Genomic DNA, 144179 nt, shown 5'->3' with positions numbered 1-144179 from the left:
TTTCTGTCTGACTCCTGGTCCAAGGTAAGGAGGGATGTTTCCACTGTCTGACTCCTGGTCCAAGGTAAGGAGGGATGTGTTTTCTGTCTGACTCCTGGTCCAAGGTAAGGAGAGATGTTTCCACTGTCTGACTCCTGGTCCAAGGTAAGGAGGGATGTGTTTTCTGTCTGACTCCTGGTCCAAGGTAAGGAGGGATGTGTTTTCTGTCTGACTCCTGGTCCAAGGTAAGGAGGGATGTTTCCACTGTCTGACTCCTGGCCCAAGGTAAGGAGGGATGTGTTTTCTGTCTGACTCCTGGTCCAAGGTAAGGAGGGATGTGTTTTCTGTCTGACTCCTGGTCCAAGGTAAGGAGGGATGTGTTTTCTGTCTGACTCCTGGTCCAAGGTAAGGAGGGATGTGTTTTCTGTCTGACTCCTGGTCCAAGGTAAGGAGGGATGTTTCCACTGTCTGACTCCTGGTCCAAGGTAAGGAGGGATGTGTTTTCTGTCTGACTCCTGGTCCAAGGTAAGGAGGGATGTTTCCACTGTCTGACTCCTGGTCCAAGGTAAGGAGGGATGTGTTTTCTGTCTGACTCCTGGTCCAAGGTAAGGAGGGATGTGTTTTCTGTCTGACTCCTGGTCCAAGGTAAGGAGGGATGTGTTTTCTGTCTGACTCCTGGTCCAAGGTAAGGAGGGATGTGTTTTCTGTCTGACTCCTGGTCCAAGGTAAGGAGGGATGTGTTTTCTGTCTGACTCCTGGTCCAAGGTAAGGAGGGATGTTTCCACTGTCTGACTCCTGGTCCAAGGTAAGGAGGGATGTTTCCACTGTCTGACTCCTGGTCCAAGGTAAGGAGGGATGTTTCCACTGTCTGACTCCTGGTCCAAGGTAAGGAGGGATGTTTCCACTGTCTGACTCCTGGTCCAAGGTAAGGAGGGATGTGTTTTCCCACTCGTTCCTCCTTTTCTCTATTAATTGAATGTTTTCTTACTGTTATACCATACTGTAGTGATCAAGGAACAAGTTGTTCATTGTAAGTTATTCTTATAGTCAACACTGTCGTGTGTGTGTGTGTGTGTGTGTGTGTGTGTGTGTGTGTGTGTGTGTGTGTGTGTGTGTGTGTGTGTGTGTGTGTGTGATTGTTCTCCAGTTGTCATCGTGGACACGCTTTTGGATCACTCTGTCTGGTTCGACGCTGACGTTCTACGGGGCCAAAGCCTTGAGGGCCTCCGAGAGGAAGCATGTGAGTGAGACCGTTGGCGTATTCACTAGGAAGCAAATGGACGGAACAGGGAGGGACTACGTTGAACTAGTCCAATAAGACTCTTCAGTTTTTGTTGCCCAACGTTTTCAGTTGCAAAATGTTTTGCTACGGGTGTGCACTAATGAATACACTCCTGAAGAACCTGTCTACTGCTGGTGTTTTCTCTCAACACAAACTAAATAGTGGTCCTAATGGTCACAATGTTCAGTTTACTAGAATGAAATGTAGGGAAAACAATGTTCAGTTTACTAGAATGAAAGGTAGGGAAAACAATTGAGTAGCAAATAAATAAATGTGAGTAAAAATGGAAAAAGACTTTTTTGGATCAACAATAACCAAACAAACGCTGTCCTCTAGAGGCAGAAGGCTGTGTTGTTTTCATTACTCACTTCATCACATCTTCCCTGCAGTACAAATCTTCAGCCTGTAAGAAGGTGTGTGTAACGGGCTGGATGGTTGTCCTGCCTGACGACCCGGCTCGACCGAACATCTTCCACCTCAACGACCCGGATAAAGGTTAGACTCGGAGACCATTTTGGGGGGGGGGGGAATGTTGTCCAGGAGAAATTGTATTAGTTTAAAATATTTTTTTCCCCCAAAAAAATTTGGCAGACAATATACAGTAGCTCAGTATTTTGTATGATTTATTTTATACTTGTCTTTAACAAGGGATCCAATCATTCTGGATGTGACTGTATATTAATATATGTGTTGATCCCAGGACATATTGCTGGATGTCTGAGGCATATAAGGGTTTGGTTTTCTAGCGCACATTTATTCAAAAGGCACTCGCACATCTGAGCAATCTAATTTGCAGGTGCCATGGCAACAGTTGAACAAGATGAAGGACAAAGGAAACCGCACACTGCTCTTGATAGCGTCACTGCTCTTGATAGCGTCACTGCTCTTGATAGCGTCACTGCTCTTGATAGCGTCACTGCTCTTGATAGCGTCACTGCTCTTGATAGCATCACTGCTCTTGATTTCGTCACTGCTCTTGATAGCGTCACTGCTCTTGATAGCGTCACTGCTCTTGATAGCGTCACTGCTCTTGATTTCGTCACTGCTCTTGATTTCGTCACTGCTCTTGATTTCGTCACTGCTCTTGATAGCGTCACTGCTCTTGATAGCGTCACTGCTCTTGATAGCGTCACTGCTCTTGATAGCGTCACTGCTCTTGATAGCGTCACTGCTCTTGATAGCGTCACTGCTCTTGATTTCATCACTGCTCTTGATAGCATCACTGCTCTTGATTTCGTCACTGCTCTTGATAGCGTCACTGCTCTTGATAGCGTCACTGCTCTTGATAGCGTCACTGCTCTTGATAGCGTCACTGCTCTTAATAGCGTCACTGCTCTTGATAGCGTCACTGCTCTTGATAGCGTCACTGCTCTTGATAGCGTCACTGCTCTTGATAGCATCACTGCTCTTGATAGCGTCACTGCTCTTGATAGCATCACTGCTCTTGATAGCGTCACTGCTCTTGATAGCGTCACTGCTCTTGATAGCGTCACTGCTCTTGATAGCATCACTGATATTTAATAAGCTTTACCTATCGGCCACACGGCCTTCGTCAGAGCTTTTGGGAATTTTTTTAAAGTTGCACCATTATGTGGACCTGGCCCCTCCCACGTCCATTCTACACATCGAAGGGGATTGGAGGAAAAATAAATAAGTTCTACCAAATATAACAAAATGCATTTTATAAATATTACAAAAGTGTATAAATAAGGTGTATGAAACACGTCTGTAAAATCTCAATGAGGACATAGCAAGTTTTCATTAGTCATAGGGTACATCATACCAAAAACGTCAGAATAATCTACAAGAGACACAAATTTCATGTTTAAATTCATAACATAACATACATAGGCATTTCATCATTAAGTCCTTTAGGAAATAATGTCTGGAGGGTGAAAATCCCAAAACATTCTCTTTTACTCAGAGTATTATTAATATCTCCTCCCCCTGTCTGATATCTTAACTTTCTCTATGCCACAAAATCTAAAAGGTAGAAATGTCATGCTTCGTGTCATTGAAATGTACAGCGACTGGATAATCCCTGTCGTTTCTCCTGATTGAACTTTTATGTTCACTAATTCTCTGTTTGAGAGAGCGGGTGGTTTTACCGACATAACAGAGCCCACATGGACATTTAATCATGTTTAAACACTTTATCATTTTGTTGCACTGTGCGCATCCTCTGCATCCCTAACTACCATTTTTGCAAAAAGTGGGAGGTTGTGGTCAAGAAACACTGGCATATTTTATCATCGGATCCAGCTTTGCCGGCTGAATTTAAATATCCACCACGTATTGTGTATAGGAGAGGTCGCAATTTTTACGCGATAAATTGGTTCATGCCAACTGCCAGCCACAAAATAAAATTAGCCAAGATCTTTTACGGCCTCTATTAAATGGTAGCTATAAATGCAGAGGAATGCGCACAGTGCAACAACATGATAAAGTGAATATTTCTGTCACCCGCACACAGGAACACGGTTCCAAATAAATTGTTCCACCACCCATCTTATGTACATTATTACGTGTTCCACCACCCATGTTATCTACATTATTACGTGTTCCACCACCCATGTTATTTACATGGGTGGTGGATTTACATGATAAAGTGTTTAAACATGATTAAATGTCCATGTGGGCTCTGTTATGTCGGTAAAACCACCCGCTCTCTCAAACAGAGAATTAGTGAACATAAAAGTTCAATCAGGAGAAATGACAGGGATTATCCAGTCGCTGTACATTTCAATGACCTGAAGCATGACATTTCTACATTTTTAGATTTTGTGGCATAGAGAAAGTTAAGATATCAGACAGGGGAGGAGATATAAATAATACTCTCGGTCTGACCTTAATTAGCTCAAGCAAATGTTTCGGTTGTTTTAGGTCAAACTCCAAAGCCCTCTTGTTGCTTCACAGGTAATGTTTACAAGTTCCAGACGGGATCCAGATTCTCTGCAATCATCTGGCACAAAAACCTAGAAGAGGCTTGCAGGAGCTGTAGACCTCAGGTAATGTTGTCTTTCAATATATACACAGACACAACATCAATTCAATGGTAGTATATGCATTTAAAAAATGATTGAGGATGACACCAAAAATTAAATGACTGAAGTTATTTTTCCTTTCAATCTCTTGGGGAAAATGTGCCATTTCATTCTGACCACAGCTGTCAATCACCTAAGTCCTTATTGCTTCATTAATGTACTTAATGTCCTCTGCTTGTGCCTTAACAGATACCAACCAACCTAATGTCATTTGAGTAGTGGACAACCAGCCAGCTTGCCCAGTGGGGAGTTAGTGCCAAGCCCTTTTCTATGGGAGTCTAACAAACTCTGATAAAATGGTGGAACGGAGGAATTGGTTGGAATCCTATGAAATGAGTGGTGAGGAAGTGTAGAAGTGTGTGTGTGTCTGATTCTACAGACTGGGGCAGATGCTCTTTACCACTGGGGACACACACACACACACAGCAGCGTTATAGCCAAGGACTACGTGCGATGTCTCTCTTTCCAGAGCAAGGAAAACAAATATGTAAAGCCCCTGTTTCGTGTCAAAGCTTTCTCGCTTGTCGTCGTTTGTTCCGCTGCTATAAACGTTCTGAGCAAGCTCATATTTCTTTGGCCCATGTTGGGTTTTGCTTAGAAGAAAGGATTTAAAAAAATACCTGTAAATGCACAAAGTGTTAAGAGACTGTGATAAGGGGGCTTTGGGGACCAGTGACTTGGGCCCTTGGAGTATCAGCACTGCCATGGCCCCCTAACTATTTGAGCCAATGTTTCAGACCACTGTTGACTGGACACTTTGCAAAACACACGCTAGATTGATGCTCATTGTCGACCCTGGTCCTTACGTCAGGCAGTGGACTGATACTCATCGTCGACCCTGGTCCTTGCGTCAGGCAGCGGACTGATGCTCATCGTCGACCCTGGTCCTTGCGTCAGGCAGTGGACTGATGCTCATCGTCGACCCTGGTCCCTGCGTCAGGCAGCGGACTGATACTCATTGTCGACCCTGGTCCTTGCGTCAGGCAGCGGACTGATGCTCATCGTCGACCCTGGTCCCTGCGTCAGGCAGCGGACTGATACTCATCGTCGACCCTGGTCCTTGCGTCAGGCAGTGGACTTTACAGCAAAAGTCATGACTCGTTGAGTTTTCAAATAAGGGAGAAAGGACTTGGCTTTCTGAACAACTAGTTATTTAACATACAAAGGCTCAGCCAAACCTGAACCACCCCCTGCTCAGTCAAACCACACTATTTACTATAGCCATACAAACAATGTCTGCCGATTTAAAGACCCATTTTTTTTTTTTTTTAACTCCAAGTAGGTTGAGCAAGAAAAGCCTTTATCACCATTCGTCATCTCATCTGAACCAATAAAGACTTTTCTACCAATCAGAAATTAAACAAACACACAGGAAGAAGAAAAAAAAAAAACGTATGTTGCACTTTTTTGTCATAACATTTTAAGTTTGATTCACAACTTTATTGTCCATCAAAGGGGAAATGTATTTGGTCACTTGCAATGACATTCATCATCATCATCATAGAAAAGACATCACTGATTTTTTTTTTTTTTTTTTTTTCCCTCTTCTTGTACACGAACCAGCTTGAAGCTTCATTACCAGACAAAGGCTTTAGAGAAGGGTCAAGAAGATACTAGAGGGCCTCAGTTCTCTTGTGATATTCATCTGGTTGAGATTTCAGACAAGTCAGTGGGATTCAGCACCATCACTGAGTTAATTGTAAATATTTAAAAAAATATATATATATATATATTTTCGTATTTATTTTCTCTTTAGTTGTCAATGGGAAATGATGGTATGATTTCAAGGGGGACAGTTCACCCATATTACAAACTTACACCCTGTGAATGAGTTATGACAGCAATCCATGCTGTGGTTTAGTTCCCTTGGAACGGTTTTCACATGCTAACGATTTAGCAGTTGTGTCACAAATCCCATTCAAGTCATTGGACCGATATTAGCATTTTTAGCACATCATTTCCAAATTATCCAAAAGTATCTAAAATTGTTTGTGAAGCTCAGAAAAAAAGTAACTTATTGATGATTTTGAAGATGATGCACAGAAAATGCTAATATTGGTCCATTGACTTGAATGGGATTTGTGCCACAACTGCTAAATCGTTAGCATGTGGAAACCGTTCCAAGGAAACTAAACCACAGCATTGATTGCTGTCCATAGACTGCTTACAGGGTAAGGAAGCCAATATACCATTTTGTAATTTGGGTGAACTATCCCTTTAAACGACCCACTGTAAGAATGTGGCAAGAGTGCACGACAGGGCTCCTGAGCAGTCTAAAAGCACTGCATCTCAGTGCAAGAGGCGTCACTACAGTCCCTGGTTCAAATCCAGGCTGTATCACCTCCGGTCGTAATTGGGAGTCTCATAGGGCGGCGCACAATTGGCCCAGCGTCGTCCGGGGTTAGGGCTGGGGTAGGTCGTCATTGTAAAAAAAAGATTTTGTTCTTAACTGACTTGCCTAGTTAAATATAAAGGATAAATAAAATAATGATCGGAGAGGATCCTACCCTAGAGTTTACACCAACAAACCCGGTTTCCTGTCATTTTGAGGGACACGAACAAAAAAGGGGTTGACGACGCCATGAATACAAGCCAAATGCGTTGCTTCAGAAGCACAACAAGGTTACCATTTCAAACATTGATCTATGTGTGAACTTAATGTGTTTCAAAAAATGTCCAAACCAACAAACATAAGACATGACATCATATCACGTACGGCTGGAAAATAAGAACTCAAATTATTTCATGAATGAACTGGTTTTTTATTGAAGCCATAGTCTCATATTGCATCCCCTATAAGTATGCTCAATGCCAATCATCTATGATGTGACAATCATAAGGGGGAGATTTTACCCCGGGTCAAAACGGTTACCTGTGGGGTTAAAACACGTTTGGTACTAAAAAAACACCTCTGTAAAAAGTGGTTAGGACATCAACCTTGATTTCTATTTAAAGAAAAATGTTATTTTTCTGTTTTAATTAGCACCCACCAAAGTGTGAATGACTGAGCCAATCAATGAGTTGTTTAAAATATATATAATGTATTGTTTTTTGGGTTTTTTTTTAATGAAGAACTGCATTCTGAACAAAAGAGATACGAGAAACTGACTAAATAAAGGAAACGCCAACATAAAGTGTCTCAACAGGGCGTTGGGCCATTAAGAACCAGAACCGCTTCAATGGGGCGGCAGGGTAGTCTAGTGGTTAGAGCGTTGGACTAGTAACCGGAAGGTTGCAAGTTCAAATCCCTGAGCTGACAAGGTACAAATTCTGCCCCTGAACACCCACTGTTCCCTGGTAGGCTGTCATTGAAAATAAGAATTTGTTCTTAACTGACTTGCCTAGTTAAATAAAGGTAAAAAATAATTTTAAAAATGCTCCTTGGTATAGATTCAAGAAGTGTCTGGAACTCTACTGGAGGGATGCGACACCATTCCTCCACGGTAAATACCACCATTTGGTGTTTTGTTGATGGTGGTGGAAAACGCTGTCTCAAGACGCCACTCCAGAATCTCCCGGAAGTGTTCAATTGGGTTGAGATCTGGTAACTGAGACACACCCTCTTTCAACCCCTTGTTCTCCTAGTAGACCCCCTCTTTTAACCCCCTGTTCTCCTAGGAGACCCCCTCTTTCAACCCCCTGTTCTCCTTGGAGACCCCCTCTTTCAACCCCCTGTTCTCCTAGGAGACCCCCTCTTTCAACCCCTTGTTCTCCTAGGAGACCCCCTCTTTCAACCCCCTGTTCTCCTAGGAGACCCCCTCTTTCAACCCCCTGTTCTCCTAGGAGACCCCCTCTTTCAACCCCCTTGTTCTCCTTGGAGTCCCCCTCTTTCAAAGTTTTCTTCTAGCCAAGGTAGCCAAAATAATGGGCTACTGGGAATTTTTATACATGACCCTAAGCATGATGGGAAACGCTGCTCTAAGGCTGACATGACAAGAGGAAAACTGACGATGCACTACCCAATTTCCAAATTGCACCTTGTGCATTCTACTATTACAATTAACTCAGAAAACCACAGCTGAAAACCACAGTTTGCGTGTAGGTGTTTGGTGTAGTAATGCCTCTATGCTATTGTGTTCCATGGATCCACTTTTATCTAAATCCCTTCTTTTGTGAAACCAAAAGAAATTTAATGTTGGACTTAGAATTATCTGTGTAGTTTCTACAATTACCGTCCAAGTTTCAGATTGTAATTGTTTCAGGTGCATATAGAAATGTCCATGAATGTGAGCGTTATGCGCTTACACAAACTGAGTTGACTCGCGTTGCTTTTAGACTTACAGTTCTTATTCTGCCAGCTCAATGGAAAACACTTGTTTTATACTGTTGTCGTCATGACGTTGTCATATTATGTCTGCAAGTTGCACATGTCATTTATTATTACTTTATGTTGAAACATAGGTCGGTGAGGGATTTGGTGTGTGTGTGTGTGTCTGTGTCTGTGTGTGTGTGTGTGTGGCAATGATACAAATGTTTTGTAAGGCCGGTATATAATTTTTTTTTTTTAAGTTATTTGAAGATTATTCAAAGACAGATGTTCATTTTTCATAAAGACTTTTGGAAAGCAAATTGGGATGTTTCACTCTAGGTCCTCCTCCTCTCACACCTGTATTGGTGGACCAGAACTAAATTATGGGTGGGGGCACCAAATGAAGGATTAGAGGGGGGGGCAACCCAAATGAAGGATTAGGGGGGGCACCCCAAATGAAGGATTAGGGGGGCACCCCAAATGAAAGATTAGGGGGGCACCCCAAATGAAGGATTAGTGGGGTGGGGGGGGGCACCCCAAATGAAGGATGGGGGAGGCACCCCAAATGAAGGATTAGGGGGGCAACCCAAATGAATGATTAGGGGGGGCACCCCAAATGAAGGATTAGGGGGGGCAACCCAAATGAAGGATAGGGGGGGAGGGCACTAAATGAAGGATTAGGGGGGAGGGCACCAAATGAAGGATCGGGGGGTGGCACCAAATGAAGGATTAGGAGGGGGGGGGGCGACCCAAATGAAGGATTAGAGGGGGGGGGGGCACCCCAATTGAAGGATTAGAAATGTACATCCAGTATTTGATTTCTACTTGGTTTAAACACCTGAACACCAGGAATGCTAAAACACATCACTGTTTCTCTGCGTGTATTTTGTTTCAATAAAATCAATACAATTTGATGGATCGTTATAATGAAGCAGATTCAATACACATCTTCAATCATTGTCAAATGGAACGTGTGTGTGTGTGTGTGTGTGTGTGTGTGTGTGTGTGTGATATCCTGTTTGGCTGGCTCAATACCCAAAGTCTAGCCCCTGTTGAACTTGATCTAAAGCCTCTAAGGCTGGGGTTAACCGTGTGTGTAGCATGTATAGCATTACAACAGCATTCTCACATTACAAATATTACTGTAGCCTTTTCTCCTCAAATGTCAGATACATACATTGAGCATACATGTATTTGTGTCATGTACATAAAAACATTGAAGTCACTTTTTTTTGGGGGGGGGGGGGGGTTGCTATCATGTTGTTGACACTTTATTTAGTCTGCTTTCTTCTTCTGGTGATTTTTTAATTTTTTTAATTTAATTTGATACTTGTATCGGCCAGATTTTCTGTTTTGTAAAAAAAAAATAAACGTAGATATGTAATATGTTGCATGTATTTTGTGTACAACGTTTTCTGGTGTCTGTAGTGACTGTGAAAAAAATGACAACCACTCACCTGTGAATATTTTGCTAAGTTATTTGTAACTGTATGTAAGTCGCTGTATTTTTCAGCTTTTAAACGTTGACACCAATCATGAATTAAAACCATTCTGGAAAAACTGAGCCGGTGATTTCTTAATGATGACAAGGACTTTTAGAATAATTGTCTTTAGCACGTTTTGCACTCCGAAAGAGCGTATTGATTCAACTGGAAATATTGACACGTGTTAAATATGAGTGTTTGTGTGGATGGTGGTGGTGTTTTCACATGAGTATAACGCTACAAGCTTGGCACACCTCTATTTTGGAGGAGTTTCTCCCATTCTTCTCTGCAGATCTTCTCAAGCTCTGTCACTTTGGATGGGGAGCTTCACTGCACTGCTATGTTCGATCGGGTTCAAGTCCGGCCTCTGGCTGGGCCACTCAAGGACATTCCGAGACTTGTCCCAAAGCCACCCTTGCGTTGTCTTGGCTGTGTACTTAGGGTCTTTGTCCTGTTGGAAGGTGAATCTTCACCCCGGTCTGAGGTCCAGAGCAGATTTTCATCAATGATCTCTGTACTTTGCATCTTTCCCTCGATCCTGACTAGTCTCCCAGTCCCTGCCGCTGAAAAATATCCCCTCAACATGATGCTGTCACCACCATCCTTCACCGTAGGGATGGTGCCAGGTTTCCTCTAGACGTGACGCTTGGCATTCAGGCCAAAGAGTTCAATCTTGGCCTCACTGGCCACTTCAATAATGGAACACTAGTCACTTTAATAATGTTTACATAGTGCTTTACCCATCTCATATGGATATACTGTATTCTATTTTACTGTATTTTAGTCAGTGCCACCACGACATTGCTCAACCTAATATTTATGTATTTCTTAATACCGTTCTTTTACATTTTAATGTGAATTGTTAGATACTTCTGCACTGTTGGAGCTAGGAACACAATCATTATGCTACACCCACAATAACATCTGCTAAATATGTGTATGTGAACAATAAAATGTGATTTGATTTGATGAGACGACGCAAGCAGGACACCTCAGGCTGAGGAGTAAGTTTCACACATCCCCAATGTGCTACATTCACTAAAATAACATGGTCACTGCGGTAGAATGTTTATTTTGATTGGAGATTTTCAGTGTCATCAAGGTAGCCTGATTTCAGATGTGTCCATGTCAACAGGATTATTAGGGAAATTGTTATATCCACAATAATCTCATTATTTTGTGCATGTAACTGTGCTCTCTGACTGTCCAAACATTTGTGTGTATATATGTGTGTGTGTTCAGGAAGCGGTAATTTGCAGACATGGCTATGCTAGTTGTCATAGTAACAACGGGTGTATGCACAGTGGTGTAAGCTGATTGGTGGTGCTGCTGCTTCCGGTTTCCCCGGTTGCTTTGAATGTGATACATCATAGTGTAAGAACCCACTTAAAGACTCAAAGGATAAGATGATTCAACTTTCAAAACACGTCCTTTTTGGCTAGTCACGTCAGTCAACTAGGTGTCTGTTCAGCTTTGAGCGTTGAGCTAAGAGCGTTGCTCTAGTAACCAAAAGGTCACTGGTTTGAATCATCTTGCCGAATAGGTGAGAAAACAATCTGTGCCCCTGAGCAGGGCATTTAACCCTAATTGCTCCTGTAAGTCACTCTGGGAAAGAGCATCTGCTAAATGACTACAACGTAAATATAAACCTGCTCTGCTGTCAATAGCTCGGTGCTTATTATCCGATGTATTAGGCTACGCAATCCAACCTTTTTGGATATAATATTAAATGATATGTTAAAAGACCTCACTGACTGATTCAGAACATGAATAATCATATTTGTCTTGGTAAAATATATTTTTATAACAACAGGAAGTTAATATTCATCACCAAAGCGCATTTTCACCCACTCTGTACAGAGTCAATGGACTAAAAACCTACAACCTGTTAGCACCCTGTAAATCATTAATAGAAATAGGCAACTTTTGCTTCATCATCTCATTTCAATTTTTTTTTTTTTTCCAACACAAGACATAATACCCTGATTTGGATCGTCTCAATGTGCACTGACTTGGCTCCCCTAGCTTGGAATGGTTGAAAAACGGAAACCTTGGGCAACTAAATCTAGCGCACCTTTGGCATCTTACTGGATGATGGATTGATGCGAACTCCTTTCTGTGCCTGTTCGAGCCCATCATAATGCAAGCCCTTGTCAATATTGATTAATTGGTGAGTATGCCTACCCTTTATTGATAGGTATAGTCAATTAGTATGTGTGTGTGGCGTCACGGTACACATTTGTAGGCTACATTTGTAACGGTATATACGCCAGAGGAGGCTGGTGAGAGGACCTATAGGACGGGCTCATTGTAATGGCTGGAATGGAATTAATGGTATCAAACAGTTTTGTGACCAGATTAAAAACATATTTCCTAGATTTGCTTTATCTTGGCCAGGTCGCAATTGTAAATGAGAACTTGTTCTCAACTTGCCTACCTGGTTAAATAAAGGTGAAAAAAAAAAAAAACATTGCTAACAATGTGATTGAGACAGAAATCAATTCCATTTCATTTTCCTTTTATTTATAGGTTATATGTTATATGTATGACATCATTTTGTATTGACAAACTTTTAAGAAATGAAAAGTACATTAAATCAAGTGGCCACATCTCTGTACATTTGTATGGAGTCTTGGCAAAAACACAGATTCTGACAGCACAGCAGATCATTCACAACAAATAGTCAACTTTTGCTTAAAACCTCTACAGGATCGGTGGGTCCCCAGTAGGACGGTTGAGCTAACGTAGGCTAATGTGATTAGCATGAGGTGAGTAACAAGAACATTTCCCAGGACATAGGCATATCTGATATTGTCAGAACGCTTAAATTCTTGTTAATCTAACTACACTGTCCAATTTACAGTAGCTACTACAGTGAAATAATACCATGCTATGGTTTGAGGAGAGAGCACAGTTATTAACTTGAACATGTATTAGTGAACCAATTAGGCACATTTTATCCTCAAAAGGTTTTACAGCTGCATCATCGAGAGCGTGGTGCATCACTGCACGGTATGGCAACTGCGCGACCTCCGCCCGCAAGGCAGTACAGAGGGTAGTGCGTATGCATGGCAGTACAGAGGGTAGTGCGAACGGCTCAGTCCCTCTGGAACGCTGCTACTCTCTGTTATTATCTATGCATAGTCACTTTAATAACTCTACCTAAATGTACATAATTACCTCGACACCAGTGCCCCTGGTACCCCCTGTATATAGCCCCGCTATTGTTATTTACTACTACTCTTTAATCATTTGTTATTCTTATCTCTTACTTTGTTTTCTAGGTATTTTCTTAGCTGCATTGTTGGTTAAGGGCTTGTAAGTAAGCATTTCACTGTAAGGCCTACACAAGTTTTATTCGGGCGTATGTGACAAATAACATTTAATTTAATTTGAAGAATATGCATATCCTTGCTTCGGGTCCTGAACTACAGGTAGTTAGATGTGTGTATATCATTTTAGGCGAAACTTTGAAAAAAAGGGGCGGATCCTTACGAGGTTTTAATCTCATTTCGAAAGTAAAACCATTTTCCAACATATGACAATAACGCCCTGAGTCGCTTCATCTCATTTCTAAAGTTAAATGATTTTCTTTCCAACAGGACCCAAGAGGCGGAGGACACACTCTTTTCCTTGGTAAGTGGTTCCTTCCATTTAGGCTACGGAGCAAAGATGTGCTACGTCAGTGGAGGAGAGAACGTCGAGTGACACACAGTTTGATTTCATTTTAGCTGCCGGTGGCAGGCGCGACTCAGGAGGTACGTGTGTTAATGAATTTGATCAAGCTATGTAGCCAATTTATTGCTTCTTGATGAATAAATACGACATTTGCTGTGTTTTGTTACTAGCCACCTAGTAATTTTCTGATGTTGGTTTCAGCTAGCCAGCTAGATATGTTCCTGATCTCCCAACTAGATACCAAGCCATTTCAGGCAATCAATCAAGTTAGAGTAGTTTGTCTTAATTATTTTAGTGCTGGCAAGGTTGCTAGACTTTAAATTGCTTTAATTAACGGGTAACGGGTAATGATACTATATACCAATGTGGCGGCTAAAATCCGAAGGCAGTTAGCCTAGTAGTTAGAGCGTTGGACTAGTAACCAAAAGGTTGCTAGATCGAATCCCGGAGCTGACAAGGTACAAATCTGTCGTTCTGCTCCTGAACAGGCAGTTAATCCACTGTTCATCGTCATTGTAAATAAGAATTGGTTCTTAACTGACTTGCCTAGTTAAATACATTTATCAAGTCAACCCCCCCCCCCCCCACACACACAAAAAAGATAAATCCGATTTATATAGGCTACATTTGTAAAAGTGGAAGCTATTAAAACAATGTTTTTGTGAAATAGGCCTATGCGTAGTGTTATTTTTACCATTTGATATTTGATATTCACTCTTCCGTCCTTAACTTTGTCAACACCACCAACATGAAAAATTGGAATGTGAAACTGAAAGTTGTAGGGCATTAATTGTTGGCACCTAGTTGATCATTCACAGCAAATTAAGTGTTTATAGAAGATCTACACCACACTTGAATTTCTTAACATTTTATTGTTACAATGTGGGATTAACATTTTATTGTTACAACATGGGATTAACATTTTATTGTTACAATGTGGGATTAACATTTTATTGTTACAACGTGGGATTAACATTTTATTGTTACAACATGGGATTAACATTTTATTGTTACAATGTGGGATTAAAATTTTATTGTTACAACGTGGGATTAACATTTTATTGTTACAATGTGGGATTAACATTTTATTGTTACAACGTGGGATTAACATTTTATTGTTACAATGTGGGATTAACATTTTATTGTTACAACGTGGGATTAACATTTTATTGTTACAACGTGGGATTAACATTTTATTGTTACAACGTGGGATTAACATTTTATTGTTACAACGTGGGATTAACATTTTATTGTTACAACGTGGGATTAACATTTTATTGTTACAACGTGGGATTAACATTTGTTAAATTGTCATTTTTTTGTTGTAAATGATCTCTACAAAAATAAAGTGGAAGAAAAATATAAACCTTTTTAAAGATGAATGAAAAATAAACCACTAATATACCTTGAATTAGATTAAGTATTCACCCCACTGAGTTACCCCACATGTTAGAAAGACCTTTGGCCGCGGATACAGGTGTGTGTCTTCTTGGCTAAATCTCAGATATTTGCACACCTGTATTGTGCACTATTTTCCCATTTTATTCTTTTCAAAATGATTCCTGCTCTGTTTGGGATCATGGCTAGACAGCCATTTTCTGATCTTGCCATATATTCTCGAGCAGATTTATGTCGAAACTGTTTCTTGGTAAGCGACTGGGTAGACTGTTTCAAGTTATCTAGAAGGGTGAGTGGCTGTAATTGTGTACTGTTTTGGCAGAGTGAAAGTACAAACGCTTCCCACATTCGAACACACGCACAAAAGACACACACACACACATCAAAGTTGGTTCTTGTTCTCAGTCACATTTGGTAATGAGTTACAGTGCTATAATAACCATTGCTTCCCTTTCAGGCAGTTCACAACACAGCTATGGGGGGAGTCGCGTCCTCGCTAACTCATCTGAATAACCTTTCAATCACGTCTGACCATCTGAGGCCAATGAGACTGTGCCCCATGAGAGGCCCCGCCCTCTCAAGAATCAGGGTGCAGCCTCGACAGAGTTAGGACTACATTTGAAGTCTGAAGTTTACATACACTTAGGTTGGAGTCATTAAAACTCGCTTTTCAACCACTCCACACATTTCTTGTTAACAAACTATAGTTTTGGCAAGTCGGTTAGGACAATTTTTCCAACAATTGTTTACAGACAGATTATTTCACTTAGAATTCACTGTATCACAATTCCAGTGGGTCAGAATTTTACATACACTAAGTTGACTGTGCCTTTAAACCGCTTGGAAAATTCCAGAAAATTATGTCATGGCTTTAGAAGCTTCTGATAGGCTAATTGACATCATTTGAGCCAATTGGAGGAGTACCTGTGGATGTATTTCAAGGCCTACCTTCAAACTCAGTGCTTCTTTGCTTGACATCATAGGAAAGTCAAACGCCAAGACTTCAGAAAATAAATTGTAGATCTCCACAAGTCTGGTTCCTCCTTGGGAGCAATTTCCAAATGCCTGATGATACCACATTCATCTGTACAAACAGTAGTACGCAAGTATAAACACCATGGGACCACGCAGCTGCCATACCGCTCAGGAAGGAGACAGGTTCTGTCTCCACAGTAAAACAAGTCCTATATCGACATAACCTGAAAGGCTGATCAGCAAGGAAGAAGCCACTGCTCCAAAACCACCATAAAAAAGCCAGACTACGGTTTGCAACTGCACATCGGGACAAAGATCATACCTTTTGGAAAAATATCCTCTGGTCTGATGAAACAAAAATTGAACTGTTTGGCCATAATGACCACCATTATGTTTGGAGGAAAAAGGGGGAGGCTTGCAAGCCGAAGAACACCATCCCAACCGTGAAGCATGGGGGTGGCAGCATCATGTTGTGGGGGTGCTTTGCTGCAGGAGGGACTGGTGCACTTCACAAAATAGATGGCATCATGAGGTCGGAAAAATGATGTGCATATATTGAAGCAACATCTCAAGACATCAGTCAGGAAGTTAAAGCTTGGTCGCAAATGGGTCTTTCAAATGGACAATGACCCCAAGCATACTTCCAAAGTTGTGGCAAAATGGCTTAAGGACAACCAAGTCCAGGTATTGGAGTGGCCATCACAAAGCCCTGATCTCAATCCAATAGAACATTTGTGGGCAGAACTGAAAAAGCATGTGCGAGCAAGGAGGCCTACAAACCTGACTGTTACACCAGCTCTGTCAGGAGGAATGGGCCGAAAGTCGCCCAATTTATTGTGGGAAGCTTGTGGAAGGCTACTCAAAACGTTTAATCCAGGGAATTTTTACTAGGATTAAATGTCAGGAATTGTGAAACTGAGTTTAAATGTATGTAAACTTCCAACTTCAACTGTATATGGTCAGACTACATGGAGTTAGTAGCCTCCGATCTTCGTGACAACGAGTCAGCTGATGTTTCTGCTACCCTCTGCAGCATGAGCGATCCGCGTTCGGAGGACGACGAGGTGGATTCTCAGACATTGTTTCGGCTACCCTCTGCAGCATGAGCGATCCGCGTTCGGAGGACGACGAGGTGGATTCTCAGACATTGTTTCGGCTACCCTCTGCAGCATGAGCGATCCGCGTTCGGAGGACGACGAGGTGGATTCTCAGACATTGTTTCTGCTACCCTCTGCAGCATGAGCGATCCGCGTTCGGAGGACGACGAGGTGGATTCTCAGACATTGTTTCTGCTACCCTCTGCAGTATGAGCGATCCGCGTTCGGAGGACGACGAGGTGGATTCTCAGACATTGTTTCTGCTACCCTCTGCAGCATGAGCGATCCGCGTTCGGAGGACGACGAGGTGGATTCTCAGACATTGTTTCTGCTACCCTCTGCAGCATGAGCGATCCGCGTTCGGAGGACGACGAGGTGGATTCTCAGACATTGTTTCTGCTACCTTCTGCAGCATGAGGGATCCGTGTTCGAAGGATGACGAGGTGGATTCTCAGACATTGATGTGGAGGAGAATGATTTGGCTCCAGGGCAGTCAAAAGCCCCCCAGCTATGGAGGTTGCAGGGGACACCCAGGGGGATAACGTGTTCTTCATTGGACGGTGTCGCAGAGCGGCCGGTCATGTGGCCCGATCCCCTCCAGAGGGCGACCAGGTTCTGTGGGATATTCCTGTGCCTACCTTAGTCAGGCACCGCTGGCTCTTCCCAGACATTGACGACGAGCTAAAGGCAAGCTGTGACGAGCCTCATTCAGCTCGGTTATTCCTGGATGTGGAGGGAATGAAGGAAGCTTGTGCATGCACCCCCGGTGGAGGAAGAGCTGGCTAGCCACCTGCCCTCGTTGACCACTGGGAGTGGGGCTAATGCTAACTCCACTTTCCCTTCTGGGCAGTGTCACTTCTCAAACTGGACAGATTGTACTGTGCTGAGGGACAAGCTCCCCGGTCGCTGAGCTCGGTCACCATGCTACAAGTCTATCACTGTGCGCACACTCAGGAATAGCATGATCGCTACAGTAGTGGCCCAGCGCCATCTCTAGCTAACATTCTCTCTGCGATGTCGGAGGAGGACCAGCAACTCTACCTGGATGAGCCGATCTCTCCTGGTGGGTTATTTGGGGCGGCATTCTAGTCGCTGCAGTTACGTTTCGAAGCTAAGAAAAAGTAAGACGAGGCGTTGCAAGTTATCCTTCCACGTAGGTCCTTTGCGTCCGTCTGCAGTTCATCTTGTGGAGCCCCAAGAGACTAAGAGGCACACAGGTCTGTGCCTGCCTGACCTACGCCGCAGATGCAGCCCCAGTCTACTTGGAACAAGCATGATTTTGGGGCCACCTGGCACCTAGCTCGGGTAACCTAGCTCAGGGGGTGTTGACACAGGGTCGAGACACCTGTTCTGCCCTCCACAAAAATTTACTGTGAAAACAGTGCATCACCATTGACTGTAGCCCCTCTTTTACCCCTAGTTCCACAGGGTTCAAGCGGTCTTGTTTTTTTCCCCCAGTATTAAAGTAATACAATTAGTTCACCTCCATATTCAGACACGTTGTGTTAAGAGTGGTGGACGTAAATAAACATTTTCAAAAGGGCAACTCACTCTCTGTCCATAAAGGGGACACCCCTCCCGAAACAAATGTCTCTTTGCTGGGTGGTCGTCGCCGATTCTGGACGTGACGTGCACTCACACTAATAAGGTGTCTAGTTCGGCGGGTTATGGTCTCCGTAGGCGAATGATTGGCGGTAGCGGCGCCTAGGGAAACAAGCGGTGTTGATTGGCGGTAGCGGCGCCTAGGGAAACAAGCGGTGTTGATTGGTGGTAGCGGCACCTAGGGAAACCAGCGGTGTTGATTGGTGGTAGCGGCGCCTAGGGAAACAAGCGGTGTTGATTGGTGGTAGCGGCGCCTAGGGAAACAAGCGGTGTTGATTGGTGGTAGCGGCGCCTAGGGAAACAAGCGGTGTTGATTGGTGGTAGCGGCGCCTAGGGAAACAAGCGGTGTTGATTGGTGGTAGCGGCGCCTAGGGAAACAAGCGGTGTTGATTGGTGGTAGCGGCACCTAGGGAAACAAGCAGTGTTGATTGGTGGTAACGGCGCCTAGGGAAACAAGCGGTGTTGAAAACACCTGTGCTATTATTTCACGCACAGTTTAAATGATGAACTGATTCTACAGAGGATGTCTGTATTTAAAAGCCATCTGTCCTGTTTCCAGCCAGGTTACAGCGTTTTTGTTGGGTATGATAATCCCCATGGTAACGTTTTTTTCCTCCTCTCCTGCGTTGGGTTCTAAGCCAGGTGCCTGGACACGACGCATCTAACCACCATCTAACCACCATCTAACCACCTAAACGGAGTGCTTCAGGTTTCACCTTCTTACCTACAGGCCCGGTCTCTGTGGTGAGACCCTCTGCTTCGGCACAGGGGGCTCCCATGGGCAGGACTTTACCTGGAGATATGATAAAGTCATACCACCCATCCAGTGTGGGGTGTAGTAGATCGATACGGGGATGTGGAGAGCTTACTCTATATATAATGCCTGATGGTGTTCTCTCACTCAAACGACAAAGAGGTACTCTGTTCTCTCCCTCTTAATGTGGTGCTTGTGGTGAATGCCACAAACTTTACTCAGTTCCTCCTCTGGGGTTGATTCAGCACTGGGTAGGCACCCTAACCTAACCTGAAGTTCTTTGGTTCTTGTGTCTCCCTAATAGCCCAGGAAACCATGGCTTTGCGGATATCATTCGCCTGGTTTGCGAAGATCCGTGGCTACCCCCCCCACTGCGCGGGGATGTATTGTCTCGAGCACACAGGGAGAGTTGGGTTCTATTGTGGACATTTTAATGCTCTACAGGAACTGTTAGGGCAGGGTCTTTCATTCTCCACTTTGAAAGTGTTTATGCTTTACTGCCCCTGGTTTTAGCTTCGGCTAAGCACATTGGGTTTCCCCATGCAAGAGCCGTGCACTCTTCTGTACTCAGTTCGCCCCTGGCGAGTCTAGGTGACATTGCGTCCTAATGCAGACTGTGTGCTGAAGTCCTACAGGTCTTTTAGCCTTCCATCTATTCCCATTCTGGCCCCTCTGTTGTGTCGGAGGCACTAGTGTGACCAGCTTTTTGTCTGTTTTGCTAGTCCAACCCGTGGTTGAGCGCTTTACAAGCGAACTCTCTTCCACAGGATTATGGCGGCTATCTTCTTGGCATGTAACTGCGAGAGGCAGGGGTTACCTAGTGGTACACACCGTGGTGGGTGTCTTTTACGGGATTGAGGGCTAGTGATGGCTGTGTGGCAGCCAGTTGGACATCGGCCCAGACGTTTGAGGTTTTATCCCTTGGATGTCACAGTTCTCTCTGTGGCTTGAAGTGTTCTTACTGCAGGGACAGTAGAGCGTCACTAGGCAGCGTGCAGATCACCACATTTTATGCGGATCAGAGTGATCCACACATGTTGTCTGCTGTGGGCCGTTCTCAATTGCTATTCGCTGGTGTCAGCTTGTGGGGGTGATTGTAGCTGTGTTGTACTAAGTCAACTGACTGAAAGGGGACTTAAAGTTATGAATATAACTAATGTTCCCTGAAGGAAGGGAATGAGGTAAAACAAAGTAGAAGAACTTGGTCTTGGTAGGAGGAGCATCTGCTCTGTTCTATCCATTTCCTCTTGTTTGGATTGGTTGCCATTTTTTTAGGGGAGGAGTGAAGTGGGCGGGGAATTTGTGTGAGGTAAGAAAAGTCAATGGTAAGAGAAGAAAAAGGGCATTAAAAGGGTTTAAGTAATAGTCAAAGACCATAGAGTAGAATTTGTGTATTAAAACCTGGTTTGGATGGGATTCCCGAGTGGCGCAGCGGTCTAAGGCACAGCATCAGTGCTTGAGGCGTCACTACATACCCGGGTTTGATCCCATCCTGTGTCACAGCCGGCTGTGATCGGGAGACCCATGAGGCGGTCCACAATTGGCCCAGTGTTGTCCGGGTTAGGGGAGCATTTGGGATTTCCTGGGCCGGGCGCCTGCAAGTTAACTTCGGTCGCCACCTGTACGGTGTTTCCTCCGACACATTGGTGCGATTGGCTTCCGGGTTAAGCGAGAAGTGTGTCAAGAAGCAGTGCTTGGCAGCATTGTGTCTTGGAGGACGCATGGCTCTCGCCTTCGCTTCTCCTGAATCCGTACGGGAGTTGCAGCAATGGGAGAAGACTGTAACTACCAATTGGATATCAGGAAATTGGGGAGGATTTATTATTTTTACGGTTTGGGGTAGGTTAGTAGTGTGGTGGAGAGAGGTGTGTCCTTGAGGGAATGACGCTGCACCCCTTGATTTTTATCACCTTTTGAGGCGCAGTTTCTTTGTCCTTGTCAGGCGTGATTTAAACGTTCTTCAGACAACTAGCAAGGGTGCGACTCCCCCATAGTGTGTTGTACCTATTTCCTTTCCTTCAGTGAACAGTAGTTATATTCATAACTTTACATGTTGTGTTCTCTTATTTTCTTTAGCTCTATCAGATAAAAAAAAAAAGAGCCAGAGGACCAAAAGAGGAAACATGGGAAAGAAGTCTGCATCTTTGTTCTGATGAACCCTCGTAAACAGGATGAAACCGCTCAGCAACTTCATCACGTGTCTACCCTGCTTGATTAACTGATGAATTAGCCTGTACAGTCAGATCATCTTTAAACATGTCTGACAACATAAATCCACAAACATTGTCAGAGGCAGAGACACAGTTGACAGTGGAGCAAGGTGACAAGCACATTGGGCAGAGTAATCTTCTTCAATCACCTACGAAACAGACATTCAAGTCAGCTGCAAATGGCACTACTGCCGTTATACCAGACTCAGGGGACAAGTTCTCCAGCTCCTCTCATCAGTCCGTTTCAGAGAAAGGAACAAAGATCGCTGGTCAAAAGGCTAATACTAAAAAAACTAAAAGAAAGAAAAATATGGCAACCTTGGACAAGAATGCTGAAGACCAGATTGTGAACCAGAATAGGCCACCCGACCTAAAAGACCAGGACTCTGCGCAAACTACTGCTGTTGTTAAGGATGTCTGTTTTGGTTCTCAAAAGGTATCGTAGCTGTTTTGATTTTAAGAGGATTTTGTTTGATCAAGTATAAATATGTCATTTTCAGTTATATAGTGAGGGCCATCTGTGGCCGTTTTGGTTTCTTGTTGAGGTATTTGAGTGTTACGTTGTTTTTTTATTTACTTCACTGAACAGCCCGCGACCATAGGTTCCAGTGTCGACCCACCGGAAGTGGAGCCTATGGAGATTGAGCAGGCTACCGATGGGAAAGGAGATGCCTCCTTTTCACCAACAAGTCTAGATTTTAAGATAGAACCAAAGGACAACACAATAGTTGGATCTGAGGTATCGTAGCTACTTGACGTTTTTTTTTTTTTTTTAAAAGAGGATTTTGCTGTTTGAACAATTTAAACTAATGGACCCAATACAATTTTTCATAGGTTATTGAGGGATGAATTTGGCCATTTTGTTTCATTTTGAGGGACAGTTATTAAGTGTTAAAAATGTTTTACTTTTACTTTAATGAACAGACAGAGAGCAAAGGTGCCAGTGTTGACCGACACGTGGAGCCTATGGAGGTTGAGCAGTCTGCCCATGGGAAAGAAGATGCCTCCCTTTCACCAACTAGTCCAGATTTTAAGAGGGAAAACACAAGTGATGCCTCCCTTTCACCAACTAGTCCAGATTTTAAGAGGGACAAAACAAGTGATGCCTCTGAAACTCCGGCTGGACCGCCGCCAGAAAGGTATCCAACATTTTCTTCTAGTCAGAAGTCACTCAACACTCATACTTATTTTAAATGAACTTAACCAAGACAATTCCTGCTCACCTCATCTTAAAACAATATTCATCTGATTTTGTTTTTCTTTGTTCCAATTTCAGCACAGCCATGGTTGGATCAGAGGTATCGTAGCTACTTGATTTTTAACCCTTTACACTGGCATGCGGGTTGAAAATGGCAGATTTGGGCACTGATAAGCACCTAAATTGGATCGAGAGTGGCTGCAGGGCCGTAACTAGGGTTTGAGTTTTAGTGCAGTCCGTAAGGATGCTGTAGGTTCATTCACCTCAGTCGGTCTACAAAAAACACAGTCCATCTATTAGCTGTACAATTGTAATGTTACACACCTGAAATGGGGGAAATGTGAGAAATGATTCACACTGACATGAAGCATCGGTAGCAAAACAAAAATGTAGGACACTTTTAGAACTGTATTGGTTGTATTTTAATGTCGGCCTATAGGGAAGATAGGTCCTGTGGAGGTGTTCATATTGAAACATACAGTGGTTGCATTTTAATGTCGGCCCATAGGGAAGATGGGTCCTGTGGAGATGTTCATATAGAAACATACAGTGGTTGCGTTTTAATGTCGGCCTATAGGGAAGATGGGTCCTGTGGAGGTGTTCATATTGAAACATACAGTGGTTGCATTTTAATGTCGGCCCATAGGGAAGATGGGTCCTGTGGAGATGTTCATATAGAAACATACAGTGGTTGCGTTTTAATGTCGGCCTATAGGGAAGGTGGGTCCTGTGGAGATGTTCATATAGAAACATACAGTGGTTGCATTTTAATGTCGGCCTATAGGGAAGATAGGTCCTGTGGAGATGTTCATATAGAAACATACAGTGGTTGCGTTTTAATGTCGGCCTATAGGGAAGGTGGGTCCTGTGGAGGTGTTCATATAGAAACATACAGTGGTTGTATTTTAATGTCGGCCTATAGGGAAGATGGGTCCTGTGGAGGTGTTCATATTGAAACATACAGTGGTTGTATATTAATGTCGGCCTATAGGGAAGATGGGTCCTGTGGAGATGTTCATATAGAAACATACAGTGGTTGCATTTTAATGTCGGCCTATAGGGAAGATGGGTCCTGTGGAGATGTTCATATAGAAACATACAGTGGTTGCGTTTTAATGTCGGCCTATAGGGAAGGTGGGTCCTGTGGAGGTGTTCATATAGAAACATACAGTGGTTGTATTTTAATGTCGGCCTATAGGGAAGATGGGTCCTGTGGAGGTGTTCATATTGAAACATACAGTGGTTGTATATTAATGTCGGCCTATAGGGAAGATGGGTCCTGTGGAGATGTTCATATAGAAACATACAGTGGTTGCATTTTAATGTCGGCCTATAGGGAAGATGGGTCCTGTGGAGGTGTTCATATAGAAACATACAGTGGTTGTATTTTAATGTCGGCCTATAGGGAAGATGGGTCCTGTGGAGATGTTCATATAGAAACATACAGTGGTTGCATTTTAATGTCGGCCTATAGGGAAGATGGGTCCTGTGTAGGTGTTCATATTGAAACATATTTTTTTAAGTTCCTAACTTATTTGAAAAGTATAGTACAGGTTCAGTTAGGGTACCCCTGACCCCATGTTTGGGAACCACTGTACAAACCTCTTTCTGCTTGCTTCCTCTCTCTCTCTGTCTCCTCACCACTGAGCTCCACATCACCACTGTCTGTCTCTCCGTAGCAGAGCATGTGAGCGGAGTTGAGCGGTTGGAAATCCCTTCTCATCGCTCACGGAGCTCCGGCGCTCTGCCACAAACCGCTCAGTGCCTACAGGATCACAGGGGGGAAAAACTGCAGCTCCAAATTCGTTCCATTCATTTTCATCGCAATTTAACCAACACCCATCTTTTTTTTTTGTTACTACCTGGATCTACCAATTGGTTAATATTTATTGAAGCCAAACCATATGGATTTGATTGAAAAGTATTTGAATAATAATGGAAAGGTGAATGTAAGAAGCGAACATGATTTCAAATAGGCTACATGTCATATTAAACAGCATTTACAGGGCATTCAGAAAGTATTCCGACCCTTTGAATTCGTCCACATTTTGTTACGTTACAGCCTTATTCTAAAACGAATAAAATAAAATAAAAAAAATCAATCTACACACCATACCTCATAATCACAAAGCAAAAACATTTGTTTTTTTAACCCTTTACTCTGTACTTTGCTGAAACACCTTTGGCAGCGATTACAGCCTTGAGTCTTCTTGGGTGTGACGCTGAAAGTTCGGTGTAACCGATGTGAAATGGCTAGCTAGTTATCGGTGGTGCGCGCTAATAGCGTTTCAATCGGTGACGTCACTTGCTCTGAGACCTGAAGTAGTTGTTCCCCTTGCTCTGCAAGGGCCGCGGCTTTTGTGGCGCGATGGGTAACGATGCTTCGAGGGTGTCTGTTGTCGATGTGTGCAGAGAGGGTCACTGGATCAAGCCCAGGTAGGGGCGAGGAGAGGGACAGAAGCTATACTGTTACATTGGCACACCTCTTTAAGTTCTGTCAGGTTGGATGGGGAGCGTCGCTGCAGAGATGTTCGAGCGGGTTCAAGTCCGGGCTCTGGCTGGGCCATTCAAGGACATTCAGAAACTTGTGAATCCATCCTCCCAGTCTCTGCTGCTGAAAAACACCCCCACAGCATGATGCTGCTGCCACCACCATCTTTCACCGTAGGGATGGTGACAGGTTTCCTCCAGACGTGACGCTTGGCATTCAGGCCTAAGAGTTCAATCTTTGTTTCATCAGACCAGACAATCTTGTTTCTCATGGTCAGAGTACTTTATTTCCATTTGGCAAACTCCAAGCGGGCTGCCGTGCTTTTTACTGAGTGTCTTCCGTCTGGCCACTCTACCATAAAGGCCTGATTGGTGGAGTGCTGCAGAGATGGTTGTCCTTCTGGAAGGTTCTCCCATTCCCACAGAGGAACTCTGGAGCTCCGTCAGAGAGTCCATCGGGTACTTGGTCAACATAAAGGCTCAATTTTGGCTCAATAAAGGCTCAATTTTGAGTCTCATAGTAAAAGATACTTATGTAAATAATATATATTTTTTACATTTGCTAAAATAAATAAGCTGTTTTCACCTTGTCATTATGGGGTATTGTGTGTAGATTGAGGAAAAATATGAATTTAATCAATTTTAGAGAATGAGGTTGTAACGTCACGTGGAAAAGGGGGAGGGGTCTGAATACTTTCCGAATGCACTCTAAATAGGTCAGGACCCAGACAGGGAGCCTAAGATGGAACCGATAATGAATTATTTAGGCTATGTTATTTCAATTACATCAAGGCTATAGTCTACAATGAAATGCGTTGTGACAAATTTGCTAGTGTGACACAATAGGTTGGTAGGGACATAAAGCGCTCAGCATTTAAACAACATTTCATTGTATTGAATCATTATAGTTTATAAATTGTTGCGTTTAGGCTGTGACTTACTTAGAATGACATTTTTGTATTTTATTTTAAGAAACACGAGTTTTGTCATCTGTGGTTTCAGGCTCATGTGATGGTGCCTGGAGAGCTGACCAGCTGATCATATCCTCTCCACACGTGTAGAGCCATCAGGCACGCTAGACTCCCTTTTGGCCACTCCTGCCAGGCTGGGCAGAGATGCAGTATTTATAAAAGAAGAAAATAATAATAATAAAAAAATATATATATATATAGTTAGACCTAAAGGTTTTAAGGCAAAATAACCCAATCAAAACAAAAAGCTCCTTGAATGTGGGAATATGCCAGACCTATTGTGGCCTGTTGTATATATCATAGAATGAAAATGAACGAAACGTTTTAAGAGATCTGATTTTTTCGGTTTATAAATACAATGATAAACTTAATTATCTACCCACCTCGTTCCTTTATTTTAGCATGTGCACGTAGTAAGTACACCATCATGCTTTTGAGATGCGTGTCTTTTCAGATTCCACAATGATTCTTTAGTTGTGTACATTACATCACCACACTCCCTCCCTCTCTTGGTCCTCATCTTTGTAAGTCACCTTGATTCAGCACCTGTGTGTTTCATCAGTTTCTTTATGAAAATGTTTAGTGAACTCCATGACAGTAGCTAAAGCAAGGGGTTACAGCAGCACACCAATAGACTACAAATTCGTGGTGGGGCGAGCATGCCACGAGCTCGTGAAAATTGAGTGAAATTAGAGCGGGTGAAAAGACCCGATGCTCCAGCCTTTGAGAATCTTCCTCCAGTCAAATTGGCCATAGTCAATCCTCGCTCCGCTCCAATGGGAGAATGAGAATTTATTAGCTTGTTTTTTTTTTTGCTCCTGCTTAGGGTAGGATCCGTTTAAAGTTAACTTCTTACTTCATCCTTCTATCTGGCTTAGTAACTTAGTAACTTAGTAACTTAGTAACAGAGCCCTTCGAAGTTACTGCAATATAAGTTTCTGCTGGCAGATAGCCACCTGACTGGCATATCTATAAGCGACTATTTAACGGTCGACTTTGGACACGAAAAACGGTCCAACTCCTCGTCTTTCTGAGCTTGTAAAGAGAAATGGCGTGCGCTTTTGGTGGTTCATCTGTTTCATTCCGGTCATGCGTGCCCCGACCGTCGTAGCTAGTTCGTTAGCTAATGGTGCTTTCAATACAACTGGGAACAAAAACACAAATGAGGTCAAATCACAACGTCAGTGATCTTCCGATCGGAAAGTCAGAGCTCTAGAAACAGGCCCCGCCCCCTGTTCCCGATTAGGATTTCTGAGTTGGATGAACGTTTAAAACAAATTTTCCCAGTCGGAGCAATTTATTTCCCCAGAGTTCCAAGTTGTCTTGAACGCCCTGAAATCGGACTTCGGATATTTCCCAGATCTGAGGTCCACTTGAATAAACTTTCAAAGTTCTTGAAATGTTCTGGATTGACTTACCTTCATGTCTTAAAGTAATAATGGACTGTCGTTTCTCTTTGCTTATTTGAGCTGTTTTTGCCATAATATGGACTTGTTCTTTTACCAAGTAGGGATATCTTCTGTATACCACCCCTACCTTGTCACAACACAACTTATTCGCTCAAATGCATTAAGATGGAAAGAAATTCCACAAATTAACTTTTAACAAGACACACCTGTTAACCTGTAGTGACGCCCAGCCCGTGAACGGGACCGTTATCATCATCTGACACTAATTAGCATAACGCAACGGACATAAATCTTCCTGGAAAATATTCCTATTCATGAAAATCACAAGTGAAATATATTGGAACACAGCTTAGCCTTTTGTTAATCACCCTGTCATCTCAGATTTTCAAAATATGCTTTACAGCCAACGCTAGACAAGCATGTGTGTAAGTTTATCATAGCCTAGCATAGCATTATGCCTTGCTAGCAGCAGGCAAACTTGTCACGGAAATCAGAAAAGCAATCAAATTAAATAGTTTACCTTTGAACTTCGAATGTTTTCACTCACAAGACTCCCAGGTAGACAGCCAAAGTTAATTTTTTCCCAAAATATTATTTTTGTAGGCGAAATAGCTCCGTTTGTTCTTCACGTTTGGCTGAGAAATCGCCCGGAAATTTTGGTCACCACGACGCCAAAAAATATTCCAAATTAGCTCCATAATATCGACAGTAACATGGCAAACGTTGTATTGAATCCATCCTTAAGGTGTTTTTCTAATATCTATTCGATAATATATCAGTCGGGACAATTTGTTTTTCACTCTGACCGATTGGAGTAATGGCTACCTCTGTATTTTACGCGAGAATCTCTCTCGGAGCCACCATGTGACCACTTACGCAATGTGGCTGCCTACGGCTATTATTCAACAGAAATGCGTAAAACTACGTCACAATGCTGTAGACACCTTGGGGAAAACGTAAGCTCGTTGATGGTACATTCACAGCCATATAGGGAGTCATTGGAACGCAGAGCTTTCAAAACCTGGGGCACTTCCAGATTGGATTTTTCTCAGGCTTTCGCCTGCAACATCAGTTCTGTTATACTCACAGACAATATCTTTACAGTTTTGGAAACGTTAGTGTTTTCTATCCAAAGCTGTCAATTATATGCATATTCTAGCATCTTTTCCTGACAAAATATCCCGTTTAAAACGGGAACGTTTTTTTTCCAAAAATGAAAATACTGCCCCCTAACACCAAGAGGTTAATTGAAATGCATTCCAGGTGACTACCTCATGAAGCTGGTTGAGAGAATGCCAAGAGTGTGCAAAGCTGTCATCAAGGCAAATGGTGGCTACATTGAAGAATACTTTGAAAATATATTTTGATTTGTTTAACACTTTTTTGGTTACTACATGATTCCATATGTGTTATTTCATAGTTTTGGTGTATTCACTACTTTTCTACAATGTAGAAAATAGTCAAATTAAAGAAAAACCCTTGAATGTCCAAACTTTTGACTGGTACATTATATATGACCTATAATTAATTACAATATGAGTGAAGTAGTTTTCCTTACAAAATAGATAATAATTTAGTCTGTTAAAAAGCATATTTTCTGTGTTGGAATGGTGTGGGCGTACCCCAACAACACAAGGGTGTGGGAGTAACCCGACAACACAAGGGTGTGGGCGTACCCCGACAACACAAGGGTGTGGGCGTACCCCAACAACACAAGGGTGTGGGCGTACCCCGACAACACAAGGGTGTGGGCGTACCCCGACAACACAAGGGTGTGGGCGTACCCCGACAACACAAGGGTGTGGGCGTACCCCGACAACACAGGGGTGTGGGCGTACCCCGACAACACAGGGGTGTGGGCGTACCCCGACAACACAAGGGTGTGGGCGTACCCCGACAACACAAGGGTGTGGGCGTACCCCGACAACACAAGGGTGTGGGCGTACCCCGACAACACAAGGGTGTGGGCGTACCCCGACAACACAAGGGTGTGGGGCGTACCCCGACAACACAAGGGTGTGGGGCGTACCCCGACAACACAAGGGTGTGGGCGTACCCCGACAACACAAGGGTGTGGGCGTACCCCGACAAAACAAGGGTGTGGGCGTACCCCGACAACACAAGGGTGTGGGCGTACCCCGACAACACAAGGGTGTGGGCGCATACTGGTCATTAGAAATATAATAGTAAGCATTTCACTGTTAGTCTACACCTGTTGTTTACCAAGGACCCATCAGTCAGCATTACACTGTTAGTCTGCACCTGTTGTTTACCCAGGACCCTTCAGTCAGCATTTCACTGTTAGTCTACACCTGTTGTTTACCAAGGACCCATCAGTCAGCATTACACTGTTAGTCTACACCTGTTGTTTACCAAGGACCCATCAGTCAGCATTACACTGTTAGTCTACACCTGTTGTTTACCCAGGACCCTTCAGGCAGCATTTCACTGTTAGTCTGCACCTGTTGTTTACCAAGGACCCTTCAGTCAGCATTTCACTGTTAGTCTACACCTGTTGTTTACCCAGGACCCTTCAGTCAGCATTTCACTGTTAGTCTGCACCTGTTGTTTACCAAGGACCCATCAGTCAGCATTTCACTGTTAGTCTGCACCTGTTGTTTACCAAGGACCCTTCAGTCAGCATTTCACTGTTAGTCTGCACCTGTTGTTTACGAAGCATGTGACAATTTGAACTGGTCTCTTTGAGATCCAAGTTTGAGGTGAAGTTAAAAATAAATAAAAAAACATTTTCATCCAATTTATGATTTGGCCACATGAGAATAGGATGAGTCAAAAACATTATTTGAGTATGAGTTAACAGAATATTAACTTTTTAAAAGTGAAACTTTCAGTGGACAGTTACTTTAAAACTATTTGGTCATTTTCACTTGAGGGACAGTTAAGCGTTAACAGGTGTCTTGTGTTACTTGTTTAACAGACAGACAGCATCCCCTCCAGTGTTGGCCTGCAGGATGATGCCATGGAGGTCGAGCAGTCTGACCATAGGAAAGGAGACACGGGAAGTGCTGACTCTGGAACTATGGATAAAAAGTATCCTTGTCCACCTCCAAAAAGGTATCCATTCCAAAACGTTCTGCTAAAACCGGATGTCATTCAATGCTCATGGTTATTTAAATCCCCTTCCCCAAATCCTACATACCTGCATACGTTTAGACCAAGGCTCTCCAACCATCTCCTACCATCCTGGAGGTTTTAACACACCCGATTCTAATAATTAGCTGGTTGATAAGCTGAACCAAGATGATACAAATCAAATGTCATTGGCCCATACACATGGTTAGCAGATGTTATTGGTCCATACACATGGTTAGCAGATGTTATTGGCCCATACACATGGTTAGCAGATGTTATTGGTCCATACATATGGTTAGCAGATGTTATTGGTCCATACACATGGTTAGCAGATGTTATTGGTCCATACACATGGTTAGCAGATGTTATTGGTCCATACACATGGTTAGCAGATGTTATTGGTCCATACACATGGTTAGCAGATGTTATTGGTCACATACACATGGTTAGCAGATGTTATTGGTCACATACACATGGTTAGCAGATGTTATTGGTCACATACACATGGTTAGTAGATGTTATTGGTCCATACACATGGTTAGCAGATGTTATTGGTCACATACACATGGTTAGCAGATGTTATTGGTCACATACACATGGTTAGCAGATGTTATTGGTCACATACACATGGTTAGCAGATGTTATTGGTCCATACACATGGTTAGCAGATGTTATTGGTCCATACACATGGTTAGCAGATGTTATTGGTCCATACACATGGTTAGCAGATGTTATTGGTCCATACACATGGTTAGCAGATGTTATTGGTCACTTACACATGGTTAGCAGATGTTATTGGTCCATACACATGGTTAGCAGATGTTATTGGTCACATACACATGGTTAGCAGATGTTATTGGTCCATACACATGGTTAGCAGATGTTAATGAGAGTGTAGCGAAATTCTTGTGCTTCTAGTTCCAACCATGCAGTAATATCTAACAAGTAATATCTAACAATTCCCCCAACAACTACCTAATACACACAAATCTAAAGAGGTGAATTAAAATATGTCCATATAAATATATGGATGAGCGACGGCCAAGCGGCACAGGCAAGGTCCAGCAGATGGTATAAAATACAGTATATACATATGAGATGAGTCAAGTAAGATATGTAAACATTATTAAAGTGGCATTGTTTTAAAGTGACTCGTAATCTATTCATTAAAGTGTCCAGTGATTGGGTCTCAGTGTTGGCAGCAGTCTCTCTTGAGTTAGTAATGACTTTTTAACAGTCTGATGGCCTTGAACTATAAGCTGTTTTTCAATCTCTCAGTCCCAGCTTTGATGCACCTGTACCCCAGTTACAACTGGAGTTGTAGTTAAAACCTACAGGAGGGTAGCTCTCCAGGAACAGGGTTGGAGTTAACCTACAGGAGGGTAGCTCTCCAGGAACAGGGTTGGAGTTAAAACCTACAGGAGGGTAGCTCTCCAGGAACAGGGTTGGAGTTAAAATCTACAGGAGAATAGCTCTCCAGGAATAGGGTTTCCCAAGAAAGCTAAGGTAACTGAGCTAAATGACTACCGCCCCGTAGCACTCACATCCGTCATCATGAAGTGCTTTGAGAGACTAGTCAAGGACCATATCACCTCCACCCTACCTGACACCCTAGACCCACTCCAATTTGCTTACCGCCCAAATAGGTCCACAGACGATGCAATCTCAACCACACTGCACACTGCCCTAACCCATCTGGACAAGAGGAATATCTATGTGAGAATGCTGTTCATTGACTACAGCTCGGCATTCAACACCATAGTACCCTCCAAGCTCGTCATCAAGCTCGAGACCCTGGGTCTCGACCCCGCCCTGTGCAACTGGGTACTGGACTTCCTGACGGGCCGCCCCCAGGTGGTGAGGGTAGGCAACAACATCTCCTCCCCGCTGATCCTCAACACTGGGGCCCCACAAGGGTGCGTTCTGAGCCCTCTCCTGTACTCCCTGTTCACCCACGACTGCGTGGCCACGCACGCCTCCAACTCAATCATCAAGTTTGCGGACGACACAACAGTGGTAGGCTTGATTACCAACAACGATGAGACAGCCTACAGGGAGGAGGTGAGGGCCCTCGGAGTGTGGTGTCAGGAAAATAACCTCACACTCAACGTCAACAAAACTAAGGAGATGATTGTGGACTTCAGGAAACAGCAGAGGGAACACCCCCCTATCCACATCGATGGAACAGTAGTGGAGAGGGTAGCAAGTTTTAAGTTCCTCGGCATACACATCACAGACAAACTGAATTGGTCCACTCACACAGACAGCATCGTGAAGAAGGCGCAGCAGCGCCTCTTCAACCTCAGGAGGCTGAAGAAATTCGGCTTGTCACCAAAAGCACTCACAAACTTCTACAGATGCACAATCGAGAGCATCCTGGCGGGCTGTATCACCGCCTGGTACGGCAACTGCTCCGCCCTCAACCGTAAGGCTCTCCAGAGGGTAGTGAGGTCTGCACAACGCATCACCGGGGGCAAACTACCTGCCCTCCAGGACACCTACACCACCCGATGTCACAGGAAGGCCATAAAGATCATCAAGGACATCAACCACCCGAGCCACTGCCTGTTCACCCCGCTATCATCCAGAAGGCGAGGTCAGTACAGGTGCATCAAAGCTGGGACCGAGAGACTGAAAAACAGCTTCTATCTCAAGGCCATCAGACTGTTAAACAGCCACCACTAACACTGAGTGGCTGCTGCCAACACACTGACACTGACTCAACTCCAGCCACTTTAATAATGGGAATTGATGGGAAATGATGTAAATATATCACTAGCCACTTTAAACAATGCTACCTTATATAAATGTTACTTACCCTACATTATTCATCTCATATGCATACGTATATACTGTACTCTATATCATCGACGGTATCCTTATGTAATACATGTATCACTAGCCACTTTATACTATACTATGCCACTTTGTTTACATACTCATCTCATTTGTACATACTGTACCCGATACCATCTACTGTATCTTGCCTATGCTGCTCTGTACCATTATCCCCTTACACTGTGTACAAGACAGTAGTTTTGGAATTGTTAGTTAGATTACTTGTTATTACTGCATTGTCGGAACTAGAAGCACAAGCATTTCGCTACACTCGCATTAACATCTGCTAACCATGTGTATGTGACAAATAAAATGTGATTTGATTTGATTTGAGTTAAAACCTACAGGAGGGTAGCTCTCCAGGAACAGGGTTGGAGTTAAAACCTACAGGAGGGTAGCTCTCCAGGAACCGGGTTGGAGTTAAAACCTACAGGAGGGTAGCTCTCCAGGAACAGGGTTGGAGTTAACCTACAGGAGGGTAGCTCTCCAGGAACAGGGTTGGAGTTAAAACCTACAGGAGGGTAGCTCTCCAGGAACAGGGTTGGAGTTAAAACATACAGGAGGGTAGCTCTCCAGGAACAGGGTTGGAGTTAAAACCTACAGGAGGGTAGCTCTCTAGGAACAGGGTTGGAGTTAAAACCTACAGGAGGGTAGCTCTCCAGGAACAGGGTTGGAGTTAAAGCCTACAGGAGGGTAGCTCTCCAGGACCTGGGTTGTAGTGAGAACCTTACAGGAGGGTAGTTCTCCAGGAACAGGGTTGTAGTGAAAACCTTACAGGAGGGTAGTTCTCCAGGAACAGGGTTATAGTGAAAACCTTACTACAGGAGGGTAGCTCTCCAGGAACAGGGTTATAGTGAAAACGTTACAGGAGGGTAGCTCTCCAGGAACAGGGTTGTAGTGAAAACCTACTACAGGAGGGTAGCTCTCCAGGAACAGGGTTGTAGTGTAAACCTGCAGGAGGGTACCTCTCCAGGAACAGGGTTGTAGTTAAAACCTACAGGAGGGTAGCTCTCCAGAAACAGGGTTGGAGTTAAAACCTACAGGAGGGTAGCTCTCCAGGAACCGGGTTGGAGTTAAAACCTACAGGAGGGTAGCTCTCCAGGAACAGGGTTGGAGTTAAAACCTACAGGAGGGTAGCTCTCCAGGAACAGGGTTATAGTGAAAACCTTACAGGAGGGTAACTCTCCAGGAACAGGGTTGTAAGAGCCCTGGTTTAGATCATACTCTTCTGATTATTATTGTTTGTTTTCATTTCAGGACAGACACAGGGAAAATGCAGGTGTCGGCAAAAGAGAGACTTAAAATCTATTTCCACGCCATCCTCTCAATGGACTTCAGTCTTGACCAGAATGAGGATCGCCTTTTCATATGGGCAGGGGAGGAAACGGGGAGCTGGGAATCCAATGCAGTTGAGCTAACCGTGACAAAGTGGGTTCGCTTCACGTGTGTGTCTACTGTATGTTCAACCGGGAATTTAGTGGTTTGTCCCATTTGTGTTGCCCTAAAACGTAATCCTATAAGTAATGTCATTCTACATAAAGAGTGATGTAACACATCCTAACGTCATAACCCTTGTTGTGTTTAAAGCCACAGTCCAATCCTGGGACAGGATGTGATGTTGAGTGGCAAGAAACTAAATAGAACTAGTCAGGTTTCCATTGACCCAGGTTTATTCCACATAAGCAATGTCGGCCCCCCCAAAAAATATTTTTGACATGTGTAATGGAAACGGAAGATGTAGGAGAAATCTTCTAAAGATCAACACAAATTTGATCTGTTGGCCTACTGCTGGCAAAATCATTTTTCTTTAAAAAAAAAATCTCTCTCTATATATATATATATAGAGGGAGAGATTTTTTTTAAAGAAAAATGATTTTGGGTCATATATATATATATATATATATATATCTATCTATCTATCGAGAGAGAGATTTTTTTTTTTAAGAAAAATTATTTTGGGTCATTGGAAACCTGACTACTTCTATGTATGTATGTATATATATATATATATATATATATATATATATATATATATATATATATATATATATATTGATTTATTTTTTAACTATAAAAGTTACGTATCTTTGCAGGACAACGATTGTCTTGACTTTCAAGAATGCCTGAATTGCTGACCTTGCTTGGTGAAATTGGCTGGTTGCAAGTTTCCCAAATGGTTTCAGATCTATGGGAGTGTGAAGTTTTCACCATCCCAACTGTCTCAGATCTATAGGAGTGTGAAGTTTTCACCATCCCAATTGTTTCGGATCTATAGGAATGTGAAGTTTTCACCATCCCAATTGTCTCAGATCTATAGGAGTGTGAAGTTTTCACCATCCCAATTGTCTCAGATCTATAGGAATGTGAAGTTTTCACCATCCCAATTGTCTCAGATCTATAGGAGTGTGAAGTTTTCACCATCCCAATTGTCTCAGATCTATAGGAGTGTGAAGTTTTAACCATCCCAATTGTTTCGGATCTATAGGAGTGTGAAGTTATCACCATCCCAATTGTTTCGGATCTATAGGAGTGTGAAGTTTTCACCATCCCAATTGTTTCGGATCTATAGGAGTGTGAAGTTATCACCATCCCAATTGTTTCAGATCTATAGGAGTGTGAAGTTTTCACCATCCCAATTGTCTCAGATCTATAGGAGTGTGAAGTTTTCACCATCCCAATTGTTTCGGATCTATAGGAGTGTGAAGTTTTCACCATCCCAATTGTCTCAGATCTATAGGAGTGTGAAGTTTTCACCATCCCAATTGTCTCAGATCTATAGGAGTGTGAAGTTTTAACCATCCCAATTGTTTCGGATCTATAGGAGTGTGAAGTTATCACCATCCCAATTGTTTCGGATCTATAGGAGTGTGAAGTTTTCACCATCCCAATTGTTTCGGATCTATAGGAGTGTGAAGTTATCACCATCCCAATTGTTTCAGATCTATAGGAGTGTGAAGTTTTAACCATCCCAATTGTTTCGGATCTATAGGAGTGTGAAGTTTTCACCATCCCAATTGTCTCAGATCTATAGGAGTGTGAAGTTTTAACCATCCCAATTGTTTCGGATCTATAGGAGTGTGAAGTTTTCACCATCCCAATTGTTTCGGATCTATAGGAGTGTGAAGTTTTCACCATCCCAATTGTTTCGGATCTATAGGAGTGTGACGTTTTCACCATCCCAATTGTCTCAGATCTATAGGAGTGTGACGTTTTCACCATCCCAACTGTTTCAGATCTATAGGAGTGTGAAGTTTTCACCATCCCAACTGTTTCAGATCTATAGGAGTGTGAAGTTTTCACCATCCCAATTGTTTCAGATCTATAGGAGTGTGAAGTTTTCACCATCCCAATTGTTACAGATCTATAGGAGTGTGAAGTCTTCACCATCCCAATTGTTTCAGATCTATAGGAGTGTGACGTTTTCACCATCCCAATTGTCTCAGATCTATAGGAGTGTGACGTTTTCACCATCCCAATTGTTTCAGATCTATAGGAGTGTGACGTTTTCACCATGGCACGAACGTGGCTAAAAGTTGGCATATGAGAATTGTTAGAATATGGCAAATATGAATAAATTCTATCCATGCTGGCTTTTGCGGGCTACCTGAGACATGACAAATTTTGGTGACAGCCTTTATTAATGCTCAATTTGCTTAATTGGATAATGGAAACACTTTGACTGCATCTTTGTTCGACATTCTAGGTTTTGGTGAAAACATTATTATTTTTTTAGGTGTGACTCATTTACGTCCAGCTGTTTATATCAACGCGACAGTACAATGGAAATACGCAGCGTGGCGATCCACTGAGCGGACACAGACGTCAGGTCAACGTCTAGCTTTGATTTATATTTGGTTGCGTTGTCAACTAAACGTGAATTCATTGGATTTAGGTTGAGTGGAAGTAGATCAAATTCCCTTACATTGATATGACCTTTTTATCCAATCAGTTTTCTACGTTGATTCAATGTCACCACATGGATTTTTTGTTGTTGTTGTTGTTGAAATGTTGTGTAAACAATGTTGATTCAACCAGTTTTTTTTGCCCAGTGGGAAGCAAATCTATTTCCTATGAAAAACGTTGTAAATGTCGATCAAACAATCCCTGGACAAGTTCGTGGAAACCTAGCTATCGAACCCATATTTCTCCAACACTCACTCACTGCCTCGGGTCTGCATTGAACCTGGGGCAACAGGGCGTTCAGTGTCGTTACTCCTGACCTGTGGACTGCCCTTTCTAGGGTAATCAGTGTGGCACATATCGGAAAATACATCAGGTTAATCAAATATGCTTAAAACACCATGTGTGTAAGTTTAAATGTTTTTACATGTTTACTTACAATCTGTCCAGGGAACTGGGAGTGCATGGATTCTTAGTCGAAGGAATCCTGGTCACTGACCTGGTCGCTGTGTCCATACCATACCGATATATTGTCTACAGTTCCAAAAAGGCAACGTATGAGTACGAGTACATTGACTCTACACATCCCACCGGAAGAAGAAGTCTTTCTGTAAACACCAATCTACTCGATGAGGAAGGTAGGAGTTTTGTAGAATTTCTACAACTGTTTTCAATTGCAATGGCTGCATTTAATTGGAACACATGAGATGACAGCTTTTGGGTGATGCTCATCCCATTTTAGAACACTTGTTTTAGCTTTGTCACTATGGGGTATTGTGATGTCATTATGGAGTATTGTGATGTCATTATGGAGTATTGTGATGTCATTATGGGGTATTGTGTGACGATTTGATGAGGAAAAACAAACAATGAAATTTTAAAATAAGGTTGTAACATAACAAAATGTGGAAATAGTCAAGGGGTCTGAATACTTTCCGAATGCACTGTAGATTCAGCTTTGATCTGGCTTTATTAAGCACTATTCTCCATTCATCACAGAAAATCGCCAGAGTAGCCTGTTCTTTGGGCAGCTGAACAAGTAAAGCAGAGATTGTGCGTAAAGAACAAAATCCCACTCGTACGCATAAGCTTCAGACTTAAAACAAAATAATAATCTAAACTATTTTAGGTCAAACTCGACTGTAAATCAAGTTGAAATTAGTTTTGAGTCAAGTGCATAGTATTCCATATTTTATTTTTTTTAGCAACATGTCAACTTATTTGTGCTGTCAAAATGTCTCTTTCCTGCTTTGCCAAGAACATCACATAAAACATGGGTTGGCTAAAGTGGCATCTTCTTTTTGTTTGTGTGTGTCCACCCCACCCCTCCTCCACCCCACCCCTCCTCCACCCCACCCCTCCTCCACCCATCCCCTCCTCCACCCCACCACAGGGGCTTGGCATCAGTATGATGACATTATCTGTGCCTCGCCATCCAAGGATGTGTCCAAAAGAATAATCCAAGGCAGAGAGATCGCAGGGAAGATAATGCTTCAGACTATTTTTGAACTCCTTCACAGCTGGAATGACATTCAACTCAACTGTTTCATGAAACGACTGATTCAATTTGAACAGATTTACAGGAAACCGTCATTGTATGCAGGCACCAACAAGAATATGAGAAAACAAAAAACAAATAAAGATGTGAGTTATTTTTTAAGAATTGTTACATAAACATAACGGCATTCAGATAATGCATAGACCAGTGATAATGCATAGACCAGCGATAATGCATAGACCAGCGATAATGCATGGACCAGTGATAATGCATGGAGCAGCGATAATGCATAGACCAGCGATAATGCATAGACCAGCGATAATGCATAGACGTTATGCCAAATTATTTATAGAAAAATACATGTTGTGTTACCGTGATTAATTAGATGAGAAAGAAACGCATTGCCGTTTACAAATGTCTTAAACAGTCTTCTAACATTCTGTTTTTACTCCAAGGTTCAAAAGCTGCTGAAACAGTTCATTCTGGAGAGTGTGCTTCCTCAGCTGCTGAAGAAGGGAGAGGGAAAGAGTCCCACTTTTCAGGACCAAATGAAGGCCGCTGTGATCGTACTGTATATGCGTAAACATTATGAGATCCCACTAGAGAAAGCAGAAGTCGCTGGTCTATGCTTCGCTCTCTGTCTGCCCAACATGCCTAAAGACGAGTTCCTGCAGTATTGGACAGATTTTACACAACCCGTCGTACTTCTCAAAAAGTGAGTACGTTGTTTTAACATTACAGTTCCTCAGCTATTGGCCTAAACCAAAAGATGGCATGCTTCACATACGATTCAATAACTCAGTGGCGGTTACATTTCCCTACAGGTTTATATAGAGGACCAGAAGGCTGTTGGTTTAATGCTGCATTCATAACCAAATGGAAAGGTGGTAATTACCAGTTGTTAAGTTGTAAATACCAGTTGGATGCTTTCAACTCATTGAGAAACATGACTCCAGTCGAGTTGTAGAAACATCTCAAGGATGATCAATTGAAACAGGATGCACCTGAGCTCAAATTAGAGTCTCATAGCAAAGGGTCTGAAAACTGATGTAAATGTGATATTTGGTTTTTTTATTTTATACATTTCTAAAAACTTGTTTTTCTTTTGTCATTATCGGGTATTCCAAATCAAATCAAAGTTTATTTGTCATGTGTGCTGAATACAACAGGTGTAGTAGACCTTACAGTGAAATGCTGAATACAACAGGTGTAGTAGACCTTACAGTGAAATGCTGAATACAACAGGTGTAGTAGACCTCACAGTGAAATGCTGAATACAACAGGTGTAGTAGACCTTACAGTGAAATGCTGAATACAACAGGTGTAGTAGACCTCACAGTGAAATGCTGAATACAACAGGTGTAATAGACCTTACAGTGAAATGCTGAATACAACAGGTGTAGTAGACCTTACAGTGAAATGCTGAATACAACAGGTGTAGTAGACCTTACAGTGAAATGCTGAATACAACAGGTGTAGTAGACCTCACAGTGAAATGCTGAATACAACAGGTGTAATAGACCTTACAGTGAAATGCTGAATACAACAGGTGTAGTAGACCTCACAGTGAAATGCTGAATACAACAGGTGTAGTAGACCTCACAGTGAAATGCTGAATACAACAGGTGTAGTAGACCTCACAGTGAAATGCTGAATACAACAGGTGTAGTAGACCTTACAGTGAAATGCTGAATACAACAGGTGTAGTAGACCTCACAGTGATATGCTGAATACAACAGGTGTAGGTAGACCTCACAGTGAAATGCTGAATACAACAGGTGTAGTAGACCTTACAGTGAAATGCTGAATACAACAGGTGTAGTAGACCTTATAGTGAAATGCTGAATACAACAGGTGTAGTAGACCTCACAGTGAAATGCTGAATACAACAGGTGTAGTAGACCTTATAGTGAAATGCTGAATACAACAGGTATAGTAGACCTCACAGAGAAATGCTGAATACAACAGGTGTAGTAGACCTTATAGTGAAATGCTGAATACAACAGGTGTAGTAGACCTCACAGTGAAATGCTGAATACAACAGGTGTAGTAGACCTCACAGTGAAATGCTGAATACAACAGGTGTAGTAGACCTTATAGTGAAATGCTGAATACAACAGGTGTAGTAGACCTTATAGTGAAATGCTGAATACAACAGGTGTAGTAGACCTTATAGTGAAATTCTTACTTACAGGCTCTAACCAATAGTGCAAAAAAGGTATTAGGTGAACAATAGGTAGGTAAAGAAATAAAACAACAGTAAAAAGACAGGCTATATACAGTAGCGAGGCTATATACAGTAGCGAGGCTACATACAGTAGAGGCTACATACAGTAGAGAGGCTACATACAGTAGAGAGGCTACATACAGTAGAGGGGCTACATACAGTAGAGAGTCTACATACAGTAGAGGGGCTACATACAGTAGAGGGGCTACATACAGTAGAGGGGCTACATACAGTAGCGAGGCTACATACAGTAGCGAGGCTATATACAGTAGCGAGGCTACATACAGACACCGGTTAGTCAGGCTGATTGAGGTAGTATGTACATGTAGATATGGTTAAAGTGACTATGCATATATGATGAACAGAGAGTAGCAGTAGTGTAAAAGAGGGGTTGGTGGGTGGGTGGTGGCGGGACACACAGCAGTGTGTAGATTGCAGTGTGTGGCGGGACACAATGCACTATTGTGTGTAGATTGATGAGGGGGGGGGGGGGGGGGGGGGGACTATTAAATCCATTTTAGTTTAAGTCTGTAACGTAACACAATGTGGATAAAGTCAAGCGGTCTGAATACTTTACGAACACGCTGCATGTGTAGGATATGCTTTGTTGACTGATTTATGCAGATCTAGTTTTAAAAAAAAACTCCATTCTAGAATGCATTACATGATACACACACATCTTTCTATCTACGTGCTTTTATTTGGGTTTCTATGCAAAAGTATATCATAAAAATGGTCTTCTTTACTTGACATGAGACATACTTGTATATTCAGGCCTAAACATGATACAAACATTTGAATGAACTGACAGAGAGATGGCTAATGAAACACTAGCCTCCTGAGCAGGCACATTGGCTCAATGGTCAGCGGAGTTAGAGCTTCATACGGTCAAGACAATTCATGTTGCATGCTGCATATTTCAAGTCTACTCGAAAACAGGTGCACTACATGACCAGCGGTATGTGGACACCTGCTCGTCAAACATCTCATTACAAAATCATGGGCATTAATATGGAGTTGGTCGTCACTTTGCTGCGATAACAGCCTCTGGGAAGGCCAATAAAAAAAACTTGGGTTCTTAAAGAAAAGGAGACTATTGCCATGTTTGCCTCATGTCGGAAACTCGTAAATTACTGAGTTTCTTACTAGGAAGCTCGATGCAAATCATTTACATTGATTTTAACTCTTGAGGTCCCGAGTTCCCGACATGATGTGAACGCGGCATAAGCTTCCTTACTAAAGTAACCAGAAGGGAGCTCTAAGATAAGGTTGCCGTTTTTACAATAGTGTTTGTTAAATAGCATAGGCTATTGAAACCAATAATAGCATAGGCTATTGAAACAAATAATAGCAATAGCATAGGCTATTGAAACCAATAATAGCATAGGCTATTGAAACCAATAATAGCATAGGCTATTGAAACCAATAATAGCATAGGCTATTGAAACCAATAATAGCAGTAGCATAGGCTATTGAAACCAACAATAGCATAGGCTATTGAAACCAATAATAGCATAGGCTATTGAAACAAATAATAGCAATAGCATAGGCTATTGAAACCAACAATAGCATAGGCTATTGAAACCAATAATAGCATAGGCTATTGAAACAAATAATAGCAATAGCATAGGCTATTGAAACCAACAATAGCATAGGCTATTGAAACCAATAATAGCAACGGTAAAATATATTTTCTAAATATGTTTTCAGTATTGGCAGCAGTCAACATTGTTCTAACTGGTTTGAACGAGTATAGGCTTTACAAATCACACAAATACTAGGATTCTGTTAATTGTATGTGTGAAGCACGTTCTCAATAAGCAAGATATAACCTATCCACGGTTTGATTTGGAATTTCTAGGACTGTATCATTTTGGAGGAGGCACTCTTTGGAAATGGCGCTGGCTATTTGAACAAGGGAAATTAAGTGAGTTGTTAGACTCGTGTGAATTGTGTATAATGCAAAAGCATAATGGCAAAAGCCTCCAAAATATTTATCTTGAGTAGACCAATTTAAAAAAAACTTTTATGGATAGGCTAATGCATGGCCAGGATTTTAAAAAAGACACCTGACGCATTGCTGTTTAAGTAGTGTAGAGGAAAGGAAGGAAGAGAGACTAGATTCTTCACACAACTTATTTTATTATAAGAATTGCATTTCTGGAACGGTTTACATTTACACAACAGATGCATAGCTTTAATTCGAAGAATACAACCCCCCCCCCCCCCTCCCCCTTTGGGTGGTGTGACAACCAATAGCCGTGAGGAAGCACTGTTTGGTGACCCTAATGTACAGTCAAATGACTATGGAAGTGAGAAACTGCGGTTGGGCCGTGGTAAGGTGTTATTGAGAATGCTCACGGTCTCAACACTGTTTCTAAAAGGAACCGAAACCATTTGTCTTGCTCGTCTCTCACAGCTTAGTTCAGTCTACTGCTAAATAGCAGCATGATCTATTAATCTGTGCGCAAATGGTGGCCAGCATCCCGGAGTCGCCTCTTCACTGTTGACATTGAGACCGGTGTTTTGCGGGTACTGTTTAATGAAGCTGCCAGTTGAGGACTTGTCAGGCGTCTGTTTCTCAAACTAGACACTCTACTGTACTCTACTTGTCCTCTTGCTCAGTTGTGCACCGGGGCCTCCCACTCCTCTTTCTATTCTGGTTAGAGACAGTTTGCGCTGTTCTGTGAAGGGAGTAGTACACAGCGTTGTACGAGATCTTCAGTTTCTTGGCAATTTCTCGCATGGAATAGCCTTCATTTCTCAGAACAAGAATAGACTGCCGAGTTTCAGCAGAAAGGTCTTTGTTCTTGGCCATTTTGAGCCTGTAATCGAACCCACAAATGCTGATGCTCCAGATACTCAACTAGTCTAGAGAAGGACAGTTTTATTGCTTCTTTAATCAGAACAACAGTTTTCTGCCACATTTCAGGCTTCAAACATAAAGATATAAAAGTGTATTTTTTTGTGAAGAATCAACAACAAGTGGGACACAATCATGAAGTGGAACGACATTTATTGGATATTTCAAACTTTTTTAACAAATCAAAAACGGAAAAATTGGGCGTGCAAAATTATTCAGCCCCCTTAAGTTAATACTTTGTAGCGCCACCTTTTGCTGCGATTACAGCTGTAAGTCGCTTGGGGTATGTCTATCAGTTTTGCACATTGAAAGACTGAATTTTTTTCCCATTCCTCCTTGCAAAACAGCTCGAGCTCAGTGAGGTTGGATGGAGAGCATTTGTGAACAGCAGTTTTCAGTTCTTTCCACAGATTCTTGATTGGATTCAGGTCTGGACTTTGACTTGGCCATTCTAACACCTGGATATGTTTATTTTTGAACCATTCCATTGTAGATTTTGCTTTATGTTTTGGATCATTGTCTTGTTGGAAGACAATTGTTTGTTTGGCCAACTTGTTGGTTGCTAATAATGGGCCTCTGTACGCCTACGTAGATATTCCATTAAAAATCAGCAGTTTCCAACTACAATATCCATTTACAGCATTAACAATGTCTACACTGTATTTCTGATCAATTTAATGTTGTTTTATGGGACAATATTTTTTTTTAACTTTTCTTTCAACAATAAGGTAATTTCTAAGTGACTCCAAACTTTTGACCGGTAGTGTTTTATTTTTAAATTTTCCCTTTGATACTGGGGTTAGCGATTCAGGTCCAGGAGTGTCAGAAATATTTGAGTTATTTTCACAGTGAGAATAGCTGCCGGTGGCATGAAAAGGTTTTTGATTAATAAATAAGTTGTAGGTGTGATGAGGGGCTTGACCACTCACTGACCAATCAACGATCCCCATTGTTCCCTGTTGCTTAATATTGCTGGCCGTTGTCTCAAATTGTGTAGATTATTGACGGTCTTTGCCCTGTCATCAACTCCAATTTGGAGTTGACATTACCTCTCTCCTAAACAGATTGCCAGAGCTGTTGGTGACATTACCTCTCTCCTAAACAGATTGCCAGAGCTGTTGGTGACATTACCTCTCTCCTAAACAGATTGCCAGAGCTGTTGGTGACATTACCTCTCTCCTAAACAGATTGCCAGAGCTGTTGGTGACATTACCTCTCTCCTAAACAGATTGCCAGAGCTGTTGGTTACATTACCTCTCTCCTAAACAGATTGCCAGAGCTGTTGGTGACATTACCTCTCTCCTAAACAGATTGCCAGACCTGTTGGTGACATTACCTCTCTCCTAAACATATTGCCAGAGCTGTTGGTGACATTACCTCTCTCCTAAACAGATTGCCAGACCTGTTGGAGAAACTGATAGACATTGCGAAGGAGGAGGGGATTCTAGTGATTCCCATGCTCCATCTCCTCAAAGGTTCCTCCAAACCCTTTGAACCAATCCCTGTCACAATCACACCAAGTTGCAAGACTTGGTCAGGTCTGCAAAATACTTGGGCAGGTCTGCAAAAAGTGACCAAGACTTCACAGAACAGCAACGACAGCAGGTACCATATTTCTCTCCCATTTCACGTAGGCCAATATTTGTGACTATCGGGGTCTGTTCCATTTCAATTCGTCGAATTCAGTCTGTAAACTGAAATTCTCATTTAAAGGTTTTGTCTCATAGAAAACCATTGAGGAAAATGTTTAATTAGAATCTGTTTAGGCCTAGTGAATTCACTGAATTGAAATGGAATTAGCCCCAACTCTGGTGACTATATCACCAGATAAAAAGTGAATCCTTTATTTAGCTTAGTTTAGTCCTCTTACATTTTTTTTTTTGTGGGGGGCGGACGTTGCTAATAACCCTTAACTCCTCCATTTGTAGAACAATGTTGAATCTCATTAAAGCCAATGGACATTTAGTGGAGATGGACAGACTAGCGAGCCGTTCCTGGATGTGTCTACTGACCGTAGAGGATCTGGTAGAATACAGCTCCATTGTCGAAGTTGAGCTCCTGGACATGCTTCTTGTTTTTACTGTGAAGGCTCCTGTGAGCGTATCCACCAGCAACAACGGGGTGAGTTCAAAACCATCTTAAAGAGCAAAAATACAGGTGATTTGACATACTTGTCTAATGGGTTTGTTTCAATATTGACAGTTGTGTAGTTTTCAACTGTCAACTGTCACCTTTTTTTTGTTTTGTTTTTTTGCAGTTGTTTCAATGATGGTTATGGGAGTGAGTGCTTGGCAACAACAGTGGAACTGCTTAAGAAGATATGCAATGGAGGTCGATCCTCAAAATTCACAGCCATCCCTGTAGACTGCGTGAGCTTGTTAGCCTCAGTATCAAACTTTTCCCAGTCCAAGGTATGTAGAAATGATATTTACTGTTACCATTATTTAATCGGGAAGGTTATGGAGAACACATTCTCTGTGACAAAAACAACCTTGACGACCTGACCGTTCTCTTTCACAACAACAATATATTAAACAATGCTGGCAATATACTGTCCGGTATTAGAATGATTTTGAACAATTCACTTGTTGAATTGTCTCTATTATATTATGACAGACCAGCTAGATCTACTGTCTCTATTATATTATGACAGACCAGCTGGATCTACTGTCTCTATTATATTATGACAGACCAGCTAGATCTACTGTCTCTATTATATTATGACAGACCAGCTAGATCCACTGTCTCTATTATATTATGACAGACCAGCTAGATCTACTGTCTCTATTATATTATGACAGACCAGCTAGATCTACTGTCTCTATGTCTCTATTATATTATGACAGACCAGCTAGATCTACTGTCTCTATTATATTATGTCAGACCAGCTAGATCTACTGTCTCTATTATATTATGACAGACCAGCTAGATCTACTGTCTCTATTATATTATGACAGACCAGCTAGATCTACTGTCTCTATTATAATATGACAGACCAGCTAGATATACTGTCTCTATTATATTATGTCAGACCAGCTAGATCCACTGTCTCTATTATATTATGACAGACCAGCTAGATCTACTGTCTCTATTATATTATGACAGACCAGCTAGATCTACTGTCTCTATTATATTATGACAGACCAGCTAGATCTACTGTCTCTATTATATTATGACAGACCAGCTAGATCCACTGTCTCTATTATATTATAACAGACCAGCTAGATCCACTGTCTCTATTATATTATGACAGACCAGCTAGATCTACTGTCTCTATTATAATATGACAGACCAGCTAGATATACTGTCTCTATTATATTATGTCAGACCAGCTAGATCTACTGTCTCTATTATATTATGACAGACCAGCTAGATCTACTGTCTCTATTATATTATGACAGACCAGCTAGATCTACTGTCTCTATTATAATCTGACAGACCAGCTAGATCTACTGTCTCTATTATAATCTGACAGACCAGCTAGATCTACTGTCTCTATTATATTATGACAGACCAGCTAGATCCACTGTCTCTATTATATTATGACAGACCAGCTAGATCTACTGTCTCTATTATTTTATGTCAGACCAGCTAGATCTACTGTCTCTATTATATTATGTCAGACCAGCTAGATCTACTGTCTCTATTATATTATGTCAGACCAGCTAGATCTACTGTCTCTATGTCTCTATTATATTATGACAGACCAGCTAGATCTACTGTCTCTATTATATTATGACAGACCAGCTAGATCTACTGTCTCTATTATAATATGACAGACCAGCTAGATATACTGTCTCTATTATATTATGTCAGACCAGCTAGATCCACTGTCTCTATTATATTATGACAGACCAGCTAGATCTACTGTCTCTATTATAATCTGACAGACCAGCTAGATCTACTGTCTCTATTATATTATGTCAGACCAGCTAGATCTACTGTCTCTATATCTCTATTATATTATGACAGACCAGCTAGATCTACTGTCTCTATTATATTATGTCAGACCAGCTAGATCTACTGTCTCTATGTCTCTATTATAATATGACAGACCAGCTAGATCTACTGTCTCTATGTCTCTATTATATTATGACAGACCAGCTAGATCTACTGTCTCTATTATATTATGACAGACCAGCTAGATCCACTGTCTCTATTATATTATGACAGACCAGCTAGATCCACTGTCTCTATTATATTATGACAGACCAGCTAGATCCACTGTCTCTATTATATTATGACAGACCAGCTAGATCCACTGTCTCTATTATATTATGTCAGACCAGCTAGATCTACTGTCTCTGTCTCTATTATATTATGACAGACCAGCTAGATCTACTGTCTCTATTACATTATGTCAGACCAGCTAGATCTACTGTCTCTATTATATTATGTCAGACCAGCTAGATCTACTGTCTCTATGTCTCTATTATATTATGACAGACCAGCTAGATCTACTGTCTCTATTATATTATGACAGACCAGCTAGATCCACTGTCTCTATTATATTATGACAGACCAGCTAGATCCACTGTCTCTATTATATTATGACAGACCAGCTAGATCCACTGTCTCTATTATATTATAACAGACCAGCTAGATCCACTGTCTCTATTATATTATGACAGACCAGCTAGATCTACTGTCTCTATTATAATATGACAGACCAGCTAGATATACTGTCTCTATTATATTATGTCAGACCAGCTAGATCTACTGTCTCTATTATATTATGACAGACCAGCTAGATCTACTGTCTCTATTATATTATGACAGACCAGCTAGATCTACTGTCTCTATTATAATCTGACAGACCAGCTAGATCTACTGTCTCTATTATAATCTGACAGACCAGCTAGATCTACTGTCTCTATTATATTATGACAGACCAGCTAGATCCACTGTCTCTATTATATTATGACAGACCAGCTAGATCTACTGTCTCTATTATTTTATGTCAGACCAGCTAGATCTACTGTCTCTATTATATTATGTCAGACCAGCTAGATCTACTGTCTCTATTATATTATGTCAGACCAGCTAGATCTACTGTCTCTATGTCTCTATTATATTATGACAGACCAGCTAGATCTACTGTCTCTATTATATTATGACAGACCAGCTAGATCTACTGTCTCTATTATAATATGACAGACCAGCTAGATATACTGTCTCTATTATATTATGTCAGACCAGCTAGATCCACTGTCTCTATTATATTATGACAGACCAGCTAGATCTACTGTCTCTATTATAATCTGACAGACCAGCTAGATCTACTGTCTCTATTATATTATGTCAGACCAGCTAGATCTACTGTCTCTATATCTCTATTATATTATGACAGACCAGCTAGATCTACTGTCTCTATTATATTATGTCAGACCAGCTAGATCTACTGTCTCTATGTCTCTATTATAATATGACAGACCAGCTAGATCTACTGTCTCTATGTCTCTATTATATTATGACAGACCAGCTAGATCTACTGTCTCTATTATATTATGACAGACCAGCTAGATCCACTGTCTCTATTATATTATGACAGACCAGCTAGATCCACTGTCTCTATTATATTATGACAGACCAGCTAGATCCACTGTCTCTATTATATTATGACAGACCAGCTAGATCCACTGTCTCTATTATATTATGACAGACCAGCTAGATCCACGGTCTCTATTATATTATGACAGACCAGCTAGATCTACTGTCTCTATTATATTATGTCAGACCAGCTACATCTACTGTCTCTATGTCTCTATTATATTATGACAGACCAGCTAGATCTACTGTCTCTATGTCTCTATTATATTATGACAGACCAGCTAGATCTACTGTCTCTATGTCTCTATTATATTATGACAGACCAGCTAGATCTACTGTCTCTATTATAATATGACAGACCAGCTAGATCTACTGTCTCTATGTCTCTATTATAATATGACAGACCAGCTAGATCTACTGTCTCTATTATATTATGACAGACCAGCTAGATCTACTGTCTCTATTATAATCTGACAGACCAGCTAGATCTACTGTCTCTATTATAATCTGACAGACCAGCTAGATCTACTGTCTCTATTATAATCTGACAGACCAGCTAGATATACTGTCTCTATTATATTATGACAGACCAGCTAGATCCACTGTCTCTATTATATTATGACAGACCAACTGGATCCATTGTCTCTATTATATTATGACAGACCAGCTAGATCTACTGTCTCTATTATAATATGACAGACCAGCTAGATCTACTGTCTCTATGTCTCTATTATATTATGACAGACCAGCTAGATCTACTGTCTCTATTATATTATGACAGACCAGCTAGATCCACTGTCTCTATTATATTATGACAGACCAGCTAGATCTACTGTCTCTATTATAATATGACAGACCAGCTAGATCCACTGTCTCTATTATATTATGACAGACCAACTGGATCCATTGTCTCTATTATATTATGACAGACCAGCTAGATCTACTGTCTCTATTATAATATGACAGACCAGCTAGATCTACTGTCTCTATGTCTCTATTATATTATGACAGACCAGCTAGATCTACTGTCTCTATTATATTATGACAGACCAGCTAGATCCACTGTCTCTATTATATTATGACAGACCAGCTAGATCCACTGTCTCTATTATATTATGACAGACCAGCTAGATCCACTGTCTCTATTATATTATGACAGACCAGCTAGATCCACTGTCTCTATTATATTATGACAGACCAGCTAGATCCACTGTCTCTATTATATTATGACAGACCAGCTAGATCTACTGTCTCTATTATATTATGTCAGACCAGCTAGATCTACTGTCTCTATGTCTCTATTATATTATGACAAACCAGCTCGATCTACTGTCTCTATGTCTCTATTATATTATGACAGACCAGCTAGATCTACTGTCTCTATGTCTCTATTATATTATGACAGACCAGCTAGATCTACTGTCTCTATTATAATATGACAGACCAGCTAGATCTACTGTCTCTATTATAATATGACAGACCAGCTAGATCTACTGTCTCTATGTCTCTATTATAATATGACAGACCAGCTAGATCTACTGTCTCTATTATATTATGACAGACCAGCTAGATCTACTGTCTCTATTATAATCTGACAGACCAGCTAGATCTACTGTCTCTATTATATTATGACAGACCAGCTAGATCTACTGTCTCTATTATATTATGACAGACCAGCTAGATCCACTGTCTCTATTATATTATGACAGACCAACTGGATCCATTGTCTCTATTATATTATGACAGACCAGCTAGATCCACTGTCTCTATTATATTATGACAGGCCAACTGGATCCATTGTCTCTATATTATGACAGACCAGCTAGATCCACTGTCTCTATTATATTATGACAGGCCAACTGGATCCATTGTCTCTATTATATTATGACAGACCAGCTAGATCCACTGTCTCTATTATAATCTGACAGACCAGCTAGATCGACTAACCTAATGTCTCTATTATATTATGACAGACCAGCTAGATCTACTGTCTCTATTATATTCTGACAGACCAGCTAGATCCACTGTCTCTATTATATTATGACAGACCAGCTAGATCTACTGTCTCTATTATAATATGACAGACCAGCTAGATCCACTGTCTCTATTATATTATGACAGACCAACTGGATCCATTGTCTCTATTATATTATGACAGACCAGCTAGATCTACTGTCTCTATTATAATATGACAGACCAGCTAGATCTACTGTCTCTATGTCTCTATTATATTATGACAGACCAGCTAGATCTACTGTCTCTATTATATTATGACAGACCAGCTAGATCCACTGTCTCTATTATATTATGACAGACCAGCTAGATCCACTGTCTCTATTATATTATGACAGACCAGCTAGATCCACTGTCTCTATTATATTATGACAGACCAGCTAGATCCACTGTCTCTTATATTATGACAGACCAGCTAGATCCACTGTCTCTATTATATTATGACAGACCAGCTAGATCTACTGTCTCTATTATATTATGTCAGACCAGCTAGATCTACTGTCTCTATGTCTCTATTATATTATGACAAACCAGCTCGATCTACTGTCTCTATGTCTCTATTATATTATGACAGACCAGCTAGATCTACTTTCTCTATGTCTCTATTATATTATGACAGACCAGCTAGATCTACTGTCTCTATTATAATATGACAGACCAGCTAGATCTACTGTCTCTATTATAATATGACAGACCAGCTAGATCTACTGTCTCTATGTCTCTATTATAATATGACAGACCAGCTAGATCTACTGTCTCTATTATATTATGACAGACCAGCTAGATCTACTGTCTCTATTATAATCTGACAGACCAGCTAGATCTACTGTCTCTATTATAATCTGACAGACCAGCTAGATCTACTGTCTCTATTATATTATGACAGACCAGCTAGATCTACTGTCTCTATTATATTATGACAGACCAGCTAGATCCACTGTCTCTATTATATTATGACAGACCAACTGGATCCATTGTCTCTATTATATTATGACAGACCAGCTAGATCCACTGTCTCTATTATATTATGACAGGCCAACTGGATCCATTGTCTCTATTATATTATGACAGACCAGCTAGATCCACTGTCTCTATTATATTATGACACGCCAACTGGATCCATTGTCTCTATTATATTATGACAGACCAGCTAGATCCACTGTCTCTATTATAATCTGACAGACCAGCTAGATCGACTAACCTAATGTCAGCCAGTGTCCCATGTTATGTTACATGGCTGCATTACTCCGGATGTAATAATATCATCAAAAATATATTATAAACTGGGGGGTTCCAGTCCTGAATGCTGATTGGCTGACAGTCGTGGTATATCAGACCCTATACCCACGGGTATGACAAAACATTCGTAGTGCTCTAATTTACATTGGTAACCAGTTTATAATAGCAATAAGGCACCTCGGGGGTTTGTGATACATGGCTAATATATCACGGCTAAGGGCTGTGTCCAGGCACTCCGTGCTGCATCGTGCATAACAACAGCCCTTACACATGACACATTTCCTGAACAAATTCAGTGATATTTGCTAACCAGACGTGTCGACCTCATTAATTATTTTGTATTACAAAGCCAAATGAAACTAGTTCAGACAGGACAACCCGTTCAGTAAGGGAGAGGAATGGTTAAAAAAAAAAAATCTCACTTAAAGGGAATGTTTCTGATTACGGGGAGGGGAGAGCTTAAGGGAGGGGTAGAAGGAAGGATTTTTTTTATATATATATTGACTTTCAAGGAAGGTCCCTGAAGGACAGATCAGCCTCTACACAGTACCCCAACATCAATTTGATCATGTGGGCAGATGTCATTCTTTGTTGTGTATAATTATTTATCTCTATTGTACCATTTTGTAAACTCTAGATACTGTAATTTTCACCCCCTCGGGAGCTTATTGCATAAATAAATCATAGGATATATTCTCAGCAGTCTTGACTCTCTGAGGTAATGGAACCAGTGTCTTTAAACCTAAACCATTGGCACCAGTCTCTTAAAAATCACATTGTGTGTTCCTAGTATTAGACTTAATGGGATGTAGACTATGGCCATGTACGAATACTCACACTAGTGTTCTAAGGTATGCATTTTAGGTATGCGAAAACAAAGTTTTGTATGCTTTAAATGCCAGGATGTCCTATTCATTTCGGGCTTTTCATCTAGTAGAATTCGCTGCACACTTTTAAAAAGACGATGGTCTTTCCAGATTCACATGTTTAAACAACCGCTGATAATCAAATAATGAGATAAGGGGACGCGCTGTACCCAGACATGTATGAATGGTGGGAATCAACACAGTTCTGCATTAGCTGAGGAATTCTCAGGATGCCAGTGTTGTTGATATGTGTTGCTTACTGCATTCGTTTTTTACCGAACAGTAAAGTATGTACTGTAGTAGGCAAGACAGATTTCGGACACAGCCATTAAGATTTGCTACTGCCAAACAATAATTACAGGGTAGCCTAGTGGTTAGAGCGTTGGACTAGTAACCGGAAGGTTTCAAGTTCAAACCCCCGAGCTGACAAGGTACAAATCTGTCGTTCTGCCCCTGAACAGGCAGTTAACCCACTGTTCCCCTGTAGGCCGTCATTGAAAATAAGAATTTGTTCTTAACGGACTTGCCTAGTTAAATAAAGGTAAAATAAAAAATAAATAAAACCTTATGTAGACTATAGAGTAATAGATTTTGTTTGACATGTTCTAGAACCATGGGGGGGCGGAGTTCATGAAACCTGGTTGTCAAATTTATTGGTGGCTTGTATACAAATCAATCAAATCTCGAAATCTTAATCACGTTTTCTTATCACTTTTGTATTTTTTTTAAACAAATGGATATGATTTACTTGTTTTGAACTAATCCTTGTGGGTTCTGTGTTTCCTAAGAGTAAAATCCTAACCTGAGATCTGTGATACCTCAAACGATTACACGAGTCATGCAATCGTTTTCAGAGAGATGTGTGTGATTTAAGATTAAAACGGTTCCATTTTTTTCATTTTTTTTAATGTAATTTTGAATATGACTTTATTTTTTAATGTAATTTTGAATATGACTTTATTTTTTTAATGTAATTTTGAATATGACTTTATTTTTTTAATGTAAATTTGAATATGACTTTATTTTTTTAATGTAAATTTGAAAACGTTTTATTTTATTTTTTAAGACATGTGATGAGGGAGGAGACACTATCCGTTCAAATAATCTGAGGCTGCTGTCTGAGTCAATCGACATCGTCAGATCCTGGATCAGTACGACCTTCAAAGACAAGTTGCGCGATACCTCAGAGATCAAGGTGAGAGAATTACTCAACTTTTTAATTGCACAGATTATGGGCCAAAGCATTTTTTAATAAGAAGCTACATTGCTAATGCGGTAACAGTTCACTTGCGTGCAGCTGTGTCCCATCGCATGTAATAATATCATTAAAATATATATATATATAATAAACTGGGTGGTTTGAGCCCTGAATGCTGATTGGCTGTCAGCCGTGGTATATCAGACCATCTACCACGGGTATGACAAAACAATTGTATGCATGTATGAGCCTTTTTAATATTGTCTTATAATAAAACAGCTGCTATTTAGTCAGGATTTCTCTTATAAGACATTAGAAAGGGGTCATACATCAGTTTCATAATGTAATCATACATGCTAAATACATATATCATTAAATAAATAGTTACTGTATTAATAAGTTAATGTCAGATTCGTTAATGCCGTATGCTGTCGCATGGCAGTTTTTTAAATTACATTTAAAAAGTATTATTGTACATTAATTTGTTAACCACATGCTCTCCTTATTGGTTATGATTCACAGATGTGGAATAGCATCATCTCTCTCAGTTTTGCCAATGTGGATTTCACCAAGAAATGGAGACAAACCTTCTGTACGGATTTAGAGGGCAAACTTAAACAGGTGTGGAACTGCTACAAAAGAGCATTGATTTTAACTCTTATTATTATTATTATTTGTGTCCAGTGGAGATGTTTTGATTATGTTAAAAACACATTTTCAGATCTCCTCTCTGGATCAAATAGAGATATACTGCTCAAAGATGGAGGAGCTGGATAACTGTCATCCTAACATGACTTGTAGTATTGAGAAATGTGCTCTTGAAGCTGTCCCCTCATTGTGCCAGGTATGAGTACTCCTCAAGTAGTCCACATGGAAACCTTTAAATACTCATATTTCCGCCCCACTTTTTGGGGCCTAATGCTTACAGGAATACTTTTGTTGGTAATAAATACAGATAACTGCCAAAATAATAGAAACACTTGAGTAAATGGTTTTCTGGCGACTCTGTTGTGGTGTGGAGTGCATTTTCCTGGCATGGTTGAGCTCCACTCAACCCCTTAGAGGCCAAGGTAAATGCCAATAAATACACATTTCTATCCTGATGGGAGTGTTCTCTTCCAGGATGACAATGCCCCCCCCCCCATCCACAGGGCACGAGGGGTCATTGAATGGTTTGATGAGCATGAAAACGATGTAAATCATATGCCATGGCCGTCTCAATCTTCAGATCGCAACCCCAATTTGAACACTTATGAGAGATTTTGGAGTGGGGCCTGAGACAGCGTTTTCCACCATCACATGGCGTCACATCCCTCCAATAGAGTTCCAGATACTTTAAGAATCTATGCCAAAGTGCTTTGAAGCTTTTCTGGCAGCTCATGGTGGCCCAACACCCTATTAAACACTATAGGGGGGGGTTCCTTTATTTTGGCAGTTACATGAATGATTCAACGTAGGCATATGCACATGCTGCATTACAAATGGAAAATGATCTTGAACTAATGTAATTTTAACGATTTTTTTTTCTCACACAAGAGTAAATCAGAGGGGAAACTCTTTGAGAGGTTTCAGATTAACAGGAAGTTTGGGAAACTCATCTCAGCCATAATCCAGAAAACCTGGCCAAGAGATAACCATGGAAACAAGGACGAGGTGGTCTTTCAACACCTCATGACTTGGACTGCAGCCAAAAATATATTTGAACTGCATGGTACTTACACTTTCCTATTTTAAGCATCGTGTAGCTCAAACAATTCACCCATTCAAACACTTCAAAATGGAATGTGTGTCGTTCTTGGTGTGTCGTTTAGGCGCTGATGAAAAGCTGATTGAGCAGCTCTCTAAAGAGGCCACGGTCAAAATTACTGAAGCAATCTCATCCTTCAAAGTCGTTTGTAACCAGCTGATCAACGGAAGCATCAAGATCAAACTGCTCAACGACATCTCAGAAAAGAAAGATACTTTCACAGAGCTGATGGAGATAGGTAATGGAAGGTTGTGTGTTCTACCTGGGGCAGCAGGTAGCTTAGTGGTTAGAGCATCGGGCCAGTAACTGAAAGCTTGCTGGATCGAATCCCAGAGCTGACGAGGTAAAAATGTGTCGTTCTGCCCCTGAACAAGGCAGTTTAACCCACTGTTCCCCGGTAGGCCATCATTGTAAATAAGAATGTATTCTTAACTGACTTGCCTAGTTAAATAAAGGTTCAACAAAAAATACACTGCTCAAATAAATAAAGGGAACACTAAAATAACACATCCTAGATCTGAATGAATTAAATATTCTTATTAAATACTTTTTTCTTTACGTAGTTGAATGTGCCGACAACAAAATCACACACAAATTATCAATGGAAATCAAATTTATCAACCCATGGAGGTCTGGATTTGGAGTCACACTCAAAATTAAAGTGGAAAACCACACTACAGGCTGATCCAACTTTGATGTAATGTCCTTAAAACAAGTCAAAATGAGGCTCAGTAGTGTGTGTGGCCTCCACGTGCCTGTATGACCTCCCTACAACGCCTGGGCATGCTCCTGATGAGGTGGCGGATGGTCTCCTGAGGGATCTCCTCCCAGACCTGGACTAAAGCATCCGCCAACTCCTGGACAGTCTGTGGTGCAACCACAGTTGGTGGATGGAGCGAGACATGATGTCCCAGATGTGCTCAATTGGATTCAGATCTGGGGAACGGGCGGGCCAGTCCATAGCATCAATGCCTTCCTCTGGAACTGCTGACACACTCCAGCCACATGAGGTCTAGCATTGTCTTGCATTAGGAGGAACCCAGGGCCAACCGCACCAGCATATGGTCTCACAAGGGGTCTGAGGATCTCATCTCGGTACCTAATGGCAGTCAGGCTACCTCTGGCGAGCACATGGAGGGCTGTGCGGCCCCCCAAAGAAATGCCACCCCACACCATGACTGACCCACCGCCAAACCGGTCATGCTGGAGGATGTTGCAGGCAGCAGAACATTCTCCACGGCGTCTCCAGACTGTAACGTCTGTCACGTGCTTAGCGTGAACCTGCTTTCATCTGTGAAGAGCACAGGGCGCCAGTGGCGAATTTGTCAATCTTGGTGTTCTCTGGCAAATGAAAAATGTCCTGCACGGTGTTGGGCTGTCCCCCATCTGTGGACGTCGGGCCCTCATACCATCCTCATGGAGTCTGTTTCTGACCGTTTAAGCAGACACATGCACATTTGTGGCCTGCTGGAGGTCATTTTGCAGGGTTCTGGCAGTGCTCCTCCTGCTCCTCCTTGCACAAAGGCGGAGGTAGCGGTCCTGCTGTTGGTTGTTGCCCTCTTACAGCCTCCTCCACATTTCCTGATGTACTGGCCTGTCTCCTGGTAGCGCCTCCATGCTCTGGACACTACGCTGACAGACACAGCAAACCTTCTTGCCACAGCTCGCATTGATGTGCCATCCTGGATGAGCTGCACTACCTGAGCCACTTGTGTGGGTTGTAGACTCCGTCTCATGCTACCACTAGAGTGAAAGCACCAGCAGCATTCAAAAGTGACCAAAACATCAGCCAGGAAGCATAGGAACTGAGAAGTGGTCTGTAGTCACCACCTGCAGAACCACTCCTTTATTGGGGGTGTCTTGCTAATTGCCTGTAATTTCCACCTGTTGTCTATTCCATTTGCACAACAGCATGTGAAATTTATTGTCAATCAGTGTTGCTTCCTAAGTGGACAGTTTGATTTCACAGAAGTGTGAACGACTTGGAGTTACATTGTGTTGTTTAAGTGTTCCCTTTATTTTTTTTGAGCAGTGTGTATATATATATATATATATATATATATATATATATATATTGAAGGCTTGTGATCATCTCTGTTTTTCTGCTCATGAGGAAATGGGTAAGTCATAATGACATTAATGGCTGTGATATGCTTGTTTGGATCTCAATGCAGATTGTCTGTCTTTGAATGAGAAGATCCAAGGCACGAACTGTGCCTCCGTGGAAACGCTCCTGAATCTGAGGTCTGAGGAGGCTAGAGCTGTCAACCATGAGAAGGAGCTGGTGGAAATCTTGCTCACCATGAGCCGCAAACTAAATGAACACATCACAGGTGTGTGTGTGTGTGTGTGTGTGTGTGTGTGTGTGTGTGTGTGTGTGTGTGTGTGTGTGTGTGTGTGTGTGTGTGTGACTGGGAGAATCTGATTGTAAATAGCTAATTCTTTACTGTTTTTATGTGCCATTGCAGTTAATTTTGGGGACATGGAAAAGAGACAACTGACCAACATCGAGGACATGACCTTGGACCAGTTTATGAAGGTTCACCCGTTTGACCAGCCCTCCTCTGGAATGCATGGTGTGGTTACCTACTTTGATCTTGATCAGAGCATGCGACAGATGGCAGATGTTTGGCACATGTTTGGAGACAGCCACATATTCAAGATGTTGTGGGAGAAACAGACCAAAGACTTTGCTTCTGAATTTGATTCCTTAGTAACACCAAAGGAGGTAACCAAAGGTATTTTTAGACCTTGCTACGCTAAATACAAGAAGATCTACGAAGGCCTGAAGAATGGCAGTCTCAAGCTTAAAAGGGTTGATATCCTCTTCAACGACTACAAGGGCAAATATGAAAAGCTGGCAATGGATTTGGACATTATGTGCAGACTTAACAAGTCAGATAACAAACGCTGGATCAAGGAAAGGGTCCAGCAGATTGAGCAATACCATGGCCTTCACTTGGCTGTGAAGTCTGCTCAAGTTATTATGAAGGTCAAGGAGACCCTAAATCTTCAAGGCGACTTCAAGGCCCTACAGACACTGCTAGACATTGTAAGGAGCTGATTTCTGAATTCAAATTGTGGAAAAACTCCCATTTTTGTGGAAAAACTCCCATTTTTGTGGAAAAACTCCCATTTTTGTTTTTGCATGATTTTACTCAAAACCCATAGTGAAATAAGGGATAATCAATGAGGGCAGGGGGAGTCCTGTGTAAATAAGCCTTGATGAGAAGTGCAGCGGGAGGGGCTGACCTAGCATGTAGTGGGTTAGTTCCGCAGGACTTATCTAACATGTACACCATGGCTGTTGCCACAGAAAACAACACTAACGCACACATTTGCCAGTAGAAAAGTTTTCAATTGAAATAATTCATTGTGTCCTTACTCCCGAGTGGCGCAGCGGTCTAAGACACTGCATCTCAGTGCAGGCGTCACTGCAGTCCCTGGTTTGAATCCAGGCTGCATCACATTTGGCTGTGATTGAGAGTCCCATAGGGTGGCACACAATTGGCCCAGCGACGTCTGGGTTTGGCCGGGGTAGGCCGTCATTGTAAATTAGAATTTATTCTTAACTGACTTAAATAAAGGTTAAATAAAAAAATAAAAGATTCTGTGAACATCCACTGAAGGTAGCTAGCTAGTTATCTAGGTTACAAAAAAAAAACAATTTTAACAATGCCAATTATGTTTTCTTTTCTTTCTTTTTTTACTTTGGAAACAGCAGATCAGAGGGAACATGTGGTATAATGTTTGACGTTCAGTTTCACCTCTTGGCGACATTGTAGCTGTCTAGAGGTGATTCATAATGGCTCCTGGTCCACAAACCAAATGTCACAATAAAAACATGACAGAGCTTGTCCAAAGTAATTGACTGCTAGCTAGCTAGCTAAATTCATCAGCATCCTCTGTCCACATTGGTCTTGCATTTTAAAATATTTGGTTTGTGTAGATAGCAAAGTCGTTTGTAGCTAACATTGATGCCACTGAATATAAAGTAAAATCAAATTTTATTTGTCACACACACGTGGTTAGCAGATGCTAATGCGAGTGTAGCGAAATGATTGCGCTTCTAGTTCAGTAATATCTAACCTAACAATTTCACTAGTAAGGTGGGTTTTGTGAATGGATATTTAGGCACTGTTTGTGGTTGGAATTTCTTAGCTGTGGAATATTTAAAAAATTCTGGGTGTTAATTTGAAAATAATCGACACCAGCCAATCATAATAAAATATTCCCACCAAGCTGTGGGAAATGACTTTTTTTTACATTACTCAAGTCAAGCTAGGATTAAGTGTGTATAAAGTCATTTATTTTGATCTATTTATTATTTTAATCTTAACAGTTTGAGACATTCACTTTTATTGAATTGCTTTTAGTCGTTGTACACCACAACATAAACCAGTGGTAACTGAACAACAATGGATTCAGGTACATTTCCCAGGGTTTTTCTTCTTCTGTTCTCAGATGAGTGCAGATTTGAATGAAGAGCACATTGATCGGATTGACAATGAGCTGATGCAGGCCAAGACAGATCTGGTGGACGTCACAGAACCTCGCAGACAATGCCTCTTGGAACTTGGCCACGCAAAAGATTTTGTCATCTGGGTTAAAGAGGCCCTGAAAGGTAATAGAGGCTTATGGCTAAACATTTTCATGACTCTAATACAGGGTTTCCTAAACTCTGTCCTCCGGATCCCAAAGGGTGACCGTTTTTTGTGTTTTTTTTTTGCCCTAGCACTACACAGCTGACTCAAGTAATCAACTAATCATCGAGTTTTTATCATTTAAATGAGCAAAAAACAAAACATGCACTGCTTGAGGTCCCGAGGACTGAGTTTAGGAAACGCTGCTTTTTTTAATCTGTAAAATATATCTGCATTGATTATATTTCTTTTACAGATATCAATGAGCTGAAAGTGTTTGTTGACCTGGCCTCCATCTCTGCTGGGGAGAATGATCTTGATGTGGACCGTGTGGCCTGTTTCCACGACGCCGTTCATGGATACTCCTCATTGCTCTTCGAACTGAAGCAAGATTCCGGTTTTCAGAGCGTTAAAGAGGTGATGAAGAAGCTCTGGAGAACATTGGATAATGATTGCAACCTTCCAAAAAAGCTGGTGAGATGAATATTTAACTTTTTTTTTTTTTTTTAAAAGACCGTTTTAATAATCCATTTTAAATTAAAGCAGTCGATGTCCGACACCTTAATTCTCTGTTTGAAGCATGACACAGCACGACACTTGGAGTGGTTGAAAACTGTGAAGGATTTCCACGGGTCTGTGGAGCTGTCCTCCATCTCCTTAGCAACCGCCATCAACAAAAAGGGCATCTACACCATCAGTGCACAGAACGAAAAGAAGGTAGACAATATTACCATGTAATATACTGTATGGATAACATTTTCATCATGAAAAATACAATACAGATCTGCAATGTGATTTAGGTTCTATCTTAAACAATGTGCGTGAGAGGCACATGATGACATTACCATGTGAACTATTAGGAACCACCTGCTATTTTTTTTTTATATATATTTTTTTTACCTTTAGGCAAGTGAGTTAAGAACAAATTCTTATTTTCAATGACGGCCTACCGGGGAACAGTGGGTTAACTGCCTGTTCAGGGGCAGTTAACCCACTGGAGGTTTAACTGAAGGGCAGAACGACGGGGGTTCTAACCACGAGGCTACCCGACGGGCAAGATGTATACAGATGTAGATGTATACAGATGTAGATGTATACAGATGTAGATGTATACAGATGTAGATGTATACAGATGTAGATGTATACAGATGTAGATGTATACAGATGTAGATGTATACAGCTACAACATATAGGGGGGTAAAACAAGGGGTTCTAATCCTGTAGACAGTTTTTTTTGTGTAACTAAATTTCACAGATAAATGATATGCACAAATAAAATGCCCAACGGACCAATGAGCATCTGACTTTCCTGAAGCGTAAAGAAACGTCCATTTTAAGAATGTTGTGTGAAAGTAACGCATACACATTATTCTGTGTTCATTCTGAAACATTAAGAGAATATTATGTGCATTTTAAAAAATTAACTTAACATTAACATTTAAACATAACAACTGGACAGATTTTGTGTTTTAAGGAACCAGTCTTATGTAATGACCCACAGCCTAATTCATGTGTCCACAATCTACTTACATGTTTTGGGACTGTTGTGAGAGCACAAAACATTTCAGTATTTAGTCAACATACCCAAGTTGCACAGTTTTGCGAAAATCAATAAGAACAGTCACATGTATCTCGGCGTGTTGCTTTTTTTCTCTCAATCAAGTTGAGTCTTGAGACTGCCCTGAAGTTAAACATCTCTGAGGAACATGGTGAGGAACAGGAGATGCGTACCTACTCACTAGAGGACCTGAGGGAGCTGCAGAACAAACTCATGCTCATGTCTGGTAAAGGGGACCAGTCTGAGGTGAACCACTTTTCAGAGGTATATCTCTCAGTATTTCAAAAAAAAAATTCAGATACTACTTGTAATGTTGTTGTGCCTTAGTTTATTTTCAGTTATAATTAAGCACTTTTGTGTTCATTTTCTGAGGTTTTCGCCAGTGTCCAGAGATTGGCTGTGGCGTTCATTGCCTTGTTTACAGCTGGGAACCCCCTGTTCCGAAACTGGAAAGCCAACATCAAATGTAGTTCACTCAGCGAGGAGGCTGACATCGTCATGGACTTTAACCTGGGCAGTGTTGTCAGTGTGATTACGGTGGAGGGCAACATCGTGGATCAGCTTCCGGAGCTGTGCAGGAAGCTGGAGAAGTGTCTGCAGTACTGGAATGACTTTATGGACAAACAGAGATCCCACCATTACTACCTGAACTACTACAATGCAGAGCAGATAGTCTACCTGTGCAGTACGCTGACTCAGCAAAATGTGGCCGGTTTTGAAGACCAAGTTCTCATGATGCTGTCGTTCGTCAAACCCAACTGCACAGCCTCTGATCTGAGGCAGTCCCTCCATGCACTGCGAAGTGAGATCCTCACCATACAATCAGAGCAAAATGAGGAAGTTGAATTTCACACCTTTGTTGAAGTGTCAAGCAGTCTCATCGAACAAGAAATTGGCTCAGGAAAAGTGAATCTGATTTGGAATGCTTACATGAGAGACATGAAAAACTTTCTTCCAGACACTCTTGATGTCAGAAGCTTTGGAAGATTTTTAGAAATATTGGCCAACAAAAAGGAATATAAATATTTGCCAAAAAAATGGAACGAAAAACCTATTCAAAGGCATCTGCCCAAGGGCCTAGCTATTGGGAGCCCAAACCTTATTGTTTGCCCTCACGACGAGATCCTGGCATCTTGCATCTCCATTTACATGAGTAGTGAATGTCAGCCATTGCCTACTTATGATGAGGTGCTACTGTGTAAATCTACCACACCTTTTGAGCAAGTGGAACTGTTCCTCAGGCGCTGCCTCACCCCAGGCTACAGAGGACAGAAGATCTACACCATGCTCTACGGGGATCAGCTGAGTTATGAAGTGAGCTCCAAAACCGAGAGATTTTTCAAGAGTATCACAATGCAGTGCCGGAAACACTACAGGCTTGTGATCATCTGCAGTTTGGATCGAGAGCACACCTACCTTCCCTCAGCCTTCAGCCAGTACAGGTTACACATGGTACCCCAGGAACCCCTGATCATGATTCAGCGTTACCTGAACAGACACTATACAGTCCCGGCAGATCAGACCAGTGCTGCTGCTGTCTTCAAAGACAGACAGTTTGTGGGAGTTGTGTCGTCCGAAAGAGCAGGAGTTGGTCAGTATATTTCGTAGACGTTTCCACCTGCAAATAGTGTAATATGTAGATAATGTCTGAAGCAGTAAATCATGTCATTGAAGTGACTTTAACCCATCATCTAGCGACCTCATCAAGAGGTTTGGATGGTTAAGGTGTTGGCTTGGCAGTTGTTGGACCAGGGTTTAAGTCCTGGTTGGGGCTACGCCCCAGAATTTGTTACAATTTAATTTTCTGAACATCATTTCACACTAATAAGTTATACAAAAACAATTATTTCACACACATCCCTTTACAGATGTTTGTTTTAAGGTAATGATAAAGTAAGGAAGTAGTGCTATGCTAGGTCAGATAGTTCTAAACTGTTTTTTCTTTAAAAACAACAAGGAAATTGAAACTGTCACTAAAATGCCTCCTGTAGCTCCTGAAGATGTTTGATTGACTAATTTGTCTTTATTTAAAACGCCTCACTCTTCAACTTGTTTGGTTCCTCTCAATTATAACATGTTGTTGACCCTTTCAGGTAAATCCCTTTATATCAAGAGGCTATTTGAAAAACTGAAGGGCGTCTTCATGAAGACCACAGTGCTGAAATGCATTCGCTTGATCAAGCCAACGGTTGACGAAAATGTCATTCTTCAGTCTCTTCTCAACAACCCTGGGAAGAAAGAGCTGACCATCTTCCATTTTGATGTCACATCCACGGTAAATATATTGGGGGGTATTAATTAAAGCTAGTTAGGTTTTCTCGTGTGAGAGGGGGAAAAATAAATTGTGCCTCTGAAATGGATTATTATAACATTATTGATTAACGTTATTTGATCATGTTGATTGCAGACAATAACCCTTATCCTAGTTATGGTCTTCTTTTGAAAAAGCAGTTTACGTGCACCGTTAAAATGAACAACCGTCAATATTCCTGTTTAAATGATGAACAGAATACCCCTAATAAATTCTGTAACCTAAGTCCACAGCAAATGAATCCCTGGTAGTGGTTCAACAGGCACCTGAGAATTTGCCTTGTAGGCTTTAGGAAATTATTTTCCTGGCGATTTCCCACAACAATCATTTGTGCGAATTGCATGCGAGCTTTTAGTTTTGAGCTGTGATGTTTTCACATCAAACACTTATTTAATACGAACAGTGACTTGTAAAATATGTTGAACTACAATAAATCTAACTTCCTGGACAGACAAAAGCTGAGCCACTGATAGGTAAGGAGTTCTGATGACCCTCTGAACTGCTGTACCGTGTGCTGAGCAGCAATACAAAACACACAAATGATGACTTGTGCCATTCTCACAGTTACCGGTCCTGATGGCCATGGCTGGCGCTGAATACGCTCTGTGTGAGGTCATGGGTCAACTACCGAAACTGTGGATTATGATTGGAGGATTTGGTAGGAATAGGCGTGATTCTCGCTCACACTTAAAATCTTGACTGCGTCATATATCCGATTCGAGTTAAAATCGTTTCGGACGTCAATGTCCTTCATCTGATTGCAATAACATCCCAACCCGACACTATGATCATAGGACTTCACAACAATCATGAAAGTTTGCCCACAAAAATAATTGGAGTGAAAATCGTGTTGTATACCCGGCATAAAACAACATAATTGTCAATATGCTTGAATCTACTTTGAACTTAATTACATCTAGTATTTTTTTTGTAAATTCCTTTACCCTCATTGTTTTTTAATGCAATGTTCAACAGGTACAGAAGGGTCTTGATGAATGTCTGTTTAAACTGCTGGTCCTGGGCTATTTGATGGATTCTGAGGGAAGGATGTGGAAATGCAGCAACAAGCAGTTGTATGTGATTGAGATTCTACAGTCTACTGTAAACCAGCACAGAAATGAACCAACAATGGTATGCTTTTTATTTTACTTTAAAGACTATCCAATGTTCATTTGTTATCAGAGCCTGTAATCAATGTACATGTATTTCTTGATTTTCTTAATCACACTTTCTCTCCTCTTTACAGAAAGCACCTGTCAACTTTACCTTCCTGGCCGTGTTCCCAAACATCTTCTGCCGCCCACCCAATGAGATTCTAGAGCTGGAAATGAGGATGCAACAGGATCCCTCCATTACGAAGCCTGAAGGCCCGCTTATGGATGACCAAGAGTTCAAGAGTGACGCTTACCAACGACCATACCAATATCTGACGCGATCCCATAATCACGTCAACTTGGACAGATTTATGTACAGTGGAGTTGAAGGGAGCCATGTCAAATGTCTCCAGTTGCTCCTTCTGTACTGTGGAATTAAGGACCCCTCGTGGGCGGAGTTGAGGAATTTTACATGGTTCCTTAACCTTCAGCTGCGAGACTGCGAGACGTCCGTCTTCTGTGACGCCTCTATCACCGGGGACACTCTTCAGGGATTCAAGAACTTTGTGGTGGACTTCATGATTCTGATGGCCAAAGATTTCGCTACTCCTTCACTCAGCATCTCTGACCAGAGCCCTGGGAAACAGCAGACAACCGGAATACAAGAAGAAGACTTGGCACCCTTCCGGATCAGAAAGAGATGGGAGTCAGAACCACATCCCTACATCTTCTTCAATGATGACCACGTGTCAATGACCTTCATTGGCTTTCACCTTCAGCCCAATAAAGAAAACTGGGTAGATGCCGTCGATCCATCCACGGGGAGTGTGATCAAAAGAAACATCATGACCAAAAAACTGTTTGACGGCCTGACGCTGCAGAGAGTCCCTTTCAACATTGATTTCGATGAACTGTCGAGACAGGATAAAATTGAATGCATTTGCAATGTTATGGGAATCCGGCAGCATCTTGATCCCGATGAAACATATGAGCTTACAACTGACAATATATTGAAGATGCTGGCAATTCTCATGCGGTTCAGGTGTAGCATCCCTGTTGTAATCATGGGGGAGACGGGGTGTGGGAAAACGAGGCTCATCAACTTCCTCTGTGAACTACAGAAGAGAGCAGTGACCACGCAGAATATGAAGCTAGTCAAAGTGCACGGAGGAACTAGCTCAGACATGATCTACACCAATGTCAGAGAGGCAGAAGCCATTGCTTATAACAACAAACAAAGATATGGCTTTGATTCTGTTCTCTTCTTTGATGAAGCCAACACAACAGACGCCCTCAGCAGTATTAAGGAGGTCATATGTGATCGTACTGTAGAAGGAGAACCTTTGCAATCCCAATGTGGCTTGCAAATCATTGCAGCATGCAACCCTTACAGAAAACACACAGATGAGATGATTCACAGATTGGAGTCAGCTGGCCTAGGATACAGAGTCCGAGCTGAAGAGACAGATGAAAAGTTGGGGTCCATCCCTCTCCGCCAGTTGGTGTACCGAGTCCAGGCCTTGCCCCCAAGCATGATCCCTCTGGTATGGGACTTTGGACAGCTCAATGATCACACTGAAAATATGTACATCAAGAAAATTGTCAAGAGGGTGGTTCAGACCAACATGATCAATGTGACATATGCAAGTTGGATCACAAATGTCCTGTCGGTTTCACAGAGGTACATGCGGAAAAGGAAAGATGAATGTGGCTTTGTAAGTCTCAGGGATGTCGAGCGTTGCATGCAAGTTTTTGTCTGGTTTTACAAAAACCATAAGATGCTACTTGCTGATCTCTGGGAGTTTGAGAGAAATCAAAATGCAGAGAGGCGTGAAGAAATCCGAAGAGATCCAGTCTTGTGGTCTCTGGTGATGGCAGTGGGCGTGTGTTACCACGCCTGCTTGGAAAACAAAGAAGAGTACAGACAAAATATCTGCAAGTATCTCACTGGAATATACACCCCATTGAAGGTGATGCAGGAAATATCACTCATGCAGGATCTTTTCCTGAGTGGAGTGCCACTGGGGGAAACAATTGCACGAAACAATGCTCTGAAAGAGAACGTCTTCATGATTGTTATCTGCATTGAGCTAAGAATCCCTCTCTTCTTGGTAGGGAAACCTGGGAGTTCTAAATCGCTGTCTAAAACCTTGGTGGCAGACGCCATGCAGGGTCAAGCTGCACACTCTGACCTCTACAAAAGGCTGAAGCAGATTCACCTGGTGTCCTTCCAGTGCAGCCCTCACTCCACACCGGCGGGCATCATCAACACGTTCAAGCAATGTGCTCGTTTCCAGGAGGGAAAGAACCTGAAGGAGTACATATCTGTGGTGGTGCTGGATGAAATTGGATTGGCTGAGGACTCTCCCAAAATGCCCCTGAAAACCCTCCATCCTCTGCTAGAAGAAGGATGCATTGATGATGAGCCATTGCCACACAAGAAGGTTGGATTCATTGCCATTTCCAACTGGGCTTTGGACCCCGCGAAGATGAACAGAGGGATCTTTGTTTCACGCGGTGACCCTGACGAGAAGGAGCTGATTGAGAGTGCAAAAGGCATATGCTCGTCTGACACAATGATTTTGGAGAAAGTCAGAGATTTCTTTCAACCCTTTGCCAGGGCCTTCCTGAACATCAGTCCAGAAAAAGGCAAAGGTTTCTTTGGTTTGCGTGACTACTACAGCTTAATCAAGATGCTTTTCGCAATTGCCAAGGCCTCAGAGCAGATCCCTAGTGCAGAGAAGATTGTGGAGGCGGTACTGAGGAACTTCAGTGGAAGAGATGATGTGGACGCGGTCACAGTCTTCACCGAAACACTTAAGATCAATCCAAATCTGGAGAGGATCAGTGCCATTGAGCTTGTGAGACAAAACATCTCAGCTCAGGAGGAAGAGTGCCGCTATTTGCTGCTACTGACCAAAAACTACGCAGCTTTACAGATCCTGCAGCAGACTTTCTTCTCCGAGAGCTGCCAGCCTGAGATTATCTTTGGGTCCAGCTTCCCCAAGGACCAAGAGTACACCCAGATCTGCCGCAACATCAACCGAATCAAGATCTGCATGGAAACCGGTCGAACCGTCGTGCTCTTGAACTTGCAGAACCTATACGAAAGTCTCTACGATGCTCTCAACCAATACTACGTTTGCTTAGGAGGCCAAAAGTACGTTGACCTGGGACTTGGGACCCATCGTGTCAAATGCAGAGTGCACAAAGACTTCAGGCTCATTGTCATTGAGGATAAAGAGGTGGTCTACAACCAGTTTCCAATCCCTCTTATCAACAGGCTTGAGAAACATTACCTGGATATCCATACTGTCCTTAGTAAAGAACAAAGGGAAATTGTTGGGGACTTGGAGAGATGGGTTGGGCAGTTTGTAGATCTTCGACAAAGCTCACCTGCACCGCAGACCTTCAACTACCAACCTCCTGATGTTTTCATTGGCTTCCATGCGGACACGTGTGCCTCGGTGGTTCGTCAAGTGACCGAGAAACAGAGGGGAGACATGGACATCCCAGACCGACAAAGAAGGGTACTAGATGAGGCCAAACTCATCCTGGTGAACTGTGCCACTCCGGACTCTGTGGCTCGGCTGGACTGCACAGGGCTCTCTAAAGTGGAGATCGACCATCTGACCAGGTTCTACTATGAAGAGAGGAAGCACAGCTCTTTGGCTGACTTTGTCTGTCACACACAACAGGTTGAGCAGAGCCCTTCCTGCTTCATAGAGGTAATTTAGTCGTAGTTGAATTTGAACGGTACATTTTTACGTCTTATTTCTCCACCACCCCTTAATTTGTTTTATCTTTACTTCCTCAGGTGACAACATTTTCCAGACTGTTGACAGAATCGGATATTGGACCGCTGAAGGAGGTGGTGCACAATGTAGAGCTCCTGTCACTACAGCAGTTTGACACAGAGCTCTCTTTCCGCAAGAAGATCAGGTTGACTTATTTTTAAATGTTTTAGGTCTGTAAATCATATATTTAGTGTTGTTGTTGGTTTTTTTTTCTTGTTCTCCAGTTAACGTAGTTGTTTTCCCCCCTAGGGAGTTTCTGACACCTGGAGATGCATCTAGCAACAAACTACTCATTATTCAGTCGGATTTGTATGAAGCGTCACACAATGCAAGTGTCATTGCATCGGCAAAGTAAAGTCAATATAGTTTCATATTTATATCTGCAAATAAATGAAAACTAGGGTCAATGTAATTTCATAAATATCTGTAAACAAAATGAAGATACTATCTGAGAAAATGTTTCATTGTTTTCAGGTACTCTGCCATAAATGAAATCAACAAATCAAAACATGAGGAGATTGAAGGCAAGGTGTTTGTCTACTTCATTACCAAACTGTTAAGATTGGACAGTGGCACTTCCTTTGTTGGATTTCATGGAGGTGAGATGATCTTATCAATACATTTTTAAAGCCTGTTGTGATAAAAAAAAAAAAAAAATGGAACATGGAATCAGAAAATGTCAATAAAAGGCTATTGGTCATTTTCTGCCAATAGGCCCCTGGAGATCCGTTCACATTGATGACCTCAGAAGATCCAAAGATATTGTTTCAGATATCAGAGTCTTGCGGAACCTTGCCATCTGTCAACTGTTTGAGGAAAGGCAGGATCAGCCTCAAGGTATATATATATATATTTTTAAAACCTGTGTTGTGATTATGTAAATGACCGGCTATGAAAATCCTTCTGACACTTGAGTGCGGTTACATGCATACAATAATGAGATTATTGTGGATAGTCAGATTAATATAATAGTTTGTCTAAAAACATTTACATGCTTTTCAAGAAGAATGATTTCTTTTAATAATCATGTTGACATGGACACATCTGAAATCAGGCTACCCCTGATGACACTCTGATAAATGCAGAAAATCGACCAATCAAAATAAACGTTCTACCTCAGCGGCCATGTTGTTTTTTTGGGAAGCATATTTTATTCTGAGTTAGGACATTTAACGTTTGTATATGAAAACTACTTCTAAGACATACATTTAGTTGTTTCCGAGAACACACCGCTCGTGCTATAGAGGGAGGCTCTCGGCTGGTGCTAGGACATGCGCAGATCAAATGCGCCGCTGGAATCCAGATTTAAGGTGTTAGTATGTCCTAATAGTTCTAAAAGAATGCTCAGAAAACCCGGGCTTTTAATCAGCGTATGCTTACTTCGAATTTTGACCTTACACCGATTTTAAGATAAGCAGAGTTAAGGTTGTTCACATGACTATTGCATAATCTACCTATTGCCATAAACAGTTTAAGATCGAATGATTTGGTGTGCATGTAAACGTACTCATTGACTCCTGAGGTGATGACCTGTTGCACCCTCTATACCAGGGTCAGATAATAACCATATTATGCTGGTCATCGCTGATCGTCTTCAATGTGTTGAATCACGATAAGGCCTTAATGGCCACGTGCTCTTTTCTAATGTATTTTCTCCCCAATTTCCTGGTATCCAATTGGTAGTTTACAGTCTTGTCCCATCGCTGGTATCCAATTGGTAGTTTACAGTCTTGTCCCATCGCTGGTATCCAATTGGTAGTTTACAGTCTTGTCCCATCGCTGGTATCCAATTGGTAGTTTACAGTCTTGTCCCATCGCTGGTATCCAATTGGTAGTTTACAGTCTTGTCCCATCGCTGGTATCCAATTGGTAGTTTACAGTCTTGTCCCATCGCTGGTATCCAATTGGTAGTTTACAGTCTTGTCCCATCGCTGGTATCCAATTGGTAGTTTACAGTCTTGTCCCATCGCTGGTATCCAATTGGTAGTTTACAGTCTTGTCCCATCGCTGGTATCCAATTGGTAGTTTACAGTCTTGTCCCATCGCTGGTATCCAATTGGTAGTTTACAGTCTTGTCCCATCGCTGGTATCCAATTGGTAGTTTACAGTCTTGTCCCATCGCTGGTATCCAATTGGTAGTTTACAGTCTTGTCCCATCGCTGGTATCCAATTGGTAGTTTACAGTCTTGTCCCATCGCTGGTATCCAATTGGTAGTTTACAGTCTTGTCCCATCGCTGGTATCCAATTGGTAGTTTACAGTCTTGTCCCATCGCTGGTATCCAATTGGTAGTTTACTGTCTTGTCCCATCGCTGGTATCCAATTGGTAGTTTACAGTCTTGTCCCATCGCTGGTATCCAATTGGTAGTTTACAGTCTTGTCCCATCGCTGGTATCCAATTGGTAGTTTACAGTCTTGTCCCATCGCTGGTATCCAATTGGTAGTTTACAGTCTTGTCCCATCGCTGGTATCCAATTGGTAGTTTACAGTCTTGTCCCATCGCTGGTATCCAATTGGTAGTTTACTGTCTTGTCCCATCGCTGGTATCCAATTGGTAGTTTACTGTCTTTGTCATGTATTGTCATGTTGTGTCTTTCTGTCCTTTCCTTTCACCCTGTCTCCCTCTGCTGGTCGTATTAGGTTACCTTTTCTCCCCCGCTTTCCCCCAGCTGTTCCTTGTCTCCTCCTAACTACCCATTCACCCCGTTTCCCACCTGTTCCCTTTTTCCCTCTGATTAGGTCCCTATATCTCTCTCTGTTTTTGTTCCTGTCCTTGTCGGATTCTTGTTTGTTGTGTTTTATGCCTGAACCAGACTATCGTCATGTTTGCTGTAACCTTGTCCTGTCCTGTCGGAATCTGCCGGTCTATCTGAGCCTACCTATGTTTGGTTATTAAAGAAGCTCTGTTTAAGTTAATTCGCTTTTGGGTCCTCATTCACTCACCGTAACAGTCTTGTCCCATCTCTGCAACTCCTGTACGGACTTCGGAGAGGCGAAGGTCGAGAGCCGTGCGTCCTTCCGAAACACAACCCAGCCAAGCCGCACTGCTTCTTGACACAATGCCCGCTTAACCCGGAAGCCAGCCACACCAATGTGTCGGAGGAAACACCGTACAGCTGGCGACCGTGTCAGCGTGCACTGTGCCCGTCCCGCCACAGGAGTCGCTAGTGCACAATGGGATAAGAACATCCCTGCTGGCCAAACCCTCCCCTAACCCGGACGACGCTGGGCCAATTGTGCGCCGCCCCAAAGGTCTCCCGGTCGCGACCGGCTGCGACAGAGCCGGTCGCGACCGCCCCCCCCCCCCCGGGAGCCTTGTTCCTCTCTAGGTTTCTTTCTTAGGTTCCTGCCTTCTAGGGAGTTTTTCCTAGCCACTGAGCTTCTGCATCTGCATTGCTTGCTGTTTGGGGTTTTAGGCTGGGTTTCTGTACAGCACTTTGTGCTTTACAACTGTTGATGTGAAAACTGGCTTCATTAAATAGATGTGATTAATGTAAATGCAGAGCAAAGTAGACAAAATATAATTTCATGATCTCATCCCATGTCAGGAAGTACTAACTGAGATCTGTATAACACTTCCCCTAAAAGAAAGTTTGTTTACTTACAATTACGTTGTTAAATTTTGGGCAGGTTTGGAGGACATGTACACTGGGACAGATAAACATGACATGGAATTTGAAGGCCAAACAGTGAGTAACATCCAAACTCATCTGCAATTTGATAGACTGATCACACACAAATATATATATATATATATATTTGGAGCACTTTCATTTTCCTTGGGTTCTCTCTATCTTCCGCAGGCCTGGAAGGATGTCCTGGACACCACACTGTTGCTGCGTAGCTGTGTGCAGAGCGCAGTGGGCATGCTCAGAGATCAGATGGAGGGTGGGTTCCGCAACACCAGGAGAGTGGAGATCCTACTGACTCTCCTGACCGACAATGAAGAAAAACAAGGTAGTAGAGCTGAGCAACAAGTTATTCTGTTGTTGTTGTTTTTTTAGTAATGTTATCCGTTCACATTAATCCGACTGTTTCTAATTCACGTTTAAGGAACAGCTGGATTTCTGAGAATTGTTAAGAGACGGCTCCACTCTTTACTGGAAACCCGGGAAAAAAACACTAACTTAACAAAAAACTGGGTCATTAGTGAGGCTTCCAACATTGATGCCTTGCATGAGGGGGGGACATTTAGGTGAGTGAGCACTATTCACCAATGAATTGAGAGACACAAACCCCATCCGAATGCTTGTGAAAGATGTTGAAATATTTACTGGGAAAAATAATTTTCTAGACTTGAATAACACAGTGTAGCTGTTTACTCAATTCCTTACTAAGCTAGTTGTGTGCTTTAACAGACAAACCCTTTGGAAGCGACTTCAGGCGGTGGTCATTCCACTTTTGGCACAGCTGGTCTCTGTTATTGACCGTGATGGTAATCTCGACCTCCTGCTGGACACCAACTCTGAAGAGCCAATAAAAAAATTGTGGTTAGACATCTTTGGAGACGATAAACTACTCGACGTTCCCTTTCCCTATTCTAGTGTGGACAACAAGTAAGTGGCCTCAGTGACAAGGAGCATTGTTTTCTCTATGGTCTTATTCATTGTGAAAACGTAACATTTTAATTGGACGACGTTTTAATCACGTACAGCTGTATGTTCTTCGTCTCGGCACCCAGAACCAAATCTTGTGAGAGTGCCTGCCTCTGCTCAGCTACTTAGAGATGTTTATTTCACTTATCCTTAGATCTTCTTTGCAGTATATTGGTTATTGACATTTATTTACTCCACCATGGCTGGTCTATAACCTAAATTAAAGGACAAGTTAGCTTTCTTTTTTTTTTTTTTACCAGGTGTCACTTGGTTTTGAGGAAGGTAACCCCACCAGCGATAGACTTCCTCAGGTTTATTTTGCCGTTTCGGGGGGATAAAACATGGATAAAACATGAACAAAGGCTCCAAAAACACAGAAATACGTACTTTTTTAGAAACATCAAAGCTCTCAGTTTAGTGACGCAGGTCTTTTAAACGTTGTACACATTAAATTGTGTCATTCTGAACTTTATCCGCCAACATTATATTCCATTTTTGTTTTCCGTGTTTGAGCCATACACATGCCTTCTCGTTCCCATTGTGGTGATGGTAATATGGAAAATGTGGAATTGGAATTTGGTTTACTTTCTAAATTTAAATGGAATGGGAATCCCAACTCTCTGGAATGCATTAGCCTGGGTTCTATTCCTGCTATGTCCAAAACAGAATCAGTCTGGCGACAAGGCTAGACGTCTCAGTGCCCTATTCTTAGGGTTGTTGATATCCAGAAATATTTAAGCGATTCCAAGAGTTGATTCCTGGATTTGGAAATCGATTCCAAGAGTTGATTCCTGGATTTGGAAATCGATTCCAAGAGTTGATTCCTGGATTTGGAAATCGATTCCAAGAGTTGATTCCTGGTTGATTCCTGGATTTGGAAATCGATACCAAGAGTTGATTCCTGGATATGGAAATCGATTCCAAGAGTTGATTCCTGGATATGGAAATCGATTCCAAGAGTTGATTCCTGGATTTGGAAATCGATTCCAAGAGTTGATTCCATAGCAAAAGCGGTACAAAACAATGTTCACACAAGTATAATAATATGTATTTGCTATTTATAGGAATGGAAAATATACATTTTCTACCTGAACCCATGTGCCATTATAAAAATTGCACACAACCAACAAAAAATAATAACACTCACAAAACCTGAAATTTGATGGAAAGTACCATTTTTAAAGTGGCAGGAATCGATTCTTGAAAAATAATTGATTCCTCGTAAAGGAATCTATTCTGATTCCCACTACTGTTAGGAATTGGGAATCGACAATTTTTTTGGGGGGGGGAAATTACTCCCCTGCCTTACATTTTCTTAAAATTGTAATTCCATTGTAAATCAACCTCACCTTGTCCCAGTGCTACGTCCAAGACCTTCCTGGTCCAGAATAACATCCCAACAGACAAGAATATCAGCTGCATCATGCCCTTCAGCTGGAGGATCAAGGACTACCTGAATGAGCTCTGGATTTATGCTCTGCAACATGAAGGTAGTAGCTTATCAGAACACATCTGTGGGAGGGGGGGGGGTTGTCATCATAGTGTAACCTATGCATTGCACTGTTACAATTTATTTTTGTTTCCCTATTGTTTGACAGGCCAAAGTCAGAGGCAGTTGGAGGAGTTTTTTGGGAAGACTCCTCTGGGCCGCTACATTGCGATAGCGGACGATGAGATGCAGACAGAGCTTTTCCACAGATACCTGCAGGATTTCATTACCATGACCATGAATGTGACTTGTGCAGAGGACCTACAGGTTGGATTTCTCTTTGCACTTTCGGCCATGATTCAGTGTTTCCCCTATGAGATTTTTCAGCTGCGGTGGCAAGGTTGGCATAGAGAGAGGGGTTGGGACATTTTGAGGCAGCAGGGTAGCCTAGTGGTTAGAGCATTGGACTAGTAACCGAAAGGTTGCAAGTTCAAACCCTCGAGCTGACAAGGTACAAATCTGTCGTTCTGCCCCTGAACACCCACTGTTCCCTGGTAGGCCGTCATTGAAAATAAGAATTTGTTCTTAACTCACTTGCCTAGTTAAGGTAAAAGGTAAAAAAAAAACAGTTTCTGCAATTCTACCAATTTTGTCATGGCTTATGGTGTTCTTATACTATTTAAGTGACTCGAAAAATTATAACAAAATGAATGGGGGCCCCATGCATCTACTCATTCAATGGTTTTTCTTTATTTTTTCTATTTTCTACATTGTAGAATAATAGTGAAGACATCAAAACTATGAAAGAACACATATGGAATCATGTAGTAACCAAAAAAGAAGTGTTACAATAAATCAAAATATGTTTTATATTTGAGATTCTTCAACGTAGCCATCGTTTGCCTTGATGACAGCTTTGCACACGCTTGCTGTCTCAACCAGCTTCACCTGGAATGCTTTTCCAACATTCTTGAAGGAGTTCCCACATATGCTGAGCACTTGTTGGCTGCTTTTCCTTCACTCTGCAGTCCATCTCATCCCAAACCATCTCAGTTGCTTTACGGTGTGAACCACACATGCAGAGATCATCCATTCACCTACTATGTGTCTCACAAAGACACAGCGGTTGGAGCCAAAAAACCTCACATTTGGTCTCGTCTAATGTCCATTGCTCGTGTTTCTTGGCCCGAGCAAGCCTCTTATTGTTATTGGTGTCCTTTAGTAGTAGTTTCTTTGCAGAAATTCGACCATGAAGGCCTGATTCACTCAGTCTCTTCTGAACAGTTGCTGTTGAGATGTGTGTTACTTGAACTCTGTAAAGCATTTATTTGGGCTGCATTCTGAGGCTGGTAACTCTAATGAACTTATCCTCTGTAGCAGAGGTAACTCTGGGTCTTCCTTTCCTGTGGCGGTACTCATGAGAGCCAGTTTCATCAAAGCGCCTGATGGTTTTTGCGACTGCGCTTCAAGTTCTTTACCTTCATGTCTTAAAGTAATGATGGACTGTCATTTCTCTTTGCTCATTTGAGCTGTTCTTGCCATAATATGGACTTCTTCTGTATACCACCCCTAGTTTGTCAAAACAACTGATTGGCTCAAACGCATTTAGAAATTCCATAAATTAACTTTTAACAAGGCCCACCTGTTAATTAAATTGCATTCCAGGTGACTACGTCATGAAGCAGGTTGAGAGAATGCCAAGAGTGTGCAAATCTGTCATCAAGGTAAAGGGTGGCTACGTTAATTAATCTCAAATATAAAATATATTTGGATTTGTTTAACACTTTTTTTGGTTACTACATGACTCCATATTGTGTTATTTCATAGTATTGATGTCTTCACTATTATTCTACAATGTAGAAAATTGTTTTTTTTTAAATGGAGTGGAGTGGAGGCCATGATTTAGCAGCTAAATTAATATAGGGAAAATACTGATTATTTTTCCAAAGTTCATTCCAGGTTGTCAAGAGGGATGTGATGTGTAATATCTTGAGGTGTGTGTGTGTGTGTGTGTACGCAACAATCTAGCTCCTTTGTGGCGCCTTGACCTGTTGTGTGAACGAGCTGCGACTAGGTCATGATGCTGTGTGTACGGAGGTGGCCTCTCTGCCCTGGGTCCATGATGCCTACAACCAGTTTAAGAACCGCCTACAGAACTTGTCCAGAATGATCAGCATCCCCCGAGTGGGTCAGGGCCTCCTGGCGAACACACACATCAGAGAAGGGATGGAGCTGGTGAGTATATACTAGGGTACTGCATTCTCATGTAAAAAATAAAAAAAGGCCCAATTGATATCAATACAAGTACGGTAAAAGTAAGAAGGGGGAAAAAAGCCTGTTTCGTTGCCTAGCCAACTCTTATTGTTAACGGTCACTGTTTGCATAAAGAACGGCAATAGTTGCTCAAATAATGTACATGATGCTGTGAGTTTATACAAGTATATCTAAAGGCTGTTTTTCAGCATTATCTTCTTTCCTCACCATCTAAAGGCTGTTTTCAGCATTATCCTCTACCCCTCACTATCTAAAGGGTGTTTGCAGCATTATTCTCTATCCCTCACTATCTACAGGGTGTTTTTGTAGCATTATCCTCTATCCCTCACTATCTACAGGGTGTTTTTGTAGCATTATCCTCTATCCCTCACTATCTAAAGGGTGTTTTTTGAATTATCCTCTATCCCTCACTACATCTAAAGGGTGTTTTACAGCATTATCCTCTATCCCTCACTCTATCCAAATGATGTTTTCCAGCGTTATCCTCTATCCCTCACTACATCTAAAGGGAGTTTTCAGCATTATCCTCTATCCCTCACTATATCTAAAGGGGTATTTTGGCATTATCTTCTATCCCTCACTATATCTAAAGGGAGTTGTTCAGCATTATCCTCTATCCCTCACTATATCTAAAGGTATATTTTCAGCATTATCCTCTATCCCTCGCTATATTTAAAGGGCATTTTCAGCATTATCCTCTATCCCTCGCTATATTTAAAGGGTGTTTTCAGCATTATCCTCTATCCATCACTATATCTAAAGGGGAATTTTGGCATTATCCTCTATCCCTCACTATATCTAAAGGGAGTTTTCAGCATTATCCTCTATCCCTCACTATATCTAAAGGGATATTTACAGCATTATCATCTATCCCTCACTATATTTAAAGGGTGTTTTCAGCATTATCCTCTATCCCTCACTATATTTAAAGGGTGTTTTCAGCATTATCCTCTATCCCTCACTGCTCGCCAGGTCCTGGACGTGTATGCAGCCTTGGCCTGTGTGGAACACCTGGAGCCTCAGGCTCTGGACACAGATGCCCAGCGGCTACACTGGCTCAGGCAGGTCAAGAGACTCCAGGTGCCCATAGAGCTGGTCTGTTCTGAGGAGAGTCGTAGACACTATGGGGAGAGAAGCAAGGCCATGGTCTGCAGAGTCCAGTGAGTTCAGCGGGATTAGAGTATAATTAATAATTGTCCGTCCGAAGATGTAAATTTAGCCGTCCTTAGGCATCGCCTTACATAAATGACACAAACAACACATCATACCCGTTATTACGCGTTACAAACAGGATGGACGGCGAAGATGACACGCCAGACCTACTATACATTTAAAATACAATATTTATATTATTTAATATATTTAATCCCATAGGACATTATGCTTTACACAAATATGTAAACCTGCCTTCTATTGCATTTACACGATCGAGCTAAGTAACTGTCAACTACTGTTCTATATATTAATATATAGGTAATTAACTACTGTTCTATACATTAATATATAGGTAATTAACGACTGTTCTGTACATGAATATATAGGTAATTAACTACTGTTCTGTACATGAATATATAGGTAATTAACTACTGTTCTATACATTAATATATAGGTAATTAACTACTGTTCTATACATTAATATATAGGTAACTGTTAATTACTGTTCTGTACATTAATATATAGGTAATTGTTAACTACTGTTAGGTACATGGAAAAAGTCACATTCCAGTACATGTACATAAGATTCCTTAGTTGCTGCTACAACATGAGTGGTGGTTTTCTGGTCCCTGTAGGAGCAGATGGAATCGTATCTTTGTCCTGTCTCTATTTGTGGAGCACTTGTTGCTGGGCGTCGAGAAAGTGGACAAGAGGCTGAAGCCCTTCGTTTTGGCATCTGTACGACGCTTGTGCCACGTGAGATTCATCTTATCCTCTTCTCTGTTTATATTTCATCTAATGTAGAGAAATTGCATAACATAAAATTGCATTTTAATTATTTTTTTTTTTTTTTAACTCTTCTTAATTAATCAAGGTACTGGAGAGGGATGCCGACGTTAAAATGAAACAGGCGTTTGAGGAAGTACTCAATATACTTAAGGCCTGCAGAGAAGAAGCAGTTGAAAACAAATGGTGAGGAAACTCATGTTGACGATTTAAATCATTAAGGTTACGTTTCAGCTAGTCAAATACTTCTTGATTTACCACTGACGATTCTAAATGTAATTACCATAACGCCGATTATCGCTCTTAATCGCCATGCAAACCACTGTGTGCTAGCGTCAGAGAAGCTTGAAAGATGAATAAACCAATCAGATTACTTCCTGTAAATCCTGTGTGTACTGTACAAGGTAGATTTAGACAGGAGTCTATGGGAGAGTGGAATGTTCTTCAGTACATCTCAGTTAATCGCGTGTTGAATCGATTCAATTGATTTTCAAAGATTCTCTGTCGCTAGCACGCATCGGCAACACAGATATATCTTGATAATGGGTGAGTGGCTATTGGGTGACATCAGTAAAGGTTTTAATTCAGAGTTGAAGCACCAATTCGAACATTTTAAATGTCACTCTTCAACGACGACGTGTACCTTCGGTTTATCCTGAACTGAAATGGCCGTTTTGGACACGAACCCTTGTCTTTTCATTGTTTTATTGTGCAGGAATGTCACGCAGTTCAAGAAGAAGTGCAGTGCTTTCTTCATTGACCTGGTCTCTGCGGTTTGCTTCAAGGACAACTGTCCGCCCTGTACGGCCATCATCCTCCACCTGTTGTCCTTCCTCACAGTGGAGGCTCGATCTAGTCCTGTCATCACAGGTACCCTCCTTCCGTCTGACGGATTGTCCCAGGCAAAAACAACCCCTTAAATTCTATGCGTTTTCGGATCTGAAAGAACGCGATAAGTGTAAAACAATATGGCAAAAGTCCCACAAATTCCATCAGATCTTCAAACCCAGAAGGTCAACTGGGGCTTTGTTTTTTTTTGGGGGGGACAGGCCATTGTGTCCCTTCAGTGTTCGCAAATCTAATGTTTGTGGTTTTATTTTGTTTCCCTCTCGGCCAGGACGTCGACAGATTCAGAGGCGCTCTCACTTTGATCAGTCCGTGGACAACATCCAGTGGTTCGTTGGATCGGTTTGGTTGTTATTCATCAAACTGCTTCACCTGCTCTTCCACCTGCTGAACTTACTCATGGTGGAGGCTCAGTCTGCCCTCAATATCAGAGGTATCCTCCTGCTGTCTGACAGCTTGTATCAGCATGATGGAGAAATGTGAGTTTGTGTTTTTTTGTATTTCTTACATCCGTTTTTCTTTACCAGGACCTTTTCGCAGACCAACCAAGGCAATCTCTCCCTTCGGTGTTGATGTGGACAAAAGTCCAGTGGTTTGGTCAGTAGTGCTGAAACTCCTGCTCAAGTACAGGTGAGTTACAAGTGCTGGTTGTCCGCTTTTTATTTCTTGGGGTTAAGTTTATCAAGATAATGTTAATTGAATGGGGTTTCTGTGTGTTTTGTCTTGAAGCTTTGATGATGTCAAAGGTCACCTGCAGCAGCATCTGACCGAAGTTGAGAAGAGTGACATCTTGGAGGAATCAAGAAAAACGGAACTTTATTCCCTATACATAAACTGCATGGAGGCATGAACACAATTTCACGTTTCAATTTGCAATAGAAGTCAGCATTTATCTGATTGTGAAGATCATTATGCACTGTTGATAAAATGTTAGAGCCATTGAATTAGTACAAATGTTCCCAAACAGTGGATGGGTTATTAGGTAAACCGTCCTGTGTGTCTCAGTTGGTAGAGAGCCCTTACAGCACCAGGGTCGTGGTTTTGATTCCTGTTGGGGCATTAATAGAAAATGAATAGAAATTATTACACGAATGACTGGAAGTCCCTTTGGATAAAAGTGTCTGTTAAATTGCGTATATTAACTGAAAATATCATGCCCGTCATTGCTCAGCTGTTTTTATTTTTAGCTCATCGAGCGTCTTTCAGTGCAAGGAATAACGTCACCCATCGTGGCGTAATCTGACTCATTTCACTGATATCATCTGATATCCCCGTTGTTCCTCCAGGACTCCTTGCATGAGAAGATGCAGTGTCGCACAATGGTGTCGCAGCACGAGTGTCTGCAGAATGAGAGCGCCTTCCTGAGTGACTTCCTGCGCTCAGGCGCTGCGTCTAGACAGATGGCCACTATAGAGTGCTTCCAGCAGGTGGCCAGGTTACGCATGTGTCTGGATATGGCTGGGAATCTATTGGGAGACAAACAACGGTTGAGTGCCACAGGTACTTCATTCAATTTTTTTCCCAAAATGAAACATAACCATAGCGAAAACAAATACTGTGTATAAAGTAGTTTTTTTGTAACCGGTTAACCCAAAAGCTATTTATTGTCTCCAGGCATGGTATACTGGTTTAATGTATTCTAGCTACATATATTACTGTCTACAGTATCAATTTATAATATATATATATATATATTTTACCTTCATTTGGGGTGGCAGGGTAGCCTAGTGGTTAGAGTGTTGGACTAGTAACCGAAAGGTTGCAAGTTCAAATCCCCGAGCTGACAAGGTACAAATCTGTCATTCTGCACCTGAACAGGCAGTTAACCCACTGTTCCTAGGCCGTCATTGAAAATATGAATTTGTTCTTAATTAACTGACTTGCTTAGTTAAATAAAGGTTACAATGATGGCCAGGGGGGCAGAACAACATATCAACAACACACCTTGTCAGCTCGGGGATTCAATCCAGCAACCTTTCGGTTACAGGCCCCACGCTCTAACCACTAGGCTACCTGCCGCCCCAGTCAATGACACGGCCTTTTTTTGTCTCAACCTACAAGAACGTGAACTTGGTTTTTGATCTGTCCCTTGGTGAGCCCTTGTCTACGTGTCGCTCATAGATAAAGGGGGCACGCAGATAGAAATTCCTAAGGTTTCCATAGATTTATTTACTTATTTCTAAAATCCTTGGGAATATGGAACCCTATCTAGATTAAGTAAAAAATGGTCTAGACAATGCAATCATATACCCAAAAATTCTATACTGTCTATACACATACTCTACCCAATCTGTGTGAAATTTCACATGACAGAAGGTATTAACAATGTAATCATGAGAGGTTGGCTGGTACTTGGTTATCTATGCAAACAGTGAGGATTCACATCATTGATCTGGTTTATATAGTGTTTTCATTCAGGGCATTGGGTATCATTGATCTAGTTTATATAGTATTTTCATTCAGGCATTGGGTATCATTGATCTGGTTTATATAGTATTTTCATTCAGGCATTGGGTATCATTGATCTGGTTTATATAGTGTTTTCATTCAGGCACTGGGTATCATTGATCTGGTTTATATAGTATTTTCATTCAGGCATTGGGTATCATTGATCTGGTTTATATAGTATTTTCATTCAGGCATTGGGTATCATTGATCTGGTTTATATAGTATTTTCATTCAGGCATTGGATATCATTGATCTGGTTTATATAGTATTTTCATTCAGGCATTGGGTATCATTGATCTGGTTTATATAGTATTTTCATTCAGGCACTGGATATCATTGATCTGGTTGATATAGTATTTTCATTCAGGCACTGGGTATCATTGATCTGGTTTATATAGTATTTTCATTCAGGCATTGGGTATCATTGATCTGGTTTCTATAGTATTTTCATTCAGGCATTGGGTATCATTGATCTGGTTTATATAGTATTTTCATTCAGGCATTGGGTATCATTGATCTGGTTTATATAGTATTTTCATTCAGGCATTGGGTATCATTGATCTGGTTTATATAGTATTTTCATTCAGGGCATTGGGTATCATTGATCTGGTTTATATAGTATTTTCATTCAGGGCATTGGGTATCATTGATCTGGTTTATATAGTGTTTTCATTCAGGCATTGGGTATCATTGATCTGGTTTATATAGTATTTTCATTCAGGCATTGGGTATCATTGATCTGGTTTATATAGTGTTTTCATTCAGGCATTGGGTAAAATGTGCATATATTTTCAAGTAAGTTGCACTTTTTTTTTTTTTACCTCATTTGGTCCATCAGAGAGAGAATTCCTGACCAGCGTGGGAGAACTGTGTAAGCGCAGTGGGAATGACTGGTATCGGGTCTACCTGATCCGTAAGATCTGCAACCAGCACGGAGTGGAGTATGTCCAACGCTTCCTGACAGTGGCAGATATGCAGTGGCTGTTCCCTCGCGAGGTCCTGCAGAAGGTACTGGTTTGTAATTCATGGGGAGTCGTACTACTATGGCTGACCCTGTAAAAAAAACGCACGTCACTGCCCCTCTCCGGTGTGTGTGACAATATAAACAATCTACCTATAAGAAGATTAACCTTCTACGTGCTTCTCCACCTGCATTGCTTGCTGTTTTGGGGGGTTTTTTAGGCTGGGTTTCTGTACAGCACTTTGTGACATCAGCTGATGTAAGAAGGGCTTTATAAATACATTTGATTTGACATTTTGATTTGATTAACCTTGTATGTGGCGCTCTATTCAATTAATTATATAACACATTTGTTCATGTGTAATTAACTGATTGAATTTCTAGAAAGCTTTTCAAGCTTTAAAAAAAAAATATAAAAATATAATTCAATTTAAAAATGGCGGGGACTCATCTCATCCACACTCATCACCCACGTTAATTTCCCTGTCTTTCAGAATCAAGATGGCAGCCAGATTGACCAGTATCTTGTTTGTGGAGAGGACTACAAGACTATCCGAGATGTGGTTGCCAAAGCAATACTGGAGGGCAAAATTAAGGATATAGATCGTGCTTGTAAGGTATTGAAAGGCTCATAGAGATAGCAAATTGAAGTCAGTGATTTTTTACATGTCTGAATAATTGTTCTATCCTGTTTACAAGCAGAAGCATTATTTATTTGTTCCGGTAATGTGTGTAGGGTTCTTCGTGTCCAAACAATAAGAGGACAATATACCTGCTTTTGGCTCTGTTCAGAGAAGTCACCTGTCTCTATAGAGCAGCCAATCCCAACCTCCATCCAAACTCTGAGGTAAGAAGAGCCCATGGAGATAATACTGTAGTAAAGTTCATCTCATAAACGGCTTGACTCTACATACAGCATCTTTGTTTAATGTATCGTTTTCTTTTCCTAGTTTTGTCAAACACTGGTGGATTTCATCGAGGCCTCAACGTTTCTTGCAAGCCGAAATGTGAAGGAATTCGCCCTGGACCTGGTAGCCAACCGGCTGGGTCCCCTGACTGTCCAGACTGGGGCCTCTGGTGCCCAGTGGGTGGTGGTGGAGCTGGCCATCCACTTGTCTGCAGTGCTGCTCTGTGGGAACCAGGGCCTACTGATACCCCTCCAGCAGCTGGCTCTTTTCCCTACTAACATGCAGGTGTGCTCCCCTTGTCTGCTCCCTACAGTCTGCAGTGAACCTATTGTTCTTCAGCATAAATCACTCAATTAAATATATGTATTGCTTTTAATAACAGAGAGCCTTCATACCCACCATGCCCGAGGATATGCTTGCAGTTGTACGCCAGGCCATTAGCGGGATGTCGTGGTACAGTAAGTATTGTTTCAGTCAATAAAATAAAAAACAAGTAACAGCTAAAACTAGAATGCAGAAAGTTATAATGGGTAAATGCATGTTACAAAACTCAAAAGTCCCAGAGAAACAACAGTAAAAAAATGACTATGGCATTTCGGCTTGCTTCTTCAGGCATCATAGATTTTGGTTTATAATGTCTTTTATTGTTTTGAAACTTCTGTATGTGTAATGTTTACTGTTAATTTCTATTGTTTATTTCACTTTTGTATATTATCTACCTCACTTGCTTTGGCAATGTTAACACATGTTTCCCATGCCAATAAAGCCCCTTGAATTGAATTGAATTGAATTGGATTTTGTTATTCATTGTACCTTTTATGCATTCTAGTTTGTTGTGCGTTTTTTTTTGTTCCATGAACCCATGAAGACCCCCCCCCCCCCCCCCCTTATGAACCCATGAAGAACCCCCCCCCTTATTTGTCCTTGCCAAAAATGATCCGTCATTGTGCTCACTTCTACACCCCACAGATTGTCCGAATGGTCACCCATGCGCCATTGGTGAGGTATGTAGAACTGAGTTGATTCTGGGTTGAGAAGTGCTGCCTATCATGACTGTAGTTACATTTCCTCCTGCTCTCCTCTCTAACCCCCCACCTCAGTGTGGCAAGCCCATGGAGACGAGCCGTTGTGTGGACTGTGGAGCTGAGATCGGAGGGCGCAGCCACAATCCTGTCGCGGGCTTCACTACTGCTCAGATCCGGTATGTGGGCAATTCCATACGAGATTGACCCATAGATATTTATGATTTTTTGTGGGGGATCTATCTGAAATGAAATCCATAGAAATGTCCTTTGGAGGAAGGATGATTTTGAAATCTGTATCAAAACATTATTGTTGAAAATGAATGAATTATATATTTTTCCTGTTGATGGCTACGCTGCTGAATGTGTCTGCCAGGGAGTACTTGGCCTACAGGCTATGGTTCATTATTATAAAGTTTATAGACTGATCGCGGTTATAGACTGATCTAGAATATAGACTGATCACGGTTATAGACTGATCTAGAATATAGACTGATCTAGAATATAGACTGATCTAGAATATAGACTGATCGCGGTTATAGACTGATCGCGGTTATAGACTGATCTAGAATATAGACTGATCGCGGTTATAGACTGATCTAGAATATAGACTGATCTAGAATATAGACTGATCTAGAATATAGACTGATCGCGGTTATAGACTAATCTAGAATATAGACTGATCGCGGTTATAGACTAATCTAGAATATAGACTGATCGCGGTTATAGACTGATCGCGGTTATAGACTGATCTAGAATATAGACTGATCGCGGTTATAGACTAATCTAGAATATAGACTGATCGCGGTTATAGACTAATCTAGAATATAGACTGATCGCGGTTATAGACTAATCTAGAATATAGGCTGATCGCGGTTATAGACTAATCTAGAATATAGACTGATCGCGGTTATAGACTGATCTAGAATATAGACTGATCGCGGTTATAGACTAATCTAGAATATAGACTGATCGCGGTTATAGACTAATCTAGAATATAGACTGATCGCGGTTATAGACTGATCTAGAATATAGACTGATCTAGAATATAGACTGATTTAGAATATAGACTGATCTAGAATATAGACTGATCTAGAATATAGACTGATCTAGAATATAGACTGATCTAGAATATAGACTGATCTAGAATATAGACTGATCCGGATATAAAATAATGTGAATAAAAAAATAAAAATAAAATTGTCAATAGGAAAAATATATAATAACTCACAATCTACAGCTGTCCTTTAAGTGGACCACAACACATGAAATACTTAATTATGCTTAATTAATAAGTGACAACAAATATTTTAAGGTAACTTTATCCCATTACTCAACAATATGAAAGCAGATCCAATGAACTGGATCAATCTTCCCATAGATCTTAGTTAGAATAAACCTCTTCAGAATGCTTTTATGTTTGTAGGTAATACCAATTACCCCACCAAAGATATTATTTAGAGTATACTCAGTCATGACAAACTTTTACAAGGGCAAATCGAATGAATAGGACATCTTTTACACCTAAGTCAGAGGGAGATTTTTAACCTTCCAGACTTAAAGGCACTAAAGAGGAACAATTTGGGTACATATTGAAGATGTGCCTGCTCACTCCTAGAATATTTTGAGGTGTATTATCAAAGGATAAAGCTACGAACATTAACTTCATAGTATACAGTATGGAAGAAAATGAAAACTTATATCACTCGCTAAAAAACACAACAGTATGGAACAATCCTTGGATAGCTTTTCATTATTTTTTACAATTTTAAATTAAACCTTTTTATTTAACTAGGCAAGTCAGTTAAGAACAAATTCTTATTCACAATGATGGCCTAACCCAGCCGAACCCTACCCTGGACAATCCCGGAAGATGCTGGGCCAATTGTGCGCCACCCTATGGGACTTCCAATCACGACCGGATGTGATACAGCCTGGATTCGAACCAGGGTGTCTGTAGTGACTCCTCAAGCACTGAGATGGCAGTGCCTTAGAGTGGCCTAAAACACACTTGCTTCACACTTGCTTAAAGTCTACATTGAAAACGTAAGGTATAGCAACTGTAAATGACTTGGTAATAGGAAATAAATGTCTTTCCCAAAAAAATAATTCAAAAGCAATTTTAAGACTAACAAATGTAGATATTTTCAAATACAACTTAAAAGTTTCATATCAAGACATTTAAATTTTCAATCTTTTGGACATCAGATAAATCTTGAGGGAACCCTAATTTGAGTAAAAAAAAATAATATATTTTCATATGATCAGTAAAATGTAGAAAATCTTGCAGATCCAACTGATAATCTCTTTAGAAAATAAATATAAACTACTGGAACCAAAACTTCTAAACAACTGATTGGTACAAGATGGAGGGAATGTTGGAACACAACTAATGATATAACAGTCATCGAATATGTACGCTTTATCAAATCACATTTTATTGGTCACATACACATGGTTAGTAGAAACCCCACAACATCATAAATATATACGCCATTTCCCAAGTGAGGCTTTTAATGAGTCACAGTACTGAAGAATGAAAACATTTTTGTCTTGTCTTTTCATAAGAGGTGACAGTACTGAGACTGGCCACGTCCTGGGAGACCCTCGACGGAGGGACCACCCAGACATGCAGGACACAAAGAGCATGTCCTCTGTTCCTTTCAACCTGGTCCGGCTTCTCACCCACGTAGCCATGCTACTAGGAGCCAGAAGTAACCCACAGGTACACCGCGGCAAATCATACTAGAGGGACCTATGGATTTGTGTGATTTAAAGGGACAGTTCACTCAAATGTGTTTCCTTACCTTTGAAAGCAGTCTATGGACAGGGAGAGACAGCAGATACTTTTTTTCCTCTATCATTTCTTGTCCATAGACTTCAATTAAGGAATTATCCCTGGCTTTAAGTTGATAGCCGGCAGATTTGTTTAGCTGTGACGTGACATTTTGCTTCTTACAGTACACCTGCCTTAGTGGCAGTGGCCCGTTCAGAAACCCCTATCTCTTTCCCGTAGTCCCTACCCTATTCAGTGGATAAGGAGCTAGTCCCTACCCTATTCAGTGGATAAGGAGCTAGTCCCTACCCTATTCAGTGGATAAGGAGCTAGTCTCTACCCTATTCAGGGGATAAGGAGCTAGTCCCTACCCTATTCAGGGGATAAGGAGCTAGTCCCTACCCTATTCAGGGGATAAGGAGCTAGTCCCTACCCTATTCAGGGGATAAGGAGCTAGTCCCTACCCTATTCAGGGGATAAGGAGCTAGTCCCTACCCTATTCAGTGGATAAGGAGCTAGTCCCTACCCTATTCAGTGGATAAGGAGCTAGTCCCTACCCTATTCAGGGGATAAGGAGCTAGTCCCTACCCTATTCAGGGGATAAGGAGCTAGAGTCTACCCTATTCAGTGGATACGGAGCTAGTCTCTACCCTATTCAGTGGATAAGGAGCTAGTCCCTACCCTATTCAGTGGATAAGGAGCTAGTCCCTACCCTATTCAGTGGATAAGGAGCTAGTCCCTACCCTATTCAGTAGATAAGGAGCTAGAGTCTACCCTATTCAGTGGATAAGGAGCTAGTCCCTACCCTATTCAGGGGATAAGGAGCTAGTCCCTACCCTATTCAGGGGATAAGGAGCTAGTCCCTACCCTATTCAGTGGATAAAGAGCTAGTCCCTATCCTATTCAGTGGATAAGGAGCTAGTCCCTACCCTATTCAGGGGATAAGGAGCTAGTCCCTACCCTATTCAGTGGATAAGGAGCTAGTCCCTACCCTATTCAGTGGATAAGGAGCTAGTCCCTACCCTATTCAGTGGATAAGGAGCTAGTCCCTACCCTATTCAGTGGATAAGGAGCTAGTCCCTACCCTATTCAGTGGATAAGGAGCTAGTCCCTACCCTATTCAGTGGATAAGGAGCTAATCCCTACCCTATTCAGGGGATAAGGAGCTAGTCCCTACCCTATTCAGGGGATAAGGAGCTAGTCCCTACCCTATTCAGTGGATAAGGAGCTAATCCCTATCCTATTCAGTGGATAAGGAGCTAGTCCCTATCCTATTCAGTGGATAAGGAGCTAATCCCTACCCTATTCAGTGGATAAGGAGCTAGTCCCTACCCTATTCAGGGGATAAGGAGCTAGTCCCTACCCTATTCAGTGGATAAGGAGCTAATCCCTACCCTATTCAGGGGATAAGGAGCTAGTCCCTACCCTATTCAGTGGATAAGGAGCTAGTCCCTACCCTATTCAGTGGATAAGGAGCTAATCCCTATCCTATTCAGTGGATAAGGAGCTAGTCCCTACCCTATTCAGGGGATAAGGAGCTAATCCCTACCCTACCCTATTCAGGGGATAAGGAGCTAGTCCCTACCCTATTCAGTGGATAAGGAGCTAGTCCCTATCCTATTCAGTGGATAAGGAGCTAATCCCTATCCTATTCAGTGGACAAGGAGCTAGTCCCTACCCTATTCAGGGGATAAGGAGCTAATCCCTACCCTATTCAGGGGATAAGGAGCTAGTCCCTACCCTATTCAGTGGATAAGGAGCTAATCCCTACCCTATTCAGTGGATAAGGAGCTAGTCCCTACCCTATTCAGTGGATAAGGAGCTAGTCCCTATCCTATTCAGTGGATAAGGAGCTAGTCCCTATCCTATTCAGTGGATAAGGAGCTAATCCCTACCCTATTCAGTGGATAAGGAGCTAGTCCCTACCCTATTCAGTGGATAAGGAGCTAGTAGAAGGAGTTGGTTCCTAGTGTCTTATCCCGGTCTCTCTTTGTCTTCGATAGGCCATTGCTGCTATCATCAAGCCCCGAGTCGCTGACCCCAGTTCGTTCCTCATGGGTCACCTGCTGAAAGACATGGAACACGTGATTAGGTTTATGGGGAAGGGGAGAGATGACACAGTCAATGCCATCCACCTGATGATCAGTAGCCTACTGAAGCCTCACCGTCGTGGTAAGGCCCAGTTAAATTTTTCATTTTTCACCTTTCGGTTACTGGCTCGACCCGCTAGGCTACCTGCTGCCCTGCCATGTGACTTTTTAGCCAAATCAACAAATTAACATTTTACAATGGCCATCTCAGTCTCCGGGACTTGAACCCCGTTGAAAACCTGTGGACTGAATTAAAGAGGGTAGTCCATAAGAGCAGATGAAGAATATCACGGATCTGGAGAGATTCTGTATGGAGAAATGGTCTAAAATCCCTTCCAATGTGTTCTACGATTTCATAACGTTTTAGAAAAAGGCTCAGTATCAGGGGGTGGGTGCTGGAGTATTGAAAACAGGGGTACCAATCATTTTTACCCTTATTGTTTTTCTAGATTTGTTTTATTACTTTTTTAATTTATTATCTCTTTCTTTGAGCAATTGTATTAGTATCGAATATAATTTTCCCCGCAAAAAAAAGTGTATAATATATATCTCAGTATTTGTAGTATTTATTTTCTACAATCTTTTCTTGCCGATATTAAGGGAGGTGATAATAGGTCAAGATGTGTCCGTTGGTTCTGGTTCTTGTTGTCAGTGTTGGTCACTGGAATCAGATTATGTACAGTTTAAACTTCTCTCCTCAGGGTGTGCTGATAATCATCTCTCTACCAAAGAGGCCAGAAACGACTGGGAGATGACAGTCGGTAATGAAATAATCTCCCCTCAGCTGAAGGTAATAAAAAAAAACATGATACCAGAAAAATCACCGTTTTTACTGCCTTTTTATGAGCCGAACATCAAGGACAGATGTGTTTTTTAAATTCATATAATTCCCAGTTCTAATTGCAGGATTGGGTTGGTATAAGCGATAATTATTGTAGCTCTGCCTTGTTTTCCTTATTGATTTTATTAAGGTTGACAGAATTACCTAGAAGTCAGGGTTGGGCCCGGAATTCAGAGGTTTGTAATTGACTCCCATTCAACTCATGAGTTGGAATTCAAATTGAAAATCGACCACACCCCACCTGATTCAGTATTAGAATTTGAGAAAAGATTTTCTGCGGTTGGTGAAGTTCATCACTGACATCCTGGAACTACAGAGAAATCTGGTCGAAGACCTGTCGGAATGTGACTGATCTGTCCCACGGCACCAATTCCTAATATTGAGTTGCACCACCCCCTCCCTTTTGCCCCTCAATTTGTTGGGGCATCGACTCTACAAGGTATTGAAAGCATTCCACAAGGATGTTGACTCCAATGCTTCCCACAGTTGTGTCAAGTTGGCTGGATGTCCTTTGGGTGGTGGACCATTTTTTTATATAAACGGGTAACTGTTGAGCGTGAAATACCCAGCAGCATTGCAGTTCTTGACACACTCAAACCGGTGCTCCTGGCACCTACTATCATACCCCGTTCAAAAGGCACTTAAATATTTTGTCTTGCCTATTCACCCTCTGAATGGCACTGACACACCATCCATGTCTCAATTCTCTCAAGGCTTTAAAATCCTTATTTAACCCGTCTCCTCCCCTTCATCTACACTGATTTGAAGTGGATTTAACAAGTGACCTCAATAAGGGATCATCGCTTTCACCTGGATTCACCTGGTCAGTCTATGTCATGGAAAAATCAGGTGTTCTTAATGTTTGGTATAATCAGTTTATAGATCTCATTTGTTTGGCTTCTTTTTGAAGGCCTAAGGGTCAAGTTGAGGGTTAAACTAATGCACTCTGGGAAATGTTGTATTTTCCCCATATTGAACACAAATTTAAGTGGTTAATGGAATATAATAATTTTGAATATTTGCATACAGGTTTTGTTTTTCTTGATCATTTATTTTAAGTTGGTCCTGAAAATCAATTGTTTCAACAATATTTCATATGCATGTATGAACGACGTGTTTGGTGTTTTTCTGTACACGGCATAGACAACACCTAATATATAGACAATATATATGTATAGACAACACCTAATATATAGACAATATATATGTATAGACAACACCTAATATTTGTATAGACAACACCTAATATATAGACAATATATATGTATAGACAACACCTAATATTTGTATAGACAACACCTAATATTTGTATAGACAACACCTAATATAGAATAGAACAGGCATTTGAATTTCACTGAATTCAATTATATTTCCTTTTAATTCAAATTCAAATTGCAATTCTATATCCTGTTTACTACTTCAATACAATAATTACATTTTAATTAATGAGGCATTCTGAATTCTGAATTGAGCCCAACCCTGCTAGATGTACATAGGAGACAGGTGTCAATTTGGAATTGTGGTTCAATTACCCCGCTGGCTGTCTCCTCCTATCACGTCTCCAGGACCTGGATCGGCGGCTGCAAGAGGTGAATGCCTTCATCAGGGATGACTCAAGGTTGTCCTCCAACCCTATCATGAGGGTGTTGTCTCCGGAGCCACGCCTGTTCCTGATCTCGCTGCCCCACAACTCCCAGATCCACAGTTCAGCGGTGTGGAACTGCAGGGAGAGGGTGTCCCTGCTCAGCCTCACCCGCATTGTGGAGCAGAACAACGGAGAAAACACCCTGCCAGTGCTCTGGAGGTTCCTGCACAAGGTAAGAGGTTTATTTCACCTTTATTTAACTAGGCAAGTCAGTTAAAAACTAATTATTATTCACAATGACGGCCAAATCCTCCTCTAACTCGGACGACACTGAGCCAATTGTGCGCCGCCCTATGGGACTCCCGATCACGGCCGGGTTGTGATACAGCCCGGACAGAACCCGGGTCTGTAGTGACACCTCTAGCACTGCGATGCAGTACCTTGGACTGCTGCATCACTCGGCAGGCCCGGCTATGTTATGTAATTGAGAGCAAATGAACAATGAAATAAGGCAAAGCTTGCTCAGTGATGACAGATTAAAAGCCTGTCGTGTTAAATGGTGAACAGGCCTCATTTGTATTGTTGGGCTCTGACTTTCTTTTCAATCACAACCTTAGCTGCTCAGCATGTATAGGCCTTATACGGTTTTCCCTGTCAGTAGGTCTATGCCTTGTGATTGATTGCAGTCTGTCAGCAGATATTTTACTGAGCCCTGTGATTGGTTGCAGGAGGCAGAGCTGCGGTTGCTGAAGTTCATCACTGACATCCTGGAACTGCAGAGAAATCTGGTGAAGACGTGTCGGAATGTGACTGATCTGTCCCACGGCACCATTGCCAAATTCCTCCAGAGACAGGAATCAGGTACGATAACACAGGTGTCAAACTCATTCCATGGAGGACCGACCGAGTGTCTGCGGGCTTTCACTTCTCGCTTGTACTTGATTGATCAATGAAGGTCACTGATGAGTTAGGGAACTCCCCTCATCTCGTTGTCTGGGGTCTTAATTGGACAACCTCACCTGGTTGTCTGGCTCTTAATTGGACAACCTCACCTGGTTGTCTGGCTCTTAATTGGACAACCTCACCTGGTTGTCTGGCTCTTAATTGGACAACCTCACCTGGTTGTCTAGGTCTTAATTGGACAACCTCACCTGGTTGTCTAGGTCTTAATTGGACAACCTCACCTGGTTGTCTAGGTCTTAATTGGACAACCTCACCTGGTTGTCTGGCAAATTAATTGGACAACCTCACCTGGTTGTCTGGCTCTTAATTGGACACTAATTGAAAGAAAATAACATAAACTAACAGACTGCCCTCCAGGACTGGAATGAGTGTGCTGTATCTTCTGATTAATGCAGTGTTTCCCAGTCCTAGTCCTTGGGACGCAAAGGGGTGTACCTTTTTTGGTTTTGCCCTCCCACAACCTGATTCAACTTATCAAAGGCTTGATGTGAGTTGTGTTAGCGCTAGGACTAAACCAAAACCACTCGGGTCCAAAGGACCAGGACTGGGAACCACTGAATTAGTGGCATTGAGACCAATCTTAACTTTAGATGTTTGCGAATTACTCATCTTCCTGTGCAAATATCCTATGTACGTTATTTAAAAATCTACGTGAACGTTTAAGTAAGCCAGGCTTATCAACTATTCTGTAAGCATTCCGTAAAACGTGTCCTAAGGGAATTGGAGGAGATTCAGTCCGCATTCAATCCGTATCGCGGAAGATCTGCGCTACAATTTGAAGGTCACATGCCAGTTTACAGTGAATGCAGTCTCCGCGACCACGGGAACATTGCCTTTAATTGTTAATCACGCTACTAGAGCAGATCTTAAGCACCACGGATTAAATAGAGGCCAAAGTTTGTCATTGGTTTTGTCTTTGTCCATCTTTCCACAGTTCCGCTGAGAGCCTGGCATGAGAAACGGATCAACATCTTCCTGACAACATGGAATCTGCTTAGGGGCTCGCTGGCAACCAATGGTAATAGCACAGATAAAGCATCATATACCATTTGTGGTCTAATAGTGATCTGGTAACCTCTGTATATAGCCTCGCTATTGTTATTTTATTGTTGCTCTTTAATTATTAGTTATTTTTAACTTCAGTTTATTTTAGTAGATACTTTCTTAAAACTGCATTGTTGGTTGAGGGCTTGTAAAGGAAGCATTTCACCTGTTGTATTCGGCGCATGTGACAAATAAATATTTGATTTGATATATAATTACATTTTCAGTACATATTTGTTAACGTTTTTGTCAAACAACGGCAACCTTAAAAGAAAGCGTGTGTTGGGCACTCGAGATCCCAGGGCACAACTTCCTAGTGAACCCAAGCATGTGAAATATTCCCACTTCCCACTCTCCTAAGTATCTCAATAATTCAATGATAACCCCCCCCCCCCCCCCTGGCTCTGCTATAATGAGTTAAAGCCGAATCGTGTTCCCATAACATCAGAAACAATGTGTTTGTTTGGTTCTGTAGGAGAGATTAAGATCCCTGTTGAGTTCTGCCGGAAGGATCTGGACATGACCAGTGACTTCCAGGTCCTGTTGCCACGGCGTCAAGGTCCTGGTCTCTGCTCCACAGCCCTGGTCAGCTACCTCATCGCCCTGCAGAACGAGCTGGTCTACTGTGTGGACAAGCACCTTGGAGAGGAGACTAGGTGGATGCATGTTGTACTAATTTGGTGTGAAATAGGGGTCAGCAACATGCGTGATTCTTTTATTTTTTTTTCCTCAAGTTTTTTGTTAAAAAAAATATATGTTTTTAGGTACAAAAATACTAAAATCACCAGGAATTCAGTTAAAAATTAGTTTCATTTATGAAATCTGTTCCCAAGTAATTCCCACAAAAAAAAGAGACATGGTCCGTGTCTCAATGTAATCGAGGTCTGAAATTATTTTATTCAAATGCAATCTATTATTGGACTTAGCGGTGGTCAAGTTGGAGTGCACTAATTATTATAATTATGTTCCGTTCCCCCAACCATCCGCTTCGACATAAATCATCCCGCTGCTTGCCTTGCTACCCTGATGTGGTCCTAGTACACATCCTGGCATTATGTCAAGGCATATCTGTTTTGAAATACCCTAGTGCTTTGTTACAATATCCTAGTGCTCTGTTACAATATCCTAGTGCTCTGTTACAATATCCTAGTGCTTTGTTGCAATATCCTAGTGCTTTGTTACAATATCCTAGTGCTCTGTTACAATATCCTAGTGCTTTGTTGCAATATCCTAGTGCTTTGTTACAATATCCTAGTGCTCTGTTACAATATCCTAGTGCTCTGTTACAATATCCTAGTGCTCTGTTACAATATCCTAGTGCTCTGTTACAATATCCTAGTGCTTTGTTACAATATCCTAGTGCTTTGTTACAATATCCTAGTGCTTTGTTACAATATCCTAGTGCTCTGTTACAATATCCTAGTGCTCTGTTACAATATCCTAGTGCTCTGTTACAATATCCTAGTGCTCTGTTACAATATCCTAGTGCTCTGTTACAATATCCTAGTGCTCTGTTACAATATCCTAGTGCTCTGTTACAATATCCTAGTGCTCTGTTACAAATCCTAGTGCTCTGTTACAATATCCTAGTGCTCTGTTACAATATCCTAGTGCTCTGTTACAATATCCTAGTGCTCTGTTACAATATCCTAGTGCTTTGTTACAATATCCTAGTGCTCTGTTACAATATCCTAGTGCTCTGTTGCAATATCCTAGTGCTCTGTTGCAATATCCTAGTGCTCTGTTACAATATCCTAGTGCCCTGTTACAATATCCTAGTGCCCTGTTACAATATCCTAGTGCTCTGTTGCAATATCCTAGTGCTCTGTTACAATATCCTAGTGCTCTGTTACAATATCCTAGTGCTCTGTTGCAATATCCTAGTGCTCTGTTGCAATATCCTAGTGCTCTGTTACAATATCCTAGTGCTCTGTTACAATATCCTAGTGCTCTGTTACAATATCCTAGTGCTCTGTTACAATATCCTAGTGCTTTGTTGCAATATCCTAGTGCTCTGTTACAATATCCTAGTGTTGCATTTGAGTGAGGGGAAATACATAGAGAACAGCACATTGAGACTGAAGCAGAAACTGTTGATAGCAGCGCCATCGTTTCAGGCCATTTTGTTGACTTCATTTTTCTTCCCCCCAGCTTTAAAGTGAGCCCGGCGGACCTAACGGACCTGCATGTGATTCAGTATGATCTGGAGAGGGACCTGCTGCCGCTGATCCTGTCCAACTGTCAGTACAGCATGAAGCAAGGCAAGGAGACGCTGCACGAGTACGACCTGTCCAACATCCAGCAGCAGATCCTCTCCCGCTTCTTGCAGGGCAGGCCCATCATCACCCTCAATGTGAGTGCCAATCGCTCAGTTGGTAGGAGCATGGCGCATCCAACACTAGTGTCGTGGGTTTGATTCCTGAATGGACGAGGTATACTGACAGAATATACTGTATGTTAACTGTCAGTCAGTTTGGATAGAAGGAATGTTAAATGACCATATGACCACCAGCGTTGGTGTCAATTTAATTCATTAATTTTTAAATAAAGTACAGTTATTTTTTTAAATAGACACAGTTAGCAATATTTGACATTTCAAACGGAATTCAGCCCAACCTTGATGCTATAAATATTGACTTTTATCAGCTATTCATGATGTCCGTTATTGGTTTCTACAGGGAATCCCAACACTGGTGAACAGACATGATCGAATTCATGAAATTATTCTGAAGGACATGAGAGGAAAGATTGAACAAGTAAGTCACGTTCAAATCTATAAAAACGATAAGTTAGCCGTGTCTTCTCCCCAAAACGTTCACAAATGATGAGTCACCATTTTCAGAGGATTTTATTTATTTAAACTTTATTTAACTCGGCATGAACCAGGTGAAGCTTTCTTTACCTTTTTAATGACATTTTCTGCAGATCTGAAGGAACCAGATAGACTTCAGTAATATAGTGATGGCTCCACATTGCCACAAATATTGGATTTGGGTTAGCCACTGTCATATTCTGTCTAGTTCTTTCAGATCTAAAAACACTGGGAAAGAGCTTGGGCTTTGTCCTCTCTACTTTGGAGATAGGGGTTTTGACCTCTCTACTTTGGAGATAGGGGTTTTGACCTCTCTACTTTGGAGATGGGGCTTTGTCCTCTCTACTTTGGAGATGGGGCTTTGTCCTCTCTACTTTGGAGATAGGGCTTTGTCCTCTCTACTTTGGATATGGGGCTTTGTCCTCTCTACTTTGGAGATAGGGCTTTGTCCTCTCTACTTTGGAGATAGGGCTTTGTCCTCTCTACTTTGGAGATGGGGCTTTGTCCTCTCTACTTTGGAGATAGGGCTTTGTCCTCTCTACTTTGGAGATGGGGCTTTGTCCTCTCTACTTTGGAGATGGGGCTTTGTCCTCTCTACTTTGGAGATAGGGCTTTGTCCTCTCTACTTTGGAGATAGGGCTTTGTCCTCTCTACTTTGGAGATAGGGCTTTGTCCTCTCTACTTTGGAGATGGGGCTTTGTCCTCTCTACTTTGGAGATAGGGCTTTGTCCTCTCTACTTTGGAGATGGGGCTTTGTCCTCTCTACTTTGGAGATGGGGCTTTGTCCTCTCTACTTTGGAGATAGGGCTTTGTCCTCTCTACTTTGGAGATAGGGCTTTGTCCTCTCTACTTTGGAGATAGGGCTTTGTCCTCTCTACTTTGGAGATGGGGCTTTGTCCTCTCTACTTTGGAGATAGGGCTTTGTCCTCTCTACTTTGGAGATAGGGCTTTGTCCTCTCTACTTTGGAGATGGGGCTTTGTCCTCTCTACTTTGGAGATGGGGCTTTGTCCTCTCTACTTTGGAGATGGGGCTTTGTCCTCTCTACTTTGGAGATAGGGCTTTGTCCTCTCTACTTTGGAGATAGGGCTTTGTCCTCTCTACTTTGGAGATAGGGCTTTGTCCTCTCTACTTTTGGAGATGGGGCTTTGTCCTCTCTACTTTGGAGATAGGGCTTTGTCCTCTCTACTTTGGAGATAGGGCTTTGTCCTCTCTACTTTGGAGATAGGGGGGTTGACGTCTCTCTTCTTTGTGTCTCTAGGTGCCTCTGCCCTCGCGGGCCCTGTCGACACTAGTTGGAGAGCTGAAGTCGTACAATGAGGTGTGTGAGGCTCTCTCCACCGTAGAGGTGGCCCTGGGGTTCCTGGCTATGACCGGGGGAGAACCCCACATGGAGCTGGGCAGCTACCTGGAGGAGGTGCTGCAGATGGGAGATCAAACAGCTCCACACATCCTAACGGTCAGTCTTGTTGGCCTCCATTGTCAAGTCGTCTCCAATAGGCGCCGATCTTTCATAATAGCTAGGGCACGCGTTACATTTAGTCTGTAATAAACGTGATTTCGAGTGCACGCATAGATTGCCCCTCTGCTCATTTCACAGTCCAAACACAAGTCTGTCCCTTTATTATAAAAGTAGCCAGTGAATTAAATCAATGAGTTAAGATTTTTATTTTAAGAACAAATTCTTATTTACAATGACGGCCTACCAAAATGCCTCCTGCGGGGAAGGGTTCTGGGATAAAAAAAAATGTTTTCAAAAATTATAATAATATAGGACAAAATACGCATCACGACAACGAGAGACACCACAGCACGACATAAAGAGAGACCTGAGAAAACAACATAGCAGATAAGACACACAACATCAAAAGATCAAGTTACATTTGTGGAACAATACCAAATACATTTTTTGTTACATCTCCTGTGCATTCTAAATGCAGACGGGGCTATTGGTGATATACTGTACATTATAATCTGCCATATTTGGGTCATTCCACCAATAGAGGGCCTTTTGGGTAGTGTAATTTTGTCCCCAAAAAAAGTTTTATATCATCTAATTGTAAAATGTATGTACGCTTTGGATAAAAGCATCTGCTGAATTATATTATGTCACTTTCTGTCATAAACCCCCTTACCTCCATTATCCCACCTCATTTGCACACACTGTATATAGACTTTTTCTATTGTATTATTGACTCTGTTTTGTTTATTCCATGTTTATTCCATGTGTAACTCTGTGTTGTTGTTTGTGTCACACTGCTTTGCTTTATCTTGACCAGGTCGCAGTTGTAAATGAGAACTTGTTCTCAACTGGCCTACCTGGTTAAATAAAGGTGATCTGGCCTACCTGGTTAAATAAAGGTGAAATAACATTTTGAAAATAAACAACATGTTAAACTTCATTTAAAATAATAACAATAATCATCTTAGAGGTTAAATTTAAAAAATTATGAATGTAGTAGTAAGTACCAATAAAATGCCAAAATCAAGTAACAGGGTTGATGTTTTCATCGGGTTTCAAAAGTTTATTTTGAAAGAAAAATTCTAAAATTGAATTAGTTTCCACCGTATTAAAATGAGTTACAGATGTAAATGAATCACTAAAATCACATCAAATACATAATATTCTTCAGACATGACTTTGTCAAAGCAACAAAAATAACCCAGACTTTATAATAATGGAGTTACGTGGATAAAATGACGAGGGACACGTAGAAAATGCAGATTTGTAAAATGTTTCATTTGTTTCGTATTGAAAAGCACATTGTTTAATATAACAGGCTTTTAATTCAATATTAATTCACATTTTCTACTTAAAATGTCAAAGGGACGCAAAAGGCAATGGGATGATAAACATTTTATCATAAAAGGGTGAGGTCCACATCTCAAAACGGTACAAACAACATCCTCCAATACAGGCCTTTCTCCAACAAACGGCAAGGGTGTAGTCTGAGCCAGGGGTGTAGTCTGAGCCAGGGGTGTAGTCTGAGCCAGGGGTGAGCCAGGGGTGAAGTCTGAGCCAGGGGTGAGCCAGGGGTGAGCCACGGGTGTAGTCTGAGCCAGGGGTGTAGTCTGAGCCAGGGGTGAGCCACGGGTGTAGTCTGAGCCAGGGGTGTAGTCTGAGCCAGGGCTGAGCCAAGGGTGTAGTCTGAGCCTGGGGTGTAGTCTGAGCCTGGGGTGTAGTCTGAGCCAGGGGTGTAGTCTGAGCCAGGGGTATAGTCTGAGCCAGGGGTATAGTCTGAGCCAAGGGTGTAGTCTGAGCCAGGGGTATTCAATATTGCTATATGTGATGCGAGACCACTGAGAGTCAACTTGTTACCAATTTATGTCATGTTTATATAAGAGATTTGCTCAATCGAAATTTGACCCCCACCACTAGACACTTATTATAGATCTGATTGAAAAGCAATGGATAGTTATAGCCTTCTGATAGGCCAGAGGTAATTATTGTCATATTTCTCTGCACCTATCCAGTTAATTCATACACAGGTGCTTAGTAATTTAAAGCAGGGGTAGTTTGTGTGTAAGATAAGGCTAACCTCAGGTGTTGTCGTCTGGCCCTGGGCAGATACTATCTGAAGCATGGCTAACCTCAGGTCTTCTTCTATTGTCCTCAGGCCCTGGGCAGATACTATCTGAAGCACTGTTTGGCACTGTGGCAGCTCCTGACATCACTCAAATCAGAAAACATGCTGTGGCTCAAGAGGGTAAGACACCTACTCACCTATTGCTGGCTAGGGAGCCTCTTGGATGTTTTAATATGGTAAAATGTACCACGGGGCTTCAAATGCGGTAGTCTGGGCGCTGGACATGGGTTAAAATCGAGGGTGGGGGAGAGAGCAAGCCTGCTACAGCTGTATTAGATGAGATGTGAAAATCAGCAACAACAATATATGTTCTATCATAGCGACCATATTTTTGGGAAGCCCAAATTTGGGCATATAAAAGTTTATATGTAAAAACTAGTTTCACAAATGAACTTCACATACTTTCCCGATTTTCCGAACTCACTTATTTGTTTAGCCTAAATCACTTGCACTGCTCGTGCTTTGGAGGTCCTAAGGGTCATGCTAGATGGTGATGGACTGAGAGAGATCAGCCAATGAAATTCCAGTGGGAGTTTTTTCCCGCTCTTGCCATAGGTTCCATTCAAGTCCCTTTGTGAGGCGCTGTGAACAAGATTAACCCTTACCCACTTGGCACTTAAACTATAAGAGGGCAATGTTAAGTGCCTAAAGGTGCTTCCACATTATAAGCCCAAGAGTGCATTGATCCAATGTGTGCTTGTGTCTATAATGGTATTGAGCCGAGAGTAAGAGGGCAGCAGGGAAACGCTGACTTACTAACGCAGTGCAAGAATATATCATGTTGTTGTTGTTGCTGCGCTTGGCTTTTCAGCACACAAATTGGAAGACGTAGTGTGGACATAGCATAAATGTAACTACTAGGGGTTGACTCCCTCTCTCTCTCTTGCCCTACCTGTCCTAAGGACCCATTTGAAGGGATCTCAGAAGAGTACAGGAAGGCCCTGGGAGAGGAAGAGCACAGGCTGCTCACTGGGTTCTTTAATAAAAGCAGCGCTGATTCCATCCTGCTGGAGATGCACGAGTTCCTGATACTGGTCCTGAAGGGTCCCCGCGCATCTGACACCTACAAGCCTGACTGGGGGTAAGGCTACATACAGACACACGCTAGCAAAGGCCCAACAAGCAACGTGGAGTGGTTGTACTTGCCATTGTATAGAATGCTGAACATTCAAATGTTTCATGTGTAGCACTTACCCGTCTGGAAACGACGTCCACGCGGAAACATTTGCACAGTATGACTTGGGGGGGGGAAATTGATTAAGTGCAATGGGGAACTTGTTTTCTACACAGATCATTGATGATGATCTTCCCTGATGTTTCCCGGAACTTTGCAGTACCTTTGTGGTGTACTTCTCTCCCTTCAAAGCAAACTTTTTTCAGACTGTTGATTCTTTTTTTTAATACCCCCCAAATGTCCATCTTAACCAGTAAAAATCATACAACTAGTTCTGTGAACCTCACATGTGCCATTGCATTGCCTTTCTCTTCTAGTCTGAAAGACACACTTGTGGCATACATGGAGCGTAAGAACCTGGACATCCCACCTGACGTCGAGGAGTTCTTCCCTGAAGAGATCGACCTGTCTCAGTACGTCGAAGCCTGGAAGTTTGCGGTGGCATTGAAACGGGAGAGAAGTCAGAGGTAGCTCCAACCTCACACACTTTCTCATTTGATTTCATTATGCAATGAAAAAAACAATATATCGCAAACCGTAAATGTAAACATAACTGGAGCCCCCTTGTCATTAGTGAAGGAAGGTTACTGTTACTGTCTCCTAACGGCTACCTCCAGAACGAATAACCACTGCAGCGTGGGTTCCCATCCGGTCCAATGGTATTTCAGCAAAAACTCTCTATATACAGTATCTTTCCCACTGTCTCTCCTCTATCCAATAAAGCTTCTTTTTTTTTTAAATGCTAAAAGAAAAAGTTACTAGCAACAGATAAGAGCAATAGCAAAGCGAAGTTGAATAAGTGGAATTTGTTTCGCAATAAGTTGGTTAGCTAGCCAGAGTTATGTGCATTTATTTACAGCTATCTATCTACCACTCGTACTCCCTTTTCTTCATGCCTCCAAAATGCTGAGACTCTAGTTCTGTCAATGGAGGAACAGATGATGGCATTCCAGGCCTTTATGTTTTTATTTTATATATTTTTTTAAATTGGGGGAATAATTACTTTTATTAGATTTACTTTAACTTCAATTCAATGTAGGTTGGTTAGGCCTACTGGCGTCATAGTTTCTGACGAATCACTAGCTTTTAAATGTGTAATAAAAGTAAATTAAACACATGAATCGGGAACATTGTCAGCGAAGAGTTGTGAAAATATGTAGTAAGGAAAATGCATAGAGTTAGATAGAGGACTCATCTTTGTATTTGTGCCAGCGTAGTGTCTGTAACAGAATGGACAGTGCCATTGAGGCCATCTCCCATTTTGCATAGAGTTAGATAGAGGACTCATCTTTGTATTTGTGCCAGCGTAGTGTCTGTAACAGAATGGACAGTGCCATTGAGGCCATCTCCCATTTTGCATAGAGTTAGATAGAGGACTCATCTTTGTATTTGTGCCAGCGTAGTGTCTGTAACAGAATGGACAGTGCCATTGAGGCCATCTCCCATTTTGCATAGAGTTAGATAGAGGACTCATCTTTGTATTTGTGCCAGCGTAGTGTCTGTAACAGAATGGACAGTGCCATTGAGGCCATCTCCCATTTTGCATAGAGTTAGATAGAGGACTCATCTTTGTATTTGTGCCAGCGTAGTGTCTGTAACAGAATGGACAGTGCCATTGAGGCCATCTCCCATTTTGCATAGAGTTAGATAGAGGACTCATCTTTGTATTTGTGCCAGCGTAGTGTCTGTAACTGAATGAACAGTGCCATTGAGGCCATCTCCCATTTTGAAGTAGTCAATTTTCTTCTTCTTTTGTGTTTAAAATAATAATATATATATATATATAACACACACAAATATTGGTGATGTACTGGCCCCACCAGTGCTGAAGTCTTAAATTAAATCATGTGTGTGTCATTCCAGTTTACTATTTTAAAATTGTGGAAGCCTTAAATATCAATGGTAAAAAGGGTTATCCATTTAGAGTCCTCTAACTTACTATGGTAAAATGTCACCAACAAAACATATACCAGTTACACCTCCGACATCGCAATGATATGCTATGCAGTTTAATGTAGATCTGATTAAATCTAGATGATATGCTATGCAGTTTAATGTAGATCTGATTAAATCTAGATGATATGCTATGCAGTTTAATGTAGATCTGATTAAATCTAGATGATATGCTATGCAGTTTAATGTAGATCTGATTAAATCTAGATGATATGCTATGCAGTTTAATGTAGATCTGATTAAATCTACATGATATGCAGTTTAATGTAGATCTGATTAAATCTAGATGATATGCTATGCAGTTTAATGGAGATCTGAATAAATCTAGATGATATGCTATGCAGTTTAATGTAGATCTGATTAAATCTACATGATATGCTATGCAGTTTAATGTAGATCTGATTAAATCTACATGATATGCTATGCAGTTTAATGTAGATCTGATTAAATCTACATGATATGCTATGCAGTTTAATGTAGATCTGATTAAATCTAGATGATATGCTATGCAGTTTAATTTAGATCTGATTAAATCTACATGATATGCTATGCAGTTTAATTTAGATCTGATTAAATCTACATGATATGCTATGCAGTTTAATGGAGATCTGATTAAATCTAGATGATATGCTATGCAGTTTAATGTAGATCTGATTAAATCTAGATGATATGCTATGCAGTTTAATGTAGATCTGATTAAATCTAGATGATATGCTATGCAGTTTAATGTAGATCTGATTAAATCTAGATGATATGCTATGCAGTTTAATGTAGATCTGATTAAATCTAGATGATATGCTATGCAGTTTAATGTAGATCTGATTAAATCTCGATATGCTATGCAGTTTAATGTAGATCTGATTAAATCTCGATATGCTATGCAGTTTAATTTAGATCTTATTAAATCTAGGCCCTAGTCTAGACTTGAAGTATAGTAAATTGTCATTTTGATAATTTGAAGTTATTTTATATTGCAGTTGGGCATTGATCATGAATCTCAAGGATGAAATTGGTTTGTGAAAAATGTAATTGTACTTATTAAAACAATGATTGAAACAAAATCATTGTGCTATCGAGTGTGTGTGTGTGTGTGTTGTTTTTTTTGGGGGGGGGAATATATCACTCCATCACAATTGTATGCCGCATTCACGTGCTACCAGAAACTCGAAACCTCCGAGTTAAAATGAACATCATTTACTTGCGTTTGTACTTCCTATTGGGTGATTCTGGTACTTTCAAGTGGGGGAACTCGGAGCTCATGTTTCTACCACAAGTTTCCGTGACGAAAATGTCAGTCTCCTAGGTCTGACTAGCACGTGAACACAGCATTAGGCCCAGCGACCCATGAAGACCATCGGCCATCATCACTCCATAGTGAAGATTAGCTTCACTGTCCTAATACATACTATAAACTGGGTGGTTCAAGCCCTGAATGCTGATTGGCTGACAGCCGTGGTGTATCGAACGATAAATCGAATGAATGCACCACACAGAACGCACTGCAACTGTCTCTGCAACGCAAGGCAAACGCAGCGTTTCATTGGAAATGAATGTAATTCTGGCTGTACCAAAATGCACAAAACTCTCGATGTGATCGAAGCGTGAATGGCCTACTCTGATCAAGGATTTACTCTTGATCAAACCATTTACATCTCAGTAGCCAAATAGTACATGAATTGTGGGATCTACACCTTTTACACCACTAGATGGCAGCAAAGATGTACTTTTAATTGACCGTATCAGTAATTCTGAGGCTGGAAAGAAATGACTTTATATTGAAATACATGGCCATGTCAAATAATAAGCTCTCAATCACACTGGATTATTCAAAACCAATTCCCATACCACCCACACACAAACAAAGCATTTTTTACAGGACCAGACACCACCACTACACCTCATACTAGTACTTGGGAGTATGGCTAGACTGTTCTTTTCTCAGCACATATCACAGCTGCAGGCTAAAGTTAAATCTAGACTTGGTTTCCTCTATCGTAAATCGCTCCTCTTTCACCCCAGCTGCCAAACTAACCCTGATTCAGATGACCATCCTACCCATGCTAGAGTATGGAGACGTAAGTTATAGATCGGCAGGTAAGGGTGCTCTCGAGCGGCTAGATGTTCTTTACCATTCGGCCATCAGATTTGCCACCAATTCTCCTTATAGGACACATAACTGCACTCCATACTCCTCTGTAAACTGGTCATCTCTGTATACCCGTCGCAAGTCCCACTGGTTGATGCTTATTTATAAAACCCTCTTAGGCCTCACTCCCCCCTATCTGAGATATCTACTGGAGCCCTCATCCTCCACAAACTGGACAATTTTATCTCAACCTCTTCATTCAAAGACTTAATCATGGACACTCTTACTGACAGTTGTGGCTGCTTTGTGTGATGTATTGTTAGGGTTAGGGTTAGGGTTAGTGCTGTAGGGTTACTGTTGTCTGTGCCCAATAATATTTGTACCATGTTTTGTGCTGCTACCATGTTGTTGTCATGTTGCTACCATGCTGCCTTGCTTTGTTGTTGTCTTAGGTCTCTGTGTGTTTTGTAATATATTTTTTTGTTTTTAATCACAGCCCCTGTCCCCACAGGTCTTTTGCCTTTTGGTAGGCCATCATTGTAAATAAGAATTTGCTCTTAACTGACTTGCCTAGTTAAATAAAGATATATAAATCACTAACTCCAGCACCAGATACCACCACTACTAGGCCTACGTGTGAGCCAGTCTAAGATTATTTATTTTTTTAAGTCAGCAAAATGTGTATCACAAAGCATTAATTTCCATAGATCATAATCAATGCAACACACAATCATTATGCAATTTATTGTATTGTTGTTTGAGTCATGTTTTATAATTTGGTTTAACACACAGGCTAATTGAGGAGCTGCTTTTATCTGAGTCTGCTTGATTCTTTCAACACCTTGTACCGTCACCCTGCGATCCAGTCAGCGTATTGGCAGTGGGCTCACTTGATTGCAGATCTGAGATATGTGTGCGTGCCGCAACAAGAGGTCATTTGGAACGCGGATGGTGGAGAAACACGCACAGCGCACGCTTGTTGGAATCCGCGCCCATAGCCTATATTCGCTCTTTCCTATCCGTGACAGAGGCTGCAAAAATGACGATCAAGAAAAGTAAAACCGTCGTTTTTGAAAGACGTGCCGGGGATTTAACTGCGTTGTATTGTATGAATGATTGGGTGGTTGCAGTGGTGTTGGCTATTATTGTTATGATGTCTGTATGGGCTGCACTCATCATATACAGATATATACAGACAGAGAGAGGTAAAAGAAGAAGAAAGGTTGATGACGACACTGTTTTGGAAACTGAAAAGGACGAAAATGAGACGACAAACGAAGAAAAAATACTGTCCTGTGTCGAGTCAACAGGTAAATCAACATTTATTAGTGTTCATTCTTCACTGATCGGTCCTAGGATTGTAATGAAGTCGAATGTAACCCATATGCAGCATAGTTGCTGTCTACGCTTGTTATGTTTTGTGCTATATGAGAGATCCGCCATGATAATGAATCGGAAGCCTACTACAGTCATGTCTACAAACACGTGTGCGCAGGTCTCCTTGAAGCTGTCAGCTGTGAGCGCGCAGGAGGTTGAAAATATAAATAGTTATATCAATGAAACCCTTTGCTTAAGTGAAAAACAAATATCAGTTGTCTGTAACAAAATTCCCTAGTTTAATTGTCTGATTAATGCTTTAGATATTACAGTAGCTATTAGATTTGTTTGCTGGGTTGGGTAGGTTACTTTCTAGTTACCTGTCAGAAATTGTAATCAGTAAAGTAACGTTTGGTTTACACATACTCTAACGTAATTTCATTACTTTCAGTTACTTTTGCATTACTTTCCCCTTAAGGAGGCAGACAAAAGAATAATAGTGGTCTCTATATGGGGTCAATTTCACGCCATATGTAATTTAATTCAAAATAAAATAAATCGTGAACATGAAAAATAAAGTTGAGAATGTAAACATAGTTTCGAGGACGGGTGAAATAATGGCTGTTGAAATCAAAACCAAACAATTGAAAGCTAAATGTATAGAATTATAAACAAAAATAAGACATCAAAAGCAAAACCCCAAAAACTTGTAATCAAATCATTTTTAAAGCGAGAGCAAAACTCTATGACAAATGATTAAAATATTTGAAAACGAATGCAAACATAGTTTCCCGTTAAACTTTCCCAGCAACGAATCCTATTGAATACATTTTGCCTACGCTCTTGCCTGCATGTACTACCTATTGGTTACGCTACTCGTGTCTTTGCTTTCAATTCAATTCAAGGGGCTTTATTGGCATGGGAAACGTGTTAACATTGCCAATGCAAGTGAGGTGGATAATACAGGACTGACAGCTTTCACTGTCAGTCCTTTAGAGTGCGAGGTTTGGCATTATATTTCCGGGAAGGGCGGGGTTTAGAGGGAAGCGTAGACGAAGAGTCTCCATTGGTCCGCTAGTTTTGGAGTGACAGTTCTATGATCAGCAGAGTTATAGGCTACACTACAGCAAGGACCTGCATGCTGTTCATGATCAGGAAACCTCAGTTGATCTCTTTCATTTCAGATAATGTGTCGGTAGCCTCACAATATCGGCCAACATTAATTGTATATTTGAGTGATTTATAAAATAAAAGTGATCTATACCTGACAAGTATGAGTGGTTTAAGCTAATTTCCCATCCTTTGTGGGCTCTGCCTGTCAAGCAGCAGAAGGGTACATTTGCCGATGTACAGTTAGCTGGTAATGTTAACTTTGCTAGCAACTGGTAGACACTTTGTACTGTTAGCTGGTAATGTTAACTTTGCTAGCTACTGGTAGAAACTTTACAGTTAGCTGGTAATGTTAACTTTGCTAGCTACTGGTAGAAACTTTACAGTTAGCTGCTAATGTTAACTTTGCTAGCTACTGGTAGACACTTTGTACTGTTAGCTGGTAATGTTAACTTTGCTAGCTACTGGTAGAAACTTTGTACTGTTAGCTCAACGTATAGTGGTAGGTAGACCTAATGTACTTTTTATGTAGAACCCATTGAGGGGATCCCAACAACCAATGAAGGTGTAGACCTAGCGAATTTAGCTAACATTCCCTTTTCAACATTTGTTTTTAAGAGTGTTTAATCACGGTTGCTGCTGACAGACATGATAGGCTACATTGATTGATGGATCACATCAAATTGGCTCGCTAGTTAACAACAGATCACATCAAATTGGCTAGCTAGTTAACAACAGATCACAACAGATCTCATCAAATTGGCTAGCTAGTTAACAACAGATCACATCAATATGGCTAGTTAATAACAGAACACATCAAATTGGCTAGATAACTTTGAGGGGATAAACTAGACGGCCATATCCAAATAGTGTTTGCTTTCCATCTATATTGGTGGTGACAGTAGTCTGACAACTTTACCAGGACGAGGACTTGTCATTTAGCTTGCTTCATCGGAGATTACGCATTTGGAAAGAGCTTGACATGGACATGTTTTTCTCCACACAGATATTATATATGGAATAATCGGGATATATTGTATGAAAATACGTATTTGTTTTTAGAATATTGGTTCCGAAATAATATCCTATTGGTGAGCCAACTGGTAAATGCAGAGGGTCTTTTACTCAGTTATAAGGAATTCTTATCACTTTAGAAGGTCCCTGTAACACCTAAAGATGTTGCCATTGTTTTAGACGCCATTCCCTCAGGTGTTGCTCTGTTATTCAGGAACATGTCAAGACCCTCAGAGCCTACCTTCTGTTGACCCTGTTGACTCATCAGTAGGAAAGACCTGACCCTCAGAGCCTACCTTCTATTGACCCTGTTGACTCATCAGTAGGAAAGACCTGACCCTCAGAGCCTACCTTCTATTGACCCTGTTGACTCATCAGTAGGAAAGACCTGACCCTCAGAGCCTACCTTCTATTGACCCTGTTGACTCATCAGTAGGAAAGACCTGACCCTCAGAGCCTACCTTCTATTGACCCTGTTGACTCATCAGTAGGAAAGACCTGACCCTCAGAGCCTACCTTCTGTTGACCCTGTTGACTCATCAGTAGGAAAGACCTGACCCTCAGAGCCTACCTTCTATTGACCCTGTTGACTCATCAGTAGGAAAGACCTGACCCTCAGAGCCTACCTTCTATTGACCCTGTTGACTCATCAGTAGGAAAGACCTGACCCTCAGAGCCTACCTTCTGTTGACCCTGTTGACTCATCAGTAGGAAAGACCTGACCCTCAGAGCCTACCTTCTGTTGACCCTGTTGACTCATCAGTAGGAAAGACCTGACCCTCAGAGCCTACCTTCTATTGACCCTGTTGACTCATCAGTAGGAAAGATTTGTTTCTCTTTTGGTCCATTCAACAACAGAGCGAAAGAACTGTGGCAAGACATCAGTAGGTTTATAATTGAACGCATTTATGAAGATTTTACACTATTGTGGAGAGATGTACTGTTTGGATTCTTTACATACAATAGAAATAAGCTGAACATTTTTTATGTAATTCATTTCATTATTCTTTTGGCCAAATTTCATATGCACAAATGTAAATTTACAAACAGAAAATCATTTTTCATACCCTACAAAAATAAATGTAACTTTATTTTAAGACAGTTAAATGCTCTACTAACAAAAAAGCTGTTAGAATTGTAAGTATATGTATGTCCCTTAAGGTCTTTGTGAAATTGTAATGTGATATTGTGACAGAGTGACAGAGGCTGCAAAAATGACGATCAAGAAAAGTAAAACCGTCGTTTTTGAAAGACGTGCCGGGGATTTAACTGCGTTGTATTGTATGAATGATTGGGTGGTTGCAGTGGTGTTGGCTATTATTGTTATGATGTCTGTATGGGCTGCACTCATCATATACAGATATATACAGACAGAGAGAGGTAAAAGAAGAAGAAAGGTTGATGACGACACTGTTTTGGAAACTGAAAAGGACGAAAATGAGACGACAAACGAAGAAAAAATACTGTCCTGTGTCGAGTCAACAGGTAAATCAACATTTATTAGTGTTCATTCTTCACTGATCGGTCCTAGGATTGTAATGAAGTCGAATGTAACCCATATGCAGCATAGTTGCTGTCTACGCTTGTTATGTTTTGTGCTATATGAGAGATCCGCCATGATAATGAATCGGAAGCCTACTACAGTCATGTCTACAAACACGTGTGCGCAGGTCTCCTTGAAGCTGTCAGCTGTGAGCGCGCAGGAGGTTGAAAATATAAATAGTTATATCAATGAAACCCTTTGCTTAAGTGAAAAACAAATATCAGTTGTCTGTAACAAAATTCCCTAGTTTAATTGTCTGATTAATGCTTTAGATATTACAGTAGCTATTAGATTTGTTTGCTGGGTTGGGTAGGTTACTTTCTAGTTACCTGTCAGAAATTGTAATCAGTAAAGTAACGTTTGGTTTACACATACTCTAACGTAATTTCATTACTTTCAGTTACTTTTGCATTACTTTCCCCTTAAGGAGGCAGACAAAAGAATAATAGTGGTCTCTATATGGGGTCAATTTCACGCCATATGTAATTTAATTCAAAATAAAATAAATCGTGAACATGAAAAATAAAGTTGAGAATGTAAACATAGTTTCGAGGACGGGTGAAATAATGGCTGTTGAAATCAAAACCAAACAATTGAAAGCTAAATGTATAGAATTATAAACAAAAATAAGACATCAAAAGCAAAACCCCAAAAACTTGTAATCAAATCATTTTTAAAGCGAGAGCAAAACTCTATGACAAATGATTAAAATATTTGAAAACGAATGCAAACATAGTTTCCCGTTAAACTTTCCCAGCAACGAATCCTATTGAATACATTTTGCCTACGCTCTTGCCTGCATGTACTACCTATTGGTTACGCTACTCGTGTCTTTGCTTTCAATTCAATTCAAGGGGCTTTATTGGCATGGGAAACGTGTTAACATTGCCAATGCAAGTGAGGTGGATAATACAGGACTGACAGCTTTCACTGTCAGTCCTTTAGAGTGCGAGGTTTGGCATTATATTTCCGGGAAGGGCGGGGTTTAGAGGGAAGCGTAGACGAAGAGTCTCCATTGGTCCGCTAGTTTTGGAGTGACAGTTCTATGATCAGCAGAGTTATAGGCTACACTACAGCAAGGACCTGCATGCTGTTCATGATCAGGAAACCTCAGTTGATCTCTTTCATTTCAGATAATGTGTCGGTAGCCTCACAATATCGGCCAACATTAATTGTATATTTGAGTGATTTATAAAATAAAAGTGATCTATACCTGACAAGTATGAGTGGTTTAAGCTAATTTCCCATCCTTTGTGGGCTCTGCCTGTCAAGCAGCAGAAGGGTACATTTGCCGATGTACAGTTAGCTGGTAATGTTAACTTTGCTAGCAACTGGTAGACACTTTGTACTGTTAGCTGGTAATGTTAACTTTGCTAGCTACTGGTAGAAACTTTACAGTTAGCTGGTAATGTTAACTTTGCTAGCTACTGGTAGAAACTTTACAGTTAGCTGCTAATGTTAACTTTGCTAGCTACTGGTAGACACTTTGTACTGTTAGCTGGTAATGTTAACTTTGCTAGCTACTGGTAGAAACTTTGTACTGTTAGCTCAACGTATAGTGGTAGGTAGACCTAATGTACTTTTTATGTAGAACCCATTGAGGGGATCCCAACAACCAATGAAGGTGTAGACCTAGCGAATTTAGCTAACATTCCCTTTTCAACATTTGTTTTTAAGAGTGTTTAATCACGGTTGCTGCTGACAGACATGATAGGCTACATTGATTGATGGATCACATCAAATTGGCTCGCTAGTTAACAACAGATCACATCAAATTGGCTAGCTAGTTAACAACAGATCACAACAGATCTCATCAAATTGGCTAGCTAGTTAACAACAGATCACATCAATATGGCTAGTTAATAACAGAACACATCAAATTGGCTAGATAACTTTGAGGGGATAAACTAGACGGCCATATCCAAATAGTGTTTGCTTTCCATCTATATTGGTGGTGACAGTAGTCTGACAACTTTACCAGGACGAGGACTTGTCATTTAGCTTGCTTCATCGGAGATTACGCATTTGGAAAGAGCTTGACATGGACATGTTTTTCTCCACACAGATATTATATATGGAATAATCGGGATATATTGTATGAAAATACGTATTTGTTTTTAGAATATTGGTTCCGAAATAATATCCTATTGGTGAGCCAACTGGTAAATGCAGAGGGTCTTTTACTCAGTTATAAGGAATTCTTATCACTTTAGAAGGTCCCTGTAACACCTAAAGATGTTGCCATTGTTTTAGACGCCATTCCCTCAGGTGTTGCTCTGTTATTCAGGAACATGTCAAGACCCTCAGAGCCTACCTTCTGTTGACCCTGTTGACTCATCAGTAGGAAAGACCTGACCCTCAGAGCCTACCTTCTATTGACCCTGTTGACTCATCAGTAGGAAAGACCTGACCCTCAGAGCCTACCTTCTATTGACCCTGTTGACTCATCAGTAGGAAAGACCTGACCCTCAGAGCCTACCTTCTATTGACCCTGTTGACTCATCAGTAGGAAAGACCTGACCCTCAGAGCCTACCTTCTATTGACCCTGTTGACTCATCAGTAGGAAAGACCTGACCCTCAGAGCCTACCTTCTGTTGACCCTGTTGACTCATCAGTAGGAAAGACCTGACCCTCAGAGCCTACCTTCTATTGACCCTGTTGACTCATCAGTAGGAAAGACCTGACCCTCAGAGCCTACCTTCTATTGACCCTGTTGACTCATCAGTAGGAAAGACCTGACCCTCAGAGCCTACCTTCTGTTGACCCTGTTGACTCATCAGTAGGAAAGACCTGACCCTCAGAGCCTACCTTCTGTTGACCCTGTTGACTCATCAGTAGGAAAGACCTGACCCTCAGAGCCTACCTTCTATTGACCCTGTTGACTCATCAGTAGGAAAGATTTGTTTCTCTTTTGGTCCATTCAACAACAGAGCGAAAGAACTGTGGCAAGACATCAGTAGGTTTATAATTGAACGCATTTATGAAGATTTTACACTATTGTGGAGAGATGTACTGTTTGGATTCTTTACATACAATAGAAATAAGCTGAACATTTTTTATGTAATTCATTTCATTATTCTTTTGGCCAAATTTCATATGCACAAATGTAAATTTACAAACAGAAAATCATTTTTCATACCCTACAAAAATAAATGTAACTTTATTTTAAGACAGTTAAATGCTCTACTAACAAAAAAGCTGTTAGAATTGTAAGTATATGTATGTCCCTTAAGGTCTTTGTGAAATTGTAATGTGATATTGTACCCCCTAGCCCCCCCCCCCCCCCAGCCCCGCCCCTAGCTCGATTGTCCATTGTTTGTAATCTGTGTGCTTGTGTTCCCTCGTACTTTATGTATTGATTTGTTGTTAATAAAAAATAAATAAAAAAATAAAAAAGACACATGTTGTTTGCTTAGCTAGCTAGCTACATCCAAAATGGATATGCTACCTTCACATATCTGAAATGACATGATCAATTGGTGTTTACTGATCACGAAACTCATGCAGTTACTGTATAACTCTGATGATAGAGCTAAATGTGGAATAATCTGAAATCACTAGGCTCTTAAAGAGGTGACGATATTAAAACTAATTCGTTTTAACATTTATTTAACCATCTCTTGAAAACAGCACATAGTTGTCAATGGTTTTAGCGGAGCTGGGGGTCTCCTTGCCCCCCAGCAGCCAAATTGAAAGCTCTGCACCGTATTGTGAGGTTTTACTGATAACGACCTATTCATTCCAATTAGACTGGTTTGGAACTTTGAGGGTTTATGACATGGCCCATCCAGTCATTTAATAGGATCTCCAATGTGCTTATTTTCCAGAGGAGGGTGAAGACGAGACGCTGGAGAGCTGGGATGGAGAGGAATGGAGGAGAGAGCCAATGGAATGGATTCCAACAACCAGTGAGAATGTAGAACCCTTTGAGGAGATCCCAACAATACCCAATGAGGATGTAGAACCCATTGAGGGGATCTCAGCAACAACCAATGAGGATATAGAACCCATTGAGGGGATACCAACAACCAATGAAGGTGTAGAACCCATTGAGGGGATCCCAACAACCAATGAGGATGTAGAAACCATTGAGGGGATCCCAACAACCAATGAGGGTGTAGAACCCATTGATGGGATCCCAACAACCAATGAGGGTGTAGAACCCATTGAGGGGATCCCAACAACCAATGAGGGTGTAGAACACATTGAGGGGATCCCGACAATAACCATTGATGAGATAGAACCCATTACAAGGATTCAAACAACAACCAATGAGGATCTAGAACCAATTAGATGGAACCGAACAGCAACCAATGAGGATCTACAACCCATTAGACGCATCCGAACACTAACCAATGAGGATCTAGAACCAATTAGACGGAACCGAACAGCAACCAATGAGGATCTACAACCCAATAGACGCATCCGAACACTAACCAATGAGGATCTAGAACCAATTAGACGGAACCGAACAGCAACCAATGAGGATCTACAACCCATTAGACGGATCCGAACAACAACCAATGAGAGCGATGGTCCTTACACGTGGGAGTCATATGCTGAGTGGCAGATTGTTGAGGAGTTTCACCTTGGCTCTCAACCTCAAGAGCACTGTGAAGGCACATGTCAGCACTATGACGGTTTATGTCAGGTCTGTGGAGGCTTGTGTCATTGCAGTGAATGCTTATGTCAGTTCTACGAAGGCTTATGTCAGGACGACGCCGAATCCCAGACTGACCGGACCGTGGGTCAAGAGGAGCAGGCTTCTACCAGTCACTATTCCCTCAGTGACATAAACTATCAATCTGGACATGAGAAGGACAAAGATGTGTATAACCAGGACGAGGAGGATTTGAAGGAAGTTGAACTGAGTGATGATTGTCAATGTGAGAGCACAGAGGAGGAGGTAAACCATCCACATGCCTTTGCCATCAAGCCTCAGAGAGATCTGGAAGAGCTCAATGAAAATCTCCCTGGCATGATATTGACTGACACTGACCTTGAAGAACCTGACCGTGTGTGTTATACAGAGATACAGGAAGTACAATACACAGATGATGACATGACCAGCCATGTTGTCTTTTACAACGAAGAGAGGCCGGAGATGACATTGACTGACACTGAACATGCGTCGGATAAAGAAAGAGAGGAAGTAGAATATCCGGATGACGATAGACACAGCCATGTTGCTTTTGCCAAAGTCCAGGAAAGTGAAAATCTACCTGATATGAAATTGACTAACACTGACCGGATAGAACCGGAACATGTGTATGAGGTGGAGAGAGAGGAAGTAGAATATCCAGATGAGGTAATCACTGAAGGTCCAGAACACCCCAGTGAAAACATCCCAGAGATATTGAGTGACACTGACCTCCAACAACCTAGCAATTTATGTGAAGAAGAAACACAGGAAGTAGAATGTACAAGTAATTATATGGACGGCCAGGTTGCCTTTGTCAGCGACACTCAGGAACCAGAACATCCCAGTGAAAACATCCCAGAGATATTGAGTGACACTGACCTCCAACAACCTAGCAATTTATGTGAAGAAGAAACACAGGAAGTAGAATGTACAAGTGATTATATGGACAGCCAGGTTGCCTTTGTCAGCGACACTCAGGAACCAGAACATCCCAATGAATATCGACCTGACATATTGACTGACACTAAGACTAAAGAACTTGACCATGTGTGTGATTCAGAGATACAGGAAGTGGAATACCCAGGTGCTGACATGACCAGCCATGTGCCGTCAGTCTCTGATAGGACAGTAGAAGACGATATGAAAGAAGCTATGGTAGAGGATCTTGACATGGACGCTATGGTAGCGGATCTTTGGAGGAAGGACTGTCTACTTCATGACTATGTCATTGACGGGTTGAGCCAGCCAACCGATGTTAGAGACACACATGTGGCTGAGAGGAAAGGAGACATCGTTGATGATAACAGCAAGGACACGCGTGTAGAGGAGGAGAGGAAAAGAAAGAGTGATGATACACGGATAGAGGAGAGTTATGAGAAAGTTGAAATTAACATAATGGAAGCCACGATGGACTATAATGAATGGATGACAGTCAGCGGCGCAGAGGACAACAGTGACTCCCCATGGGTGAGGACAAGCCACTCGTCCATCGAATGCTCTTCTGCCGAGGCGGAGCATCATCCCACAGAAACGCATCACAATTCAGATGATCCAACGGTGGCTGACGCAACCGCATTCAAGGAGGTCGAAGAAACGGGAACTAAACCTGTATCGCCAGATGGAGACCTGCGTAGGAATAAGAAGATGACGGCTGTGCTTCCTATCGAACCCAAGACTGTACGGGTGAGGTTCTGTGTCCACTACCGTACCCAGTCTCCCTGGCAGGAGCTGGCTGTGACAGGGAACCAGCAGGAGCTGGGGAGCTGGACGGGCTTCGTTCCACTGGAGAGAGCCCAGGACGGGTTCTGGGCCAGCTGGGTCGTCCTCCCCGCGGAGAAGCAGGTGGAATGGAAGTTGGTGCTGGTGGAAGATGGAGAGATCCTACGCTGGGAGGAGGGTGGTAATAGACACCTGGAGACAGGTTGGGGTGGTGGAGAGGTGTATCTCAACGAGTGGTGGGGCAGCCTCTGAGTGACAGGTTCCTACTGGGCACCAACTGGTTGGAACAACACCGTTCTTCACAAAAATATATATATCAATGTGATGATGTTGAATCGATGTGGAAAAATAATTTGATTTGCAAAAAACGTAAAGTAATTTTGACATTTTTTAAAATATTTTCTTACCCAATTGTTAACCGAAATCCTATAACAAACACAGTTTGCATGTTTGGAGATTTGAAAACTAGACGTTGAAATGACACCTGTGCCCAGTGGGGCAGCCTCTCTGTGCCCAGTGGGGAAGCCTCTGAGTGATAAGGAGGGAATGGCACTACAATTCCCATTTCCATACTAGCATACTACTTAGAATGCATAGCCATTTTAACATTTTACTGGCGCTAGGGGTCATATATATGTATGTGTGTGTGTGTGTGTGTGTGTGTGTGTGTATATACAGTGGGGAGAACAAGTATTTGATACACTGACGATTTTGAAGGTTTTCCTACTTACAAAGCATGTCATTTTTATCATAGGTACACTTCAACTGTGAGAAAAATCCAGAAAATCACATTGTATGATTTTTAAGTAATTAATTTGCATTTTATTGTATGACATAAGTATTTGATACATCAGAAAAGCAGAACTTAATATTTGGTACAGAAATCTTTGTTTGCAATTACAGAGATAATATATTTCCTGTAGTTCTTGACCAGGTTTGCACACAGTGCAGCAGGGATTTTGGCCCACTCCTCCATACAGACCTTCAGGTTTTGGGGCTGTCGCTGGGCAATACGGACTTTCAGCTCCCTCCAAAGATTTTCTGTTGGGTTCAGGTCTGGAGACTGGCTAGGCCACTCCAGGACCTTGAGATGCTTCTTACGTAGCCACTCCTTAGTTGCCCTGGCTGGGTGTTTCGGGTCATTGTCATGCTGGAAGACCCAGCTACGACCCATCTTCAATGCTCTTACTGAGGGAAGGAGGTTGTTGGCCAAGATCTCGCGATACATGGCCCCATCCACCCTCTCCTCAATACGGTGCAGTCGTCCTGTCCCCTTTGCAGAAAAGCATCCCCAAAGAATGATGTTTCCACCTCCATGCTTCACGGTTGGGATGGTGTTCTTGGGGTTGTACTCATCCTTCTTCTTCCTCCAAACACAGCGAGTGGAGTTTAGACCAAAAAGCTCTATTTTTGTCTCATCAGACCACATGACCTTCTCCCATTCCTCCTCTGTATCATCCAGATGGTAATTGGCAAACTTCAGACGGGCCTGGACATGCGCTGGCTTGAACAGGGGGGCCTTGCGTGCGCTGCAGGATTTTAATCCATGACGGCGTAGTGTGTTACTAATGGTTTTCTTTGAGACTGTGGTCCCAGCTCTCTTCAGGTCATTGACCAGGTCCTGCCGTGTAGTTCTGGGCTGATCCCTCACCTTCCTCATGATCATTGATGCCCCACGAGGTGAGATCTTGCATGGAGCCCCAGACCGAGGGTGTTTGACCGTCATCTTGAACTTCTTCCATTTTCTAATAATTGCGCCAACAGTTGTTGCCTTCTCACCAAGCTGCTTGCCTATTGTCCTGTAGCCCATCCCATCCTTGTGCAGGTCTACAATTTTATCCCTGATGTCCTTACACAGCTCTCTGGTTTTGGCCATTGTGGAGAGGTTGGAGTCTGTTTGATTGAGTGTGTAGACAGGTGTCTTTTATCAGGTAACGAGTTCAAACAGGTGCAGTTAATACAGGTAATGAGTGGAGAACAGGAGGGCTTCTTAAAGAAAAACTAACAGGTCTGTGAGAGCCGGAATTCTTACTGGTTGGTAGGTGATCAAATACTTATGTCAGGCAATAAAATGCAAATTAATTACTTAAAAATAATACAATGTGATTTTCTGGATTTTTGTTTTAGATTCCGTCTCTCACAGTTGAAGTGTACATATGATTAAAAAAAATACAGACCTCTACATGCTTTGTAAGTTGTAAACCTGCAAAATCGGCAGTGTATCAAATACTTGTTCTCCCCACTGTAAGTGTGTGTGTGTGTGTGTGTGTGTGTGTGTGTGTGTGTGTGTGTGTGTGTGTGTGTGTGTGTGTGTGTGTGTGTGTGTGTGTGTGTGTGAGAGAGAAGGGACTTGACTAGGGGTCCTACATAGAGACATACTGTATATAGAGGGGACTGACTAGGAGTCCTACATAGAGACATACTGTATATAGAGAGGGGACTGAGTAGGGATCCTGCATAGACATATATATATGAGAGAGAGGGGACTGACTAGGAGTCCTACATAGATATATATACTGTATATATAGAGAGAGGGGACTGACTAGGCACAAGTGTACACTTGGACAGAGCATAGGGACGCGACAATGTATGTCTACTACAATGTACTGTCTACGTACCATCAACATACTGTCTATATATTGTCAATATACGGTCTATATACTGTCCATGTACCGTCCATATACTGTCTATATACTGTCTATATACTGTCCATGTACCGTCTATATACTGTCTATATACTGTCTATATACTGTCTATATACTGTCTATATACTGTCTATATACTGTCTATATACTGTCCATGTACTGTCTATATACTGTATATGTACTGTCTATATACTGTATATGTACTGTCTATATACTGTATATGTACTGTCCATGTACTGTCTATATACTGTCCATGTACTGTCTATATACTGTCTATATACTGTCTATATACTGTCCATGTACTGTCTATATACTGTATATGTACTGTCTATATACTGTATATGTACTGTCTATATACTGTCCATGTACTGTCTATATACTGTCCATGTACCGTCCATATACTGTCTATATACTGTCCATGTACTGTATATATACTGTATATGTACTGTCTATATACTGTCCATGTACTGTCTATATACTGTCTATGTACCGTCCATATACTGTCTATATACTGTCCATGTACTGTCTATATACTGTATATGTACTGTCTATATACTGTCCATGTACCGTCTATATACTGTCCATGTACCGTCCATATACTGTCTATATACTGTCCATGTACTGTCTATATACTGTATATGTACTGTCTATATACTGTCCATGTACCGTCTATATACTGTCCATATACCGTCCATGTACTGTCCATGTACTGTCCATGTACTGTCCATGTACCGTCCATATACTGTCCATGTACCGTCCATATACTGTCTAAATACTGTCTAAATACTGTCTATATACTGTCTATATACTGTCCATGTACCGTCCATATACTGTCTATATACTGTCCATGTACTGTATATATACTGTATATATACAGTCTATATACTGTCCATGTACCGTCCATATACTGTCTATATACTGTCCATGTACTGTCTATATACTGTCTATATACTGTCTACGTACTGTCCATGTACTGTGTATATATACTGTCTACATACTGTCTACGTACTGTCCATGTACTTGTCTATATACTGTCCATGTACTGTCTATATACTCTCTATATACTGTCCACACACTGTCTATATACTGTCCACATACTGTCTATATACTGTCTATGTACTGTCCATGTATTGTGTATATATATTGTGTATATATACTGTCTATATACTGTCTATGTACTGTCTATATACTGTCTATATACTGTCCATGTATTGTGTATATATATTGTGTATATATACTGTCTATGTACTGTCTATATACTGTCTATATACTGTCTATATACTGTCTATATACCATCTATCTACCTTCTACATACCGTTTATATACTGTATTCTAGCAATATAACTATTATGCAACTACGATATTGTCATCGAATGATAATAATCATCTTGGAAATGAAAAATCCACCCTTTTGTCCAGTGAAGCACCTTAGTGTAGATTACAGCAGTGTCTGTGCTGTGGCGTTACAGCACTAGTAATCACAGGTAGAAGGATGTTCTGTTATGTATTGACCAGTGAAGCACCTTAGTGTAGATTACAGCAGTGTCTGTGCTGTGGCGTTACAGCACTAGTAATCACAGGTAGAAGGATGTTCTGTTATGTATTGACCAGTGAAGCACCTTAGTGTAGATTACAGCAGTGTCTGTGCTGTGGCGTTACAGCACTAGTAATCACAGGTAGAAGGATGTTCTGTTATCTATTGACCAGTGAAGCACCTTAGTGTAGATTACAGCAGTGTCTGTGCTGTGGCGTTACAGCACTAGTAATCACAGGTAGAAGGATGTTCTGTTATCTATTGACCAGTGAAGCACCTTAGTGTAGATTACAGCAGTGTCTGTGCTGTGGCGTTACAGCACTAGTAATCACAGGTAGAAGGATGTTCTGTTATCTATTGACCAGTTTATGTGATGCTGAAATGTTAAATATATATATTGAGTTATTTCTCTTTCATATCTGTACAACCATGTAGATCTGTTGAATGAACGTTGTTGTGGTAAATAAAAACTAACCAGTATCATCTACACTAATAAGTCGCCTTGGAACCTTTTTCATACTATGTTTATCAACAGGGTTTGTTCATAATAAATGTTGTTAGTCTTTTGTTTTCGTCCGTTTGACTTGGGTTTTTTTCTCGATTTGCTTACATTTTATTTGATCACAATTAATCGTGTTGTTTTGGTTCTCACTGAGTTTGAACCTTTTTTGTAAAAAAAAAAAAAAAAAACTATATTTTTGTTAAATATGACACTTAAATGTTGTTTAGATGGAGTAGAGTTGTTATCTATTACCCAATAAACATTTTCTTGGAATGCTGTTGTCTATTGTACTCATATGTACAGGTTTTCTCTGATCAATTTGATGTTATTTTAATGGAAAATGTTTCCTTTTTTTATTTATTTTTTAAACAAGGACATTTTTAAGTGACCCCAAACTTTTTAACGGTAGTGTAAAGCTACTGCTGTGCTGTTAGACCTATAGCTACTGCTGTGCTGTTAGACCTATAGCTACTGCTGTGCTGTTAGACCTATAGCTACTGCTGTGCTGTTAGACCTATAGCTACTGCTGTGCTGTTAGACCTATAGCTACTGCTGTGCTGTTAGACCTATAGCTACTGCTGTGCTGTTAGACCTATAGCTACTGCTGTGCTGTTAGACCTATAGCTACTGCTGTGCTGTTAGACCTATAGCTACTGCTGTGCTGTTAGACCTATAGCTACTGCTGTGCTGTTAGGCCTATAGCTACTGTTGTGCTGTTAGACCTATAGCTACTGATATCCTGTTAGTTCCAGGTTAGGCCTATAGCTACTGATGTGCTGTTAGGCCTATAGCTACTGCTGTGCTGTTAGGCCTATAGCTACTGCTGTGCTGTTAGGCCTATAGCTACTGCTGTCCTGTTAGTTCCAGGTTAGACCTATAGCTACTGCTGTGCTGTTAGACCTATAGCTACTGATATCCTGTTAGTTCCAGGTTAGACCTATAGCTGCTGATATCCTGTTAGTTCCAGGTTAGACCTATAGCTGCTGATATCCTGTTAGTTCCAGGTTAGACCTATAGCTACTGCTGTGCTGTTAGACCTATAGCTACTGATGTCCTGTTAGTTCCAGGTTAGACATATAGCTACTGATATCCTGTTAGTTCCAGGTTAGACCTATAGCTACTGATGTCCTGTTAGTTCCAGGTTAGACCTATAGCTACTGATGTCCTGTTAGTTCCAGGTTAGACATATAGCTACTGATATCCTGTTAGTTCCAGGTTAGACCTATAGCTACTGATGTCCTGTTAGTTCCAGGTTAGACCTATAGCTACTGATATCCTGTTAGTTCCAGGTTAGACCTATAGCTACTGATGTCCTGTTAGTTCCAGGTTAGACATATAGCTTCTGATGTTCTGTTAGTTCCAGTTTTAAATATACCTACGGCTGAATTGTTCAGTTTTCCCATTTTAAGCCTAGTTTCTGGGAGGGCACTTGATGCTGTTTATAGCAAACTGAGAGATGTCATGAAGGATGTATTATTTATTGGGCATTAGAAGCTCTATTAATATATTCCTATCAGAACGAACAGAATAAAAGTGTTACTTTACTCCCTCCAGTCTCAGATAGAAAATAGCTTGATTTAACTCTGAACAATGTGTTTGTCCTCTTGTCTGTAACAGATGGTTTATGCAAAATGTATGTTTACGGTTATGCAAAAAAGTGGTGAAGATGAGTCTGTTCAGATCTAACATAAACATTACGTCTGTTGTGGCATTTTCATTTTAAGCTTCTTAGTCAGCCTATTATTAACTCAATTATTTTATTGTCCACACTGAACGTGCCTCCAGTATTTAAAGGATGAGAGACTAGAGAGAGAGACTGGAGAGAGAGAGAGAGAGAGAGAGAGAGAAACACTGAGTCTTCTACACCAGTTCTGTAAATCGTGTATATCAACTGCAGTGAATGGGCGTGTAGAGAGAGAGAGGGAACTGAGTCAGACCTGAGTCTTCTACACCAGTTCTGTATATCAACTGCAGTGAATGGGCGTGTTGGAAGGTTGGCTCATTATCAGCTAAAGCAGAGGGACTGAGATGATATGGGTAGAATATCATGTTTGGCCAGTGTAGTCACCCTACTGCTATATTTTTTGATGTGTCAAATTGTATGGTACGTAATCTGCAGGCTAAAATGATTAAATTACAGTACATCAGAGCCTTAAGGCCGTTAGTAACAATGGATCTGTTCCCCAGGGCCTCGTGGAACAGACCTGGGCCTCGTGGAACAGGCCTGGGCCTCGTGGAACAGACCTGGGCCTCGTGGAACAGACCTGGGCCTCGTGGAACAGGCCTGGGCCTCGTGGAACAGGCCTGGGCCTCGTGGAAGAGGCCTGGGCCTCGTGGAACAGGCCTGGGCCTTGTGGAACAGACCTGGGCCTCGTGGAACAGACATGGATAGAAATGGTGTCCACATTTCTGTTGTAAACGCCCACCATGACTGGGACAGAGAGAGGGTTCAGGGGTCACCGTTACACCAGGAGATACTGTAAGTCTGTCCATAGAGGTCAAGCAGAGGCACAGATAAGGTGATGAAAAGGGGACCTGGTGCCTATTGGGGTAGTTTTATAGACCCAGATGTGGCCATCTTATCGGTGAGAAGCCCTACTTTAGAAACACCAAGCTCGTGGGCTTAATTTCCGTCGGGTTCACATTCTAAACTCAGCAAAAAAAGAAAGCTCCCTTTTTCAGGACCCTGTCTTTCAAAGATAATTCGTAAAAATCCAAATAACTTCACAGATCTTCATTGTAAAGGGTTTAAGCACTGTTTCCCATGCTTGTTCAATGAACCATAAACAATTAATCAACATGCACCTGTGGAACGGTAGTTAAGACACTAACAGCTTACAGATGGTAGGCAATTAAGGTCACAGTTATGAAAACTTAGGACACTGAAGAGGCCTTTCTACTGACTGGGAAAACACCAAAAGAAAGATGCCCAGGGTCCCTGCTCATCTGTGTGAACGTGCCTTAGGCATGCTGCAAGGAGGCATGAGGACTGCAGATGTGGCCAGGGCAATCAGGATCGGTACATCCGAACATCACACATCCTCCTCCCTCATGTGGTACCCTTCCTGCAGGCTCATCCTGACATGACCCTCCAGCATGACAATGCCACCATCCATACTGCTAGTCCTGTGTGTGATTTCCTGCAAAACAGGAATGTCAGTGTTCTGCCATGGCCAGTGAAGAGCCCGGATCTCAATCCCATTGAGCACATCTTGGACCTTATTGGATTGGAGGGTGAGGCCTAGGGCCATTCCCCCCAGAAATGTCCAGGAATTTGCAGGTGCCTTGGTGGAAGAGTGGGGTAATATCTCACAGCAAGAACTAGCAAATCTGGTGCAGTCCATGAGGAGGAGATGCACTGCAGTACTTAATGCAGCTGGTGACCACACCAGATACTGACTGTTACTTTTGATTTTGACCCCCCCCCCCCCCTTTGTTCAGGAACACATTATTCCATTTCTGTTAGTCACATGTCTGTGGAACTTGTTCACTTTATGTCTCAGTTCTTGAATCTTGTTATGTTCATACAAATATTTACACATGTTAAGTTTTCTGAAAATAACACAGTTAACAGTGAGAGGACGTTTATTTATTTTTTGCTGAGTTTATGTATGCGTTCGCTGTATAAGCGAAGAGTAACCATCTATCGTAGAGTAACCATGAGTCCACGAACATTTGCAGCCCTTAGCAACGGAGGGCCACAGTGGAAACGAGTCTCTTGACTGCGTTGGGTATGCATCCTCTGCATTTTATTATATGTACAGTGCCTTGCGAAAGTATTCGGCCCCCTTGAACTTTGCGACCTTTTGCCACATTTCAGGCTTCAAACATAAAGATACAAAACTGTATTTTTTTGTGAAGAATCAACAACAAGTGGGACACAATCATGAAGTGGAACGACAGTTATTGGATATTTCAAACTTTTTTAACAAATCAAAAACTGAAAAATTGGGCGTGCAAAATTATTCAGCCCCCTTAAGTTAATACTTTGTAGCGCCACCTTTTGCTGCGATTACAGCTGTAAGTCGCTTGGGGTATGTCTCTATCAGTTTTGCACATCGAGAGACTGACATTTTTTCCCATTCCTCCTTGCAAAACAGCTCGAGCTCAGTGAGGTTGGATGGAGAGCATTTGTGAACAGCAGTTTTCAGTTCTTTCCACAGATTCTCGATTGGATTCAGGTCTGGACTTTGACTTGGCCATTCTAACACCTGGATATGTTTATTTTTGAACCATTCCATTGTAGATTTTGCTTTATGTTTTGGATCATTGTCTTGTTGGAAGACAAATCTCCGTCCCAGTCTCAGGTCTTTTGCAGACTCCATCAGGTTTTCTTCCAGAATGGTCCTGTATTTGGCTCCATCCATCTTCCCATCAATTTTAAACATCTTCCCTGTCCCCGCTGAAGAAAAGCAGGCCCAAACCATGATGCTGCCACACCCATGTTTGACAGTGGGGATGGTGTGTTCAACTGTGTTGCTTTTACGCCAAACATAACGTTTTGCATTGTTGCCAAAAAGTTCATTTTTGGTTTCATCTGACCAGAGCACCTTCTTCCACATGTTTGGTGTGTCTCCCAGGTGGCTTGTGGCAAACTTTAAACAACACTTTTTATGGATATCTTTAAGAAATGGCTTTCTTCTTGCCACTCTTCCATAAAGGCCAGATTTGTGCAATATACGACTGATTGTTGTCCTATGGACAGAGTCTCCCACCTCAGCTGTAGATCTCTGCAGTTCATCCAGAGTGATCATGGGCCTCTTGGCTGCATCTCTGATCAGTCTTCTCCTTGTATGAGCTGAAAGTTTAGAGGGACGGCCAGGTCTTGGTAGATTTGCAGTGGTCTGATACTCCTTCCATTTCAATATTATCGCTTGCACAGTGCTCCTTGGGATGTTTAAAGCTTGGGAAATCTTTTTGTATCCAAATCCGGCTTTAAACTTCTTCACAACAGTATCTCGGACCTGCCTGGTGTGTTCCTTGTTCTTCATGATGCTCTCTGCACTTTTAACGGACCTCTGAGACTATCACAGTGCAGGTGCATTTATACGGAGACTTGATTACACACAGGTGGATTGTATGTATCATCATTAGTCATTTAGGTCAACATTGGATCATTCAGAGATCCTCACTGAACTTCTAGAGAGAGTTTGCTGCACTGAAAGTAAAGGGGCTGAATAATTTTGCACGTCCAATTTTTCAGTTTTTGATTTGTTAAAAAAGTTTGAAATATCCAATAAATGTTGTTCCACTTCATGATTGTGTCCCACTTGTTGTTGATTCTTCACAAAAAAATACAGTTTTATATCTTTATGTTTGAAGCCTGAAATGTGGCAAAAGGTCGCAAAGTTCAAGGGGGGCGAATACTTTCGCAAGGCACTGTATATTTGGCCTGGAGTAACATTTGAGGTATTTTGAATTAAAAGACACCGTCAAGTAGCGTCAAAGTACTTCATGCAGGACAAATCCTCATCTTTGGTGTTAATGTGAAAATGAGAAGTGTTTATGCTCTAATTTCCTCCTCATGGTAATGTCATGGTAATCCTTTATTTACACACAGGACTTCACGGAGAGGTACGTCTAGTTGCTCTAGGATCAGTGCTCACTCACTGCTAACGCTGGGGTCTCATAACGCTGTGGTCTAATAACGCTGGGAGGTTAACACTGGGGTCTTATAACGCTGGGGTCTTATAACGCTGTGGTCTCATAACGCTGTGGTCTTATAACGCTGGGATGTTAACACTGGGGTCTTATAAAGCTGGGGTCTTATAACGCTGTGGTCTCATAATGCTGGGGTCTCATAACGCTGGGGTCTCATAACGCTGGGGTCTTATAACGCTGGGGTCTTAATGCTTGGGTCTCATAACGCTGGGGTCTCGTAACGCTGGGGTCTCGTAACGCTGGGGTCTCATAACACTGGGGTCTTATAACGCTGGGGTGTTATAACGCTGGGGTGTTAACACTGGGGTCTTATAACGCTGGGGTCTTATAACGCTGGGGTGTTAAAACACTGGGTTGTTATAACACTGGGGTCTTATAACACTGGGGTCTCATAATGCTGGAGTCTCATAACGCTGGGGTCTCATAACGCTGGGGTCTCATAACGCTGGGGTCTCATAATGCTGGGGTCTCATAACGCTGGGGTCTCATAACGCTGGGGTCTCATAATGCTGGGGTCTCATAACGCTGGGGTCTCATAACGCTGAGGTCTCATAACGCTGGGGTCTCATAACGCTGTGGTCTCATAACGCTGGGGTCTCATAACGCTGGGTTCTCATAATGCTGGGGTCTCATAACGCTGGGGTCTCATAACGCTGAGGTCTCATAACGCTGTGGTCTTATAACGCTGGGATGTTAACACTGGGGTCTTATAACGCTGGGGTCTTATAACGCTGGGGTCTCATAACGCTGGGGTCTCATAACGCTGGGGTCTTATAACACTGGGGTCTCATAACACTGGGGTCTTATAACGCTGGGGTGTTATAACGCTGGGGTGTTATAATGCTGGGGTGTTAACACTGGGGTCTTATAACGCTGGGGTGTTAAAACACTGGGGTGTTATAACACTGGGGTCTTATAATGCTGGGGTCTCATAACACTGGGGTCTCATAATGCTGGGGTCTCATAACGCTGGGGTCTCATAACGCTGGGGTCTCATAATGCTGGGGTCTCATAACGCTGGGGTCTCATAACGCTGAGGTCTCATAACGCTGGGGTCTCATAACGCTGGGGTCTCATAACGCTGGGGTGTTATAACGCTGGGGTGTTAACACTGGGGTCTTATAACGCTGGGGTGTTAAAACACTGGGGTGTTATAACACTGGGGTCTTATAACACTGGGGTCTTATAACGCTGGGGTCTCATAACGCTGGGGTCTCATAACGCTGGGGTCTCATAATGCTGGGGTCTCATAACGCTGGGGTCTCATAACGCTGGGGTCTCATAACGCTGGGGTCTCATAATGCTGGGGTCTCATAACGCTGGGGTCTCATAACACTGGGGTCTTATAACACTGGGGTCTTATAACGCTGGGGTCTCATAACGCTGGGGTCTCATAACACTGGGGTCTTATAACGCTGGGGTGTTATAACGCTGGGGTGTTATAATGCTGGGGTGTTAACACTGGGGTCTTATAACGCTGGGGTGTTAACACTGAGGTCTTATAACGCTGGGGTGTTAACACTGGGGTCTTATAACGCTGGGGTGTTAACGCTGGGGTGTTAACACTGGGGTCTTATAATGCTGGGGTCTTATAACGCTGGGGTCTTATAATGCTGGGGTCTTATAACGCTGGGGTCTTATAACGCTGGGGTCTCATAACGCTGGGGTCTCATAACGCTGGGGTCTCATAACGCTGGGGTCTCATAACGCTGGGGTTATGAGGAGGATGTGTGATGAGGAGGTACCACATGAGGGAGGAGGATGTGTGATGTTTGGATGCTACCCCTCTCACCGTGCTGACCCCTCTCACAATGCTCACCCCTCTCACCATGTGACCCCTCTCACCATGCTGACCCCTCCCACCATGCTGACCCCTCCCACCGAACTTGAAACGCAATCACCGAAACCTGAAACTCATGTACCAAATCCCTAAACCAAGTCTGTAAAATTGCAAGCACAATTTCTGCTTTACACTCAGTTTTTAATTCTATATCACACTTTTTGCAAAACACTACACACATTAGGCACAACATTCACAATTAAAATATATTTAGTCCCTTTGGAAAGCAACACCAATCACAATGCCAAGCTCTATACACCAATTGGCAACACCCACTCCTCACAGGTGTAAACACTCGCTGCTGAATTGTTCACTTAGAAATCAGAGTTTTAGCACTATAAAAGGCCACGGATCAGCTCTCCTGTTCTGGAGGAAAATGGAAGTCAATGGTGAAACAAGAGCTAGAGGGTGAAGGAGTGAGAGGAAGAGGAGGAGGACGAGGAAGGACAGTTGTCTCAGGTGAGATCAGGACCACATTGGTTGACCATGTGCTCAACCATGGATTGAGTATAAGGGAGACTGGTCAGAGAGTTCAGCCCAACCTGAGCCTCTACACGGTTGCATCGATCATCTGTACATTCCGAAATGAGAACCGGTAAGTTACCTACCATCTACACTATGCTCTTTATGTATGTATGTATACTGACATACCATATATGTTACTCAGTGATTGTTGGCCAATGTTACAGTTAGCATGCTGTAGCCAATCATATCATATTTGTGGATGTTCTTCAGAACTGAGAGACGGCCAGGCCATGGTGGAAGACTCCGGCTGTTCACACCAGAACAGGAGACGGCCAAGCCATGGTGGAAGACTCCGGCTGTTCACACCAGAACATGAGACGGCCAGGCCGTGGAGGAAGACTCCGGCTGTTCATACCAGAACATGAGACGGCCAGGCCATGGTGGAAGACTCCGGCTGTTCACACCAGAACAGGAGACCGGCTATTGTGAACATGATGGTGGCAAACGATACCATTAGACTAGGAGAAATCCCGAACCACATAATTGCAGACAACACAATATTCAATAACAGTCACCAGGTGGGCTTGTCTCTATTGGACCGTGTGTTACAGCACAACCGAATCCGCATGAAACAGGTCTACAGGGGAGCCATTTGAGTGAAACTCTGAGAGGGTTAAAGAACAGCGATATGAATATGTGCTAGTAAGTACTACACTGTGAATTTACTATCATATCGGCACTGTATAGACCCATTACAGTGCTGTAATCCAGTGTATTGTGCCTCACCATATGGACTGCTCTGAGTCTATGTCACATGTTGTCTGTTTCAGAGAGTCTTGGCGCTGGATGCCGCTGCAATTCAGCACGTTTATATTTACTTTAACGAGGCTGGCTTCAACCTAGCCAAAAGAAGGGGACGGGGACGGAACATTATTGGCCACCATTGTGAATGTCCCTGGACAGCGTGAGGGGAATATCACCGTGTGGCGCAGCCGTTAGCCAGCAAGGAGTTCTCCATCACCATGCCAACCTTGGTCCCTACAACACCGCCCTTCTCATCACATTCCTGGACACACTACACGGCTTCCTCATTCCAGCCGAGCAGAGGCGTGGACCAGAGCAGACCAGGTATGTTGTCGTCTGGGACACTGAGTTTCCACCGGGCTGCTCTGGTCCACAACTGGTTCATCGACCACCCACAATGTATTGTTCTATACCTCCCACTATATTCCCCATTTCTAAACCCAGTTGAAGAGTTTTTTTTTGGCATGGATGATGGAAGGTGTACGACCACCATCCCCTCGCACGCATGCCTCTTCTCCAGCCAATGGATGATGGATGTGGTGACGTTGATGTGGGGGCTTTCAGCGGCTGGATCCGTCACTCCAGAAGATTCTTTCCCCCGCTGTTTAAGCCAGGGAGAACATGGCTTGTCATGCAGATGAGATGCTGTGGCCAGAGCAAAATAGGAGGCCGGATGCAGCCAAATAACATTTTTTGTACAGGAAACCTTTTATCTTACTGAATGTTTATCCTGGTTTTCTCCTGTTGGGTTTGGAATGTGTTACATTGAAAAAACAAGTGTTAAAAAATACAACATTTTGGAATACATGACAGTTGTTACTGTATTGCATTTGTGTGTGTTTATTTATGTATATTTGAGTAGGTATACATTACTGTAATATTTTACAACCGGCTACAGTGTAACACTGAAAATGCAAATGGCATAAACCTACAGTACTGATGAGATATTCATAGTTGTGTTTTGTGTTGAGCACATCAGTGTGTTGTTGGTAGACAGATCTATTCATATAGATACAGTGGGGCAAAAAAGTATTTAGTCAGCCACCAATTGTGCAAGTGCCAGGTGCCATTAATACAGGTAACGAGTGGAGGACAGAGGAGCCTCTCAAAGAAGAAGTTACAGGTCTGTGAGAGCCAGAAATCTTGCTTGTTTGTAGGTGACCAAATACTTATTTTCCACCATAATTTGGCAAATAAATTCATTGAAAATCCTACAATGTGATTTTCTGGATTTTTTTTCCTCATTTTGTCTGTCATGGTTGCAGTGTACCTATGATGAAAATTACAGGCCTCTCTCATCTTTTTAAGTGGGAGAACTTGCACAATTGGTGGCTGACTAAATACTTTTTTGCTCCAGTGTGTGTGTGTGTGTGGTGTGTGTGTGTGTGTGGGTGTGTGTGTGTGTAAAACAGTTTTGAATGAATTGTTTACTCTTGCTAGAGATTTGTAGAGTTCTGTGTTTGTTTTGGGAAAATTGGCCAAATATTCAGCAAACGTGTGTAAACTAATAAGGAGGAATTATGTTCTCTAGCACACGGAATTACGTGCTTTGGCACACAGTAGGAATGATATCCTAACCCTTGTAAGCTATCCAGAGTGGAAGCAAAGACCTAGAAAATGGGCAGAGCCCACAGAATCAGAAGTTAGAACATTTAGGTGCAGTATATATCTATGTCTGTATCACTCTGCTATGAGGTAACTGTCTGTCATTGTTAGAATAAACAATTCTCTGTGTACCTTGAAGCCTGTTTGCTGCCTCTCTCTCTCTCTCTCTCTCTGTCTCTTTCTCTGTCTCTGTGTCTCTCTCTCTCTCTCTCTCTCTCTCTGTCTCTCTCTCTCTCGCTCTCATATATACTATTAATAAAACATACCACTCCTCATACTGTCTGTGATTTCACTGTAGCTTCCACTGACCTTCAGTAGGGGCAGTCTATAAAAAGTCCTAGTAAGGAAAGAATCCAGAACACAGAAATAGAATCACTAAAACAATTCCATTGGTTCCACATTCCATTCCATATCAATGTCCTACAAGTGATGCTATAAGAGCCAGTTTTAGCAACAAGAAACAGTTTTAAGGTGCTAAATGTGATCAGAAATAGAGATCTGTGATTGTGAGAAGGACCTGGCGCTAGCCTGGGAGACCACTCTCTCACTGTCTGTGACATCATCAATCCCAGACTGCATAGCTGCAGGGTCAGTGCCCCTTCTGCTGTTTCAGAGCACTGAGCTAAGCATGCAGGCAGAGTGCACTGACTCAAATAACACGACACTTATGTCCTGTTATTTATGGGAACTTCTCAATGGATGATAGTGGGGAAAGTCAAGAAACAGTCTGGAAGTAAACACAGAAATAAAATGTTTTATTTTATTGTATTTGGACATGTACACGACATGACCAACAGTTTGTGGATGATGTTGGCCGATTGAGCCTGGCTCGCAGTCGGCGTTTCAATTAATCCCAAAGGTGTTTCATGAGGTTGAGGTCAGGGCTTTGTGCAGACCAGTCAAGTTCTTCCACACTGATCTTGACAAATAATTTCTGTATGAACCTCACTTTGTACACGGGGGGGAGGGGCATTGTCATGCTGAAACAGGAAAGGACTTTCCCCAAACTGATGCCACAAAGTTGGAAGCATAGAATCGTCTAGAATGTCATAGTATGCTGTAGCATTAAGATTTCCCTTCACTGGAACTAAGGGGCCCGAACCAGGAAAAACAGCCCCAGACCATTATTCCTCCTCCACCAAAGTTTACAGTTGGTGCTATGCATTGGGGCAGGTAGCGTTTTTCCTGTCATCTGCCAAACCCAGATACGTCCGTCAGACTGATAGATGGTGAAGCGTGATTCATCACTCCAGAGAACGCATTTCGACTGCTCCAGAGTCCAATGGCGGCTAACTTTACACCACTTCAGCCAACGCTTGGCATTGTGCATGGTGATCTTAGGCTTGTGTGGGGCTGCTCCACCATGGAAACCCGTTTCATGAAGCTCCCAACTAACAGTTTTTATGCTGACGTTGCTTCCAGAGGCAGTCTGGAACTCTGTAGTTAGTGTTGCAACCGAGGACAGACGATTTTTACAGCCCTTAGCGGTCCCGTTCTGGGAGCTTCTGTGGCCTACCACTTTGCAGCTGAGCTGTTGTTGTCCTGGAAGTTTCCACTTCACAATAACAGCACTTATAGTTGACTGGGGGCAGCTCTAGCAGGGCAGATATTTTACGAACTGACTTGTTGGAAAGGTGGCATCTTATGTCGGTGTCACGTTGAAAGTCACTGAGCTCTTCAATAAGGGCCATTCTACTGCCAATGTTTGTCTATGGAGATTGCATGGCTGTGTGCTCGATTTTATACACCTGTCAGGAACGGGTGTTGCTGAAATACCTGAATTCACCAATTTGAAGGGCTGTCCACATACTTATGTATATATATATAGTGTATGAAGGGGTGTCCAGTTGTGTTTAAGGTCATTGTCTTGTTGAAAAACAAATGATAGTCCCACTAAGAGCAAACCAGATGGGATGGTGTATCTCTGCAGAATGCTGTGGTAGCCATGCTGGTTAAGTGTGCCTTGAATTCAAAATAAATCACTGACAGTGTCACCAGTTAAGCACCATCCCACCTCCTCCTCCATGCTTCACGGTGGGAACCACACATACGGAGATCATCCGTTCACCTACTCTGCGTCTCACAAAGACACGGTGGTTGGAAGCAAAAATCTCAAATTTGGACTCATCAGATCAAAGGACAGATTTCCACCGGTCTAATGTTCATTGCTCGTGTTTCTTGGCCCAGGAAAGTCTCTTCTTCTTATTGATTTCCTTCAGTAGTGGTTTCTTTGCAGCAATTTGACCATGAAGGCCTGATTCACACAGTCTCCTTTGAACAGTTGATTTTGAGAAGTGTCTGTTACTTGAACCCTATGGAGCATTTATTTGGGCTATAATTTCTGAGGCTGGTAACTCTAATGATCTTATCCTCTGCAGCAGAGGTAACTCTGGGTCTTCCTTTCCTGTGGCGGTCCTCATGAGAGCCAGTTTCATCATAGCGCTTGATGGTTTTTGCGACTGCACTTGAAGAAACGTTCAAATACTTGAAATGTTCCGTATTGAGAGTTGACCTTCATGTCTTAAAGTAATGATGGACTGTCATTTCTCTTTGCTTATTTGAGCTGTTCTTGCCATAATATGGACTTGGACATAAATAGGGCTATCTTCTGTATACCAACCCTACTTTGTCACAACACAACTGATAGCAGTGGATTGATTCTAACACCATGCCACGTATATGTTGGCATGTGGAAATCAATAGGAATTCCCTTTCCGTCTGAATTCAGCATTCCCAGGCCCTTGCTTGCTAATGCATGAGATGTCCTCATGTAACTCAACATCGCCATCCTCTGGCCATCACCGAGCAGAGGACAAACACTTCATGAGCTTTGCATAGTAGAAAGCGCAAAGCAGATTAACCCAAGCAAAACATTCAAATTCTACCAAAATTCACCACTCCCGTCCTTTACGACAATCAACTCTTGAATCAACTCTTGAATCAACTCTTGAATCAACTCTTGAATCAACTCTTGAGTTGCCCCTTAATCTGCTTTTTATTTTTATGTATACCTCAATTCAGCTTTTAGCTGCAAATGTGTAGAAGTGCAAATAAACCTTACTATAAATGTGTTAATAACATGGTAATATCATTGTTACAATTGTTAATAGCGTACAGTATTTCAGGAAAACCATCTTTTTGGAAAATGGTTCATTATCTTACTGTTATTTTTATTGATTATTTATTATTATTTATTATTTAATTTTTTGGGGAAGACTTGCAAAACAAAGACATGCATACAATGCCTTCGGGAAAATGTTCACACCCACATTTTGTTGTTTTAGCAACAACAACAAAATAAACACCTGTTTTTTTGCTTTGTCATGATGTGTGTAGATTGATGAGGTGAAAAAACTATTTCATAATCAATTTTAGAATAAGGCTGTAACAAAATGTGGAAAAAGGGGGTCTGATTACTTACTGAATGCACTGTATAGCAGAACCCAGGATATGTAAAAAAAAATATATATATGAAATAAATAAAGAAAATACAATCTAACAATTTTGTCACACTGATGCATATAATAAACCTTCCATCTGTCTGTTATTTAAGCATTGCGTCTGTCTGGTCCATTCTTATATAAGATGTGTATTTTATTCTCAAGACCAGTCTTTCAACACACTCACACACACACACACTCACACACACACACACACACACTCACACACACTCACACACACACACACACACACACACACACACACACACACACACATACACAAACACACACACACTCACGCACACACACTCACGCACACACACTCACACACACTCACACACTCACACACACACACACTGATTTGCTTGTAAATGATGTCTGAGTGTTGGAGTGTTCCCCTGGCTATACGTAAATAATAACAAATTCTAAATTGTACCGTCTGGTTTGCTAACAAAAAACTTTTACTTTTGATACTTAAGTATATTTTAGCAATTACATTTACTTTCGATACTTATATATTTAAAACCCAATACTTTAGACTTTTACTCAGGTAATATTTTACTGGGTGACTTTCACTTTTACTTGAGTCATTTTCTATCAAAGTATCTTTACTTTTACTCAAGTATGACAATTGGGTACTTTTTCTACCACTGATTTTGATGGCCTCTATTAAAAAGAGGAGGACCCCAGCTTTATATTTTTTCTCAACTGCTAATATTAAACACAAGGGTGCGTTCTGAGCCCTCTCCTGTACTCCCTGTTCACCCACGACTGCGTGGCCACGCACGCCTCCAACTCAATCATCAAGTTTGCGGACGACACAACAGTGGTAGGCTTGATTACCAACAACGACGAGACGGCCTACAGGGAGGAGGTAAGGGCCCTCGGAGTGTGGTGTCAGGAAAATAACCTCACACTCAACGTCAACAAAACTAAGGAGATGATTGTGGACTTCAGGAAACAGCAGAGGGAGCACCCCCCTATCCATATCGATGGAACAGTAGTGGAGAGGGTAGTAAGTTCCTCTGCGTACACATCACAGACAAACTGAATTGGTCCACCCACACAGACAGCATTGTGAAGAAGGCGCAGCAGCGCCTCTTCAACCTCAGGAGGCTGAAGAAATTCGGCTTGTCACCAAAAGCACTCACAAACTTCTACAGATGCACAATCGAGAGCATCCTGTCGGGCTGTATCACCACCTGGTACGGCAACAGCTCCGCCCACAACCGTAAGGCTCTCCAGAGGGTAGTGAGGTCTGCACAACGCATCACCGGGGGCAAACTACCTGCCCTCCAGGACACCTACACCACCCGATGTCACAGGAAGGCCATAAAGATCATCAAGGACAACAACCACCCGAGCCACTGCCTGTTTACCCCGCTATCATCCAGAAGGCGAGGTCAGTACAGGTGCATCAAAGCTGGGGCCGAGAGACTGAAAAACAGCTTCTATCTCAAGGCCATCAGACTGTTAAACAGCCACCACTAACATTGAGTGGCTGCTGCCAACACACTGACACTGACTCAACTCCAGCCACTTTAATAATGGGAATTGATGGGAATTGATGTAAATATATCACTAGCCACTTTAAACAATGCTACCTAATATAATGTTTACATACCCTACATTATTCATCTCATATGTATATGTATATACTGTACTCTATATCATCTACTGCATCTTTATGTAATACATGTATCACTAGCCGCTTTAAACTATGCCACTTTGTTTACATACTCATCTCATATGTATATACTGTACTCGATACCATCTACTGCATCTTGCCTATGCCGCTCTGTACCATCACTCATCCATATATCTTTATGTACATATTCTTTATCCCCTTACACTTGTGTCTATAAGGTAGTAGTTTTGGAATTGTTAGCTAGATTACTCGTTGGTTATTACTGCATTGTCGGAACTAGAAGCACAAGCATTTCGCTACACTCGCATTAACATCTGCTAACCATGTGTACGTGACAAATAAAATTTGATTTGATTTGATTTGACATTGCTTCGGTTTACAACCAGCATAGCCAACCTGGCTGTCATGAAAATTAACCCCGGGAAAATCAATTAAATATATTTATGAAGACGATTTTAAATCAGCAGATGTCACAAAGTGCTATACAGAAACCCAGCCTAAAACCCCAAACAGCAAGCAATGCAGGTGTAGAAGCACGGTGGCTAGGAAAAACTCCCCTAGAAAGGCCAAAACCTAGGAAAAGCGTCTCCATTCGCTATTCGAGTGCATACGGATGACATGTTGTTTTTCTTTCCCTCCTACCCCTGTTCCTACAGGTGCATACCTTGCTGATAATGGCCCGTTCTAAATCAAATGATTTCACACACATTACTTAGTAGTCAAGATTACAACGAGTATAGTCTGATGGGTGAGAATATTAGGCCCTTGCACTGGTTGTGCAGAACAAGAAAGAGTACACCATGAATCACATACATGTTTGGATCTCAAAGACATTCTAAGGTTTCTATCATAACTAAAGTTGCCCAAATAACTTTCTATAATAAGCTTATAGGACCCCAGGGTTTGAGAGATCAGGCAAAACGTGTTCTTATAAGCCCAATCATTGCGCAATTGCTTGTCCAAAAAAAACAGAGTTTTGAATGGCCACTAATAAAAAGAGGAGGATCCCAGATTCGTAGTGTTTCTTTATTTATTTATCAACTCCTAATATAAACCACGTTAATCCGCTTAATAACCGTAGTAGGCTACCTGGGATATTAAAAACGTAGCCTCACGAACCTCTTCCGCCATTCGCTATTAGCTTGTATAGGCTACTGATGACATGTCTGTTGTTGGAGGGCACAAATCATCAGGGATCCACCAGGGGTCCATCAGGGATCCACCAGGGGTCCATCAGGGATCCACCAGGGGTCCATCAGGGGTCCATCAGGGGCCCATCAGGGATCCATCAGGGGTCCATCAGGGGCCCATAAGGGGTCCACTAGGGGCCCACCAGGGGTCCATCAGGGGTCCATCAGGGGCCCATAAGGGGTCCACTAGGGGCCCACCAGGGGTCCATCAGGGGTCAATCCGGGGCCCACCAGGGGCCCATCAGGGGTCCATCAGGGATCCATCAGGGGTCCATCAGGGGTCCATCAGAGACCCACCAGGGGCCCACCAGGGGCCCATCAGGGGTCCATCAGGGGTTCATCAGGGGCCCATCAGCGGTCCATCAGGGGTCCATCAGGGGTCTATCAGGGGTCCATCAGGGGTCCATCAGGGATCCATCAGGGGCCCACCAGAGGCCCATCAGGGGCCTATCAGCGGTCCATCAGGGGTCCATCAGGGATCCATCAGCGGTCCATCAGGGGTCCATCAGGGATCCATCAGGGGCCCATCAGGGGTCCATCAGGGATCCATCAGGGGTCCATCAGGGGTCCATCAGGGGTCCATCAGGGATCCATCAGGGATCCATCAGGGGTCCATCAGGGGTAATCTCACCTACCAAACATCCTGTAAGCCATCTTAAATATACACCACATAACCTCCCTCCTGCCACACATGCACACAAATGTACACACACACACACATGCCCCCCCCCCCCCCCATCCCCATCCCCCAAACACACTTCAAAATTGACTCCGGGTTCCATGGATAGAGGAACTTGTGTTCAGACAATGTGAGAACCCTCCCACTACAAAATCGAGCAGCTCACAGTTAGAAAACATTCCTGACTGTACCAGGACCCGGTGACCTCATTGGTCTGAACAGGAGCCAGGAAGGCCTCTACGGTGTTCATTAAAACAGCGGACGAAGATGGGTGTTTATCACCACAGTTCGTCAACACAACCACAGACACTTTCAATAGCATCTCCATGCTGACTTATTGCATCAATACAGTAACATTGACAAGCAGACAGAGGCCTTTTTTTGTAGACACTGAGAGTCGTAGCAAGCCCTGTGTTGGTCTACCCAAGAATAATGTAATTATAATAGAGTCTAATTGTAGAATAGAATAGAATATCTTTATTTTCTGTCAGACTGATTGGTTATCTACATCTCAGTGTGAGAGGTGAGGCAATTGGTTTATAGCTGATTCATTTCCTCCATTTCAACACAGTAACAAAGGAATGCAGATTAGTGTAAACACACTCCCTCTTAGTTGGAAACTGGTGCAACGTGTGTGAACTGTGAAAGCCTAACCAACACGGTGGTCATCTAACCAGTACACGTCTGACTGACATAAAGAAGACAGGGACAAACCTGAAAATTTGAGAAAACCTAGTATGTAGTTTTTCTTTTTGTTAAAGAGCTTTGCTAATGTCAGGTAAGGTGTCACATCTATCCAGACTACTCCTTTAATACCAGCTCACTCTAATACTCTCAACAGGTGTCCTTACACTTATAAGGAACCACATAACCTACTGGGCACAGTTTTTAAAGAGCTTTGCTAATGTCAGGTAAGGTGTCACATCTATCCAGACTACTCATTTAATACCAGCTCACTCTAATACTCCCAACAGGTGTCCTTACACTTATAAGGAACCACATAACCTACTGGGCACAGTTTTTAAAGAGCTTTGCTAATGTCAGGAAAGGTGTCACATCTATCCAGACTACTCATGTAATACCAGCTCACTCTAATACTCTCAACAGGTGTCCTTACACTTATAAGGAACCACATAACCTATCAAATCAAATTTTATTTTTATTTGTCACATACACATGGTTAGCAGATGTTAATGCGGGTGTAGCGAAATGCTTGTGCTTCTAGTTCCGACAGTGCAGTAATAACCAACAAGTAATCTAACTAACAATACCAAAACTACTGTCTTATACACAGTGTAAGGGGATAAAGAATATGTACATAAGGATATATGAATGAGTGATGGTACAGAGCAGCATAGGCAGGATACAGTAGATGGTATCGAGTACAGTATATACATGAGGTGAGTATGTAAACAAAGTGGCATAGTTAAAGTGGCTAGTGATACATGTATTACATAAGGATGCAGTCGATGATATAGAGTACAGTATATACGTATTTATATGAGATGAATAATGTAGGGTAAGTAACATTATATAAGGTAGCATTGTTTAAAGTGGGTAGTGATATATTTACATCATTTCCCATCAATTCCCATTATTAAAGTGGCTGGAGTTGAGTCAGGTCAGTGACCTGGTCAGTGACCTACAGGTCAGTGACCTACTGGGCACAGACATCAATTCAATGTCTATTACACGTTGGTTTAACTTAATTTCACTGAAATAATGTGGAAACAACGTAGATTCAACTAGTGTGTGCCCAGTGTAAAAAGCCTGTTGGATTTAGTCATAGGTCTACCCCCCCCCCCCCCCCCTACCCCCCCTTCCCCAATACATCTGCAAATATTGGACTGTAAATAGTTCCTTCCTGTATTCTACTGATGCTAAAATATTGATTATATTCTACTGCCATTTACTTCATGTTCATATTCTTATCTTGTATTATTTTCTTATTGTTGTATTGTCGAGAAGGAACCTGCAGGGCACCTGCAAGTTGGTACGATGTATACCATACCTATCATGTACACAGGACTAATACGATTTAATACAACTTAAAACAAAATACAAACGCGGTAAATTCATATTCTGTTATTCACCCCTGATTTTGAATTTCGATAACGCAATCAATAGACATTTAGCCACAACACAAACACAATGATGGCGTGGGATGGATGCTGTGTTTGCGCTTCCAGTATGTGTGTCAGGATAGTTTTAAAAAAGACATTTCACGGTGTTGAATAAACTAAAGCACGTATGTAATTTGATTTCTGTACTATCTCGGCAGTTTGAATTTTTAAGAAGCGGGCCGGGTAGGCTACGCTTTCCACTAGTTATCACAATCACAAAGTGATTGAGGTTAGATATAATATTACATTTTAAAACGAGAAATTGTAGAAATGGGCGGGGCTTATGACTTTGTTGCTGTGGTAACTAGTGACGACCGTAGACTACTCCTCTCAGCACATGCGCACTACCCTACTTCAATCATTGACTGAGAGGAGATTACCGTTCTCCTAGCAACAGGATATTATGCTGGCGGAACGATCGCGTATTTATTTTTATTAAATAAGAGTCCCCCTGCAAAGACATGCTAAACTGGGAGTATATATATATATCTATTTTTACCTCCAGTGCAGTACAACTGTTTTGTTAATTTTACGTAACTAAAAAAAACATATTGTGTTATTTATTTCAGCATTTATTTTTGAAAGTTTACACAAATAATTGTATGATGAATGCGATTGTGTAGGCTATATTTAAAGAAATACACTTTTATTAAAATACAAATATGTTATTGAATTTACTCTGTAGAGTCTGCAAAACTTAAATGGGTCTCCTGTGCTGGGCAATGGATTTAATACAGCTGCCTCCTTACTCTACCCACTCCATTCACTGCAATGCAATACACGGTATATTGGATACTTATTGGCTTGTAGGGAAAACTTTTCTATCTGTCTCAGCTAAAGTGGGGTGAGAAACACTCAGTAGGGTCTCTACTAACCAAATATGGTTCGTTTTGGAGGGGGACTGTGTCACAAGGTGCTGGCTTTTCATTCTGCCCTCTCCACAGCTCCTAATGCAATACTCTGTAATAGACTGTACGTGGAACACATCCCGGCTTGTAGTTATAGGCCTCTATGTGTCGCTTTTCTATCCAGGTTAGCAGTGTACTGTAAAGACCAAGTAGACCAATAACACAGACAAGATTGAAAGATAATGCATAACACAGACAAGAT

At 41.8% G+C, this 144179-nt stretch overlaps 3 protein-coding genes and 1 long non-coding RNA gene across 5 annotated transcripts in view; all 4 read left to right on the top strand.

The window, feature by feature from the left end:
- The window catches only part of LOC110523130 (ras-specific guanine nucleotide-releasing factor RalGPS1), a 306441-nt gene extending 296327 nt beyond the window's left edge, over positions 1–10114 (top strand). For both annotated transcript variants that reach the window (XM_036976684.2, XM_036976683.2), the window contains 4 exons: positions 1127–1219; positions 1651–1756; positions 4178–4269; positions 4495–10114. In XM_036976684.2, the coding sequence (XP_036832579.1) occupies positions 1127–1219; positions 1651–1756; positions 4178–4269; positions 4495–4524 (321 nt within the window). In that variant the 3' untranslated portion in view covers positions 4525–10114. The remainder of the gene's footprint in view (positions 1–1126; positions 1220–1650; positions 1757–4177; positions 4270–4494) is intronic.
- A 36053-nt stretch (positions 10115–46167) lies between these two features.
- Positions 46168–104665, top strand: LOC110524942 (E3 ubiquitin-protein ligase rnf213-alpha). Its single transcript, XM_090233641.1, has 56 exons — positions 46168–46396; positions 46497–46650; positions 54974–55102; positions 55628–55726; positions 55827–55949; positions 56642–56816; positions 56917–57090; positions 59027–59185; positions 59321–59904; positions 61317–61476; positions 61752–61969; positions 62075–62212; positions 63159–63317; positions 63426–64644; positions 65147–65328; positions 66340–66495; positions 66611–70186; positions 70276–70400; positions 70505–70606; positions 70730–70854; positions 70970–71092; positions 73885–73943; positions 74058–74211; positions 74308–74449; positions 74613–74810; positions 76209–76339; positions 76448–76605; positions 78307–78513; positions 79525–79712; positions 80343–80463; positions 80582–80679; positions 81209–81363; positions 81611–81772; positions 81867–81969; positions 82069–82183; positions 82626–82839; positions 84626–84795; positions 85243–85365; positions 85485–85595; positions 85699–85941; positions 86039–86114; positions 86626–86660; positions 86757–86857; positions 89247–89403; positions 91458–91626; positions 92246–92334; positions 93951–94202; positions 94699–94831; positions 95868–95951; positions 96453–96633; positions 98129–98330; positions 98656–98733; positions 100049–100246; positions 102405–102494; positions 103277–103455; positions 103866–104665. Exons 4-56 carry the CDS (start codon positions 55628–55630, stop codon positions 104017–104019), a joined length of 12627 nt encoding a protein of 4208 aa, XP_090089767.1. The 5' UTR covers positions 46168–46396; positions 46497–46650; positions 54974–55102; the 3' UTR covers positions 104020–104665.
- Positions 104666–112230: 7565 nt separating this feature from the next.
- On the top strand, positions 112231–119282 carry LOC110523129 (uncharacterized). The gene is made up of 2 exons (XM_021601544.3): positions 112231–112513; positions 116400–119282. Exons 1-2 carry the CDS (start codon positions 112243–112245, stop codon positions 119183–119185), a joined length of 3057 nt encoding a protein of 1018 aa, XP_021457219.3. The 5' UTR covers positions 112231–112242; the 3' UTR covers positions 119186–119282.
- Positions 119283–132144: 12862 nt separating this feature from the next.
- On the top strand, positions 132145–133597 carry LOC149983158 (uncharacterized). Its single transcript, XR_016496422.1, has 2 exons — positions 132145–132282; positions 132411–133597. It is a non-coding gene; the product is annotated as an uncharacterized LOC149983158 (long non-coding RNA).
- The last annotated feature ends 10582 nt before the right edge of the window (positions 133598–144179 follow it).

The sequence above is a fragment of the Oncorhynchus mykiss genome, chromosome 5 (assembly GCF_057628025.1).
Source record: "Oncorhynchus mykiss isolate SJ-2025 chromosome 5, ASM5762802v1, whole genome shotgun sequence".
Taxonomy (NCBI): domain Eukaryota; kingdom Metazoa; phylum Chordata; class Actinopteri; order Salmoniformes; family Salmonidae; genus Oncorhynchus; species Oncorhynchus mykiss.
The sequence above is the reverse complement of the archived record's forward strand: the minus strand, read 5'-3'. Positions and strand labels throughout refer to the sequence as shown.

Excerpts from the sequence above, each read along its gene's own strand:
- LOC110524942 (XM_090233641.1), top strand. The coding sequence starts at position 55,628 with ATGTGGAATAGCATCATCTCTCTCAGTTTTGCCAATGTGGATTTCACC. Across the intron at positions 57,091-59,026 it reads CACAGAGCTGATGGAGATAG|ATTGTCTGTCTTTGAATGAG; the intron begins GTAATGGAAGGT and ends ATCTCAATGCAG. Across the intron at positions 94,832-95,867 it reads CCTCCAGAGACAGGAATCAG|TTCCGCTGAGAGCCTGGCAT; the intron begins GTACGATAACAC and ends ATCTTTCCACAG.
- LOC110523129 (XM_021601544.3), top strand. The coding sequence starts at position 112,243 with ATGACGATCAAGAAAAGTAAAACCGTCGTTTTTGAAAGACGTGCCGGG. Across the intron at positions 112,514-116,399 it reads GTCCTGTGTCGAGTCAACAG|AGGAGGGTGAAGACGAGACG; the intron begins GTAAATCAACAT and ends CTTATTTTCCAG.